The sequence below is a fragment of the Glycine soja genome, chromosome 8 (assembly GCF_004193775.1).
Source record: "Glycine soja cultivar W05 chromosome 8, ASM419377v2, whole genome shotgun sequence".
Taxonomy (NCBI): domain Eukaryota; kingdom Viridiplantae; phylum Streptophyta; class Magnoliopsida; order Fabales; family Fabaceae; genus Glycine; species Glycine soja.
Window position 1 is genome coordinate 26,022,436 of NC_041009.1, and position 144,179 is coordinate 26,166,614.

The following is a 144,179-nucleotide window of genomic DNA, read 5'->3' on the forward strand; positions in this document are numbered from 1 at the left end:
TTTTTGCAATCTTTCATCTTGTTCTTCTCTTTGTTGTAAAGGAGGCTTCCTGGTTATGGAAAGCTAAAATCCTCTGTTGGATCTTCCTTGGTACTTGATGTAAATATCTTTCTATCTATTTAATGATGTGTTGTGTGTTCTCTATGCTATCAGCTTTTCATTATAGTATGCCTTTACCTTGATCACGTAGATGCATGCTTTGTTAGGGTCATTCAACAGTGGAAACTGGTCTGATTCTGATGACCTTGATAGGACAGGGCTAAGTTGTTGTACTATCATGAGGAATTGGGGTGCGATAATTTAGTTGTAGTATGTTTGTCTTAATGTGGTCCTGGTTGAGTTTAGTCCTGTTGGATCGAGTGGCCTCAGAATAATTAAGAAGGGGGGGTTGAATTAATTATTCCTAAACCTTTACTAATTAAAAAAAATTACTCTTCTAAGGCTTTTACTAAATTGTTAAGAGAATGAGGAGTAGAAGAGAAACTTAACAAAAAGTAAAAGCGGAAATTAAATGCACAGCGGAAAGTAAAAGAGTAGGGAAGAAGGAAACAACCCGTGCCTACATCCAGTCCCCAAGCGACCTGCGGTCCTTGAGATTTCTTTCAACCTTGTAAAAATCCTTTTACAAGCAAAGATCCACAAGGGATGTACCCTCCACTAGAACTGATCCACAAGAGATGTACCCTCTCTTGTTCTCAGTCAAACCCAAGTAGATGTACCCTCTACTTGTACCACAAAGGATGTACCCTCCAATGTGTTAAGACAAAGATCTCAGGCTGTTAAACCTTTTATACTTTGTGAATGGGGATACAAAAGAATTCTCAGGCGGTTAGTCCTTTGAACACTTTTGTATTAGGGAATGGGAAGAATCAAAAGAATTCTCAGACTGTGTCGTTTTGAATTCTTTGACAAGGGAGAAGGGAGACACAAAAGAATTCAGGCAGTTAGTCCTTCGTTCTTTTGGAAAAGGGAGAAGAGAGACACAAAAAGAATTCAGGTGGTTAGTCCTTGGCGAATTCTTTTTGGCAAAGGGAGAAGGGAATGAAAAAGATGAATAACACAAGTTTTCAAGGTTTGGAAAACCAGAAAACTTCAGAAAGCTTTTGGTACAAAGAAGAAGAAGAAGTTCAAAGAGATTCAAGGCTTGTAAAGGATTGATTGGAAAAGTAAAGTATGAAGGAATGAATTTATCAAGTGTATTAAAAAGCAAATCAAAGCCTTGCTTTTATAGACTCTTCCTGTCTGGCCAAGAAGACCATTTAGAAGAGTTATAACTTTTAGAAAAACTTAAAACCAATTTGAAAAAGTCAAAACCTTTTTGAAGAGTTACATCTTTTGATTTATTCAGAAACAATCACTGGTAATCGATTACCAAATAAGTGTAATCGATTACACAAAGCTTTTGTGTGAAAGGATGTGACTCTTCACATTTGAATTTGAATTTCAATGTTCAAAGGCACTGGTAATCGATTACCAAAACATTGTAATCGATTATAGCTTTTTGAAAATAATTGGAACGTTGTAAATTCAATTTGAAAACTTTTTCAAAACAATTTTGCTACTGGTAATCGATTACAATAATCTGGTAATCGATTACCAGAGAGTAAAAAATCTTTGGTAAAAGGTTTTGTCAAAACTCATGTGCTATTCAAAGTTTTGAAAAACTTTTTAATACTTATCTTGATTGAGTCTTCTCTTCATTCTTGAATCTTGATCTTGATTCTTGAGATCTTGAACCTTGAATCTTGATTCTTGTCTCTAGACTTTCTTCTTGAGTCTTGAATTTTTCTTGATTCTTGTCTTGAACTCTTGAATTGTTGTTGATTCACTTGAGTTGTTCTTTGATTGATCTTTCAGCTTTTTGTCATCTTTTGTTATCATCATTGTTATCATCAAAACACCTTTGAATCACTTTGATTCACCATGAAGCTTTGCTTCTACAAGTCCAACAAGAGGAATCTGAGGATGATGCTTGATCAGGATTAGGCTAAACTATCATAAGGAATCAGGGTTTAGCATCTCAGGAGACACCATAGGAACACATGAGCATTGTTATATAGAAAATATCCTTTTAGCATCAGGCACCTATTAGGAAGACCAACGCGTTTTCTACTTGATTTTACACATCATTTCTCTTGCGTGATTTTCCTTTTTGCATTGATAGTTTACATACCTATTCATATTCATGCTTAGATTTTCACACCAGACACCTATTCACTGAAATAGCTTACCAAGTAACACAAGTTCCCCGAGAGTTCGATACTCTATTCTTACCGTTTTATACTACTTGTGTGATCCGGTGCACTTGCCGGAAGCAAACAGTGACCGCCATAGGGTGAACTGTGGCAGTGCCAAAGAATGCTTCATGCTTCCGCCTTTGTGACGCATCTCCTCAATAGATTATTAGCCCCTGCTCTGAACAAATGAGGATCATCCCACACATAGAAGCGGGCGTCATGCAAGAATTTCTTCCTCTGACTCCAATTAAATTCTTCCGGAATGATTCCTATGGCTTTGTAGTTAGCCATGTCCGCAAACCAAGGTCTGGTGGCAACCTGCAAAAGAAACTCATCAGGAAATTCTCCTTTTACCTCTAGTTCTTCCTTGGTGATTTCTTCATTCTTTAACCGAGATAAGTGATCGGCTACCATATTCTCGGATCCTTTCTTGTCCTTGATGATGATGTCAAATTCTTGTATCAGTAGGACCCATATGATCAACCTCGGCTTAGAGTCTATCTTGGCAAGCAGGTGCTTAATGGCAACATGATTTGTGAAAATGATGACCTTCGACCCTATCAAATAAGACCCGAATTTCTCCAAGGCAAAGACAATGGCTAGCATCTCCTTTTCTGTGGTGGCATAATTCAGCTGTGCTTCATTAAGGACCTTGCTAGCATAATAGATGGTGTAAAATACCTTGTCGTGCCTCTGTCCCAGAATTGCCCCCACTGCATAATCGCTGGCATCACACATTAATTCAAAGTTTTTACTCTAGTCTGGTGCAATCATCATTGGTGCACTAGTGAGCTTATTCTTCAGCGTTTGAAATGCTGCTGAACATTCTTCATCAAACTTAAAAACCACGTCCTTATTCAGCACATTGCTTATGGGCGACAATCTTCGAGAAGTCTTTGATGAACCTCCTGTAGAAACCTGCATGCCCTAGGAAACTTCTGTCACCTTTAACATTCAATGGTGGTGGCAACTTCTCAATGACGTCTATCTTTGCCCAGTCAACCTCAATCCCTCTAGCTGAGATCTAGTGGCCCAGGACTATGCCCTCCCGAACCATGAAATGACATTTTTCCCAATTTAGTACCAAGTTAGTCTCTACGTACCTTTGTAGTACCATCTCCAGGTTCTTCAAGCAACTGTCAAATGAGGGTCCAAAAACCAAGAAGTCGTCCATGAATACCTCAATGTTTTTCTCCACCATGTCTGAAAAAATGGCTAGCATGCACCTTTGAAATGCGGCTGGTGCATTACATAACCAAAATGGCATCCTTCTGTAAGCAAAGACACCAAAAAGGCATGTAAAGGTCGTCTTCTCCTGATCTCTGGGGTCCACCATGATCTGGTTGTAACCTGAGTATCCATCCAAGAAACAGTAATATGCTGTCCTGCAAGCCTTTCCAGCATCTGATCCATGAAAGGTAAGGGAAAATGGTCCTTCCTTGTGGCTTCATTCAGCTTGCAGTAGTCAATGCACATTCTCCAACCAGTGACAGTTCGTGTAGGTATCAAGTCATTCTTCTCATTTCGTACGACCGTCATTCCTCCTTTCTTAGGAACCACCTATACTGGGTTTACCCAAGCACTGTCAGAGATGGGGTATATGAGCCCAGCCTCTAGAAGCTTGAGCACCTATTTTCTTACCTCTTCCTTCATTGTTGGGTTCAGCCGCCTCTGAGGTTGTCGGACTGGCCTGTAATCGTCTTCCATCATTATCCTGTGCATGCAGTAAGCAGGGCTGATTCCCTTGAGATTCGATATGTTCCATCCAATTGCTTCCTTGTGTTTCTTCAGAATGTCTACCAACTTGTTTTCTTCTTCTCTTGCAAGTGCATGGCTGATTACTACAGTTTTAGTGTCATCTTCCTCCAGGAACACATACTTCAGATGATTGGGCAATATCTTCAACTCTACCTTCTTCTTCTCGGGTGGAACCTCCTTCTTTAGTGTCGCAAAACTGGCTTCCCCCTCAGGAGTACTTTCTTGTCGATCCAAGTCTTCCAAGCAACCCTTTAGATCTTCTTCCTCTTCACCAGTTAGGCAATCCAGTGTGTCATACCCTAATTTCGTCCGGGGACCTTTGCTTGGTGGCATGCAACTTTCATTTGACCATTTTAAGGTACTTGGCACCCATCGTTAGGCAATTCGTGAAGTTCCGTGACATGCCGGAACTCAAAAGGAAGCATCGTTGCACAATTCGTGAGGTTCCGTAACATTCTGTAAGTCAAAAAGGGGATGATTATGTAATCCGCAAGGTTCCGTAACATTACGGAAAGAAAATAAGTATCGTTACGAAATTCGCAAGTTTCCGTAACTTTACGGAAAAAGAATCACCAAAAAAAAGGTGGGGGTGTATTTAGTAAAAATGGGGGTGCAAATAGCAACCAAGCCCACTTGGGCCCTCCAGAAGATTCCTCCAGAAGGCGGTTGCTTTTGGAGGAAGCCACCTTGCTCGCTTGGGTGAGCTGGGTTGCAAGAATCTCCCCCATTTTCCTATAAATAGGGGGAGAAGTGAAGGGGAATTTCGTTCAGCCCTCCTGGTAATTCAAGAATCACTTGAAATTAGTGGAAAAAATTGGTTCCGTGAAAAATTCGAGCCGAGGCGCTTCCGTAAGGTTTCCATAACGTTTCCGTGGGGATTTTTGTGAAGATTTTCAGCCGTTCTTCGTTCGTTCTTCATCGTTCTTCAGTCTTCAACCGGTAAGTTCCCGAAACCGAACTTTTCAATTCATTCTATGTACCCTTAGTGGTCCTCATTTGTTTTTACGTGCTTTTTATTTTCATTTCATTTACTTTGCGTACCCCCTTTTGACGTGCTTTAGTCATTTGCTTAAGTCATTTTCTCGCCAAAATCAAAAATAAAATAAATTTCCATCGATCATTTGAATTGTAATATCTGTTAATTTCGTTTAAAATGAAATCCGACCGTTCGGTCATGCCGTAACCACGTTGGAAACCAAAAAGAGGTAAAATAATAATATAATAATCAAAAACATCTTTTGGTAAAATAAGTAAAAAATCAATCGGACGTTTCTCTTTGGGATTTTTCTTTCTTAATTGAATCGACTAAATAACCAAAGTGAAACTAAGGCTAAAATCAATTCATAAACCAAAACTTTTGTCATCGCCTAAAAAAGCCATTTTCAAAGGTCCAAAGCCTTGAAATGGTCTTTTCCGCTTTTATCGATTAAAGTGTAAATTTCAAAAGGCCTAAAATCAACATGTAGCTTTATTACCTCTTTCAAAAATAAAGAGAACATTAATGGTCCAATGCCTTAATGTCTTCTCTCTTTTCAAAAGAATCGAAAGTTTGTTTAATGGTCCAACACCTTAAATAACCTTTCATTCAACAAAAACATATCTTGCAAAAAGGATAAAAAAACAACTTAACCAAACACTTTGTTCACAAAGAACTACGTAGGTCTGATTTCCTTATCACAATTAAGGAATACATAGGAGCAAGGGAAATACCCTCGTCGACCGCAAAAAAGATAAAAAATATATAAGGGAATAAAGACGTAAAAGGGAACCTAAAAATTGAAGTCATGTTTGCACATTTAATTAAAGGCTGTCGTCTCTTGTGACGGACGCGTGGGGTGCTAATACCTTCCCCGTGCGTAAATACAACTCCCGAACCTTTCACTTTAAGTTCGTAGATCACGTCTTTTTCGGTTTTTCCGACGTTTTCCTCAAATAAACGTTGGTGGCGACTCCGCGCGTATTCCTTTCTTGGAAGATGCACCCGCGAGTCACGCGTCGCCCTCCCACCGAAAGGTAGGTTGCGATAGTTGGCGACTCCACTGGGGACTGTTTTTAGAGAGTTAGGCCATTTAATCTTGTGCAATGTTTTATCATGACGTTCTCCTTTGTTGGTTTCCCATTATTTTCCTTATGTTCTTGTGTATATAACTCTTTGATGCTTTTAGTGTGTTTTAAAATGTATGCATGAGGTAAATATTTATTCATTTGATGCACACAAACACCAACACTATTTGCACACACAGTGAGTTGAAAAAAAGGGCCCTATAACCGGGTTCGTGGGAACATAAGGAGTGGAGGTGAATTTGTGATCGTGCTAGGTCTCCGACTTGCTTGATTACAGTGAACCCTCATCTAGAGTTTTTCTCTTTGATAACATATTGTTGCTAGTAGTCCCTACTGCTGCAATATGTCCTTCAAAAGGAATGATACCTCTAGAGACCATCAAGAGAGATATGACCACCTTGGGAATTATAAAAAAAACCCTTTTAGCTCCCTCCCATATAGGTTCTTTTGAATAGGGGCACGAAGCGGACATGCTGCGTGCCGTTTTTCACACTGCCATGCATAAGTGTCATGTACCATTTTGCTTATATTTTGTGAATATTGTCATACTATGTACATTCCCGTGTTGCTCCTTTCGCATATGCGTCACGCACGGATTCTGTCTTGATCCCCTCTCTTTAACAAACCAACGGAGGGTCCGTGTCACCTTCTTAAATACATACGTTGAGCACTTTGCTACCCCAAGACGTTGTATCTAAGAGGGCGACAATTTCCCGGGCTCCCGTATTCGTAAATTGCACCTGTGTCATATGCATTTCTTCATGCATGCATCCATTCCACCCATGATAGATGTTGGAGTTTTGATTCGCACCGATTTTTGTTCACTTTAGTAAAACATGGGATCAAGTCAAATGCCTTTTCTTAAAAAGAGGTTCTATCAAGTCAAGGTCAAGAGCCTAGGGATCACCAGTCTAAAAGAGTTAGGGCAGTTGATGGGTCAGCTCCAGTGGCAAGCTTTTCGCAAAGCTTACGATAAAATCTGGGACCTAGCCACGGTAGAAGTCTCCACAGAGGCCATTGTCTCCCTCGCCCAGTATTATGATCAGCCGTTGAGGTGCTTCACCTTTGAGGACTTCCAGCTATCACCCATGGTGGAAGAATTTGAAGAGATCCTAGGATGCCCTCTAACGAGGAGGAAACCATACCTCTTCACAGGGTTCTATCCCTCATTAGCTAGAATTTCCAAGATAGTCCAAATCTTGGCACAGGAATTAGACCATAGGAAGCAAGTCGAAAATGGGGTGGTCGGAATACCGAGAAAATATTTGGAGGCAAAAGCAAGAATCTTGGCAGGTAAAGGCGAGTGGGTCCCGTTCATAGATATTCTCGCACTGTTGATTTTCAGGGGAGTCCTCTTTCCGAATGTGGATGGGTTGGTGGACCTGGCAGTGATCGACGCTTTTCTCGCCTATCATAACCACAAGGAAAGCCCGGTTGTCGCTATGCTAGCCGACCTATATGACACCTTCGACCGAAGATGTGAAAAGAGTAATACAAGAATTGTTTGCTATACTTCAGCTCTTTATGTATGGTTAGTTTCGCACCTTTTTCACCAAGAGGTGAGGCATGCTTGCCCGTTAGAAAGCCACCGTTCATGCACAGAGAAAGGAGGGCTGAATTGGGACCAACTCTTAGCAAGCAAAGAAAGAGCATCTGTCAACTGGTTCCCTCGATGGAAGGAAGGAAGAACCGGAGTTCTTATTTCATGTGGAGGATTTCCAAATGTTCCCTTGATGGGGACGAGGGGTTGCATCAGCTACAATCCTGTTCTTGCTATAAGACAACTTGGCTATCCTATGAGAGGGGCACCACTAGAGGAAGAGATCGTACCTGTCATTTCACGAGGTTTCAATAAGACCAACATGGACACACTTCAGAAGGTCCGCAAGGCATGAGAGGTGTTGCGAAAGAAGGACAAGGAACTCAGTGGCAGTAACAATGGGCCCATCGGTGGCTATCGTAAGTGGTTTAAAGCCCACGTGCAAGGTTTGGATTAGCTCCCGAGTCTGAGAACCGCTAAGAGGGAGGAAGATGAGGCACCGGAGGAAGACGAAGAGGTGCAGGCCCTTAGGACGGAACTCAAGCAAGCTCAAATAGTCAAAGAAAGGTTCAAATCAGCAGCTCTTAAAATCCGAAAGAAGAATGCCGAACTGAGAGATATAAATATAGCTACCACCAAGGCTTTGGAACAAGAGACCAAGAGGGCTCGTAGGGAAGAACATGGCCGGAACAAGTTCCGAGGGGCTCTGTGGGGCAGTAACAGCGAGCTTATACTCCGAAGAGAGGAAAAGGACCAATCACGAGTAGACAGTTTGATCTTGAAAGATGAATTGAAGGCTTGCTCGAGGTCTAAAAGAAGTTTGTCTCAGCGGTTATGTGAGACAGAGACCAACATGTTAGCTATCATCACCAAGTACCAAGAGGAACTAAGTCTAGCCACGACCCACGAGCATAGAGTGGCGGACGAGTATGCCCAAGTGTACGCAGAAAAGGAGGCTAGAGGAAGGGTGATCAACTCGTTACACCAAGAGGAAACCATGTGGATGGACCGATTTGCTCTTACCTTGAACGGGAGCCAAGAACTTCCCCGATTGCTAGCCAAGGCCAAAGCAATGGCGGACACCTACTCCGCCCCCGAGGAGATCCACGGACTTCTCGACTATTGTCAGCATATGATAGATTTAATGGCCCATATAATTAGGAACCGCTAGGGAATTTGTATTGTCACTCAAATCTTGACTAGTTATAACCTTTTTGAATAAAATGAGTTTATCCCATGTTTCTACTCCAAAAAGTCGGTGCGAATCAAATCACTCCTGCATTTTATCTCTAAACATGCATTCATAATTTTTGCCTACTCCTCACGTTTGGTTTTTCTAGGAAAAACACCATAACTAAACGCGCCACAAGTGATGCAATCCTACCCCACAAGGGCATTGGATAGAAGACCCCAAGTAGAATGGGCCAAAGATGCAAGAGAAGGCCCTAGGGTTCTTATGAGCCTTAGGGTAGATTTCGGGCCCATGGGCTAAGTACGAGCCCACTTATCTTTGTAAATATTATATTAAGGTTTCATTATTTCTGGGCCTTGTATTTAGGGCTCCATAATGTAGGTAGGGTACCCTAGAAATATAGGATTTTTCAGCCCTTGTATTTTAGGGCACCTAGACTAGTTTTTGTATTAGGGGTAGTTTTGTAATTTCACTTGCACTAAGTGGATATTTGATGTGTGTGGTTGGAAATAAATTTAATTGAATTGGTAGAAGCCCAATCCAATTAAATTTTAGAGGGGGAGGTGAGCATTTGCTTACTACACCCCATTGCCACATCATATAGTCACACTTTGTGCATGTCTTTCATGCTTTTCATGCCTCATGACACCTAAGCACACTTAGTGGAGAATCTTGGAATTGATCTTGGATTAGTGGGCTGAACCATAACTAAAATTCACTAATCATAATTGTCGCAACCTACCCTTCGGCGGGAGGGCGACATGTGACTTGCGGGATGCGTGTTCCATGAAAGGAATACGCGCGGAGTCGCAACCAACGTTTATTTGAGGAAAACGTCGGAAAAACCAGAAAAGACGCGATCTACGAACTTTTAAGTGAAAGGTTCGGGAGTTGTATTTACGCACGGGGAAGGTATTAGCACCCCACACGTCAGTCTCAAGGGACGACAGCCTTTAATCGAATGTGCAAACATGACTTTGATTTTTATGTTCCCTTTTTATGTCTCTATATCCTTTATACCCTTTTTATATTTTTCTCTTTTTGTGGTCGACAAGGGTGTTTCCCTTTGCTCCTACGTATTCCTCAATTTGCGATGAGGAAATCAGACCTACGTAGTTCTTTCGGAACAAAGTGTTTGGTTAAGTTGTTTTTGTCTTTTTTGCAAAATATGTTTTTATTGAACAAAAGGTCATTTAAGGTGTTGGACCATTAAATGGTCTTTTGATTTTGAAAGGAGAGAAACGTTAAGGCGTTGGACCATTAACGATCTCTTGTTTTTTGAAAGGAGAGAAACGTTAAGGCATTGGACCATTAACGATCTCTTGGGGTGGTCGACAAAAGCGGGGCTTTTGCTCCTACATATCCTCAATTGCGATGAGGAAATCAGACCTACGTAGTTCTTTCTTATCAAGTGATTTTTTTTTACTTTAAGAGGTGATCATTTTAAGGCGTTTGGACCTTGAAAAATGATCCATTTTACTTAGTAAGAAATTGAAATGACAAACTTCAAAAACCTATTTTTGTGGACGAGCTTGACTAGGCGAGTTGATTTTAGCCTTAGTTTCACTTTAGTTATTAATCAATTCAATTAAGAATGAGAAATCCCAAAGAGAAAATGTCCAATTGATTTTCCGCTTTATTTTACTAAAAGATATTTTTTTTATTATTATATTATTATTTTACCTCTTTTTGATTTCCAACGTGGTTACGGCACGACCGAATGGTCGGAATTCATTTTAACCGAAGTTAATGGATAATACAATTCAAACGTTCGGTGGAAATTTATTTTATTTTTAGGTTAAGCGAGAAATGACTTAAGTAAAATGGCTTAAGCACGTCAAAAGGGGGTATAAAAAGTAAACGAAACGAGAATAGAAATACACAAAACACAATGTGGATCACCACGGGTTCATAGAATGAATCGAAAAGCTTGGTTCGAGGTACTTACCCGTTGAAGATCGAAGAACGATGAAGAACGAATGAAGAACGTCGAAGAACGGTTGAAACCTTTGCGAAATTCTTCATGGAAAACGTTACGGAAACGTTTCGGAAGCGCCTCGGCTTAGATTTTCTTCACGGAAACAATTTTTCCAAGCAAATTCGAAAGAGAGAGAAGTGCCTAAGGGGCTGAACCCTTTTCTTCTTCACTTCCTCCCCTATTTATAGCAAAATAGGGGAGGTGCTTGCCGCTCAGCTCGCCCTGGCGAGCTCCGCTCGCCTAGGCGAGCAGGGTTGCTTCCTCCAGAAGCAACAGCCTTTTGGAGGAATATTCTGGAGGGCCCAAGTGGGCCTGGTTGCTATTTGCACCCCCATTTTTACTAAGTACACCCCCTTGCCCTTTTTTGGTGATTCTTTTTTCGTAAAGTTACAGAAACTTACGAATTTCGTAACGATACTTGTTTTCTTTCCGTAATGTTACGGAACCTTGTGGATTACATAATCATCCCCTTTTTGACTTACGGAACGTTACGGAACCTCACTTATTTGTGCAACAATGCTTCCATTTGATTTCCGGTGTGTCACGGAAACTTACGGATTGTGCATCAATATTTTCTTTTGTTTTTCGGCATGTCCTGGAATTTCACAAATTGCCTAATGATGGGTGCCAAGCACCTCACAAGGACCAAAGAAAAGTCGCATGTCATCAAGCAAAGGTCCCCGGACGAAATTAGGGTATGACAGTTGCCCCTCTTTACTTGTCTTTTATTGGAGATAAAAGGAAAGTAAAGATAAGACACTAATTTCGTTCCTCTCGATTTGACGAGAGTCGCGGGTGACCATAAAATCTCCACATGCAAATGACTTGTTGTTCCCGGAATTTCACAAATTGCCTAATGATGGGTGCCAAGCACCTCACAAGGACCAAAGAAAGGTCGCATGTCATCAAGCAAAGGTCCCCAGACGAAATTAGGGTATGACACTAATTTTGTTCCTCTCGGTTGACGAGAGTCGCGGGTGATCGTAAAATTTCCGCATGCAAATGACTTGTTGTTCCCGGAGGAACAAAAGGTGCAGAAGACTATGTCAGTCTCTGCATGCTATCAAGCGTCCTGTCTTACAGATAGCAAAAGAATGTTTATACGGATAACCACTCGGGTATTTCCGCCCGTTAGCATGACTCAAAAGTCAGTATGACAGATCTTGTAAGTGCGGAAGATGATGTAAATCTCCGCGTGTCAACGGGCTTGTCGGCCGCGATTGACGAAGGGTGCAGAATGACCACATTGGCCGCTGCTTGTCATTGGGCCCGCCACCTCTGGATGACAAAAGGGTGCGGATAACCGTAAGGTATCTCCGCACGTCATCGGGCCCGCCGCCTCTGGATGACACAAGGGTGCAGAATGACCAAATTTTGTCTCTGCGTGTCATCGGGCCCGCCGCCTCTGGATGACAAAGGGGTGCGGATAACTGTAAGGTATCTCTGCGTGTCATCAGGCCGGCCGCCTTTGGATGACACAAGGGTGCGGATAACCGTAAGGTATCTCCGCGTGTCATCGGGCCCGCCGCCTCTGGATGACAAAAGGGTGCGGATAACCGTAAGGTATCTCCGCGTGTCATCGGGCCCGCCGCCTCTGGATGACACAAGGGTGCAGAATGACCAAATTTTGTCTCTGCGTGTCATCGGGCCCGCCGCCTCTGGATGACAAAAGGGTGCGGATAACCGTAAGGTATCTCCGCGTGTCATCGGGCCCGCCGCCTCTGGATGACACAAGGGTGCAGAATGACCAAATTTTGTCTCCGCATGTCACATGACCTCAGGGTCAGTATGACAGATCTTGTGGGGCGGCCGACAAAAGCAATGCTCTTGCTCCTACGTATCCTCCAATGAGGAACTCAGACCTACGTAGTTCTAGATAACTTGTGAGACTTGAAAAAGTCTCGACCGGAAGATGTTGACATCTCCGGAAAGGGTGCAAATGACCACACTGGCCTCTGCTCATCAATCACACTTGGGGTCACTGAATGACGAGGCGCGGATAACCGTAAGGTGTCTCCGCAAGCTACCAGCTTTTGAGTCATGGTAACAAAAAGCGGTGTGGTCGAAAAAAGTGAGGCTCTTGCTCCTATGTATCCTCCAATGAGGAACTCAGACCTACGTAGTTCTGGATAACTTGTGAGACTTGAAAAAGTCTCGGTGTTTTCTCCACTAAAAATGCAAACATGCTTTAGCAAAGAGACAAATATTCCAACTGATTTTGAGCAGCATATGCTTTTTTGAGTGACAAACAATGCGTCTACCAGGGAAGGAGAGCCTGCTGATGAAATCCCCCATAACCATAAATGAGATTTTGGATATTAGCATTTCGTTTCTAAATGACCATTTAGAGGAAACACTGGGTTCGACAAAAATAGAAGAAATCCACTCAAAGTGTATCAATCTCGCACAAGTAAGTGTTTCATCCTAATTCCGAACCATAGATATGTCATGACTTGACTTTGCAAATTATTTCCTATCAAATCAAAAATTACATGCGTGATCATGGATCAATAGGACTTCCCTTGGGAATGGGTTCTCTTGATGGGTTTTTCGGCTTTTGTGTGTTTTTGGCTTTTGATTTTTTGATGGCTTTTTCCTTTTCTGTTTTTGTTTAGTGCGGGGCGAAAAAGTCGCTAGCGCACAGGATTTTGGTTGGTAATCAAAGGGAGAAGACCACTTTTAGGTCATGGTTTCCCTTCTTTTTCTTTTGTTCTTTTGGTGACAATTCTGTATTGTTCAGATATTGTCTGGTCCAAAGACCTCTCTGTACATTTCTTCTGGTTTCTTTGACCAGGAGCTTTCTTCTTTTTTACTTTCTCCCATTCTTTGGTTGGGAATTTTCTTTCTTTTCTTTTTTGCTTTCTCCCACTCTTTGATTGGGAATTTCCTTTCTTTTCTTTTTGCTTTCTCCCACTCTTTGATTGGGAATTTCCTTTCTTTTCTTTTTTGCTTTCTCCCACTCTTTGATTGGGAATTTTCCTTCTCTTTTTCTTTGATTGGAAATTTTCCTTCTCTTCTTTTTTTGCTTCCGGGGGTAAGGATTGACATTCTCACCCTGGGTCAAGGTTTATGGTGAGTCAGGATTTTGGCTCAAGACTTGTAGAATGGCTAGGCATGATACATGTCAGGGTTTGGTTTGGTTCAAGGACAAAAAGGGATGCCCCACATTATTTCCATGACACAAATGCAAAAATGATGATTTGGAAATTTTATGCAAAACTGGTCATGCATGCACCTATGCGGACACTCAAGTGTCAAATTTTTATGGTCATGTGATGCTAGGGCTCAGGATTCATTTCCTCTATTTTAGTCAACCCAATGTTTCCAAAATATGTTCTTTTATCAATTTGTGCATTCATCCGAGTCCATTTTGGGCGTCCGGGAAAATTTTCACAGCATTCACCCTTCAGGTGTAGACACATTTTTCAAAAACCAGTTATGATCAGTGAATTTTTTTCAAAGAAAAGCTGGAAGTTATCTCTTTTCAAAAGCATGTTGGTTTTTCAGCTAGACAACTTATTTTCTTTTTTCTCCTTCTTCCTTTTTTTTTATCATTTGTTTATTTCTTTTTCTTGTTTGTTTTTTTCCCTTTTTTTTTCATGAGGTATTTTGCTACCTAAACATGTGTATATTTTTGTGAGGTATTTTTGCTATATACATGCATATCCAAGGTATCTTGCTACCTAAACATACATATATATGTTTTGGGAGGTATCTTTTTGCTATATACATGCATATCTAAGGTATGTTGCTACCTAAACATACATATATACATTTTGTGAAGTGTGTTTTTGTTTACATACATGCATATCTAAGGTATCTTTCTACCTAAACATACATATATATATTTTGTGAAGTATTTTTGTGTTACATACATGCATATCTAAGGTATCTTTCTAACTAAACATACATATATATATTTTGTAAGGTATGACTACCTTTCGAGCTTGTGCTCGTTTTTATTTAAATTCTTAGGATCATGAGCAACTAGGTGTGTCCAATATGACTTGAGAAATAAAAGGTGATCAGGCAGAAATTTAAAAGTTACTAGGTTGCCTCCTAGTAGCGCTTCTTTAACGTCTTGAGCTGGACGCCTTATGACTTGTCGGTCATGGACCTAGTACTTTGCTTACCTTTGGCTTTGGACTTGGTCGCTTATTGGTCGGCCATGGGTCGTAAGCAACGCTCTAACTTTTTGTGGATGAGCAGAGGTGAACTCTAGAGGTGGCGGCGGTGCGTCTATTGCCCGCTACCGGCCATCCCAATGCTACTGTGGTGTCTCGCCCTGCACCCGTCTGGGGGCGCAGTACTTCTTGATGAAAGCTCGATTAGTAGGGGGCCTGATGCCCTTGCTGGAGGTGACAGGTACTCCGTAGAACTGACAGAGACCCGTAATTAGAGCTTGACAACTCCAAGACCCTGTTGGACTTCTTCGGGTCCACTACAGGCGCAATCCCTGCAAATAATAGATGAAATCAGAAATCAATTGAGCGATGTGCATACTTACCTATGATGACGTGACCTTGCCGGGGGGGTACGGGCACCCTGTAGGACTGATAGAGGCCCGTAACCAGAGCTGGAAATCCCAGGGCTCTGTTTGACTTTTCTGGGTCCACCGAGTGTCTTTGTGGGTGCGATCCCTGCAAACAATAGATGGTATCAGAAATCAGTTGAACCATATGCATACTTACCCATGTCGGGACGACACAGACCAACTGATACTTTTGCAGGGGGAGATTGGCATTGCGGTCAAGGGCAAAATGTTGTTAAATAGCAATGTCATCTATATCTGTGTAAGAGTGGTCATGTCGGTGCGCATGATCCGCACTCGTCTCTTTGCAGCGGCACAGGTGAAATCTTGCCCCAGTATGCATAGTAGCTGTGTGATAGCCTCCCTCTCTGGTTGTGCTCGCACAGTTGGTCGCCCTCCAATATCAGGGGGGGCCCAGGAACCGTTAAAAGGAAACTACTAGCCCCTTAACCGGGAGTGCAAGTCTCGGTTAAGCATTTAAGGGCAGAGGACCTTAAATTCTCTTAAGGTGTGGATGTGGAGCACACTGAAAATGAGGACACGTAGCCCTCTAAAGGTGAGGGCGTGCAGCCCTCTGACGGTGAGGGTAACTAGTACCCAAGGTGAGGGCGTGTAGCCCTCTCAAGGCGAGGACATGTAGTCCTCTGGAGGTGAGGGCGTCCAGCCCTCTAATGGTGAGGACGTGTAGTCCTCTCAAGGCGAGGACGTGTAGTCCTCTGACGGTGAGGGTAACTAGTACCCAAGGTGAGGGCGTGTAGCCCTCTCAAGGCGAGGACATGTAGTCCTCTGGAGGTGAGGGCGTGCAGCCCTCCGATGGTGAAGACGTGTAGTCCTCTCAAGGCGAGGACGTGTAGTCCTCTGACGGTGAGGGTAACTAGTACCCAAGGTGAGGGCGTGTAGACCTCTCAAGGCGAGGGCATGTAGTCCTCTGGAGGTGAGGGCGTGCAGCCCTCCGATGGTGAGGACGTGTAGTCCTCTCAAGGCGAGGACGTGTAGTCCTTTCAACGGTGAGGGTAACTAGTACCCAAGGTGAGGGCGTGTAGCCCTCTCAAGGCAAGGACATGTAGTCCTCTGGAGGTGAGGGCGTGCAGCCCTCCGATGGTGAGGACGTGTAGTCCTCTCAAGGCGAGGGCGTGCAGCCCTCTGTTGGCGAGGACGTGTAGTCCTCTAAAGGTGATAGGTACAAGTACCCATGGGTCCACCCTTATGAGAAAGCAAGAGATCGACTCATCGAGAGGGCCGGTCATCCCAAATCCACAAGATTTGGACATTAGATGTAGGAAATCTATGCAGTTAACATGATTTTTAGGGATGCAGATGCATGCAACCTTTGTCGTGAAATTTGGTAAATGCGGACTTCATATGAAACAATGCAATGTAATGGAAAGTTGTACAATGTTCATGACATTCTTTCCCTATTTTGTGATTTTGATTTTGATTTAATTTTTTGGAAAACACAGATTGACTGTCCTTTTGAAAGAGGTGACAATTCATGCAACCTCATCCTATCTTTTTGCAAATCTCTCCGGGAACTCCCTCAGAGTGTGTGTTCTATTTGATTTAGTCACTTTACCATTTTGGAGTGACGACAATGGAGTCGTTTGATGTTTGATCAATCCATTGAAATCCTAGGGTTTGTCCCCCTTTTTTTGTTAAAAACATCGATGGGTGAGAACTTTTGATCGGCCCTTATGTTCACTTGAGGCTCATGCACGGTGCCCCTCATTGCCCCAGTGTAAGGCTTTGAGGTACCAATCGTTGTCTTTCGTCATGACCTTGTAGGAGGGAACCTATTGGGTGAGAACTTCTAATCTGCCCCTAGGTTCGCTTGAGGTTTTTGCATGGTGCCTTTCGTTGCCCCAGTGTAGGGCTTAGAGGTACTAAGTGTTGTCTTGTTTTCACGACCTCGTAGTGAGGAAGAATGAAAGAAGTAGTTGATTCTTGCAAAAAGAATTTTCCAAGGACGAGAAATAGTTGAAGGATCTTTCAGTTGATGGATTAAGTCAAATGACTCCTATGTAGAAGCAAGATGTTTTGATGTCTTGATGATGCTAAAGGATCAAGTGCTTCTAAGTTTTATTCAAGACAAGAATCCAAGAAAATCAAGATATATGATCAAGTTTGATCTCTTAGAATCTTTAGGAAGAAGTTTCCAAATTGAAATAAACAAAAGGTTTGACCAAAGAATTCTATCATTTCAAATTGAGATTTGCTCTCTGGTAATCGATTACCAGCAGTTGAAAATGTTTTAATTCAAATTTTTAAAACCTGTAATCGATTACATAAGTCTTGTAATTGATTACCAGAGGGGATTTTCAAAAAATAATTTCCAAGAGACATATCTATTCAAATGTTTTATGAACGGTCATTCAAATGTTTTAAAGAGAGTTTTCATTGCCCAAACAGTTTTATCCTCTCGAAAGATCAAAAGTTTTTTTGAACTAAAATGTCTTATCCTCTCAAAAAGTTTCCTTGGTCAACCACTTGCATATTCAATAAGGAATTTTTGATTGATCTTCATTTTACAATCTACCTCTTTTACGTGAGACCTCTTCTTCTCTTCTTCTTATTTCTGAAAAGGGATTAAGAGACCGTGGGTCTCTTGTTGTAGAGGATTCCTGAACACAAGGGAAGGGTTATCCCTGTGTGCATTGTTAATCCGAAAAGAGAGAGTGATATTTCAATTGGGGAATAGTCTTTGCATCTTAATTCAACCCCCCTTTTTCTTAAGGTAACTGAGGCCATTTGTCCAACATCCTATTCTTGATAACTCACTTCTCTCTAAAAAGACAAAATGAGGTCACATGAACGTCTATATTTTTACTTGAAAACACAGTCAATCAAATGCCTTTTTTTTCTTTTTGAACTCCCTTTTTTATTTTTATTTTGAAACTTATTTGTTTTGAGCTTTATTTGTTGTTTTACGGCACCCCCACCAACGTGCAAGATGAGTAATCTCTGATTGAGCGGTCTTGGAAGTCAACACTTAGGAGCGCAGGTTGCTTGAGCAAATAGACCAATGGCTTACACTCACATTCCGGTGGAAGTTGAATAAGCAAAGATGTGTTCGTGAGAGGATGTCCATTTTATCCATATCATTTAGCATTGTAACTGTGGTTTATGGCATAAACTTGAAAATCCTGATGAGTCATAACAACAGCTTCCAGAATTGCCCCATGTATGGTGTTGCTTGTCAATGTTAAGATTCAACAAGCGATTCTCCTCAAATTTCAGCCAGCCCGTATCAATTGGACTTCACACTTTATGCTTCGGGGTCATACAATGCTCAATGGAATGCCCCGGGGCTCCTCCATGATAAGCACACGTTGCATTCGAGTCGTATCCTCAGAAAAATGGAGGTTGAGGAACCTTGGTTGGGGTTATGGCTACCATTGAATTATTGAGTGGATATGGGATCAAGTTTAGCATATGACAACGGAATTTGGGGTGAACCCTACAGGCTTTTTGCTGCAAAATTCCTTTTTGTTGGTGTTTTTTTGGTTTGTGCTAAAGGTGGTCTTCGTCATTGGAAGTGCGGTAGACAGACTTTGTGGTTGATTTAGGGATGGCCTTTGTGGATAACTGGGCGGTGGGTAAGGAGGAGGTTTGTTATTGGCTGAGTAATGACATTGTTGGGTTGGTGGGAAACTTGGCCGTATAGGAATGGCAGTCACAACATGGGTCTCTCCCTCTTTCTCACCCTTTTCATTTGCCCCAGTTTTCTCAGTCGTCCAAGCAGGATGATTAAATTTGCCTCTTTTCAGACCCACATCGATCCTTTCACTGGCGAAGACCAAATCTGCAAAGCTTTGAGGTGTGTAACCCACCATTTTTTTCATAGTAGAACACCGGTCACGTGTCTACTATCATTGTGATAATCTCTTTTTCTGTTATTGGGGGTGCTACTTGAGTTGCCAAGTCTCTCCATCTTTGGGCGTATTCTTTGAAAGATTCGTGCCCCCTTTTTGCACACTTTTTGTAGTTGCATCCTATCCGGAGCCATATCAGAATTGTACTGACACTGCCTGACGAGGGCAACCATTAGGTCCTTCCAAGAATGGACTCAGGAAGGTTCCTAAGTTAGTATACCAGGTGACAATTGTCCTAGTAAAACTTTCTTAGGAAAAATATATCAGCAGTTTCTCATCTTTGCGTATGCCCTTATCTTCCGACAATACATCTTTGGATGGTTCTTGGGGCAAGTAGCCCCCTTGTACTTGTCAAAGTCCAGCACCTTGAACTTGGGAGGGGTGATGATATTGGGTACTAGGAACAACTCTTCTAGGTTAGCAAAGGCATAATCTTTACCTCCTTCAATGGCCCTGAGCCTTTCCTCTTTCCCATTTTTGCCATAGCAGGAGGGGCTCTTCCCACCGCAAAATGCAATGGTTGTTGTTGTGGGCGAAACTGAGGGCTCTCCAAAGTGTTTTCAAAGGGTATACCATCAACTGCTTGCCCTTCAATGGCATATCCGAGCCAAGGCTCGAAGTCAGCTAGATTGTGGTGGGGAATTTCATGTGTCTCCCCCATGGTTTGAGAGATATGTGCCTGATCAGATTGAGGTTATTGGTTCTCAATGAGTATCGGAGTGGAGTTATTGAGATTTTCATTGAGAGTGTATGCCACATTGGGTGGTGTATAGTTGGGAGGCAAGCCATATGATGGGAAGGCGTGCTCGTTTTGAATTTGCACATCATGGGGTCGTCCGTACTTCCCAAATCTTTGCCTACCACATTTGAGGTTGGATGATTCATTTGCTTGAGGCCAGATGGGAGCATCGGTTTCACCTTAGCAACAATGCTGGTAGCGGCAATTGCAACCGCATTGGCTTCCATTATCTTCTTCACGCTTATCATGGCCTCCATCATTGTGGCCATTTTCTCTTTAATGGTCTCCATGTCGGCCTTCATCCTCTCTTGTATCTCCTCTACTTCACCCATTACTCTAGCTCTAGCACGAGTTCGGTAAGGGCGCTGTAAAGCGTGTCCTTTTCTTTTTGATAACAAGGATTAAGTTCATTTTATTTTATTTTATTTTATTTTTCAAGGAAAGAATGCAATGAGCAATGCAACCAATGAAAAGCATGGATGTATGCGAATGATGTACAGTTGAAGTATTGCGAATTTTTATGCAGGATATGGGGTTGAATCAATTTAGATTTTCAACATGGTCCATGACATCTTTGTCAAGGTGAAATTGGAAGTAACAAGGACATCAACAATCCTAAATATGTTTGGCAATAGACGAAGCAGTGATGTGACTCGATTCATCTTTTGCCCCAATTTTGCAAGACGGTTACTTCCATATTTCAACTTGACTTGATGAACCTCTTTGTAAAAGCATGAGCTTGGTTCAACCCTATAATCCAAGGAATGGCAATTCTGATCGCCAATACTTCAACAACATCTCATGGGGATGAATGACTCGGGCATACTTTAAGCTTATGCACAGAAAATGTAATTATGAAATTGAGATGCCCAAAGAAACACCATTTCCTAGTTAACCATGCATTAGGTACCATGTTCAGTGTTTTTTTTTTTTTTTTTTTTTTTTAGAAATGGGTTTATGATCCCAACATGGTTGGCTCATGGTGCCTAACACATGCAACTAAGAATGTAGTGTGAAGTTTCACGCTTCCCCTTTTTTGTTTTTGTAGAGGAAAACACAAGTATGAGCAAACATGAAAACAAATGGTATGCAATTTTGCAGATCAAAAAGTTTGTTGAACGCATATACATGATGATGCCATGACTCATGCAAAATGTGAGGCTGTAATATGATAACAGACAAATGCAGGAACGATATGTTCATTATGATGCCATGAAGAGATGTTTATGCGATGCATGATATGAATGCATTTACGGACACGAGAGCCCGAAAAATTTATCTCTTCTTACTTGCGCATTTGGGGGCGCAGTGCCCTATGTGTACAGTTAAGAAGGTGATATGGACCTTCCGGCTTCCCGTGACAAAGGACGAGACCAACATACAATGCATGCTAGAGATAAAATGCGGGAGTGACTTGATTCGCACTGATTTTTGGAGTAAAAACGTGGGATAAACTCATTTTATTCAAAAAGTTATAACTAGTCAAGATCTGAGCGACAATACAAACTTCCTAGCGATTTCTAATCATATGGTCCATTAAGTCTATCATATGCTGACAATAGCTGAGAAGTCCGTGGATCTCCTTGGGGGCGGAGTAGGTGTCCGCCATTGCTTTGGCCTTGGCTAGCAATCGGGGAAGTTCTTGACTCCTGTTCAAAGTAAGAGCAAATCGGTCCATCCACATTGTTGCCTCTTGGTGCAATGAATCAATTACCCTTTCCCTTGCTTCCCTTTCTGCTGATATCTTGGCGTACTCATCCTCTAGCCTTTGCTCGTGAGTCGCCGCTAGATTTAGCTTCTCTTTGCACTCATCGATGATGGCCCACATATTCCCTTTAGTCTCGCTTAACTGTTGGGACAAATTTCTTTTCAACCTAAGGCAAGCCTTTAGCTCGTCCTTCAAAATCATGCCTTTGACCCGTGATGATTCCTTTCACCCCTTCGGAGCTTGAGCTCACTATTGCTGCCCTATAAAGCCCCTCAAAACTTTGTTTTGGTCGTGTTCTTACTTTCGGGCCTTCTTGGTTTCTCGTTCCAAGGCTTCAGCGGTGGCCATATTGACGTCCCTTAGTTCATCATACTCTCTTCAGACTTTGATGGCTATGGACTTGAACTTCTCTTTGACTACCCGGGCTCTTTCAAGCTTTGCCTTTAGGGCTTGTACCTCATCACTTTCTTCCGAAGCTTTAACCTCATCGTCTCTCACAGTCCTTAGATTTGGGAGCCAATCCAATCTTTGTGTTCGGACTCTCAGCCACATACGATAGCCGCCGATGATCCCATTACTGCTTCCCCTAAGCTCTCTGTCCTTTCTTCACGCCGCATCCCATGCCTTGCAAACTCCTTGGAGTACCCTCGCGTTGTGGTCACTGAAACCCCGTGCGATGAAAGGCATGATGCTTTCGTCTGATGGCACTCCTCTCATGGGGTAGCCAAGCTGTCTTATGGCGAGGCCGGGATTATAATTAATACAACCCCTTGTTCCATCAAGGGAACATTTGGACATCCTTCGCATGAAGATAGAATCCTGATTCTTCCTTCCTTCTAGCGAGGGAACAAATTAACAGACGCCCCTCCATGCTAGCCAAGAGTTGGTCCCAATTCGCCTTTCCTTGTTCGACGCGCGAGCGATGACGTTGTAGCGGATAGACGGGCCTACCTTGTTGGAGAAAAAGGTGTGAAACCAGCCACACATAGAGAGCCAGTGCACAACAAACAATTCTTGCGCCACTCTTTTCACATCCCCGGTCGAATGTGTCATACATGGCCAAAATGGCGACGACCGGGCTTTCCTTGCCATGATGAAAGGCGAGGAAAGCGTCAATCGCTGCTAGGTCCACTAACCCTTCCATATTCGGAAAGTGGACAACTCCAAAGATCAAAAGCGCCAAGATGTCAATAAAAGAAAGCCCATTCGCCTTGATTTGCCAAGGCCTTTGCCCTTTCCTCCAAACACTTCCTTGGTACTCCGACTACCCCATTCCTGTTTTTCTTTACACGGTCCAACTCTTGTGCTGAGATTTTCACTACCTTGGCAACTCTTGTCGTGGAGGGATGAAACCCAGAGAAAAGATATGGCTTCCTTCCTTCCAGTGGGCATCCCAGGATTTCTTCAAACTCTTTCACAGTCGGCACTAGCTGGAAGTCCTCAAATGTGAAGCACCTTAGGGGCTGGTCATAATACTGGGAAAGGGATGCAATCGGTTCCATGGAGACTTCTACCCTAGCTAGGTCCCAAATCTTACCATAGGCTTTGCGGAAGGCTTGCCGTTGAAGTTGACCCATTAATTGCCCTAACTAGTGACCTCTAAGCTCTTGATTTTGACTTGATAGAACTTCTTTTTAAGCGAAGGCTTTTGACTTGATCCCATGTTTTACTAAAGTGAAATAAAATCTAGTGCGAATCAAAACTCCGACATCTATCATGGGTGGAATGGATGAATGCATGAAGAAATGCATATGACACGGATGCAATTTACGAATATGGGAGCCTGAGAAATTGTCCCCTTCTTGGATACAACGTTTGGGCAGCATGGCACCCAACGTATGTTTTTAAGAAGGTGACACGGACTCTCCGTTGGTTTGTTTAAGGAGGGGATTAAGACGGAACCCACACATGATGCATATGCGAGAGGTACAATACGGGGATGTACATAGTACGACAATATTTACAAAACAAATATAAGCAATAAGGGTACATGACACTTTATGCATGGAAGTGTGAAAAAATGGCACGCAGCTTGTTCGCTCCGTGCCCCTATTTAAGGCACCTAATCGGGAGGAACTAAAAGGATTTTAGTGATAATTCCCAAGGTGGTCATATCTCACTTGATGGTTTCTAGAGGTATCATCCCCTTCGAAGAACATACAGCAGCAGTAGGGACTACTAGCAACAATATGTTTTCAAAGAGGAAAACTCTAGATGAGGGTTCACTGTAATCAAGCAAGTCGGAGACCTAGCATGATCACAGATTCACCTCCACTCCTTATGTTCCTATGAACCCGGGTATAGGGCCCTTTTTCAACTCACAGTGTGTGCAAGTAGTGTTGGTGTTTGTGTGCATCAAATGAATAAATTTTTATCTCATGCATACATTTTTAAAACGCACTAAAAGCAACAAGGAGTTTATATACACAAGAATATAAGACAAATAAATGGAAACCAATCAAAGGATAAAGTCATTATAAAACATTGCACAAGATTAAATGGCCTAACTCTCTAAAAATAGTCCCCAGTGGAGTCACCAATTGTCGCAACCTACCCTTCGACGGGAGGGCGACGCATGACTCGCGGGATGCGTGTTCCATGAAAGGAATACGCGCGGAGTCGCCACCAACGTTTATTTGAGGAAAACGTCGGAAAAACCAGAAAAGACGCGATCTACGAACTTTTAAGTGAAAGGTTCGGGAGTTGTATTTACGCACGGGGAAGGTATTAGCACCCCACACGTCCGTCCCAAGGGACGGCAGCCTTTAATCGAATGTGCAAACATGACTTTGATTTTTATGTTCCCTTTTTATGTCTCTATATCCTTTATACCCTTTTTATATTTTTCTCTTTTTGTGGTCGACAAGGGTGTTTCCCTTTGCTCCTACGTATTCCTCAATTTGCGATGAGGAAATCAGACCTACGTAGTTCTTTCGGAACAAAGTGTTTGGTTAAGTTGTTTTTGTCTTTTTTGCAAAATATGTTTTTATTGAACAAAAGGTCATTTAAGGTGTTGTACCATTAAACGGTCTTTTGATTTTGAAAGGAGAGAAACGTTAAGGCGTTGGACCATTAACGATCTCTTGTTTTTTGAAAGGAGAGAAACGTTAAGGCATTGGACCATTAACGATCTCTTGGGGTGGTCGACAAAAGCGGGGCTTTTGCTCCTACGTATCCTCAATTGCGATGAGGAAATCAGACCTATTTAGTTCTTTCTTATCAAGTGATTTTTTTTTACTTTAAGAGGTGATCATTTTAAGGCGTTTGGACCTTGAAAAATGATCCATTTTACTTAGTAAGAAATTGAAATGACAAACTTCAAAAACCTATTTTTGTGGACGAGCTTGACTAGGCGAGTTGATTTTAGCCTTAGTTTCACTTTAGTTATTAATCAATTCAATTAAGAATGAGAAATCCCAAAGAGAAAATGTACGATTGATTTTCCGCTTTATTTTACTAAAAGATATTTTTTTTTATTATTATATTATTATTTTACCTCTTTGATTTCCAACGTGGTTACGGCACAACCGAACGGTCGGAATTCATTTTAACCGAAGTTAACGGATAATACAATTCAAACGTTCGGTGGAAATTTATTTTATTTTTAGGTTAAGCGAGAAATGACTTAAGTAAAATGGCTTAAGCACGTCAAAAGGGGGTATAAAAAGTAAATGAAACGAGAATAGAAATACACAAAACACAATGTGGACCACCACGGGTTCATAGAATGAATCGAAAAGCTTGGTTCGAGGTACTTACCCGTTGAAGATCGAAGAACGAATGAAGAACGTCGAAGAACGGTTGAAACCTTTGCGAAATTCTTCACGGAAACGTTTCGGAAGCGCCTCGACTTAGATTTTCTTCACGGAAACAATTTTTCCAAGCAAATTCGAAAGAGAGAGAAGTGCCTAAGGGGCTGAACCCTTTTCTTCTTCACTTCCTCCCCTATTTATAGCAAAATAGGGGAGGTGCTTGCCGCCCAGCTCGCCCAGGCGAGCAGGGTTGCTTCCTCCAGAAGCAACAGCCTTCTGGAGGAATATTCTGGAGGGCCCAAGTGGGCCTGGTTGCTATTTGCACCCCCATTTTTACTAAGTACACCCCCCTTGCCCTTTTTTGGTGATTCTTTTTTCGTAAAGTTACGGAAACTTACGAATTTCGTAATGTTACGGAAGCTTGTGGATTACATAATCATCCCCTTTTTGACTTACGGAACGTTACGAAACCTCACTTATTTGTGCAACGATGCTTCCATTTGATTTCCGGCGTGTCACGGAAACTTACGGATTGTACATCAATATTTTCTTTTGTTTTCCGGCATGTCCTGGAATTTCACAAATTGCCTAATGATGTGTGCCAAGCACCTCACAAGGACCAAAGAAAAGTCGCATGTCATCAAGCAAAGGTTCCTGGACGAAATTAGGGTATGACAATAATTAGTGAAATTTTGGCTCCAAAGTTTGGCATCACAAATTCAATTTCAAATTCAAGTGAAATTTGAATTTGCCTCCAATTTTGTGTGACACTTAGGCTATAAATAGAGGTCATGTGTGTGCATTTTTTTTTCAACTTTGATAATTTGAATATTAAAATTCAGATTTCAAAGCTCATTTAGAGCACAAAATTTCGTGCTCTTCTCTCCCTCTCCCTTCATTCATCTCCTTCTTCCTCCAAGCTCTTATCCATGGCCTCCTATGGTGGTGAGCTTCTTCTAGACTCATCTTCTCCTTGAAGTGGCGTCTCCTCTCTCTCTTCCTTTCTCCATTCCGCTGCCATTCATCTTCCAAGAAGCAAAGGAATCCATTGATGAAGAAGATCCTAGGCCTACAAGCTCCAATGGAGCTTGCATCATGTGGTATCAGAGCATCTTCATCTAGGTGTTGAGGAAAAAAGCCCAGAGTTTCAAGAACCTCGGGATTTGAGGACAAATCCTTTTCAAGGGGTAGGGAATGATGCAATCCTACCCCGCAAGGGCATTGGATAGAAGACCCCAAGTAGAATGGGCCAAAGATGCAAGAGAAGGCCCTAGGGTTCTTATGAGCCTTAGGGTAGATTTCGGGCCCATGGGCTAAGTACGAGCCCACTTATCTTTGTAAATATTATATTAAGGTTTCATTATTTTTGGGCCTTGTATTTAGGGCTCCATAATGTAGGTAGGGTACCCTAGAAATATAGGATTTTTCAGCCCTTGTATTTTAGGGCACCTAGACTAGTTTTTGTATTAGGGGTAGTTTTGTAATTTCACATGCACTAAGTGGATATTTGATGTGTGTGGTTGGAAATAAATTTAATTGAATTGGTAGAAGCCCAATCCAATTAAATTTTAGAGGGGGAGGTGAGCATTTGCTTACTACACCCCATTGCCACATCATATAGTCACACTTTGTGCATGTCCTTCATGCTTTTCATGCCTCATGACACCTAAGCACACTTAGTGGAGAATCTTGGAATTGATCTTGGATTAGTGGGCTGAACCATAAGTAAAATTCACTAATCATAATTAATGAAATTTTGGCTCAAAAGTTTGGCTCCACAAATTCAATTTCAAATTCAAGTGAAATTTGAATTTGCCTCCAATTTTGTGTGACACTTAGGCTATAAATAGAGGTCATGTTTGTGCATTTTTTTTCAATTTGATAATTTGAATATTAAACTTCAGATTTCAAAGCTCATTTAGAGCACAAAATTTCGTGCTCTTCTCTTCCTCTCCCTTCATTCATCTCCTTCTTCCTCCAAGCTCTTATCCATGGCCTCCTATGGTGGTGAGCTTCTTCTAGACTCATCTTCTCCTTGAAGTGGCGTCTCCTCTCTCTCTTCCTTTCTCCATTCCGCTGCCATTCATCTTCCAAGAAGAAAAGGAATCCATTGATGAAGCAGATCCTAGGCCTACAAGCTCCAATGGAGCTTGCATCATGTGGTATCAGAGCATCTTCATCTAGGTGTTGAGGAAAAAAGCCCAGAGTTTCAAGAACCTCGGGATTTGAGGTCAAATCCTTTTCAAGGGGTAGGGAATGATGCAATCCTACCCCGCAAGGGCATTGGATAGAAGACCCCAAGTAGAATGGGCCAAAGATGCAAGAGAAGGCCCTAGGGTTCTTATGAGCCTTAGGGTAGATTTCGGGCCCATTGGCTAAGTACGAGCCCACTTATCTTTGTAAATATTATATTAAGGTTTCATTATTTTTGGGCCTTGTATTTAGGGCTCCATAATGTAGGTAGGGTACCCTAGAAATATAGGATTTTTCAGCCCTTGTATTTTAGGGCACCTAGACTAGTTTTTGTATTAGGGGTAGTTTTGTAATTTCACATGCACTAAGTGGATATTTGATGTGTGTGGTTGGAAATAAATTTAATTGAATTGGTAGAAGCCCAATCCAATTAAATTTTAGAGGGGGAGGTGAGCATTTGCTTACTACACCCCATTGCCACATCATATAGTCACACTTTGTGCATGTCCTTCATGCTTTTCATGCCTATGACACCTAAGCACACTTAGTGGAGAATCTTGGAATTGATCTTGGATTAGTGGGCTGAACCATAACTAAAATTCACTAATCATAATTAATGAAATTTTGGCTCAAAAGTTTGGCTCCACAAATTCAATTTCAAATTCAAGTGAAATTTGAATTTCCCTCCAATTTTGTGTGACACTTAGGCTATAAATAGAGGTCATGTGTGTGCATTTTTTTTCAACTTTGATAATTTGAATATTAAACTTCAAATTTCAAAGCTCATTTAGAGCAAAAAATTTCGTGCTCTTCTCTCCCTCTCCCTTCATTCATCTCCTTCTTCCTCCAAGCTCTTATCCATGGCCTCCTATGGTGGTGAGCTTCTTCTAGACTCATCTTCTCCTTGAAGTGGCGTCTCCTCTCTCTCTTCCTTTCTCCATTCCGCTGCCATTCATCTTCCAAGAAGAAAAGGAATCCATTGATGAAGAAGATCCTTGGCCTACAAGCTCTAATGGAGCTTGCATCAACAAGGCATCCCTATCGCACCAGATCCAAATCTAGGACGATGGGTGACCAAGAGGAGACACAGGAACAGATGAAAGCCGACATGTCGGCTTTGAAAGAACAAATGGCTTCTATGATGGAGGCCGTACTAGGAATGAGGCAACTCATGGAAAAGAACGTGGCCACCGCTGCCACTGTCAGTTCGGCTGCCGAAGCAGATCCGACTCTCCTAGCCACCGTGCACCATCCTCCCCGAAATACGCTAGGACGAGGAAGGAACGCACTGGGGCACAACAACAACCCCCATTTGGGATAGAACTGAGCGGCTTACCCTTATGGATTGCCGCCTAATTACACGCCGCCAGTCATGCAAGATGATGCGGGTCATATCTCTTCTCCCATCCTTGAAAGGGAGCCTCCTCAACAGCCCAAAGAGGTTCACGAAGATCATCAAGAGTATGCCCAAGGGGATGTCGAGTTCTACCCCCTGATTCCCGTCGAGGGACCAACACCCAACACTTTGCCTCAGCCCAACCTCACTGCACAGCCGATGATCTTGTCCATAGAAGGACCACCCCCGGCGACCGAAGAAAGAAGGAAACTCGATCTCCTCGAGGAGAGATTGAGGGCTGTTGAAGGCTTTGGTGATTATCCGTTCGCGGACATGACGGATCTTTGCTTGGTACCAAATGTTGTTATCCCCCCAAAATTCAAAGTGCCGGACTTTGACAAGTATAAAGGGACGACCTGTCCCAAGAACCATCTCAAGATGTATTGTCGTAAGATGAGCGCGCACTCTAGGGATGAGAAGCTATTAATACACTTTTTCCAAGATAGCTTGGCCAGAGCCGCAGTTGTTTGGTACACTAATCTGGAAGCTTCCCGCATCCGTACTTGGAAGGACCTGATTACTGCTTTCCTAAGGCAATATCAGTATAATTCCGATATGGCTCCCAATCGCACTCAGCTACAGAATATGTTCAAGAAGGAAGGTGAGACCTTTAAAGAATACGCGCATCGGTGGAGAGACCTGGCGGCACAATTGGCACCTCCCATGCTCGAAAGGGAGATGATCACCATGATGGTAGACACCTTGCCAGTGTTTTACTATGAGAAGTTGGTAGGTTACATGCCATCCAGCTTCGCAGACGTAGTGTTCGCCGGGGAAAGAATTGAAGTAGGGTTGAAGAGAGGGAAGTTCGATTATGTTTCCTCTACAAGTGCCAATGCTAAAAGGGTCGGAACAACTGGGGCAAAGAGGAAGGAGGGAGATGCCCACGCTGTCACTTCAGCGCCCGCGTGGGTTAAACCCCCGCAGACATCTCATGGTACGCAATCAGTATGCTCAACATCATCCGAGCTTCTCAGCTCACGCCGGGAACTCCTCTAATTCAGCGCCCATGCAGCCTAAGGCACCCTTTCAGAGGGAGGCCCCCCAAGTTCCAACTCCAACCACGACTCGCTCGACCGGCAATTCCAACGCAGTAAGGAACTTTCCCCCGAGGCCAATTCCAGAATTCACCCCACTTCCAATGACGTATGAAGACCTCTTGCCATCCCTCATCGCCAACCAACTGGCCGTAATAACTCCCGGGAAGGTCTTCCAACCCCGTTTCCCAAAGTGGTATGATCCTAAAGGTGTCACTAGAGGAAGCCAGCGAGTTTCTCCGCATAATTCAGCAGAGCGAGTTCAAGGTTATTGAGCAGCTCAACAAAACCCCGGCCAGGGTCTTGCTGTTGGAGTTACTCATGAGCTCGGAACCTCATCGGGCTTTGCTTGTAAAGGTTTTGAACGAGGCCCACATGGCCCAAGATATCTCTGTGGAAGGCTTCAGAGGGCTTGTTAATAATATCACTGCCAACAACTATCTCGCCTTCGCCGAAGAAGAAATCCCTGCTGAGGGAAGAGGGCATAACAAGGCTTTGCACGTCTTAGTCAAGTGTATGGACCATGTTGTAGCCAAGGTGCTAATCGATAATGGTTCCAGCTTAAACGTGATGCCCAAAAGCACTTTGGAGAAATTACCGTTTAATGCTTCCCATATAAAGCCAAGTTCCATGGTATTTCGTGCCTTCGATGGCACCTGCCGAGAGGTTAGGGGAGAGATTGACCTTCCGGTACAGATAGGCCCTCACACCTGTCAGGTTACCTTTCAAATCATGGACATTAACCCCCCTTACAGCTGCCTGTTGAGACGCCCATGGATCCATTCAGTGGGAGTCGTTCCCTCTACACTCCATCAGAAATTGAAGTTCGTAGTGGAAGGGCATTTGGTCATCGTATCGGGCGAGGAGGACATCTTGGTGAGTTTTCCATCCTCTATGCCATATGTGGAGGCCACAGAGGAGTCGTTAGAAACCGCTTTCCACTCTTTCGAGGTGGTAAGCATTTCCTCCATGGACTCCTTTTCTGGGCAACCTTGCCTGTCAGATACGGCAGTAATGGTGGCCCGGGTAATGTTGGGGAATGGCTACGAGCCCGGAATGGGTTTAGGCAAGGACAACTGCGGCATAACTAGCCTGATAAGTGCCAAAGGAAATCGTGGGAAGTTTGGGTTAGGCTACAAACCCACACAGGCAGATATAAGGAAAAGCATTGCGGGAAGGAAAAACGGAGGTCAAGGTTCGCGATTAAGACAAGAAGACGAAGGAAGCCCACCCTGCCACATAAGTAGGAGCTTTCTAAGCACGGGTCTAGGGGACGAAGGCCAAGTCGTTGCAATATGCGAAGATGATGCTCCGAGTGGTTCGGATTTGGTAGACCATGCCTTCCTGATTTCCAACTAGGAAATTGGCGAGTGGAGGAGCGCCCAGGCATTTACGCGACAAGCATAATGTAAACCTTTTACGGCTTTAAGAAACTCTACAGTTGGGCCTAAGCTTTAGAGTTTCCTTTTGTTAAGGTTTTGTGTCTTTTGCTCTTGAATCTATAATATAAAGATCTTCTCTTTCATCTGTTCCTGCGTCTCTACCCATTCTCATTCATTTGCATGTTTATTTCTTTATGTCTAAAACGCCAGATTCGACGACGAGTCCCTTGAAGGTACTAATACCTGGGACCCGCCCATCGACTTCGAGCAAGAAACGAATAAAACAGAAGACGAACAGGACGAGGATGTGGGACTTTCCCTGGAGTTAGAAAGGATAGTCGCCCAGGAGGACCAAGAAATGGGGCCTCATCAAGAAGAGACGAAACTAGTAGACTTGGGAACTAGCAGTGGAAAAAGGTAAGTAAAGATAGGCACGGGTATGACCACGCCCATCCACGAAGAATTAACAACCCTGCTAAGAGATTACCAAGACATCTTTGCTTGGTCCTACCAAGATATGCTCGGTTTGAGTTCTGACATTGTACAGCACCGATTACCCCTAAATCCTGAGTGTCCCCCGGTAAAGCAGAAACTGAGAAGGATGAAGCCCGAGACATCCTTGAAGATAAAAGAAGAGGTAAAGAAACAATTTGACGCTGGGTTTTTGGCTGTCGCTCGGTACCCGAAATGGGTTGCCAACATTGTACCAGTCCCTAAGAAGGATGGGAAGGTGCGGATGTGTGTGGATTATCGGGACCTAAATCGGGCCAGTCCCAAAGACGATTTTCCTTTGCCGCACATCGATATTCTTGTAGATAATACGGCCAGTTTCGCTTTATTTTCCTTCATGGATGGGTTCTCCGGTTACAATCAGATAAAAATGGCGCCCGAGGATATGGAAAAGACTACCTTCGTCACCCTGTGGGGGACGTTCTGTTACAAGGTGATGTCCTTCGGACTCAAGAATGCCGGGGCAACTTATCAATGGGCCATGGTAGCTTTGTTCCACGATATGATGCACCGAGAGATCGAGGTCTACGTGGACGACATAATTGCCAAATCTAAATCCGAGGAGGAACACCTCGTCAACCTGTGGAAATTGTTTGAAAGGCTTAGGAAGTATCAATTGAGGTTGAACCCCGCTAAGTTCACTTTTGGGGTCAAATCGGGGAAATTGATAGGTTTCATTGTAAGCCAGAAGGGGATAGAGGTAGACCCCGAAAAGGTGAAGGCCATCCTCGAGATGCCAAAACCCCGTACTGAGAGGCAAGTCCGAGGTTTCCTGGGATGTTTGAATTATATTGCCAGATTCATATCACAGCTCACTGCTATTTGTGAGCCGTTGTTCAAACTCTTATGCAAAAACCAAACTGACCGTTGGAATGGGGATTGTCGAGAAGCATTTGGGAGGATCAAAAAGTGTCTCATGAATCCTCCTGTGCTTATGCCACCAGTACCCAGAAGACCTCTCATCTTGTATATGACGATTTTGAACGAGTCGATGGGATGTATGCTGGGGCAACATGACGAGTCTGGAAAGAAAGAGCGTGCCGTCTACTACTTGAGTAAGAAGTTCACAGCCTGTGAAATGAATTACTCCCTGCTCGAGAGAACGTGTTGTGCTTTAGTCTGGGCATCCCATCATCTAAGACAATACATGCTGAGCCATACCACCTGGCTGATATCCAAGATGGACCCAGTTAAGTACATTTTTGAAAAGCCAGCTCTTACGGGATGAATTGCCCGATGGCAAGTCCTGCTATCCGAGTTTGATATAGTTTACGTCACCCAAAAGGTGATAAAAGGAAGCGCCTTAGCAGATTATTTGGCTCAGCAGCCCCTCAACGACTATCAGCCCATGCATCTCGAATTCCCGGATGAGGACATCATGGCCTTGTTTGAGGAAAAACTAGACGAGGACCGGGACAAATGGACTGTGTGGTTTGATGGAGCGTCAAATGTTGTAGGCCATGACATTGGAGTAGTATTGGTCTCTCCAGACAATCAATGTATACCTTTCACAGCCAGGCTAGGGTTTGACTGCACTAACAATATGGCTGAATATGAAGCATGTGCCCTGGCCGTCCAGGCAGCGATTGACTCCAATGTCAAGCTACTCAAGGTGTATGGGGACTCAGCGTTGGTGATCCATCAGCTGAGAGGGGAATGGGAAACTAGAGACCCCAAGCTGATACCCTACAAAGCCTATATCAAGGAGCTGACTAATTCCTTTGATGAAATCTCCTTCCATCATATTCACTGGGAGGAAAATCAAATGGCGGATGCGCTTGCTACTTTGGCATCCATGTTCTAGCTAACGCCACACGTGGATCTACCATACATCGAGTTCTGGTGTCATGGTAAACCCGTGCATTGTTGCCAGGTGGAAGAGGAACGAGACGGTAAGCCTTGGTATTTCGATATCAAGTGATACGTCGAAAGCAAAGAGTACCCACCGGAGGCCTCAGACAATGATAAAAGGACGTTGAGAAGATTGGCGGCCGATTTCTTCGTGAGCGGGAGCATACTATATAAAAGAAACCATGACATGATTCTCCTGCGATGCGTGGATGCCAAAGAGGCAAACCACATGATTGAGGAAGTCCACGAGGGTTCGTTTGGAACGCACGCCAATGGGCATGCTATGGCCAGGAAAATCTTGAGGGCTGGTTATTACTGGCTCACCATGGAAAGTGACTGCTGCGTCTATGTAAGGAAATGCCATAAGTGTCAAGCGTTCGCGGACAATGTCAATGCTCCGCCACATCCTCTGAATGTCATGGCCACGCCGTGGCCCTTTTCCATGTGGGGAATAGATGTAATTGGAGCCATAGAGCCCAAAGCTACAAATGGACATCGTTTCATCCTAGTGGCGATCAATTACTTCACTAAATGGGTCGAAGCCGCGTCATACGCTAGCGTCACCAGGAGTGTGGTGGTCAGGTTCATTAAGAAGGAGATCATCTGCCAATACAGTTTGCTGAGGAAGATTATCACGGACAATGGCACTAACTTGAATAATAAGATGATGGGGGAAATGTGCGATGAGTTTAAAATCCAACATCAGAATTCCACGCCCTACCGACCAAAGATGAACGAAGCCGTGGAAGCAACCAATAAGAATATCAAGAAGATTATCCAAAAGATGACCGTGTCATATAAAGATTGGCATGAGATGCTCCCATTCGCGTTACACGGTTATCGGACTTCAGTGCGCACGTCAACCGGGGCAACGCCATTCTCATTGGTATATGGAATGGAGGCTGTGCTACCGTTTGAGGTAGAAGTCCCGTCATTAAGAATCTTGGCAGAATCTGGATTAGAAGAATCGGAGTGGGCTCAAACGCGCTATGACCAACTCAACCTTATTGAAGGTAAGCGCTTAACGACCATGAGTCATGGGCGCCTGTATCAGCAAAGAATGAAGAATGCATTTGACAAAAAGGTTCGCTTGCGCAAGTTCCATGAGGGAGATCTGGTGCTAAAAAAAGATGTCCCATGCTGTCAAGGACAATCGAGGGAAGTGAGCCCCGAACTACGAAGGGCCTTTCGTTGTGAAAAAGGCTTTTACCGAAGGAGCCCTGGTACTTACGAACATGGATGGCAAGAAACTACCTTTACCCGTGAACTCTGATGTTGTGAAGCGATACTATGCTTAGAATCTGGGGCAATTTAGGATGTCGCCGCATTTTCTTTTATTTTTGTGTGTTCTTCTTGGTTTCCCCTAGGGGTTCCTCGTCTACTGTATATCTCTCCTCACAATCTTTTAAAGAAATGAATGTGGGTCTGAGGCTTCAATCCTCACGCTGGTTTTGAACCATGTGTTAGTTTGTGATCACCTGTGCCCTTTCGCTCAGTTCATGGGATGCCCCAAGCGTTTAATTAAAATCGAACCTAAACCAACTTTCACTAAAAATTTGTTGCGTTTGAAAACATTCAAGCATACGCATACACATGCATATCTTGTGGTAACAGGGGCAGAATCGTCTTAGGCCACGATCAGAAGTCGAGACAAAGTTGACGGCAGAAATCAACCAAGGTAAGACGATGACCCGATCATGACACATTGTTTGTTTCCTACTTGCAGGTACTTAGAAACGGATGCAAATGGAGGATAGGGTCACGACCGACCGATCGGCATCCCTTCCCGGCACTGGACAAGCAGAGAACGTCGTTGCAAGGCAGCCCAGTATCCTTTGAATTCACAGTAATTATTACTATTGTTTGTAATCGATGCCTAATTCTAACTTAAGTAGGTTCGAGTAGGCAAACGCTAACCTGTAAAAGGGGGGGGCATGGTTATGTTTCCCCTAAAAAAAAATGGCAGGTTAGCTCGCCTGGGCGAGCAACCCATGCACTAAAATATAAAAAATGAGGGAGGGGAACGTTGTTGAACTCAAAAACTCCCCCCCCCCTTTCATTCAAAAGGCCCAAGCTCACGGGAACCACGAGAGCAGCAGCCCCTAAGCCTCCATTGTTGAGTTTTTGCTTCCCTTTTCACGCTTTAATTCACTCCCCGCAAGTAAGTGCACATTCCCTTGTTTATTTGGCTCTCCATTGATGTGTTTTGGTGTTTTAGTTGCTCATTTTTTGCAGAATTTGTGAAGCAATTCACATGTGAATTCATGCTTGATTATTGTGAATTTAGGGGTTGTAGGGGATGGCCCTAGGCCTACGTTGCATTTTGAAGCAATGGGGCATGCCACATTGCCCCCATTCTCTTGCTATTCATGCCTAAACATGTGCCCACCAAGTGTTTGGTGAAATGCCTCAATGGAATTTGCGCATGATTTTGGGAGGAAACAACCTATGGGATAATTTGGTTTGCATGTGTTTGCTATTTTTGAGCATGTATTCAGTTTCATAAGGGCTAGGATAATTGCCCCACATATACCCTAGGCCTAGGAACCAAAGCTTGTTTTTGAATGCAAAAGAACACAAGAGTGGGTGCATATTAGGTGAAGCTACCCTTTTAGGCCAACAATCAGCTATGGGCCACGCCATGATAATTTCCTTACACCTAGGTGTTTAGAAATTCTGTTCATCATGAACGTGTAGGTGTAGAATAGGTAACAAAATGCCTTTAGTGATTTACGCCTTTGGATATGGAAGCAAGATACTTGGATGTGTGTACATGTAATTTTTTGGATAGACAAAATGTCTCACAAAATGTATATATGTTGCATGTTATGTAAAAAAATACCTCACAAAAAATACTTGAATTTGCATGCGGTTTTAGGTAGCAAAAACACTTGAATAGGCATGAAATGTAATACCTTATTGAGTTGGTAACCAAGGTTCCTCACAAAATTTGTGTATGTATAGATCTCAGAAATACCTAAATATGCATGTATGCAATTTTGTTTTTGTAGCCAAAATACCTTGAGCATGCGTATATGTAAATTTAGCAAAGGAAATGCATGTGAGTTAGGTAGCGAATACGCCTTGGAAGTGCATATATGTGATCTAGGTAATAAAAATGCCCTGAATGTGCATAAGTGCAATTTTTAGTTAGCAGAATATCTTGCGCACATATATATGTTCATGAAGAAATATGTGTACAAGTTTGTTTTAAATTGGAAAAAATTTTACATGCCATTTTAGGCTTTAAAAAAGTTGCATTTCTTGGTAAAACAAACTTCCCAAAATGTTTGTCCTCGCAGCAAATGGCTCCAAGAAAGCTTCCTGCAAAGAGATCCAGGAAGGACAAAGCGGCTGAAGGGACCAGTGCCGCTCCTGAGTATGACAGCCATCGCTTCCGGAGTGCTGAGCACCAACAGCGTTTCGAGGCCATCAAAGGATGGTCATTCCATCGAGAGAGACGCGTCCAGCTCCGAGTTGATGAGTACACCGACTTTCAGGAAGAGATAGCTCACCGGCGGTGGACATCGCTGGTTACCCCCATGGCCAAGTTTGACCCAGATATAGTCCTAGAATTTTATGCCAATGCTTGGCCTACACAGGAGGGCGTGCGGGATATGCGATCTTGGGTGAGGGGCCAGCGGATTCCTTTCGATGCGGATGCCCTCAGCCAGTTCCTGGGATACCCTTTAGTGCTGGAGGAGGGCCAGGAATGCGAGTATGGCCAGAGAAGGAACCGGGCCAATGGGTTTGATGAGCAGGCCATCGCCCAGTTGCTGTGCATACCGGGACAGGATTTTGCCCGGACCGCTGCCGAGAGATGAGTGCGAATCATGCGCACCAACATGACTACCCTGACTCAGACATGGATGACGTTGCTGCTTAGTAACATCCTACCCAACGATCATAATTCTGACCTCCCTCTGCCGAAGTATCAGCTGGTGTACGCCATCCTGACACGGATGAGCGTTCATGTGGCTCAGTTGATCGCTGATTCCTTTCATACCCTAATTTCGTCCGGGGACCTTTGCTTGGTGGCATGCAACTTTCATTTAACCATTTTGAGGTACTTGGCACCCATCATCAGGCAATTTGTGAAGTTCCGTGACATGTCGTAACTCAAAAGGAAGCATCGTTGCACAATTCGTGAAGTTCCGTGACATGCCGGAACTCAAAAGGAAGCATCGTTGCACAATTCGTGAGGTTCTGTAACATTCCGTAAGTCAAAAAGGGGATGATTATGTAATCCGCAAGGTTCCGTAACATTATGGAAAGAAAACAGGTATCGTTACGAAATTTGTAAGTTTCAGTAACTTGACGAAGAAGAATCACCAACAAAAGGCAGGGGGGTGTATTTAGCAGAAATGGGGGTTCAAATAGAAACCAGGCCCACTTGGGCCCTCCAGAAGATTCCTCCAGAAGGCGGTTGCTTCTGGAGGAAGTCACCTTGCTCGCCTGGGTGAGCTGGGTGGCAAGCATCTCCCCCATTTTGCTATAAATAGGGGGAGAAATGAAGAAGAAATTCGTTCAGCCCTTCTGGTAATTAAAGAATCACTTGAAATTAGTGAAAAAAATTGGTTCTGTGAAGAAAATCCGAGCCGAGGCGCTTTCGTAAGGTTTCCGTAACGTTTTCGTGGGGATTTTCGCGAAGATCTTCAGCCGTTCTTTGACGTTCTTCGTTCGTTCGTCATTGTTCTTTGGTCTTCAATTGCTAAGTTTCCAAATTGAGCTTTTCAATTCATTCTATGTACCCGTGGTGGTCCCCATTTGTTTTTACGTGCTTTTTATTTTCATTTTATTTACTTTCCGTACCCCCTTTTGACGTGCTTTAGTCATTTGCTTAAGTCATTTTCTCATCTAATCAAAATATAAAATAAATTTCCACCGATCATTTGAATTGTAATATCCGTTAGTTTCTGTTAAAATGAAATCCGACCGTTCGGTCATGCCGTAACTACGTTGGAAACCAAAAAAAGGGTAAAATATTAATATAATAATCAAAAATATATTTTAGTAAAATAAATCAAAAAGAATCAATCGGACATTTTCCTTTGGGATTTCTCTTTCTTAATCGAATCGATTAATAACCAAAGTGAAACTAAGGCTAAAATCAATTCATAAACCAAACTTTTGACGTTGCCTAAAAAAGGCCATTTTCAAAGGTCCAAAGCCTTGAAATGGTCTTTTCCGCTTTTATCGATTAAGTGTAAATTTCAAAAGGGCTAAAATCAACATGTAGCTTTATTACCTCCTTCAAAAATAAAGAGAACATTAAATGGTCCAATGCCTTAATGTCTTCTCTCTTTTTCAAAAGAATCGAAAGTTTGTTTAATGGTCCGACGCCTTAGATAACCTTTCATTCAACAAAAACATATCTTGCAAAAAGGATAAAAACAACTTAACCAAACATTTTGTTCACAAAGAACTATGTAGGTCTGATTTCCTTATAGCAAATAAGGAATACGTAGGAGCAAGGGAAACACCCTCGTCGACCGCAAAAAGATAAAAAATATAAAAAGGAATAAAGACGTAAAAGGAAACTTAAAAATTGAAGTCATGTTTGCACATTTAATTAAAGGCTGTCGTCTCGTGTGACGGACGCGTGGGGTGCTAATACCTTCCCCGTGTGTAAATACAACTCCCGAACCTTTCACTTAAAGTTCGTAGATCACGTCTTTTCCGGTTTTTCCGACGTTTTCCTCAAATAAACGTTGGTGGCGACTCCACGTGTATTCCTTTCTTGGAACACGCACCCGCTGTTGCGCCTTTCGCATATGCATCACGCACATTGGAAAACCAACGAACGATCCGTGTCACCTTCTTTAATACGTACATCGGGCACTTTGCTACCCCAAGATGTTGTATCTAAGAAGGAGACAATTTCCCGGGCTCCCGTGTTCATAAATTGCATTCGTGTCATATGCATTTCCTCATGCGTTCATCCATTCCACCCATGATAGATGTTGGGGTTTTGATTCACACCGATTTTTGTTCACTTTAGTAAAACATGAGATCAAGTCAAAAGCCTTCACTTAAAAAGAGGATCTATCAAGTCAAGGTCAAGAGCCTAGGGATCACCAGTCTAAGAGAGTTAGGGCAGTTGCTGGGTCAGCTCCAGCGGTAAGCTTTTTGTAAAGCTTACGGTAAAATCTGGGACCTAGCCATGGTAGAAGTCTCCACAGAGGCCATTGCCTCCCTCGCCCAGTATTATGATCAGCCGTTGAGGTGCTTCATCTTTAGGGACTTCCAGCTATCACCCATGGTGGAAGAATTTGAGGAGATCCTAGGATGTCCTCTAGGGGGGAGGAAACCATACCTCTTCACAGGGTTCTATCCCTCATTAGCTAGAATTTCGAAGATAGTCCAAATCTCGGCGCAGGAATTAGACCACAGGAAGCAAGTCGAAAATGGGGTGGTCGGAATACCGAGAAAATATTTGGAGGTAAAAGCAAGAATCTTGGCAGATAAAGGCAAGTGGGTCCCATTCATAGATATTCTCGCACTGTTGATTTTCGGGGGAGTCCTCTTTCCGAATATGGATGGGTTGGTGGACCTGGCAGCGATCGACGCTTTTCTCGCCTATCATAACCACAAGGAATGCTCGGTTGTCGCTATGCTAGCTGATCTATACGACACCTTCGACCGAAGATGTGAAAAGATCAATACAAGGATTGTTTGTTGTACCCCAGCTCTTTATGTATGGTTAGTTTCGCACCTTTTTTGGCCAAGAAGTGAGGCATGCTTGCCTGTTAGAAAGCCACCGTTCATGCACAGAGAAAGGAAGGGCGAATTGGGATCAACTCTTAGCAAGCAAAGAAGGAGCATATGTCAACTGGTTCCCTCGATGGAAGGAAGGAAGAACTGGAGTTCTTATTTCATGCGGAGGATTTCCCCCTTGATGGGGACAAGGGGTTGCATCAGCTACAATCCCGTTCTTGCTATAAGACAACTTGGCTATCCTATGAGAGGAGCACCACTAGAGGAAGAGATCGTGCCTGTCATTTCACGAGGTTTCAATAAGACCAATGTGGAGACACTTCAGAAGGTCCTCAAGGCATGGGAGGTGGTACAAAAGAAGGACAAAGAGCTCAAAGGCAGTAACAATGGGCCCATTGGTGGCTACCGTGAGTGGTTGAAAGTCCACGTGCAAGGTTTGGCACCGGAGGAAGATGAGGCACCGGAGTCTGAGAACCGCTAAAAGGGAGGAAGATGAGGCACCGGAGGAAGACGAAGAGGTGTAGGCCCTTAGGACAGAACTTAAGCAAGCTCAAACAGTCAAAGAAAGGTTCAAATCTGCAGCTCTTAAAATCCGAAAGGAGAATGCCGAACTGAGAGATGTAAATATGGCTACCACCAAGGCTTTGGAACAAGAGATCAAAAGGGCCCGTAGGGAAGAATATGGTCGGGACAAGTTCCGAGGGGCTCTGTGGGGCAGTAACAACGAACTTAAACTCCGAAGAGAAGAAAGGGACCAATCTCGAGTAGACGCTTTGATCTTGAAAGATGAATTGAAGGCTTGCTCGAGGTCCAAGAGAAGTTTGTCTCAGCGGTTGTGCGAGACAGAGACCAACATGTTAGCTATCATCATCAAGTATCAAGAAGAACTTAGCCTAGCCACAGCCCACGAGCATAGGGTGGCGGATGAGTATGGCCAAGTGTACGCAGAGAACGAGGCTAGAGGAAGGGTGATCGACTCGTTACACCAAGAGGCAACCATGTGGATGGACCGATTTGCTCTTACTTTGAACGGGAGTCAAGAACTTCCCCAATTGCTAGCCAAGGCCAAAGCAATGGCGGACACCTAGTCCACCCCCGAGGAGATCCACAGACTTCTCAACTATTGTCAGCATATGATAGACTTAATGGCCCATATAATTAGAAACTGCTAGGAAGTTTGTATTGTCGCTCAGATCTTGACTAGTTATAAACTTTCTGAATAAAATGAGTTTATCCCACGTTTTTACTCCAAAGATCAGTGCGAATCAAATCACTCCCGCATTTTATCTCTAGCATGCATAAGCATCTCTTCATGGCATCATAAGGAACATATTGTTCCTACATTTGTCCGTTATCATATTCCAGCATCACATTTTGCATGAGTCATTGCATCATCATGCATATGTGTTCAACATACTTTTTGTTCTACAAACTGCATACCTTTTGTTTTCATGTTTGCTCATGCACAATCCTTGCATTTTCAATTGTGCATCATTCGCATACATCCATGCTTTTCATTTGTTGCATTGGTGATTGCATTCTTTCTTTGAAAGAAAAAAAAATATTAATAAAAAAAATAAAAAATAAAAAAATGATAAATATAAAATAAAAATGAACTTAATCATTGTTATAAAAAAGAAAAGAACACGCTTTATGGCGCCCTTACCAAACCCGTGTTAGAGCTAGAGTAATGGGTGAAGGATAGGAGGTGCAAGAGCAGATGAAGGCCGACATGGAGGCCATGAAAAGAGCAAATGGCCACAATGATGGATGCCATGATGGACATGAAGGAGATAATGGAGGTCAATGCGGCTGCATTGCTGAGGTGAACCCGATGCCCCCATCTGGCCTCAACCAAATGAATCATCCAACCTCTAATATGGTAGGCAAAGATTTGGGAAGTAGGGACGGCCCCCATGATGTGCAAATTCAAAACAAGCACGCCTTCCCACCATATGGCTTGCCTCCCAACTATACACCACCCAATGTGGCGTACACTCCCAGTGAGAATGTCAATAACTCCACTCCTATACCCATTCAGAGCCAACAACCCCAAATTGATCATGCACATGTCTCTTATACTGCGGGGGAGACACATGAAATTCCCCACCACAATCTAGCAGACTTCGAGCCTTGCCTCAGATATGCCACTGGAGGACAAGCAGTTGGTGGTATACCCCTGCAAAACACATTGGATGGCCCTCAGTATCACCCACAACCACACCCCTTGCATTCCACAGCGATTAAAAACCCTCATGCTATGGTGGAAATGGGAAAGGTGGATCATCTAAAGGAAAGGCTCAGGGCCATTGAAGGAGGTGAAGATTATGCCTTTGCTAACCTAGAAGAGTTGTTCCTAATACCCAAACATGGTCATTCCCAAGTTCAAGGTTCCAGACTTTGACAAGTACAAGGGGACTACTTGCCCCAAGAGCCATCTAAAGATGTATTGTTGGAAGATGGGGGCATACGCAAAAGATGAGGAACTGTTGATACATTTCTTCCAAGAAAGTCTTACTGGGGTAGCTGTTACCTGGTACACTAACTTGAAACCTTCCCGAGTCCATTCTTGGAAAGACCAAATGGTTTCCTTCGTTGGGCAGTATCAGTACGATTCTGATTTGGATCCGGATAGGATGCAACTACAGAACATGTGCAAAAAGGGGGCACGAATTTTTCAAAGAATACGCCCAAAGATGGAGAGACTTTGCAAATCAAGTAGCACCCCCAATAACAGAGAAAAAGATTATCACAATGATAGTAGACACGTGACCAGTGTTCTACTATGAAAAATGATGGGTTACACACCTTCAAGTTTACAGATTTGGTCTTCGCCAGCAAAAAGATCGAAGTGGGTCTGAAAAGAGGCAAATTTAATCATCCTGCTTGGACGAATGAGAAAACTGGGGCAAATGAAGAGGGTGAGGATGAGGGAGAAACCCATGCTATGACCGCCATTCCTGTACGGCCAAGTTTCCCACCAACCCAACAATGTCATTACTTAACCCTTCTCCTTACCTACCGCCCATTTATCCACAAAGGCCATCCCTAAATTGACAACAAAACCCACCTACCACACAACCAATGCTAAACACCACCTTTGGCACAAACCAAAACACCAACCAAGAAATGAATTTTGCAGCGAAAAGCCTGTAGGATTCACCCCAAATTCCGGTGTCATATGCTAACTTGCTCCCATATCTACTTGATAATGCAATGGTAGCCATAACCCCTGCTAGGTTCCCTCAAACCTCCATTTTTCTGAGGATACAGCTCGAACGCAACATGTGCATATCGTGGAGGAGCCCTGGGGCATTCCATTGAGCACTGTATGACCCTGAAGCATAAGGTGCAAAGTCTAATTGATGTGGGTTGGCTGAAATTTGAGGAGAATCGCTTGTTGAATTCTAACACTGGCAAGCGACACCACACATGGGGCAATTTTGAAGGCTGTTGTTAGGTGTCTCTAATGACTCATCAGGATTTCCAAGTTTATGCCATTATTGTAAACCATAGTTACAATGCTAAAATGAATGAATTTGACATCCTTGTGTCTCTCATCCTTTCACAAACACATCTTTGCTTATTCAACTTCCACCGGAATGTGAGTGTAAGCCATTGGTTTGTTTGCTCTAAGCGACCTGCGCTCTTGAGTGTTAACTTCCAAGACCGTTCAATCAGAGATTGCTCGTCCTGCACGTTGGTGGGGGTGTCGTAAAACAACGAGTAAAGTTCAAAACAAATAAGTTTAAAAAAAAAGGGGGAAAAAGAAAAAAAGCATTTTATTGACTGTGTTTTCAAGACGTTCATGTGACCTCATTCCGGAAAGTTTGTCTTTTTAGAGAGAAGTGAGTTATCAAGAATAGGATGCTGGACAAATGGCCTCAGTTACCTTAAGAAAAAGGGGGGTTGAATTAAGATACAAAGACTATTCCCCAATTAAACTTCCACTCTCTCTTTTCGGATTAACAATGCACCCTTAACATAAATTACTCAAAAGACAATTCAAAATAAACTTCTTTAAAGAAAAAGATAAATAGCAATAAATAAAAGAAGTTTAAGGGAAGAGAGGAATGAAAACTTGATTTATACTGGTTCGGGTACTTCCCGTGCCTACGTCCAGTCTTCAAGCAACCCACTTGAGATTTTCCATTCTCTTTATAAAACTCTTTTTACAAAGTCTGAACCACACAGGGACAACCCTTCCCTTGTGTTTAGGAATCCTCTACAACAAGAGACCCATGGTCTCTTAATACCTTTTCAGAAATAAGAAGAAGAGAAGAAGAAATCTCTCTTAAAAGGGCTAGATTGTAAAATGAAGACCAATCAAAATTCCTTATTGAATATGCAAGTGGTTGACCAAGGAATCTTTTTGAGAGGATAAGACAGTTCAGTTTAGAAAAACTCTTAATCTTTTGAGAGGATAAACTTTTTGGGCAATGAAAACTCTCTTTAAATTCGTGCTTCCAAGCCACCTTTGATGGCCATTCATGAACCATTTGAATAGATGTGACTCTTGGAAATTATTTTCCAAAAATCCCCTCTGGTAATCGATTACAAGACTTGTGTAAACGATTTCAGGTTTTGAAATTTGAATTAAAATGTTCAAAAAACTGCTGGTAATCAATTACCATCCATATTTAATCAATTACACATTATAAATTTTGAATTCAAATTTCTAGTGACTGTTATAAACATTTTCAGTTGCTGGTAATCGATTACCAGAGAGCAAATCTCAATTTGAAATGATAGAATTCTTTGGTCAAACCTTTTGTTTTTCAATTTGGAAACTTCTTCCTAAGATTCTAGAGATCAACTTGATCATATATCTTGATTTTCTTGGATTCTTGTCTCGAATAAAACTTAGAAGCACTTGGTCCTTTGGCATCATCAAAACATCAAAACATCTTGCTTCTACATAGGAGTCATTTGACTTAATCCATCAACTAAAAAAAATCCTTCAACTATTTCTCGTCCTTGGAAAATTCTTTTTGCAAAAATCAACTGCTTCTTTCATTTTCCCTTGCTACATGGTTGTGAAAACAAAACAAAGATGGATACCTTAGAGCCCTACACTGGGGCAATGAAAGGCACTATGCATAAACCTCAAACAAACCTAGGGGCAGATTAGAAGTTCTCACCCAGTAGGTTCCTTGCTACAAGGTCATGATGAAAGACAACGATTGTACCTCAAAGCCTTACACTGGGGCAATGAAAGGCACCATGCAAAAACCTCAAGCGAACCTAGGGGCAGATTAGAAGTTCTCACCCAATAGGTTCCCAGCTACAAGGTCATGACGAAAGATAACAATTTGTACCTCAAAGCCTTACACTGGGGCAATGAGGGGCATTGTGCATGAGCCTCAAGTGATCCTAGGGGCAAATCAAAAGTTCTCACCCATCGATGTTTTTTTTTAAAAAAAGGGGGGGACAAACCCTGGAATTTCAATGGATTGGTTAAACATCAAATGGCTCCATTGCCGTCACTCCAAAATGGTCAAGTGACTAAATAAAAAAGAACATACACTCTGAGGGAGTTCCGGAGAGATTTGCAAAAAGATAGGATGAGGTTGCATGAATTATCACCTCTTTCAAAAGGACAGTCAATCTGTGTTTTCCAAAAAATTAAATCAAAATCAAAATCACAAAATAGGGAAAGAATGTCATGAACGTTGTACAACTTTCCATTACATTGCATTGTTTCATATGAAGTCTACATTTACCGCATTTCAAGACAAAGGTTGCATGCATCTGCATCCCTAAAAATCATGTTAACTGCATAGATTTCCTACATCTAATATCCAGTCGTGTGGATTTGGGATATCCGACCCTCTCGATGAGTCGATCTCTTGCTTTCTCATAAGGGTGAACCCTTGGGTACTAGTACCCTCACCTCCAGAGGACTACATGTCCTCGCCTTCAGAGGACTACACGTCCTCGCCTTCAGAGGACTACACGTCCTCGCCTCCAGATGACTTCACGTCCTCACCTTCGGAGGACTACACGTCCTCGCCTTGAGAGGGCTACACGTCCTCGCCATCAGTGGGCTGCACGCCCAAACCTTCAGAGGGTTGCACACCCTCGCCTTCAGAGGGTTACATCCCCTCACCTTCAGAGGACTTCACGTCCTCGCCTTCATAGGGCTACATGCCCTCACCTTCAGAGGACTGCACGTCCTCACCTTCAGAGGACTACACGTCCTCACCTTCGGAGGACTACACGTCCTCACCTTAAGAGGGTTGCACACCCTCGCCTTCAGAGGGTTACATCCCCTCACCTTCAGAGGGCTTCACGTCCTCGCCTTCATAGGGCTACATGCCCTCACCATCAGAGGACTGCACGTCCTCACCTTCGGAGGACTACACGTCCTCACCTTTGGAGGACTACACGTCCTCGCCTTGAGAGGGCTACACGTCCTCGCCATCAGAGGGCTGCACGCCCTAACCTTCAGAGGGTTGCACACCCTTGCCTTCAGAGGGTTACATCCCCAAACTTCAGAGGACTACACGTCCTCACCTTCAGAGGGCCACACGTCCTCAAACTTCAGAGGACTACACGTCCTCACCTTCAGAGTGCTACACGTCCTCACCTTCAGAGTGCTTCACGTCCTCACCTTCAGGGGACTGCACGCCATCGCCTTTAGAGGGCTACGCGTCCTTACTTTCAGTGGGCTCCATATCCACGCCTTAAGAGGATTTAAGGTCCTCTGCCCTTAAATGCTTAACCGAGACTTGCGCTCCCGGCTAAGGGGCCAGTAGTTCCCTTTTATTAGTTCCTGGGCCACCCCTTGATATTGAAGGGAGACCAACTGTGCGAGCTCGACTAGAGAGGGAAGCTATCACGCAGCTACTATGCATACCGAGGCAAGATTTCACCCATGCCACTGCAAAGAAGCGAGTGCGGATCATGCGCACCAACATGACCTCTCTTACATAGATATAGATGACATTGCTACTTAGCAACATTCTGCTCAGCGACCGCAGTGCCGATCTCCCCCTGTGGAAGTATCAGTTGGTCTGTGCCGTCACGACATAAGTAAGTATGCATTTGGTTCAAATGATTTCTGATGTCATCTTTTATTTGCAGGGGTAGCGCCCACAAGACACCCAGTGGACCCGAAGGATCCCAACAGGGCCCTGGGGTTTCCAGCTCTGGTTACGGGCCTCTGTCAGTCCTACAAGGCGCCCATCCCCCAAGCAAGTTCATGCCATCGTGACATAGGTAAGTACGCAGCTCCCCCAACTGATTTCTGATGTCATCTATTGTTTGCAGGGATCGTGCCCGCAAGACACCCAATGAACCCGAAGAAGGCCAACAGGGTATTGGAGTTGCCAGCTCTAATTACGAGTCTCTGTCAGTTCTAGGGAGTGCCTGTCGCCCCCAGCAAGGTCATCAGGCCCCCTACCAATCGAGCTTTCATCAAGAAGTACTGCGCCCCCAGGCAGGCGCAGGGCGAAACACCACAGCAGCATTGGGATGGCCGGTAGCGGGCAATAGACACACCGCCACCACCTCGAGAGTTCACCTCAGCTCATCCACAAAAAGGTTAGAGCGTTGCTTACGACACATGGCCGACCAGCAGGCTACCAATTCCAAAGCCAAAGATAAGCAAAAGTACTAGGTCCGTGACCAACAAGTCATCAGGCGTCCAGCTCAAGACGTTAAATAAGCGCTACTAGGAGGCAACCTAGTACCTTTTAAATCTCTACTTGTTATTTGATCACCTTTGTTTCTCAAGTCATAGTAGGACACACCTAGATGCTCATGATCCTGGGGATTTAAATAAAACAAGCACAAGCTCGGAAAGTAGTCATACCTCACAAAAATATATATATGTATGTTTAGGTAGAAAGATACTTTAGATATGCATGTATGTAAACAAAAAATACTTCACCAAATATATATATGTATGTTTAGGTAGCAAGATACCTTGGATATGCATGTATATAGCAAAAATACCTCACAAAATATATATGTATGTTAGGTAGAAAGATACCTTGGATATGCATGTATGTAGCAAAAATACCTCACAATATATATATATATATATATATATATATATATGTATGTATGTTTAGGTAGCAAGATACCTTGGATATGCATGTATATAGCAAAAATACGACACAAAAATGTACACATGTTTAGGTAGCAAAATACCTCATGAAAAAAAAGGGAAAAACAAAAACAAACAAGAAAAAGAAATAAACAAATGATAAAAAAAGGAAGAAAGAAAAAATAGAAAATAAGTTATCTAGCTAAAAAACCAACATGCTTTTGAAAGAGATAAATTCCAACTTTTCTTTGAAAAAATTCACTGATCATAACTAGTATTTAAAAAATGTGTATACACCTGAAGGGTGAATGCTGTGAAAATTTTCCCAGACGTCCAAAATGGACTCGAATGAATGCACAAGTTGATAAAAGAACATGTTTTGGAAACGTTGGGTTGACTAAAAATAGAGGAAATGAATCCTGAGCCCTAGCATCACATGACCATAAAAATTTGACACTTGAGTGTCCACATAGGTACATGCATGACCAGTTTTGCATAAAATTACCAAATCATCATTTTTGCATTTGTGTCATGGAAATAATGTGGGGCATCCCTTTTATCCTTGAACCAAACCAAACCCTGACATGTATCATGTCTAGCCATTCTACAAGCCTTGAGCCAAAATCCTAACTTACCATAAACCTTGACCCAGGGTGAGAATGTCAATCCTTACCCTCGGAAGCAAAAAAGAAAAGAAGGAAATTCCCAATCAAAGAGTGGGAGAAAGCAAAAAAGAAAAGAAGGAAAATTCCCAATCAAAGAGTGGGAGAAAGCAAAAAAGAAAAGAAGGAAAATTCCCAATCAAAGAGTGGGAGAAAGCAAAAAAAGAAAAGAAGGAAAATTCCCAATCAAAGAGTAGGAGACAACAAAAAAAAGAAGGAAAGAAAGCTCCCGATCAAGGATCGAAAGAAAACAGAAGAAATGTGCAGAAAGTTTTTTGGACCAAACAATATTTGAACAATACAGAATTGTCACCAAATACACAAAAAGAAGGAAAGGAAACCACAACCTAAAGTGGTCTTCTCCCTTTGATTACCAACCAAAATCCTGTGCGTCGGTGACTTGTTTGCCTCGCGCTAAACAAAAACAGAAAAGGAAAGGGCCAAAAACACACAAAAGCCAAAAATCCCACCAAAAGAACCCATTCCCAAGGGAAGTCCTATTGATCAATGATCACGCATGTAATCTTTGATTTGATAGGAAATGATTCGCAAAGTCAAGTCATGACATATCTATGGTTCGGAATTAGGATGAAACACTTACCTGTGCGAGATTCATACACTTTGAGTGATTTTCTTCTATTTTTGTTGAACCCAGTGTTTCCTCTAAATGGTCATTAAGAAACGAAATGCTAAACATCCAAAATATCATTTGTGGTTATGAGAAAATTTCATCAGCATACTCTCCTTCCCCGGTAGACACATTGTTTTTCGTCCGAAAAGCATATGTTGCTCTAATTAGTTGGAAGTTTTGTCTCTTTACTAAAGCATGTTCGCATTTTAGTGAAGAAAACACCGAGACTAATTTTAGTCTCACGAGTTATCCAGAACTACGTAGGTCTGAGTTCCTCATTTGAGGATACGTAGGAGCAAGAGCCTCGCTTTTGTCGACCACACCACCTTTTGTGTTACCATGACCCAAGAATCTGGTAGCCCGTGGAGACACCTTACGGTTATCTGCACCTTGTCATTCAGAGACCCCAAGTATGATTGACAAGTAGAGGCCAAAGTGGTCATCTGCGCCCTTTCTGGAGATGTCAGCATCTTCCGATAGAGACTTTTTCAGTCTCACAAGTTATCAAGAACTACGTAGGTCTGAGTTCCTCATTTGAGGATACGTAGGAGCAAGAGCCTCGCTTTTTTCGATCACACCACCTTTTTTGTTACCATGACCCAAGAATCTGGTAGCCCGCGGAGACACATTACGGTTATCTGCACCTTGTCATTCAGAGACCCCAAGTATGATTGACAAGCTAAGCCCAAAGTGGTCATCTGCGCCCTTTTCGGAGATGTCAGCATCTTCCGGTAGAGACTTTTTCAGTCTCACAAGTTATCAAGAACTACGTAGGTCTGAGTTCCTCATTTGAGGATACGTAGGAGCAAGAGCCTCGCTTTTCTCGGCCACCCTCACAAGTTCTGTCATACTGACATTTGAGTCACGCTGACGGGCAGAAAAACCCAAGTGGTTATCCGTATAAACTTTCTTTTTCTATCTGTAAGACAGAACGTCTGATAGCATGTAGAGACTAACATCGTCTTCTGCACCCTTCGTCAATCGGGGCCAACAAGCTCGTTGACACGCGGAGATTTACGTCATCTTCCACGCTCACAAGATCTGTCATACTGACATTTGAGTCACGCTGACGGGTGGAAATACCCGAGTGGTTATCAGTATAAACATTCTTTTGCTATCTGTAAGACAGAATGCCTGATAGCATGCAGAGACTAACGTCGTCTTCTGCACCCTTCGTCAATCGTGGCCGACAAGCCCGTTGACACGCAGAGATTTACGTCATCTTCCGCGCTCACAAGATCTGTCATACTAACATTTGAGTCACGCTGACGGGCGGAAATACCCGAGTGGTTATCCGTATAAACATTCTTTTGCTATCTGTAAGACAGAATGCCTGATAGCATGCAGAGACTAACGTCGTCTTCTGCACCCTTCGTCAATCGCGGCCGACAAGCCTGTTGACACGCGGAGATTTACGTCATCTTCCATGCTCACAAGATCTGTCATACTAACATTTGAGTCACGCTGACGGGCGGAAATACCCGAGTGGTTATCCGTATAAACATTCTTTTGCTATCTGTAAGACAGAACGCCTAATAGCATGCAGAGACTAATGTCGTCTTCTGCACCCTTCGTCAATCGCGGTCGACAAGCCCATTGAAATGCGGAGATTTACGTCATCTTCCGCGCTCACAAGACCTTTCATACTGACATTTGAGTCACGCTGACAGGCAGAAATACCCGAGTGGTTATCCGTATAAACATTCATTTGCTATTTGTAAGACAAAAAGCCTGATAGCATGCAGAGACTAACGTTGTCTTCTGTACCCTTCGTCAATCGGCCCAACAAGCCCGTTGACATGCGGAGATTTACGTCATCTTCCGTGCTCACAAGATCTGTCATACTGACACTGGAGTCATGTGACGGGCGGAAATACCTGGGTGGTTATCCGTATAAACATTCATTTGCTATTTGTAAGACAGAACGCCTGATAGCTTGCAGAGACTAACGTCGTCTTCTGCACCCTTCGTCAATCACGGCCGACAAGCCCGTTGACACGCGGAGATTTACGTCATCTTCCGCACTCACAAGATCTGTCATACTGACATTTGAGTCACGCTAACGGGCGGAAATACCCGAGTGGTTACCCTTATAAACATTCTTTTGGTATCTGTAAGACAGAACGCTTGATAGCATGCAGAGACTAACGTTGTCTTCTGCAACCTTCGTCAATCGCGGCCGACAAGCCCATTGACACGCCGAGATTTAGGTCATCTTCCGCGCTTACAAGATCTGTCATACTGACATTTGAGTCACGCTGACGGGCGGAAATACCCGAGTGGTTATCCGTATAAACATTCTTTTGCTATCTGTAAGACAGAAAGCCTGATAGCATGCAAAGACTAATGTCGTCTTCTACACCCTTCGTCAATCGGCCCAACAAGCCCGTTGACACGCGGAGATTTACGTCATCTTCCGCGCTCACAAGATCTGTCATATTGACACTGGAGTCATGTGACGGGCGGAAATACCCGAGTGGTTATCATTATAAACATTCTTTTGCTATCTGTAAGACAGAAAGCCTAATAGCATGCAGAGACTAACGTCGTCTTCTGCACCCTTCGTTAATTGTGGCCTAACAAGCCCGTTGACACACGTAGATTTACGTCATCTTCTGTGCTCACAAGATCTGTGATATTGACATTTGAGTCACGCTGACGGGCGGAAATACCCGAGTGGTTATCCGTATAAACATTCCTTTGCTATCTGTAAGACAAAAAGCCTGATAGCATGTAGAGACTAACGTCGTCTTCTGCACCCTTCATCAATCGCGGCCCAACAAGCCCGTTGACACACGGAGATTTACATCATCTTCCGCGCTCACAAGATTTGTCATACTGACGTTTGAGTCACGCTGACAGGCGGAGATACCCGAGTGGTTATCTGTGCAAACTTTCTTTTGCTATTTCTAAGACTCAAAGCATGAGAGCAAGCTGAGTGGGTAAACGCACAGATACATATTCTGCGCCCTTTATTATTCAGGAACAACAAGCTGAGTGGATAAATGCGTAGAAATAGATTTTGCACCCTTTATCATTCAGATTTCGCAAGTTGGGTGATAAATGCGTAGAGACAAATTCTGCGCCCCTTGTCATTCCGCACACCTTTTCGCTACCCAGAGGCGATCGTGTCCAACAAAACGCGGAGACAAATTATGGTCATTCTGCGTCTTGTATCAACCGAGAGAAACAAATTCGATAGTATCAGGATGATGTGTCGGTACTGATCATTTTTAGATTTTTGCAGGTTCCGCTGACAGGAAGGTTCACTGGCCGAAAGGTGTTTCGCTCAAATGAAATTAGTGTCTTATCTTTACTTCCCTTTTATCTCCAATAAAAGACAAGTAAAGAGGGGCAACTGTCATACCCTAATTTCGTCCGAGGACCTTTGCTTGGTGGCATGCAACTTTCATTTAACCATTTTGAGGTACTTGGCACCCATCATCAGGCAATTTGTGAAGTTCCGTGACATGCCAGAACTCAAAAGGAAGCATCGTTGCACAATTCGTGAAGTTCCGTGACATGCCGGAACTCAAAAGAAAGCATCGTTGCACAATTCGTGAGGTTCCGTAACATTCTGTAAGTCAAAAAGGGGATGATTATATAATCCGCAATGTTCCGTAACATTACAGAAAGAAAATAGGTATCTTTATCAAATTCGTAAGTTTACGAAAAAGAATCAACAAAAAAAGGCAGGGGGTGTATTTAGCAGAAATAGGGGTGCAAATAGCAACCAGGCCCACTTGGGCCCTCCAGAAGATTCCTCCAGAAGGCGGTTGCTTCTGGAGGAAGTCACCTTGCTCGCCTGGGCGAGCTGGGTGGCAAGCATCTCCCCCATTTTGCTATAAATAGGGGGAGAAATGAAGAAGAAATTCGTTCAGCCCTCTTGGTAATTCAAGAATCACTTGAAATTAGTGAAAAAATTTGGTTCCGTGAAGAAAATCTGAGCCGAGGCGCTTCCGTAAGGTTTCCATAACGTTTCCGTGGGGATTTTCGCGAAGATCTTCAGCCGTTCTTCGACTTTCTTCGTTCGTTCATCATCGTTCTTCGGTCTTCAACGGGTAAGTTTCCAAATCGAGCTTTTCAATTCATTCTATGTACCCGTGGTGGTCCCCATTTGTTTTTACGTGCTTTTTATTTTTATTTTATTTACTTTCCGTATCCCCTTTTGACGTGCTTTAGTCATTTGCTTAAGTCATTTTCTCATCTAATCAAAAAATAAAATAAATTTTCACCAATCATTTGAATTGTACTATCCGTTAGTTTCTGTTAAAATGAAATCCGACCGTTCGGTCATGCCGTAACTACGTTGGAAACCAAAAAAAGGGTAAAATAATAATATAATAATTACAAATATCTTTTAGTAAAATAAATCAAAAAGAATCAATCGGACATTTTCTTTTGGGATTTCTCTTTCTTAATCGAATCGATTAATAACCAAAGTGAAACTAAGGCTAAAATCAATTCATAAACCAAACTTTTGACGTTGCCTAAAAAAGGCCATTTTCAAAGGTCCAAAGCCTTGAAATGGTCTTTTCCGCTTTTATCGATTTAGTGTAAATTTCAAAAGGGCTAAAATCAACATGTAGTTTTATTACCTCTTTCAAAAATAAAGAGAACATTAAATGGTCCAATGCCTTAATGTCTTCTCTCTTTTTCAAAAGAATCGAAAGTTTGTTTAATGGTCGGACGCCTTAAATAACCTTTCATTCAACAAAAACATATCTTGCAAAAAGGATAAAAACAACTTAACCAAACATTTTGTTCACCCTCGTCGACCGCAAAAAGATAAAAAATATAAAAAGGAATAAAGACGTAAAAGGAAACTTAAAAATTGAAGTCATGTTTGCACATTTAATTAAAGGCTGTCGTCTCGTGTGACGGACGCGTGGAGTGCTAATACCTTCCCCGTGCGTAAATACAACTCCCGAACCTTTCACTTAAAGTTCGTAGATCACGTCTTTTCTGGTTTTTCCGACGTATTCCTCAAATAAATGTTGGTGGCGACTCCGCGTGTATTCCTTTCTTGGAACACGCACCCGCGAGTCACGCGTCGCCCTCCTGCCGAAGGGTAGGTTGCGACAATGCCATTTATTTGTTTGTAGGTATGGCGCCTACCAGGCACCCTCTGGACCCGGATAAGTCCAACAGGGCCCTGGGATTTCCAGCTTTGATCACAGGACTCTGCCAGTCGTTCGAAGTCCCCGTCGCACCTAGTAAGGTGATTCGGCCACCCATCACCCGAGCTTTTATTGAGAAGTATTGCACACAGAGACATGCTCAGGGTGATGCACCACAGGCTGTAGGCGCGCCACCACCATCTCATCAGGCTGACCCAGCTGGGTCATTTGACACAGAGCGGTATTTGCGGCACTCAATGCACCAGCACGCGGCCAACCACAGGGGACTGGGGCAGGTCCATGAATGTCTCTACCAGCTAAGCCTCAGCATGCAGAGCCAAGGCTTCACTCCTTTTCCGTGCCCTACTCCAGACCAGTTCAGGGCAGAGGTCGCATGGCCCGGGGATTGGCCCGAGGCCCAAGCAGGGGAGGCACCCGCAAAGGCTCTCGACGATGGAGAGGAGGCCGGCATGGATGAGGAGATGTCAGATTTGCTCGACTTCTTGGGAGGGAGTGGGGCCACATGATTGGGAGATTCCCCAGATTCGTGTTCTTTTCAGTTTTATGTTCATTATTTGTCATTTTCATGTTATGTTATTTTATGAGACTAATGTTTGTCTTTGTTGTTTCGATTGTCTTTTGTTTTGCGCATACATTTTGTTTGGATTGTTGCGTTAGTGCTTATGTCGTTATTGTCGATAATTTTATTTGAAGTTCCGGAACCGTGTAGAGTTTCATTTAGGAACCTCTTCCTAAGAATAAAGCAAGGAAAAGAAATAAACAAATAATAAAAAGGAAAAAATATAAGGAAAAATAAGTTGTCTAGCTGAAAAAAAACCAGCATGCTTTTGAAAAGAGATGACTTCCAACTTTTCTTTGAAAAAATTACTGATCATAACTAGTTTTTGAAAAAAATGTGTATACACCTGAAGGATGAATGCTGTGAAAGTTTTTCGAACACCCAAAATGGACTCAGATAAATGCACAAATTGATAAAAGAACATATTTTGGAAACATTGGGTTGACTTAAAATAGAGGAAATGAATCCAGAGCCCTAGCATCACATGACCATAAAAATTTGACACTTGAGTGTCCACATAGGTGCATGCATGACTAGTTTTGCATAAAACTTCCAAATCATCATTTTTGCATTTGTGTCATGGAAATAATGAGGGGCATCCCTTTTATCCTTGAACCAAACCAAACCCTGACATGTGTCATGTCTAGCCATTTTACAAGCCTTGAGCCAAAAATCCTAACTTGCCATAAACTTTGACCCGGGGTGAGAATGTCAGTCCTTACCCTCGGAAGAAAAGAGTGGGAGAAAGAAAAAAAAAGCAAAAAAAAAGGGGAAAAGAAGGAAAATTCCCAAATCAAAGAGTGGGAGAAAAAAAAGGAAGGAAAGAAAATTCCCGATCAAGGATCGGAATAAAAAGAGAAGAAATATGCAGAAAAGTCTTTGGATCAGACAAAATCCGAACAATACAGAATTGTCACCAAGTAAAAGATATTGTTGATACACTTTGAGATTGATACACTTTGAGTGATTTTCTTCTATTTTTGTTGAACCCAGTGTTTCCTCTAAATGCTCATTTAGAAGCGAAATGCTAACATCCAAAATCTCATTTATGGTTATGAGAAGATTTCATCAGTATATTTCCCTTCCCCGCAGACACATTGTTTTTCATCCGAAAAGCATATGTTGCTCTGATTAATTGGAAGTTTTCTCTTTTTACTAAAGCATGTTCGCATTTTAGTGAAGAAAACACCGAGACTATTTTTAGTCTCATCAGTTATTCAGAACTACATAGGTCTGAATTCCTCATTTGAGGATACGTAGGAGCAAGAGCCTCGCTTTTGTCGGCCGCCCCACAATTTCTATCATACTGACACTGGAGTAACGTGACATGCGGAGATACTCAAGTGGTTGTCCGCACTTTCGAAACTTTCTTTTGCTATCTGTAAGACAAAAATCCTGATAGCATGCAGAGACTAACGTCGTCTTTTGCACCCTTCGCCAATCGCGACCCAACAAGCCCGTTGACACGCAGAGATTATGTCATCTTCCGCGCTCACAAGATCTGTCATACTGACATTTGAGTCACGCTGACGGGTGGAAATACCCGAGTGGTTATCCGTATAAACATTCTTTTGCTATCTGTAAGACAAAAAGCCTGATAACATGCAGAGACTAACGTCGTCTTCTGCACCCTTCGTCAATCACGGCCCAACAAGCCCGTTGACACGCGGAGATTTACGTCATCTTCCGCGCTCACAAGATTTGTCATACTGACGTTTGAGTCATGCTGACAGGCGCAGATACCTGCGTGGTTATCCATATAAACTTTCTTTTGCTATCTCTAAGACTCAAAGCATGATAGCAAGCTGAGTGGATAAACGCATAGATATGAATTCTGCGCCCTTTATCATTCAGAAACAAACAAGATGAGTGGGTAAACGCGCAGATACATATTCTGCGTCCTTCCTTTATCATTCAGAAACAAACAAGCTGAGTGGGTAAACGCGCAGATACATATTCTGCGCCCTTTATCATTCAGGAACAACAACCTGAGTGGGTAAACGCGTAGATATAGATTCTGCGCCCTATATCATTCAGTTTTCGAAAGTTGGGTGATAAACGCGCAGAGACAAATTCTGCGCCCTTTGTCATTCCGCACACCTTTTCGCCACCCAGGCTCGATCGTGTCCAACAAAACACAGAGACAAATTATGGTCATTCTGCGTCTTGTATCAACCGAGAGGAGTAAGTTCGACAGTATCGGGATGATGTGTCGGTACTGATCATTTTCAAATTTTTGCAAGTTTCGCTGGCAGGAAGGGTCTCTGGCCGAAAGGTGTTTCACTCGAACGAAATTAGTGTCTTATCTTTACTTCCCTTTTATCTCCAATAAAAGACAAGTAAAGAGGGGCAACTGTCATACCCTAATTTCGTCCGGCGACCTTTTCTTGGTGGCATGCAACTTTCATTTGACCATTTTGAGGTACTTGGCACCCATCGTTAGGCAATTCGTGAAGTTCCGTGACATGCTGGAACTCAAAAGGAAGCATCGTTGCACAATTCGTGAGGTTCCGTAACATTTCGTAAGTCAAAAAGGGGATGATTATGTAATCCGCAAGGTTCTGTAACATTACGGAAAGAAAACCAGTATCGTTATGAAATTCGTAAGTTTCTGTAACTTTACGGAAAAAGAATCACCAAAAAAAGGCATGGGTGTATTTAGTAAAAATGGGGGTGCAAATAGCAACCAGGCCCACTTGGGCCCTCCAGAAGGCGGTTGCTTCTGGAGGAAGCCACCTTGCTTGCTTGGGCGAGCTGAGCTCGCCTGGGCGTGCTGGGTGGCAAGCATCTCCCCCATTTTCCTATAAATAAGTGGAGAAGTGAAGGGGAATTTCGTTCAGCCCTCCTGGTAATTTAAGAATCACTTGAAATTAGTGGAAAAAATTGGTTCCGTGAAAAAAATCCGAGCCGAGGCGCTTCCGTAAGGTTTCCGTAATGTTTCCGTGGGGATTTTCGCGAAGATTTTCAGCCGTTCTTCGACGTTCTTCGGTTGTTCTTCATCGTTCTTCGGTCTTCAACCGGTAAGTTCCCGAAACCGAACTTTTCAATTCATTCTATGTACCCTTAGTGGTCCTCATTTGTTATTACGTGCTTTTTATTTTCATTTGATTTACTTTTCGTACCCCCTTTTGACGTGCTTTAGTCATTTGCTCAAGTCATTTTCTCGCCTAAATAAAAAATAAAATAAATTTCCACCAATCATTTGAATTGTAATATCCGTTAATTTTTGTTTAAAATGAAATCCGACCGTTCGGTCATGCCGTAACCACGTTGGAAACCAAAAAGAGGTAAAATAATAATATAATAATCAAAAACATCTTTTGGTAAAATAAGTAAAAAATCAATCGGACGTTTCTCTCTGGGATTTTTCTTTCTTAATTGAATCGACTAAATAACCAAAGTAAAACTAAGGCTAAAATCAATTCATAAACCAAAACTTTTGTCATCGCCTAAAAAAGCCATTTTCAAAGGTCCAAAGCCTTGAAATGGTCTTTTCCGCTTTTATCGATTAAAGTGTAAATTTCAAAAGGTCTAAAATCAACATGTAGCTTTATTACCTCTTTCAAAAATAAAGAGAACATTAATGGTCCAATGCCTTAATGTCTTCTCTCTTTTCAAAAGAATCAAAAGTTTGTTTAATGGTCCAACGCCTTAAATAACCTTTCATTCAACAAAAACATATCTTGCAAAAAGGATAAAAAAACAACTTAACCAAACACTTTGTTCACAAAGAACTACGTAGGTCTGATTTTGTCATACCCTAATTTCGTCCGGGGACCTTTGCTTGATGACATGCGGCCTTTCTTTGGTCCTTGTGAGGTGCTTGGCACCCATCATTAGGCAATTTGTGAAATTCCAGGACATGCCGGAAAACCAAAAAATATTGATGCACAATCCGTAAGTTTCCGTGACACACCGGAAATCAAATGGAAGCATCGTTGCATAATTAAGTGAGATTCCGTAACATTCCGTAAGTCAAAAAGGGGATGATTATGTAATCCGCAAGGTTCCGTAATATTACGGAAAGAAAACAAGTATCGTTACGAGATTCGTAAGTTTCCGTAACTTTACGAAAAAAGAATCACCAAAAAAGGTAAGGGGGTGAACTTATCAAGATAGGGGTGTAAATAGCAATTCAAATCTAGGCCCAAGTTGGGTTGCTTAAGGAGGAAGCAACTGGGCGGCAAGCTCCTCCACGTTTTTGAAAAATGGTTTTCGGGGCTTCCGCGGCTTCCGTAATACTTCCGTAAAATTTCCGAAAACCTTGGCTAAGCATTTTCCACTTAACATTGGTGAAAGGGAAGAGAAAAAAAGATGAAAATCAAATTCGAAAACAGTTCCGTAAGGCTTCCGTAACTTTTCCGTAAAATACGAAAAGGGGGGTGAACTTAGTAATTCGGGTGCGCTTAGAAATCTTCTTCATTAAGTCTTTGGGCGGCAAGCACCTCCCTTTTTTTCTATAAATAGGGGAGGGGGGAGCTGTTTCAAAATGTTAAAGACCCCTTTGGCTATGCATTTCGGCTATTTTGGGCAAAAAACACGTTTTCGTGAAGAAAAATTGAGTCGAAGTGCTTCCGTAACGCTTCCGTAAGCGGTTCTGTGGAAATTCTTCATCGTTCTTCACCGTTCTTCATCCGTTCTTCGTTCGTTCTTCATTCTTCAACGGGTAAGTTTTCGAATCCGAGACTTTCAATTCATTTCTTGTTTTTTTAAGCTTTCATCTTTATTTCGTTCATTTTCGATTTCTTTTCTTCCGTCTTTAACGCGCTTTTACCGTTTATTTAAGCCGTTTTCTCACCTTATAAATGATAAAATGAATTTCAACCGATCATTTGTGTTGTAATCTCATTTAATCACTTTTAAAACGAAATCTAACCGATCGTTCACGCTATAACCTCGGTTAAACTAAAAAAAGTAAAATAATCAAAATATCTTGAAAAATAATAATAAAATAATCAAAATATCTTCGAATAAAATAATCAAAAAAATCAATCGGACGTTTTTCTTTGGAAGTTTCCTTGAATGAATTGATTAATAACTAAAGTTAAATTAAGACTAAAATCAACTCACAAATCAAGTTTTGTCCGAAAAATGACTAAAAACCGTTTTAAGGTCCAACGCCTTAAGCGGTCCTCTTTGCTTTTATCGGTTAACATGGACCGTTCAAAAGCATAAAATCAACATGTAACTTTACCGCTTTTGCAAGAACTACGTAGGTCTGATTTCCTCATCGCAATTGAGGATACCTAGGAGCAAAAGCCCCGTTTTTGTCGACCACCCCAAGAGATCGTTAATGGTCCAAATGCCTTAACGTTTCTCTCCTTTCAAAAACAAGAGATCGTTAATGGTCCAACGCCTTAACGTTTCTCTCCTTTCAAAATCAAAAGACCGTTTAATGGTCCAACACCTTAAATGACCTTTTGTTCAATAAAAACATATTTTGCAAAAAAGACAAAAACAACTTAACCAAACACTTTGTTCCGAAAGAACTACGTAGGTCTGATTTTCTCATCCCAATTGAGGAATACGTAGGAGCAAAGGGAAACACCCTTGTCGACCACAAAAAAGAGAAAAAAATATAAAAAGGGTATAAAGGATATAAGGACATAAAAGGGAACGTAAAAATCAAAGTCAAGTTTGCACATTCGATTAAAGGCTGCCGTCCCTTGTGACGGATGTGTGGGGTGCTAATACCTTCCCCGCGCGTAAATACAACTCCCGAGCCTTTCACTTAAAAGTTTGTAGATCGCGTCTTTTCCGGTTTTTCCGACGTTTTCCTCAAATAAACGTTGGTGGCGACTCCGCGCGTATTCCTTTCGTGGAACACGCATCCCGCGAGTCACGCGTCGCCCTCCCACTGAAGGGTAGGTTGCGACAGATTTCCTTATCACAATTAAGGAATATGTAGGAGCAAGGGAAATACCCTCGTCGACCGCAAAAAGATAAAAAATATATAAGGGAATAATGACGTAAAAGGGAACCTAAAAATCGAAGTCATGTTTGCACATTTAATTAAAGGCTGCCGTCTCTTGTGACGGACGCGTGGGGTGCTAATACCTTCCCCGTGAGTAAATACAACTCCCGAACCTTTCACTTTAAGTTTGTAGATCACGTCTTTTTTTGGTTTTTCCGACGTTTTCCTCAAATAAACGTTGGTGGCGACTCCGCGCGTATTCCTTTCTTGGAAGACGCACCCGCGAGTCACGCGTCGCCCTCCCACCGAAGGGTAGGTTGCGACACAGTACATTCACCATGGCTTCCCGCCATATGGCTTGCCTCTCAACTATACGCCACCCAATGTGGCGTACACTCCCAATAAGAATGTCAATAACTCCACTCCTATACCCATTGAGAGCCAGCAACCCCAAACTGATCATGCACATGTCTCTTAAACCGTGGAAGAGACACATGAAATTCCCCACCACAATCTAGCCGACTTCGAGCCTTGGCTCGGATATGCCACTGAAGGGCAAGCAGTTGGTGGTATACCCCTTGAAAACACTTCGGAAGGCCCTCAGTATCACCCCCAGCTACACCTCTTGCATTCCACAACAAGTAAAAACCCTCGTGCTATGGTAGAAATGGAAAAGTTAGATCATTTAGAGGAAAGGCTCAGGGCCATTGAAGGAGGTGAAGATTATGCCTTTGCTAACCTAAAAGAGTTGTTCCTAGAACCCAATATCATCACCCCTCCCAAGTTCAAGGTGCTGGACTTTGACAAGTACAAGGGGACTACTTGCCCCAAGAACCATCTAAAGATGTATTATCGGAAGATGGGGGCATGCACAAAAGATAAGGAATTACTGATACATTCCTTCCAAGAAAGTCTTACTGGGTAGCTGTTACCTGGTACGCTAACTTGGAACCTTCCCGAGTCCATTCTTGGAAGGACCTAGTGGTTGCCTTCGTTAGGCAGTGTCAGTATAATGTCTTCAGATAGGATGCAACTATAGAACATGTGCAAAAAGGGGGCACAAATCTTTCAAAGAATACGCTGAAAGGTGGAGAACCTGGCAGCTCAAAGTGGCACCTCAATGACAAAAAAAACGATGACAATGATAGTAGACACATTACCAGTATTCTACTATGGAAAATGGTGGGCTACGCACCTTCAAAGCTTTGAGGATTTGGTCTTTGCCAGTGAAACGATCAATGTGGGTATGAAAAAAAGGCAAATTTAGTCATCCTGCTTGGACGAATGAGAAAACTGGGGCAAATGAAGAGGGTGAGAAAGAGGGAGAAACCCATGCTGTGACTGCCATTCCTATACGGCCAAGTTTCCCACCAACCCAACAATGTCATTACTCAGCCAATAACAAACCTCCTCCTTACCCACCTCCCAGTTATTCACAAAGGCCATCCCTAAATGAACCACAAAGCCTGTCTACCGCACTTCCAATGACGAAGACCACCTTTAGCACAAACCAAAAAACACCAACAAAAAGGAATTTTGTAGCAAAAAGCCTGTAGGGTTCACCCCAAATTCCGTTGTCATATGCTAAACTTGATCCCATATCCACTCAATAATTCAATGGTAGCCATAACCCCAACCAAGGTTCCTCAACCTCCATTTTTTTGAGGATACGACTCGAACGCAACGTGTGCTTATCATGGAGGAGCCCCGGGGCATTCCATTGAGCATTGTATGACCCCGAAGCATAAAGTGTGAAGTCTAATTGATACGGGCTGGCTGAAATTTGAGGAGAATCGCTTATTGAATCCTAACATTGACAAGCAACACCATACATGGGGCAATTCTGGAAGCTGTTGTTATGACTCATCAGGATTTTCAAGTTTATGCCATAAACCACAGTTACAATGCTAAATGATATGGATAAAATGGACATCCTCTCACGAACACATCTTTGCTTATTCAACTTCCACCGGAATGTGAGTGTAAGCCATGGGTCTGTTTGCTCAAGCAACCTGCGCTCCTGAGTGTTGACTTCCAAGACCGTTCAATCAGAGATTACTCATCTTGCACGTTGGTGGGGGTGTCGTAAAACGACGAGTAAAGTAAAAAAAAAAAAGAGGGGGCATTTGATTGACTGTGTTTTCAAGTAAAAATATAGACGTTCATGTGACCTCATTTTATCATTCCAGAAAGTTTGTCTTCTTAGAGAAGCGAGTTGTCAAGAATAGGATGTTGGACAAATGGCCTCAGTTATCTTAAGAAAGGGGGGGTTGAATTAAGATGCAAAGACTATTCCCCAATTGAACTATCACTCTTTCTTTTTGGATTAACAATGCACCCTTAACATGAATTACTCAAAAGACAAATCAAAATAAACTTCTTTAAAGCAAAAGATAAATAGCAATAAAAGAAGTTTAAAGGAAGAGAGGAATGCAAACTTGATTTATACTGGTTCGGCCACTTCCCGCGCCTACGTCCAGTCCTCAAGAAACCCACTTGAGATTTTCCACTCTCTTTGTAAAACTCCTTTTACAAAGTCTGAACCACACAGGGACAACCCTTCCCTTGTGTTCAAGAATCCTCTACAATAAGAGACTCTCAGTCTCTTAATCCCTTTTCAGAAGTAAGAAGAAGAGAAGAAGAAATCTCTCTTAAAAGGGATAGATTGTACAATGAAGACCAATCAAAATTCCTTATTGAATATGCAAGTGGTTGACCAAGGAATCTTTTTGAGAGGATAAGACAATTCAGTTCAGAAAAACTCTTAATCTTTTGAGAGGATAAACTTTGTGGGCAATGAAAACTCTCTTTAAATTCATGTTTCCAAGTCACCTTTGATGGCCATTCATAAACCATTTGAATAGATGTGACTCTTGGAAATTATTTTCTGAAAATCTCCTCTGGTAATCGATTACAAGACTTGTGTAATAGATCACAGGCTTTAAAATTTGAATAAATTGCTGGTAATCAATTACCATCCATGTGTAATCGATTACACATTATAAATTTTGAATTCAAATTTCTAGTGACTGTTATAAACATTTTCAGCTGCTGGTAATCGATTACCGGAGAGCAAATCTCAATTTGAAATGATAGAATTCTTTGGTCTAACCTTTTGTTTTTTCAATTTGGAAACTTCTTCCAAAAGATTGTAGAAATCAACTTGATCATATATCTTGACTTTCTTGGATTCTTGTCTTGAATAAAACTTAGAAGCACTTGATCCTTTAGCATCATCAAGACATCAAAACATCTTGCTTCTACATAGGAGTCATTTGACTTAATCCATCAGCTGAAAAATCCTTCAACTATTTCTCGTCCTTGGAAAATTCTTTTTGCAAGAATCAATTGCGTCTTTCATTCTTCCTCACTACGAGGTTGTGAAAACAAGACAACAATTGGTACCTCTAAGCCTTACACAAGGGCAATGAAAGGCCCCATGCATAAACCTCAAACGAACCTAGGGGCAGATTAGAAGTTCTCACTCAATAGGTTCCCAGCTACAAGGTCATGACGAAAGACAACGATTGGTACCTCAAAGCCTTACACTGGGGCAATGAGGGGCACCGTGCATGAGCCTCAAGTGAACATAGGGGCCGATCAAAAGTTCTCACCCATCGATGTTTTTAACAAAAAAAAGGGGACAAACCCTAGGATTTCAATGGATTGATTAAACATCGAACGACTCCATTGCCGTCACTCCAAAATGGTCAAGTGACTAAATCAAAAAGAACATACACTCTGAGGGAGTTCCCGGAGAGATTTGCAAAAAGATAGGATGAGGTTGCATGAATTATCACCTTTTTCAAAAGGGCAGTCAATCTGTGTTTTCCAAAAAAAAAAAAAATCAAATCAAAATCAAAATCACAAAATAGGGAAAGAATGCCATGAACATTGTACAACTTTCCATTACATTGCATTGTTTCATATAAAGTCCGCATTTACCCAAATTTCACAACAAAGGTTGCATGCATTTGCATCCCTCAAAATCATGTTAACTACATAGATTCCCTACATCTAAATGTCCAAATCTTTTGAATTTGGGATGACCGGCTCTCTCGATGAGTCGATCTCTTGCTTTCTCATAAGGATGGACCCTCGGGTACTAGTACCCTGGTCTTCAGAGGACTACACGTCCTCGCCAACAGAGGGCTGCACGCCCTCACCTTAAGAGGACTGTGTGTCCTCACTTTCAGAGGATTGCATGTCCTCACCTTCAGAGGGCTACACGCCCTCGCCATCAGAGGACTGCGTGTCCTCACCTTCAGAGGGCTACACGCCCTCGCCATCAGAGGACTGCATGTCCTCACCTTCAGAGGGTTACACGCCCTCGCCATCAGAGGACTGCATGTCCTCACCTTCATAGGGCTACACGCCCTCACCTTTAGAGGACTACACGTTCTCGCCAATAGAGGGCTGCACGCCCTCACTTTGAGAGGACTACACGTCCTCGCCAACGTAGGGCTACACGCCCTCACCTTTAGAGGACTACACGTCCTCGCCTTCAGAGGACTCCATGTCCTCACCATCAGAGGGCTGCACGCCCTCACCTCCAGAGGACTACACATCCTCGCCTTGAGAGGACTACATGTCCTCACCATCAGAGGGCTGCACGCCCTCACCTCCAGAGGACTACACGTCCTCGCCTTGAGAGGGCTACTCGCCCTCGCCTTGGGTACTAGTTACCCTCACCTTGAGAGGACTAAACGTCCTCGCCTTGAGAGGACTACATGTCCTCACCATCAGAGGGCTGCACGCCCTCACCTCTAGAGGACTACACGTCCTCGCCTTGAGAGGACTACATGTCCTCACCATCAGAGGGCTGCACGCCCTCACCTCCAGAGGACTACACGTCCTCGCCTTGAGAGGGCTACTCGCCCTCGCCTTGGGTACTAGTTACCCTCATCTTCAGAGGACTACATGTCCTCACCTTCGTAGGGCTACACGCCCTCACCTTTAGAGGACCACACGTCCTCACCTTCAGAGGGCTACACACCCTCGCCATCAGAGGACTGCATGTCCTCACCTTCGTAGGGCTACACGCCCTCACCTTTAGAGGACTACACGTCCTCGCCAACAGAGGGCTACACGCCGTCACCTTTAGAGGACTACACGTCCTCGCCAACAGAGGGATGCACGCCCTCACCTTGAGAGGACTACACGCCCTCACCTCTAGAGGACTATACATCCTCGCCTTGAGAGGGTTGCACGCCCTCACCTTTAGAGGGCTACGTGTCCTCATTTTCAGTGTGCTCCACATCCGCACCTTAAGAGAATTTAAGGTCCTCTATCCTTAAATGCTTAACCAAGACTTGCACTCCCGGTTAAGGGACCAGTAGTTTCCTTTTAACGGTTCCTGGCCACCCCCTGATATTGGAGGAGGGCCAACTGTGCGAGCACAACCAGAGAGGGAGGCTATCACACAGCTACTATGCATATCGGGGCAAGATTTCACCTGTGCCGCTACAAAGAGACGAGTGCGGATCATGCGCACCAACATGACCACTCTTACACAGATATAGATGACATTGCTACTTAGCAACATTCTGCCCAACGACCGCAATGCCAATCTCCCCCTGCAAAAGTATCAGTTGGTCTGTGTCGTCCCGACATGGGTAAGTATGCATATGGTTCAACTGATTTCTGATACCATCTATTGTTTGTAGGGATCGCACCCACAAAGACACCCAGTGGACCTGAAGAAGTCCAACAGGGCCCTGGGGTTTCCAGCTCTGGTTACGGGCCTCTGTCGGCCCTACAGGGCGCCCGTTCCCCCCAGCAAGTTCATGTCGTCGTGGCATAGGTAAGTATGCACCTCCCCCAACTGATTTCTGATGTCATCTATTGTTTGCAGGGATTGTGCCTGCAAGACACCTAGTGGACCCGAAGAAGGCCAACAGGGTCTTGGAGTTGCCAGCTCTAAATACGGGTCTCTGTCAGTTCTAGGGAGTGCTTGTCGCCCCCAGCAAGGTCATCAGGTCCCCCCTACCAATCGAGATTTCATCAAGAAGTTCTGCGTCTCCAGGCAGGCGCAGGGCGAAACACCACAACAGCCTGGGGATGGCCGGCAGCGGGCAACAGACGCACCGCCATCACCTCTAGAGTTCACCTCTGCTCATCCACAAAAAGGTTTGAGTATTGCCTACACCACATGGCCGACCAATAGGCGACCAAGTCCAAAGCCAAAGGTAAGCAAAGTACTAGGTCAGTGACCGACAAGTCATAAGGCGTCCAGCTCAAGACGTTAAAGAAGCGCTACTAGGAGGCAACCTAGTACCTTTTGAATCTATGCTTGTTATTTGATCACTTTTTATAGTAGGACGCACCTAGTTGCTCATGATCCTGGGAATTTAAATAAAACAAGCGCAAGCTCGGAAGGTAGTCATACCTCACAAAATATATATATGTATGTTTAGGTAGTGAAAATACCTTAGATATGCATGTATGTAAACAAAAAAAACACTTCACAAAATATATATATGTATGTTTAGGTAGAAAGATACCTTAGATATGCATGTATGTAAACAAAAAAACACTTCACAAAATATATATATGTATGCTTAGGTAGAAAGATACCTTAGATATGCATGTATGTAAACAAAAACACACTTCACAAGATATATATATGTATGTTTAGGTAGCAAGATACCTTGGATATGCATGTATATAGCAAAAATACCTTACAAAACATATATAGGTATGTTTAGGTAGCAAGATACCTTGGATATGCGTGTATATAGCAAAAATACCTCACAAAAATATACACATGTTTAGGTAGCAAAATACCTCATGAAAAAAAAAACAAAAAAAACAAACAAGAAAAAGAAATAAAAAAATGATAAAAAAGGAAAAGAAAAATAAGTTGTTTAGCTGAAAAACCGATATGCTTTTGAAAATAGATGATTTCCAACTTTTCTTTGAAAAAAATTCATTGATCATAACTAGTTTTTGAAAAAAAATGTGTCTACACCTGAAGGGTGAATACTGTGAAATTTCCCCGGACGCCCGAAATGGACTCGGATGAATGCACAAATTGATAAAAGAACATATTTTGGAAACATTGGGTTGATTTAAAATAGAGAAAATGAATCCTGAGCCCTAGCATTACATGACCATAAAAGTTTGACACTTGAGTGTCCACATAGGTGCATGCATGACCAGTTTTGCATAAAATTTCCAAATCATCATTTTTGCATTTGTGTCATGGAAATAATGTGGGGCATCCCTTTTTGTCCTTGAACCAAACCAAACCCTGACATGTACCATGCCTAGCCATTCTACAAGTCTTGAGCCAAAATCCTGACTCACCATAAACCTTGACCGAGGGTGAGAATGTCAATCCTTACCCTCGGAAGCAAAAAAGAAGAGAAGGGAAATTTCCAATCAAAGAAAAAGAGAAGGAAAGTTTCCAATCAAAGGAAAAAAGGAAGCAAGGAAATTCCCAATCAAAGAGAGGGAGAAAGAAAAAAAGAAAAGAAAGAAAATTCCCAACCAAAGAATGGGAGAAAGTAAAGAAAGAAAAAAAGAAAGCTCCTGGTCAAAGAAACCAGAAGAAATGTGCAGAGAGGTCTTTAGACCGGACAATATCTGAACAATACAAAATTGTCACCAAATGAACAAAAAGAAGGAAAGGAAACCATGACCTAAAATGGTCTTCTCCCTTTAATTGCCAACCAGAATCAGTGCGCTAGCGACTTTTTCGCCCTGCACTAAACAAAAACAGAAAAGGAAAAAGCCAACAAAAAATCAAAAGCCAAAAAAAACACACAAAAGCCGAAAAACCCACCAAAAGAACCCATTCCCAAGGGAAGCCCTATTGATCCATGATCACGCATGTAATTTTTGATTTGATAGGAAATAATTTGCAAAGTCAAGTCATGACATATCTATGGTTCGGAATTAGGATGAAACACTTACCTGTGCGAGATTGATACACTTTGAGTGGATTTCTTCTATTTTTGTCGAACCCAGTGTTTCCTCTAAATGGTCATTTAGAAACAAAATGCTAACATCCAAAATCTCAGATAAGGTTATGGGGGGATTTCATCAGCAGACTCTCCTTCCCCGGTAAACGCATTGTTTTTCACTCAAAAAAGCGTATGCTGCTCTAATCAGTTGGAATATTTATCTCTTTACTAAAGCATGTTTGCATTTTAGTGAAGAAAACACCGAGACTTTTTCAACTCTCACAAGTTATCCAGAACTACGTAGGTCTGAGTTCCTCATTGGAGGATACGTAGGAGCAAAAGCCTTGCTTTTGTCGACCACACCGCTTTTTGTTACCATGACCCAAGATCTGGTAACCCGCGGAGACACCTTACGGTTATCCGCACCCTTGTGTCATCCAGAGGCGGCGGGCCCGATGACACGCGGAGATACCTTACGGTTATTCATACCCTTTTGTCATCCAGAGGCGGCGGGCCCGATGACACGCGGAGACACCTTATGGTTATCCGCACCCTTGTGTCATCCAGAGGCGGCGGGCCCGATGACATGCGGAGATACCTTACGGTTATCCGCACCCTTTTGTCATCCAGAGGCGGCGGGCCCGATGACACGCGGAGATACCTTACGGTTATCCGCACCCTTTTGTCATCCAGAGGCGGCGGGCCCGATGGCCCCGATGACAAGCAGCGGCCAATGTGGTCATTCTGCACCCTTCGTCAATCGCGGGCCGACAAGCCCCGTTGACACGCGGAGATTTACATCATCTTCCGCACTTACAAGATCTGTCATACTGACTTTTGAGTCATGCTGACGGGCGGAAATACCCGAGTGGTTATCCGTATAAACATTCTTTTGCTATCTGTAAGACAGGACGCTTGATAGCATGTAGAGACTGACATAGTCTTCTGCACCTTTTGTTCCTCTGGGAACAACAAGTCATTTGCATGCGGAAATTTTATGGTCACCCGCGACTCTCGTCAACCGAGAGGAACGAAATTAGTGTCATACCCTAATTTTGTCCGGGGATCTTTGCTTGATGACATGCGACCTTTCTTTGGTCCTTGTGAGGTGCTTGGCACCCATCATTAGGCAATTTGTGAAATTCCGGGAACAACAAGTCATTTGCATGTGGAGATTTTATGGTCACCCGCGACTCTCGTCAAATCGAGAGGAACGAAATTAGTGTCTTGTCTTTACTTTCCTTTTATCTCCAATAAAAGACAAGTAAAGAGGGGCAACTGTCATACCCTAATTTCGTCTGGGGACCTTTGCTTGATGACATGCAGCCTTTCTTTGGTCCTTGTGAGGTGCTTGGCACCCATCATTAGGCAATTTGTGAAATTCCAGGACATGCCGGAAAACCAAAAAATATTGATGCACAATCCGTAAGTTTCCGTGACACACCGGAAATAAAATGGAAGCATCGTTGCATAATTAAGTGAGATTCCGTAACATTCCGTAAGTCAAAAAGGGGATGATTATGTAATCCGCAAGGTTCCGTAACATTACGGAAAGAAAACAAGTATCGTTACGAGATTCGTAAGTTTCCGTAACTTTACGAAAAAAGAATCACCAAAAAAGGTAAGGGGGTGAACTTATCAAGATAGGGGTGTAAATAGCAATTCAAATCTAGGCCCTTCCAGAACATTTTGGAAGTTGGGTTGCTTAAGGAGGAAGCAACTGGGCGGCAAGCTCCTCCACGTTTTTGAAAAATGGTTTTCGGGGCTTCCGCGGCTTCCGTAATACTTCCGTAAAATTTCCGAAAACCTTGGCTAAGCATATTCCACTTAACATTGGTGAAAGGGAAGAGAAAAAAGATGAAAATCAAATTCGAAAACAGTTCCGTAAGGCTTCCGTAACTTTTCCGTAAAATACGAAAAGGGGGGTGAACTTAGTAATTCGGGTGCGCTTAGAAATCTTCTTCATTAAGTCTTTGGGCGGCAAGCACCTCCCTTTTTTTCTATAAATAGGGGAGGGGGGAGCTGTTTCAAAATGTTAAAGACCCCTTTGGCTATGCATTTCGGCTATTTTGGGCAAAAAACACGTTTTCGTGAAGAAAAATCGAGTCGAAGTGCTTCCGTAAGCGGTTCTGTGGAAATTCTTCATCGTTCTTCACCGTTCTTCATCCGTTCTTCGTTCGTTCTTCATTCTTCAACGGGTAAGTTTTCGAATCTGAGACTTTCAATTCATTTCTTGTTTTTTTAAGCTTTCATCTTTATTTCGTTCATTTTCGATTTCTTTTCTTCTGTCTTTAACGCGCTTTTACCGTTTATTTAAGCCGTTTTCTCACCTAATAAATGATAAAATGAATTTCAACCGATCATTTGTGTTGTATTCTCATTTAATCACTTTTAAAACGAAATCTAACCGATCGTTCACGCTATAACCTCGGTTAAACTAAAAAAAGTAAAATAATCAAAATATCTTGAAAAATAATAATAAAATAATCAAAATATCTTCGAATAAAATAATCAAAAAAATCAATCGAACGTTTTTATTTGGAAGTTTCCTTGAATGATCTGATTAATAACTAAAGTTAAACTAAGACTAAAATCAACTCACAAATCAAGTTTTGTCCGAAAAATCACTAAAAACCGTTTTAAGGTCCAACGCCTTAAGCGGTCCTCTTTGCTTTTATCGGTTAACATGGACCGCTCAAAAGCATAAAATCAACATGTAACTTTACCGCTTTTGCAAGAACTACGTAGGTCTGATTTCCTCATCGCAATTGAGGATACGTAGGAGCAAAAGCCCCGCTTTTGTCGACCACCCCAAGAGATCGTTAATGGTCCAAATGCCTTAACGTTTCTCTCCTTTCAAAAACAAGAGATCGTTAATGGTCCAACGCCTTAACGTTTCTCTCCTTTCAAAATCAAAAGACCGTTTAATGGTCCAACACCTTAAATGACCTTTTGTTCAATAAAAACATATTTTGCAAAAAAGACAAAAACAACTTAACCAAACACTTTGTTCCGAAAGAACTACGTAGGTCTGATTTTCTCATCCCAATTGAGGAATACGTAGGAGCAAAGGGAAACACCCTTGTCGACCACAAAAAAGAGAAAAAAATATAAAAAGGGTATAAAGGATATAAGGACATAAAAGGGAACGTAAAAATCAAAGTCAAGTTTGCACATTCGATTAAAGGCTGCCGTCCCTTGTGACGGATGTGTGGGGTGCTAATACCTTCCCCGCGCGTAAATACAACTCCCGAGCCTTTCACTTAAAAGTTTGTAGATCGCGTCTTTTCCGGTTTTTCCGACGTTTTCCTCAAATAAACGTTGGTGGCGACTCCGCGCGTATTCCTTTCTTGGAAGACGCACCCGCGAGTCACGCGTCGCCCTCCCACCGAAGGGTAGGTTGCGACACAGTACATTCACCATGGCTTTTTCCAGTGAAGTCTGTGGTGTCTCAAGAATACTGACATCTTCTTTATCAATTTCCTCCACTCTAAAGCACTTCCAACCCTCCTGTGGGTACTTCATTGCCTTGAAAAGGTCGAAGGTTATCTTCTGATTGTCAATACTCAACTCTAAGTTTCCATTCCCCATGTCCACCACACATTTGGCAGTCAACATGAAAGGTCTGCCTAGGATAAGGGGAATCTCTGTGTCTTCTTCGATATCCATGATAACAAAGTCTACCGGAAAAGTGAAGTGGCAGACCTTGACCAGGACATCTTCCACTACCTTGTATGGTCTTGTGATTGAGCAGTCTGCTAGTTGAAGCGTCTTCTTGGTGGGATCTATCTTCAGGTTTCCAATTCTTCTGCACATCGATAAGGGCACCAGATTGATACTTGCCCCTAGATCAATGAGACCATACAAGGGATGGTGACACTTTCGGGGTCCTTGAATTTCTTGGGTAGCTTCCTCTGGATTATTGCACTGCAGTTGCCCCCTACCACAATATTTTCATTGTCAATATACTTCCCCTTCTTGGTGAGGATGTCTTTCATAAATTTGGAGTAGAAGGGCATTTGCTGTAAGGCTTCCCCGAATAGCATTGTGATTTCTAGCCCTTTGAATATTTCCAAGAAATGCTTGAAGTAGCACTCCTTGTTCTTCCTAGTGGGTGCCATAGGATATGGGAGATCTTGTGGGAGGGCTAGTGGTTCTTCCTTCTTGGCCTCTCATGCTATCTGGCTCTTGGTCCTAGGAGGTGAGACCTCCTTCTCTTCTTCCTCTGCCTCTTTATCTTCTTCTTTCTTCTCTGTCCTCCTTTCCTCTGAATTATCCTCTTGTTTTGCCTTACCCTCTTCCTGTGCATTTTTCTGGCCTCGGGTCAGTACTGCCTTGCATTCTTCTTTTGGGTTCTTTTCTGTGTTAGCCCCGAAAGTTCTCGTGGGCCGTTTAGCTTTTTCTTGAGCTAATTGGCCCATTTGAACCTCTAGATTCTGAATGGCTGCGTCTGTGCTCTTCTGATGTGACCTTGTCTCCTAGATGAATTGTAGTAGCATTTCCTCTATGTTGGCGGGTTTCTCTTGCTGATACAGACCCTGGCTGGGATGCTGGTATAGTGGTTGGTTCCTGTGCTCCTTGTGTTGATTTCCTTGATTCCTCCAGCGTGAGCCTTGTGTGAAGTTTCTTCCTTGATTGAATACCGGAGGCCCGTGATTAAATCCTGTTGCCCTCTGATTGAATCTGGACGGATTTCCTTGGTTGTAGGCTTGGAATCCATGGCGATTTGGTATGCCCATGTAGTTCACTTCCCAAGAGGGATCTTGTTGGACTGCACACTGTCCAGGCTCGTGTGTCCCTCAACATGTGAGGCATCCATCTACCTGGATAACAGAAGAGTGGGAAGAACTTACCGCTTGTAATTGATGAGGCAACTTGCTGAGGGTTTCTGTGAGGGGTTCTATTTATCTGGACAGCAGCTTGTTTTGTGTTAGAGTTGTGTCCAGTGTGGTGAGCTCCAAGAGGCTTCTTTTTGTCGGGACATAAGTGCGATCACAAAGGATGGCTTGATCACTAGCCGCCATATTCTTGATGAGTTCCATCGCTTCTTTGGGTGTCTTCAGCTTGATCTTACCTCCTGCAGATGCATCTAGTAGCTGTTTCAATTGAGGTCGCAGGCCATCTATGAAGATGTTTAGTTGTACCGGCTCACTGTATCCGTGTGCGGGTGTTTTTCTTGGCAACCTATGGAAACGGTCTAGCGCTTCACTGAGGGATTCATCTAGAAATTGATGGAAGGAAGAAATCTCCATCTTCCCTTCAGCTGTCTTTGATTCTGGGAAGTACTTCTTTAAAAAATTTTCTACAACCTCTTCCTATGTTCTTAAGTTGTTGCCATTGAAGGAATGCAACCATCTTTTTGCCTCTCCTGCTAGTGAAAAGGAGAAAAGGTTAAGGCATACCGCATCTTCTGAAACTCTGGCTATCTTGACGGTGTTGCATATCTCTATGTATGAGACTAGATGAGCGTATGGATCTTCATTTGGGAGACCATGAAAGAGGTTCCCCTGAATCAGCTGAATAAGAGAGTGAGGGTAGGAGATGTTGGCCGCTTGGACTTCCAGCCTTGCAATACTTGTGAAGAATTAAGGGGTGACAGTACTAGAGAAGTCCTCTAGTGTGACTCTTCGTGCCGGCTCCCCATCCATCTGAGTGTGATCTGGAGAAGGAGAAGGTGAGGTGTAACTGCTTCCTTCTGTGTCCTGCTCCCTTCTTCTTCTTGCAGCATTGTTATGCCGACAAGTAGCTTCAATTTCTAAATTAATGGGAACAACGTCTCCAGATGCAGTTCTACCTCGCATAAAAACAAAAGGCATTACCCGTGCAATTTATGGGAGAAGAAAAAAAGAAAAGAAGAAGAAGCAAAGAATACTAGAAGAATGAGCCAAGAAAGGAAAAAATGAGCTTACAAACTGATATAGTATGGCAATGAAGTGCGAGAAAAAAAATCCCCAGCAACGACGCCAAAAACTTGTTGACTCTTTGGCAAGTTTACCAATTCGCTCTAAGTAGTAATTCTCGAAAGTCCGAGTATCCTTTCCACAAGGATTTTATTGCACTTTTATTGAATACTCTTCAATTTGTAAGTAAGAAATAAATAGTACAAAGCAAGAATAAAAGCAAGAGTAATTTTTAAAATCAAGTAATTAAGAAATTAATTAAGATGAGGATGTTAAGACCGGACAAACCTAATTGGCCTATGATGCATGAATTTATGATGTTTCATTACCAATGTAATTGAACCTGTTCTACCCATATTTGTCAGTTTACTTGCCCCTGATGCCTCACGATGACAAGCCTATTTCAATTACCTATCTCCCAAATGCCTTTGTGAAGACTCAATAATTAAAATGCATTAAGATTGAATTCTAGATGCTTGCTAAATGCATGGGCATTGGGCCATCATTCTATGCCTAGCAATGTTGACCCTATGATTCTTTTCTTTATTTGTTCTATTAGGTGTTACCTTTTCCCAAGCTTATAACCCCTAAAACTGATGCATGCATTCCTTCTTTAACCCTTATTAGGAATTACCCTCTCCTGAGCGAATAAAACCCAAAATAAATTTAAGATGTAAATGCAAGATAAAAAGAAAAGAAATTAGAACATAAAACTGTGGAAGCAAAGCTACCATGATGATTCACCAAGATGTTTTGATGATGCCAAAGCTCAAAGAGTTTTTTCAAGATTAAAGAATCAAGCATTCAAGATTCCACTCAAAGATTCAAGAATCAAATGAAGAAATCATGAAGCATCAAGCCAAGTCAAAGTAGGTAGTAAAAAGTATTTTTCAAAAACATCAAATAACACACTTTTTGTTTGAAAAATGATTTTCTGAAATCTTCTAAGTTACCAGAGTTTTTACTCTCTGGTAATCGATTATCATTTGGTAGTAATCAATTACTAGTGACCAGGATGGTTTTCAAATTGGTTTCAATGCTTTGCAACGTTCCATGATGATTTTCAAATAGTGTAATCAATTACACTATATTATTAATTGATTACAAGTGAATCTGAATGTTGGAATTCAAATCCAATTGTGAAGAGTCACAACTTTTCATAAAATACATTGTGTAATCGATTACACCATTATGGTAATCGATTACTGTTTGCTTCCAGCAAGTGCACCAGATCGCACAAGTAGTATAAAACGGTAAGAACCAAGTATCGAACTCTCAGGGAACTTGTGTTACTTGGTAAAGCTGCTTCAGTGAATAGGTGTCTTGTATAAAAAGAGATGTGTTTAATATGAACAGGTGCGTAAACTAACTATTAAAAGGAAAATCACGTGAGTAATGATGTGTAAAGACAAATAGATGACACGTTGGTCTTCCTAATAGATGCCTGATGTTAAAAGGATATTCTCTACTTAACAATGCTTATGCGTTCTATGGTGTCTCCAGAAATGCTAAACCCCGATTCATCATGATAGTCTAGCCTAATCTTGATCAAGCATCCTCCGTAGATTCCTCTTGTTAGACTAAACTCGGCCAGGACCGCATTAAGATAAACATACAACAACTAGGTTATCGTACCCCGATCCCTCATGATAGTACAACAAACTAGCCCTGTCCTATCAAGTTCTAAGAATTAGACCAATTTCCACTATGGAATGACCCTAACAAAGCATGAATCTACATGATCAAGGTAAAAACATACTAGAATGAAATACTGATAGCATAGAGAACACACAAAACATCATTAGATAGATAAAAAGATATTTATATCAAGTACCTACAAGGAAGATCCAACAGAGGATTTAGCTTTCCATAACTGGGAAGCTTCCTTTACAACAAAGAGAAGAGGAAGATGAAAGATTGCAGAAATACAAGTAGTGGGGATGTCTCCTCCACCTCTAGGACCTCACAATCACGCACAAACTCATCTCAAGCTCTTAGGACGACTTCCTCTTCAAGCTCTGGTCTCTGCAGATCTTCACACAACAAAATCTCTCAAACTCTCTGGAACTTGGACCTTTCTCTCTCTAGAACTCTCTAGACATGCAGAAGCTTCAAGAACAGACCCAACTCCCTTCCAAAATCTGATTGAGAATTCAAAGAACTAACTGTTTGAGAATTCTTTTGATTTCCCAAACAAAGAATTCAAAGAACTAACCGTTTGAGAATTCTTTGCCCAAACACTGAATTCAAAGAGCTAACCATCTGAGAATTCTGTGTAAGAAGCGAGTAGCTTCTTGGTTGTAATAGTGAACACACATCCTTTGTGGTTCACTTCAAGTAGAGGGTACACCTACTTGGTTGTTCAAAGAGAACAAGGGAGGGTACATCCTTTGTGGCTCTTTGCTTGTAAAGGAATTTTACAAGGAAAGGAAATCTCAGGAGGTTGTTTGAGGACTGGATGTAGGCACAGGTCGTTGTCGAACCAGTATAAAACTTGTGTTTGCTTTCTTCTTCCCTACGCTCTTTACTTTTTATTTCCTCTTTACTTTTGTCTAAGTTATTGTTTCTGTTCTTTACTTTCTCATAACTTAGTAGTAAAGCCTAATTGAATCTAGTAACATTAAGAATGATAAATTTTTAATTAGTCAAGATACGTTCATAATTAATTCAAACCCCCCCCCCCTCTTAATTATTCCAAGGCCACTTGTTCCAGTAAAAACCTGGAAGGAATCCTCTTTGCATTGATAACTCTTGAAGTACACCATACATCGTTGGCTTTTTAGGCCCGCCAGGCCCTTACTAGGGGATTAGCCACTCATGGCCATTGAGGGCTTTACAACTGAGGGGTGAAAGAAAGAATGGATAGTAAATAAATAATATAGAGAGAAAGGGAGAGCTCAAGCTTAGAATATTGAGAGAAATGCTCTGAGGTGAGGTGTGTTGTTCCCCCTGGATTGGCTCTCTATTTATAGTTGCTGAAATGGGCTTCAGGCTTGCATAGGTGCGCTTAGCGCGACACACTGTGCTTAGTGCATTCAGATTGTGCACTTAGCGCGTGTTGCATGCTTAACGTGTGCTTCTGTTGGATCGTGCGCTTGGCGCGTGCTCCGCGCTTAGCGTGAGTAACGGATTCTGCATCTTTGAGCTTAACACCTTGTTTAGCGCTTGTGCTTCCTGACCCGCTTAGCGCATGACGCACGCTAAGCGCGCGTACTTGGCTGGGCCTGCTTCCAATTTTCTTCTTTTCTTCTGTTTTTTTCTTGCTTTTTGCTTGTTATACCTTCAACCTTCAATTCTGCAGCCAAAATTTAAACTTTATCAATTCTTTAACTTTTAATTACAAATAACTGCTAAATAATTATTTTTAAGCAAATATTTGCCTGATTTTCTATTATTAATTCACAATTATTTAGCAGTTATCAGGAAACTATTTTAAGTGAAAAAGGTTTGAAAATTTCTAAAATCACAATTCAATCCTCTTGTGATATTTACCTTTACACAAGCTATCGTGATGTGACAACTGTCAAAATCATTTTCAGGCTCTATTTAAAGGAACCATTATGGGGAGCATTCAGAACAACAATCACATTAGTGATTTTGATGTTTGTTGAAACTAGGTTGATGCCTTACTGAATTTTCTTGATGAAGTTCAGATTGGTATTTCATTTTGATGTAGTGTGACTTCATCTCTTCTTAACACTTCTTCACAACTTCACGCATTCTGAAGTTAGACCGAGATACTTTTTGTAAAAGTTAGTTGCTGGTGTGTTAGTGTTATTGTCCATCGTTTAGACCGAGTTTCTTTCTCTAGTCCTTCAATTTGATGCTTCTCATCAGTGCTTTTCATGGGAAAATTTTTCTTTCAACATTTGTGCATCTTCTGATGCTGTTAGTTCTTCCTTTTTGAAATGCCCATAGTGATTGTGGGAAAATGAAGAACTACTCTGACACTAGTCTTGTTATTTTGTCTTAGTGACACATTCTGCGTAGTTTTGAACTATTATGATATTCTAAGACTCAGAGTATTTGTCTTCATCATTTTGATTATAACTCCACATATCTTCATTCTGAACCATAATGCTCTACATGTAGCCTTTGATGAATCTTTTAAGTAAGGCCTTGTTGTTTAGTATTTTGCTGAGAGCTAAGTACTTAGAGGGAAGCTAGCTTCATCATTTTGATGGGCTTCAAGAATTATTCTGAGTTCTCAACTTTGACAACATCTCTAAACCTTTTTTAGCATCATTTTGAGTTCCTTAGAATGAAAGAACATCTTTACTTCTCAAAATAATAAACACTAAAACACTTAAGTAGATTGTTAGCCATCACTTAATTCCATCATCCTTTCAATTTTCATTGCTAATTGTTGGATCGAGTGGCCTTGGAATAATTAAGAAGGGGGGGTTGAATTAATTATGAACGTGTCTTGACTAATTAAAAAATTTATCCTTCTTAATGTTACTAGATTCAATTAGGCTTTACAACTAAGTTATGAGAAAGTAAAGAATAGAAACAATAACTTAGACAAAAAGTAAAGCGGAAATGAAAAGTACACAGCGGAAATTAAAGAGTGTAGGGAAGAAGAAGACAAACACAAGATTTATATTGGTTCGGCCACAACCCGTGCCTACGTCAAGTCCCCAAGCAGCCACCAGTTCTTGAGATTTCCAATAACCTTGTAAAATCCTTTACAAGCAAAGATCCACAAGGGATGTACCCTCCTTTGTTCTCTTTGAACAACTAAGTGGATGTACGCTCCACTTGAACTGATCCACAAGAGATGTACCCTCTCTTGTTCTCAGTATAACAACCCAAGTAGATGTACGCTCTACTTGTATCACAAAGGATGTACGCTCCAATGTGTTAAGACAAAGAATTCTTAGGCGGTTAGTCCCTTGAATTCTCTGTAAGGGGAAACAAAAGATATCTCAGGCGGTTAGTCCTTTGAAATCTTTTGTTTAAGGGAAAGGGAAGAATCAAAAGAATTTTTAGGCGGTTCGTCCTTCGAATCTTTTTTCAAGAGGGGGAAGGGAGAATCAAAAGAATTCTCAGGCGGTTAGTCCTTTAAATCTTTTGGCAAGAGGAAGAAGGGATGAAAAGATAGCACACTTTTGTTTTCTGTAGAATTTCCACTTGCAGAAAAACAAAGTTTTGAAATAAAGTTTAGAAAGCTTTTTGGTAAAGAAAAAGCAATGGGCAATGGTTAGAGAAAGATTGTTAAAAAGAATTGTTTGGAAGAATATCATATATGTATTTTGAATGTGTGCCAAAGTCATGCTTTTATAGACTCTTTGATTGAGGTCATACCCGAATAAAATAAACATTAAAATGTAGTAACTAGGAAGTGATCCTAGGTCGTTTCCCAACGAGCAATGATAAACCAAATGTTCATAACAGATAGTAGGAAATAGTAACAAATTGGGGGGGGGGGGTGTTTTCTTTTGTAAATTAAACAACGAGTAAAATTTAATTAGAAAATATCAGAATTAAAATATGTTGCTTCCCCTTGATTCACAAGCAACTCTCTTATCCTAGGTTGCGACAATTTATCCTTTATCAGTTTAACCACTTAATCCAACACTAAATTAAATTACTAAGCGAAATTTAACATAAGGCATTCATTATGTGATTAAGCAACCCATACACCAATTACTCATAAACGATCGTTAAGCATGAACGTAAATTAATCACAGAGACAATTAATCAAGCACTAAGCATGCATGAATTAATAGGAACAAATTCAGAGTAATTAGTGAAGAGGAAAAACTGAACAGAATTTAACAGTAATAATAGAACCTCAAAGAGAACTGTGCTTGATCCTAAAGAGAAAGCAACGCTGCGGACTTAGCCTTCCATTAATCAATAGAGAACGAAATTATAGATTGAAGAACGAAATTTTATTGATAAAACTAAAAGTCAGAACTGGAATTGCCAAAAACAAAAAAAGGAGAAAAGAGAAGAGAGAGCTAAACTAGAACCTTGGTGCTGTTATATAGTTTTCCAGCCCCCAAGCTTACAAATCTGTTTGAAATCCAAGCCCATAAATAAAATCAAATCAAATCTAGATAAGATAAGATCTAGATGAAATAATATCTAGATGAGATCAAATCTAAATAATATCTAGATAAGATAAGATAAGATAAGATCTAATTTTGTAGAATAAAATAGTCTGCCCTCTTCAAGTCCAAGCCCAATTTTGGATTCAAGCCCAAGCCCAATTTTGGATTCAAGCCCGATGCTTCATTAATTCCTGAAATTAGATTAAAAACATCAAATTAGCTGAATGCGCCCAAATAATAAAATGACCTAATTAATTTGACAATCAAGACTAATCAATACTTAAAATGGTGCAAAAAAGGGTTAAGAAATAGGAGAAAATAATGGCACATCACTCTTCATGCCTGGTCAAAGAAATCATTGGAAAAGTTGTGACTTTAGAGAAAACCATCTTAAGAGTTATAATTCTTAACTTTTTTTTCAAAATTGTTCACTTGTAATCGATTACCACAAAGGTGTAATCGATTACACAATGCATTTTATGAAAAGTTGTGACTCTTCATAATTGGATTTGAATTCCAACATTCAGATTCACTTGTAATCGATTACTAATATAGTGTAATCGATTACACTGTTTGAAAATCATTTTGGAACGTTGCAAACCATTTGAAAACATTTTGAAAACCAGACTGGTTACTGGTAATCGATTACTTATAACTGGTAATCGATTACCAGAGAGTAATCACTCTGGCAACTTAGAAAATTTGAGAAAATTCTTTTGTAAAACAAAACTGTGCTATTTGGTTTTTGAAAAAATCTTTTAATACTTATCCTATATGAAGTCTTGACTTGTTGCTTCTTGATTTCTTCTCTTGAATCTTGAATCTTGGATTGGATTCTTGATGCTTGATCTTGAAGTCTTGAATCAATTATTTGGGCTTTTGGCATGATCAAAATTTCTTGGTTCATCATCATGAAACTTACTTCTACAATCTCCCCCTTTTTGATGATGACAAACCTGAAATCAAGAAACGCATACAAGCTCTATCTTCTAATCGATCACTCACATAATTCTCCCCCTTTGTTTTTGAGTTTAAGCTTTACTTGAAATTAAGTTATTTAATTATATGAGTTGTTGATTTAATCCCAACTTCACTCCCCCTTTGGCATCAACAAAAAGCCAAAGTGCGTATAGAGACATAAAATCATGCATTCACTCATAATCATTCAAGCAAGGACGACAATAATGCATACATAAACTAAGCAAGGATGATAATAATTCATTCATAAACTATAATATAATGTTAGATACTTTAGAGAGTCATCCAAGATAACCAAATTAAAACAACTAAATTAGAAAGTAACATACTAATAAGTGTTTCAAAACATAGCAAAATACACGGCTAGAAATCAAAATACTAATATTAATAGTAATGTCTAAACTGATGGTGGTGGTGGAGGTAAATCAAAGCAGTCGCGAATAATGGTGACATCTTCTTCAACCTTTGCAATCCTTGAGTTCATCACCTCGAATCGTGTGTCCACTTGACGTTCCAAGGAGTCAAACCTCTCACCAACATAGGTTTGAAGTCCATCAAACCTGTCCAAAATACTCTAAAGGAGAGAAGGGTCTCCTTCAACCGGAAAGTGTCCTTCATCATCATTTGGTTGAGCACCCATTTTTACCCAAGAGCCATCACACTCTTTGTGGTAACCAAAGGAGGCAACCACACCAACACCGATCAAGAAGGATCTCTTGATTGGAACATAAGGTTCAGAATCAAGAGGGATGTTAAAATGTTGAAGGAACAAAGTAACTAAGTGTGGATAGGGCAAAAGAGCATTTAATCACAATGCCTTATGCATGCGATACTGGACTAGATGTGCCCAATCAATTTGTCGGCCAGTATGAAAGGCCCACATGACTATTAGATCTTCTTCAGAAACCTGTGCAAGGTTTGAAGATCTAGGGAGTAGGATATGAACAATTAGATAATGAAGGATGCGGCTTTCAAGAGCCAATGAACTGGCAAGCAGCCTTCCGGTCATATCCGCTTGGTTGGTGCAAACCAACCGGCGGGCATCATGCACAGAAAAATAAAATTTCCAATCATCATCCAGTGTACCTTCAAATGGTACACCTTCGCTAGAAAATTGGGTCAAATCATAGAATAGGGATTGGTCAATGACCATCTTTATCCCATAGGCCTCAGAAATCAAGTATTATGCAACAGATACACTAGACTCAAGCTTACATGCTATGTGGTACTATTTTTAGTGGAAAACCTCGTTGGGCGCCTAGGAGTACATGAAAAGACATGTCTCACAATGAGTAAGTTAGTTCACTCTCACTAAGTGAAATCATAGGGAGACCAATCAGGGTCACTCTATTTTGCGAGATTACTCCAACCATGTGGGATCTGTACAGGCATAAAGGAGCACTCAAATTGAGTGTTGTTATACTTTTGGCAAGTGTACCAATTGTCGTTGCAGGTTATACATTTATAAAAAGAGTTTGTCTCCATAGGGACTTAAGTTAATTAATCCATTCGGATAACAGTTATCAGCTCAATAGTTATGTACAAATTTAATTGAATGTCATTGGTTTTGGTTTAACTAACTAAAGATAACTTAAAGTAAAAGAATAGTGAAAATAACGGATTTACAGAAATAACGGAATTTAGTGTGTCGGAAATAAGTAAAATTACAGAAATAATAATAACGAATTTAATTAATTCAAGAAAACATAGGATTGGATGTCATCGTTCATACCCTTAGTATCCTAATAAGATTAACATATATGAATAATTTTCAAACAGTATTGATGCACACATTAAGTTACCCCAAGTCGATCCCTCGCACTTGATGCCTAAGAATATTTACCAAATATCAATCCCCCACATATGAAGTAAATGATGCAATCCTACCCCCCAAGGGTATTGGATAGAAGACTCCAAGAGGATTGGGCTAGAGTTGCTAAAGAAGGCCCTAGGGTTCTCATGAACCTCAGGGTAGATTTCTAAGCCCATGGGCCAAGGTTGGGTCCACTTTTCTTTATAAATATTATAATAGGTTTTTGCTTCTTTTGGGCCTTGTATTTTGGCCATTCTAGTAGTATAGGGTTTTAGCCTTGTATTTCAGGGCATTTTGACTAGTCTTTGTAGTAGGGACTTTTTTTGTATTTTCATGTATTTTGGCATGGGGTGAGTTTAGCTATTATAGGGGGTGTGTGTAGCTAAGGCTCTAGCTTCTCATCTCAAGGAGGTAAGCTTAGCTATTAGAGGGGTGTGTGTAGCTAAGGTCTAGCTTCTCTAGGAATCTTCTCAAGGAGATGGGCTTAGTTATTAGAGGGGTGTGTGTAACTAAGCTCTAGCTTCTCAAGGAAGCTTCTCAAAGAAGCTTCTCAAGGAAGTTTCTCAAGGAAGCTACCTAGGCTATAAATAGAAGCATGTGTAACACTTGTTGTAACTTTGATGAATGAGAGTCTTGTGAGACACACTTCAAAGTTCAACTTCTCTGCCTCTTTTCCTTCTTCAATTTCATGCTCCCCCCTTCTCTCTTTCTCTCTCTCTTTCTTTTCCTCCATTGAAGTTTCCTCTCCAAGCTTCTTATCCAAGGCACTCTCTTGGTGGTGAAGCTCTTTCTTCCATGGCTTATTCCCTAGTGGATGGCGCCTCCTCTCACCTCTTCTCCTTTATCTTCCGCTGCATCTCCATGGTGGAAAATCACCATTGAAGGACCTCATTGAAGCTCAATGATCCATCCTCCATTGAAGCTTCACAAGCAAGCTTGCATCAAGTGGTAATCAGAGCACAAGAGCTTCAAGTAGGTGCTCCTTAAACCTCCTTTAATTTTCAGCTTTACCTTTTCCTCCATTGTTGTTTCTTCATTTTTCACTATGTATCTCCTCACATTTCTTGTGCTAAATATTGTTAACATGATTATTTAGAATTTGCACCGATTAAATTTGCTATAGAAGCTAGATTTGATTTTATATGGTTCAAATTTCTTGTTCTTGTTCTTGAACCATGAATTGTGTTGAGTTTAGGTTCCTTTGAGTTTTGTCTTTCTATTTTTAGTGGCTGAAACCTAAACCATAAAATTCTTACAAAAACATTAGAGCAGAAGAAAACCTCAAAAATCTAGAGTGACTTGTTCACCTATTGTAGTTTTGTCATAGAAGTCATGTCTAGTCATGAAACTTGTCACATAAGATTTCTTATGTTGTGCTGAATTTTATTTTTCTTGTTTCTTTGTGTAACTCTTTTGTTCATGAGTATATGAAATTCTTTTATCCTATTAGTTGATTTGAGTCAAATCTTGCATGTTAATTAGTCCTTAACATGTTTGTCATACCCTAATTTCGTCCGGGGACCTTTGCTTGATGACATGCGACCATTCTTTGGTCCTTGTGAGGTGCTTGGCACCCATCATTAGGCAATTTATGAAATTCCAGGACATGCCGAAAAACCAAAAAGATGTTGATGCACAATCCGTAAGTTTCCGTGACACATCGGAAATCAAATGGAAGCATCGTTGCATAATTAAGTGAGGTTCCGTAACATTCCGTAAGTCAAAAAGGGGATGATTATGTAATCCGCAAGGTTCCGTAACATTACGGAAAGAAAACAAGTATCGTTACGAAATTCGTAAGTTTCCGTAACTTTACGAAAAAAGAATTACCAAAAAACAGCAGAGGGGGGTGTACTTAGTAAAAATGGGGGTGCAAATAGCACCCAGGCCCATTTGGGCCCTCCAGAAGATTCCTCCAGAAGGCGGTTGCTTCTGGAGGAAGCAACCCTGCTCGCCTGGGCGAGCTGAGCTCGCCTGGGCGAGCTGGGCGGCAACCACCTCCCCTATTTTGCTATAAATAGGGGAGGAAATGAAGAAGGAAGGGGTCCAGCCCCTTAGGCACTTCTCTCTCTTTCGAATTTGCTTGGAAAAATTGTTTCCGTGAAGAAAATCTAAGCCGAGGCGCTTCCGAAACGTTTCCGTAACGTTTTCCGTGAGGAATCTCGCAAAGGTTTGAACCGTTCTTCGACGTTCTTCATTCGTTCTTCATCGTTCTTCGATCTTCAACGGGTAAGTACCTCGAACCAAGCTTTTCGATTCATTCTATGTACCCGTAGCGGTCCACATTGTGTTTCGTGCATTTTTATTCTCGTTTTGTTTACTTTTTATACCCCCCTGTTGACGTGCTTAAGCCATTTTACTTAAGTCGTTTCTCGCTTAACTTAAAAATAAAATAAATTTCCACCGAACGTTTGAATTATATTATCCGTTAACTTCGGTTAAAATAAATTCCGACCGTTTGGTCATGCCGTAACCACGTTGGAAATCAAAAAGAGGTTAAAAATAATATAAATAATCAAAAAAACATCTTTTAGTAAAATAAAGCGGAGAATCAATCGGACGTTTTCTCTTTGGGATTTCTCATTCTTAATCGAATTGATTAATAACTAAAGTGAAACTAAGGCTAAAATCAACTCGCCTAGTCAAGCTCGTCCACAAAAATAGGCTTTTGAAGTTCGTCATTTCAATTTCTCACTAAGTAAAATGGATCATTTTTAAGGTCCAACGCCTTAAAATGATCACCTCTTAAAGTAAAAAAGAATCACTTGATAAGAAAGAACTACGTAGGTCTGAGTTCCTCATTGAGGATACGTAGGAGCAAAAGCCCCGCTTTTGTCGACCACCCCAAGAGATCGTTAATGGTCCAATGCCTTAACGTTTCTCTCCTTTCAAAAACAAGAGATCGTTAATGGTCCAACGCCTTAACGTTTCTCACCTTTCAAAATCAAAAGACCGTTTAATGGTCCAACACCTTAAATGACCTTTTGTTCAAATAAAAACATATTTTGCAAAAAAGACAAAAACAAACTTAACCAAACACTTTGTTCCAAAAGAACTACGTAGGTCTGATTTTCTCATCCCAAATTGAGGAATACGTAGGAGCAAAGGGAAACACCCTTGTCGACCACAAAAAAGAGAAAAATATAAAAAGGGTATAAAGGATATAAGGACATAAAAGGGAACGTAAAAATCAAAGTCATGTTTGCACATTCAATTAAAGGCTGCCGTCCCTTGGGACGGACGTGTGGGGTGCTAATACCTTCCCCGTGCGTAAATACAACTCCCGAACCTTTCACTAAAAAGTTCGTAGATCGCGTCTTTTCCGGTTTTTCCGACGTTTTCCTCAAATAAACGTTGGTGGCGACTCCGCGCGTATTCCTTTCGTGGAACACGCATCCCGCGAGTCACGCGTCGCCCTCCCGCCGAAGGGTAGGTTGCGACAATGTTCATGCAAAATTCTTAGAGTCTTTGATTGTGAACCTTTTCTTGAACTTTTTGGTTTCCTTATGATTGTGTCTATTGTGAATTTGAGTTTTGGTGATTGAATTTCAGGCTGAAATTTTGATCCTAAGTGAATATTGAAATCCTAAAAATGTGGTAAACAAGCCTATTGAGTTCAACATACATAGGAAGGTTGAAAGTAAGCCCAAGGCAATCAATATACCATGCTTAAAAAATTTGAAGTCTGAAATCGCTGGTGCTGGCAGCTTGAACTTATGAACTTGTAAAAATTACTGGGAATTGGTTACTTAGAATTTTAAGCTGAAATATTTTCTAGACATCTGGAAAAAAAGAACCAAGTGATTTGGGTAAAATGAAAAAATATGAAAAATCACACAAGTTGGCAAAAACATCAATATCCAGGAAAAAAAAAACTGAAAGGGAAGTGTGCTTGTTGTTTTGGCTCAAAGTTTGTTCTATAATTGGTGCCTATTTTATACCAATCTTAGTTTTGAAATTTCAATTGAAAATTAGTGTGAAAAAAATGCTAAAACTAGAGGTTTGTTGAGTCTTTTTTTAAAAAAATAGTTTTTTTTACTATACTCTAAAGCCATTCTAGCTTTCTCTTTGAGTCCTAGCTTGCTTCTATGTCCTTTTCATTGCTTTAATTGTTGAATAATCCTTGAAAATTTGTCTTCTTAAAACTCTATTGGTTTAGCTTTCATTTCATTTTGTTGGTCTTTGGTTATTGCTTGTCTCTTTGTTTCCTTCTTTGTGAGTTGCCATATAGGGAATTGGAAAGAAGGATTGATGCCATCCATTGAAGAATTTTAGTCAAGAAGCAAGGGGCCAACCACTTTAAGAGCTATTGGACTAAGAAGCAATCCAAATTGAGTGAAACACCAAAGAGAGAATAGCCACCAAAATTGAGGACCTTTTTGTAATTGACAATTTATTTGTAATTGGACACTTGTATGTTTACCTTATTACTTTCATATTTTGTAATAAAAAGGCCTTTCATTGGAAATAAGTTGGGAGCCTCCAATAGGTCACCCTACTTCCATTTGTGTGTAAAAATTTTAGGCAATGATAGTGAGTGCTTTGTTGGGAACCTTAAAAGAGGTCATCCAAACACTCTTAGGATCCGCCTAGTTTACATCTCTTGCACTTTAATTTTTTGCTTATTTACATAGCTTATTTTCTTTACTAGTCTCGCCTAGTTTATCTTTTATTGCATAATACTTTCTTCTTACTTATCGCGCTTATCTTGAGTTCTTTTAAACCGTAGCTTTTACCTTTTGCAAACCCCCAACAAGAAAGAACCACAACTTAGGAACCAACATGAGTCATCATTAATCTAGTGTTAATGTGAGGGTACTAGTCATAAGGACCCTCTATCTAGAATCTTAGATGAGTTAAGTTCCCTCAAGTTATGGAAAGAAAAACTAGAAAGATAAGAAAAAGGAAAAGAGAGGGTAGAAATAAATCAAGATGAGAGAGAACAAATAAGGGAAGAAGAAAGAAGGAAAATACTAAAAGAGTTAAGAAAAGAAAAGCATACCTCCTATAGTAGTCATGACTCTTGCAAGAGCCTAAGTGAAGAACTTCGTGACTATTATGAAGGAAGGCATAGGTCACATCTTAGACCTCACTCCCATAGGAGAGAAATGGAAAGAAAGCCTCAAGAGGCTAACATAAACCTCCCATACTTTTATGGGAAGGACAATGTAGAGGCTTACTTAGATTGGGAAATAAGGGTAGAGCAACAACTTAAAAGGAAGTCTACTTCAAAATCTCATGGCTCTCACTCATATCCAAAGAAAGACCAAGGTCAAGGCATCTTAGGGGCAACACTTTCTAAGCCCAAAGATGATAAGGGGAAGACAATAGAAAAGCAAGCCCCTAAGGCTAGTATGCAAGAGAAGACTAGCTCTATAAAGTGCTTTAAATGTCTTGGAAGAGGACACATTAATTCTCAATGCCCCACCAAGAAAACCATGATTATGAGGGGCCAAGACATTTATAGTAGCCAAGATGAGGCTACTACTTCACCTTCCTCTAGTGAAAGTGAAGAAGCAAAAGGGAAAGAATCTAGTGAAGAAATCTACCCTCCAAAAGAAGGACAACCTTTAATGGTTAAGGAGGAGTGTAAGGAGATAAGTGTCTCCTTCAAGAGGTTAGCTAAGAAGGAAAGTCATTTTGCAATAAAGAAAAAAATTAAAGAAACTTCCCCTCTTAGACAACCTCCACATCTTCTCCTTTGTAAAAAGACACTTGTTAGCATTGCCACACCTCTTGGGCTTGAGGTTTTTACTCAAGTAAATAAGTTGTTGGATAAGGGTTTGGTTTATAAGAGCTTAAATCCTTGTGCTTTGTTGGTGCCCAAAATAGGTATTATTAGGCACCAAATCCCTATAATAAGTGATATGATGAATGTGTTGAGTGTGACAACCCTTTTTTGTAAAATCACTCATGCACTGAACATCTTCATGATTCAAGTACATAGGGACTCATTAGGTAGGTTTGTTTTTATTTTTGGTTTTAATACTAACCTAGGTGCTCATATGGGACACCTTAGGTTTGTTGTACTTTTTTGTAGGAATAATCAACATGAAAATACAGAAAAAGGTATGTTTTATTGCATTACTTTCTTTAATTTCTTAAATAGTGATCAAGGGATTTCCACGGACCCTAACCCTGTGTTTGGATGGAGAAATTTAGCAAGGGAATTCATTTTTTGAAGGAATTTAAAATGATTCATGATAAAATAGCTTGTTTGGATAGAGTATTTGAAAGGAGATTGAATTTCTGGTATTTTTATGAATCATTTTGATTGACTAAAATAGTGGGATTTCAAATTCTCTCAAAAAATATAGAATTTGAAATTCTTTTTTTGGAGATGCTCACTCTAACTCACGTTCTTGCTTGTGACTCTTTTTTCGCTCAACACTCATAACTACAAGTGACCAAAGTTTTTACGGTCGATATCGAAATAAGTTGTTTTTCACTGACGTTGGCCAAAGTTTTTCCGGTCAGAATTTGTATGCATGATGTCAACCAAAACTATTTTTTGCCAATATCGGCTAAGATTTTTTTTAGATGATGTTGTTTAGGGTTATTTTCTCACTAACATCACTCATGGGAAATTTTTGCTAATGTCGGCCAAGGATTTTTTTGGCTACTGTTATCCAAGTTTTTTCAGTTGATGTTGACCAATGATTTTTTTTGCCAACGTTGGCTAGATTTGTTCTACGGACATCGATCATGACTAACTTTCGAGTAAACACCTGTTAGGGTTTTTCAACTGACGCCAGCTAAGTTTTTCCAGCTAACATCAGCCTAAGCTATTTTTAGCCAATATCGGTTAAGGTTATTTTTTAGCCGATGTTAGCTAGGGTGTTTTGGCTGATATCAACTAGATTTTCTTAGCCGACATTGGTTATGATTTTTTTGCTAACATCGACAAGGGTTTTCTGGCTGACATCTGCCAGAGCTATTTCTTAACCACATCAGCTAGGTTTTTTGGTTGATGTTGGCTAGGATTTTTTCTGCTAACACCAGCTATGTATTTTTTACCAACATCGGACATGACTATTTTTAGTCGACATCGACTAGTTTCTTACAATCGACATCCACTAGAGTTTTTTTCGGTCGACATCGGTCAGAGCTATTTTTTAGCCAACATCAGCCAAGGCTATTTTATATCTGATGTTGGGAAGGCTTTTTGTCCAACATTGGTCATGGCTATTTTTTTATCCAACTTCGACTAGGGATTTTTTTGACAATGTTGACCAATGTTGTTTTTCGGCCGACATCGGATAGGTTCTATCAGTCGGCATCGACCAAGCTATATTTTAGCCGATATTGGATAGATTTTTTTGTCAACGCCTGCTAGAAGTTTTTAGGTCGACGTTGGCTAAAAAAAGCCTTGGTCAATGTCGTTCGAAAAGACCCTAGCCGATGTCGGCCAAAAAAACCCTAGTCGACATTAGTAAAAAAAATCTAGCCAACATCGGTTGCAAAATAGACTCAACCAACGTTAGCCAAAAAATAGCCCTGGCTGACGTCAGCTGACAAATATTCTCGGCATACTTTGACAAAAAAAATCCTATTTGATGTCGACCGAAAAATAGCCTTGGATGATGCCGGTTTAAAAACATCACTGGTTGTGGTCAAGTAAAATAACCCTAGTTAAAATTATCAATATTTTATATTTATAAATTATTAAAAATTGAAAATATTTTTTGATTAATATTTCTAAATTAGATTGTGTTTATTTTCTATAAAGTTTAATATTAAAATTTCATCTATTTAAAATATAAAATTGAAATTTTAGGAAATTAAATTGCCCTATCCTAACAAAGAATTTAAAATGAAAGAAATTTGAATTGATTTATCCAAAAAAAGCATTTGAAAAATGAAAGAAATTAAAATCAAAGAAATTCAAATTTTAGGCATTTTAAATTCCTTGAAATTTTGAAATTCCTCATTGTCGCAACCTACCCTTCGGCGGGAGGGCGACGCGTGACTCGCGGGATGCGTGTTCCACGAAAGGAATACGCGCGGAGTCGCCACCAACGTTTATTTGAGGAAAACGTCGGAAAAACCGGAAAAGACGCGATCTACGAACTTTTAAGTGAAAGGTTCGGGAGTTGTATTTACGCGCGGGGAAGGTATTAGCACCCCACACGTCCGTCACAAGGGACGGCAGCCTTTAATCGAATGTGCAAACATGACTTTGATTTTTACGTTCCCTTTTATGTCCTTATATCCTTTATACCCTTTTTATATTTTTTTCTCTTTTTGTGGTCGACAAGGGTGTTTCCCTTTGCTCCTACGTATTCCTCAATTGGGATGAGAAAATCAGACCTACGTAGTACTTTCTTATGGGTGATTCTTTTTACTTAAGTGGTGATCATTTTAAGGCGTTGGACCTTAAAAATGATCCATTTTACTTAGTGAGAAATTGAAATGACAAACTTCAAAAGCCTATTTTTATGGACGAGCTTGACTAGGCGAGTTGATTTTAGCCTTAGTTTCACTTTAGTTATTAATCAATTCGATTAAGAATGAGAAATCCCAAAGAGAAAACGCCCGATTGATTTTCCGCTTTATTTTACTAAAAGATATTTTTTTTAGTTATTATATTATTTTTTACCTCTTTTTGATTTCCAATGTGATTACGGCACGACCGAACGGTCGGAATTTATTTTAACCGAAATTAACGGATAATACAATTCAAACATTCGGTGGAAATTTATTTTATTTTTAAGTTAAGCGAGGAATGACTTAAGTAAAATGGCTTAAGCACGTCAAGAGGGGGTATAAAAAGTAAACAAAACGAGAATAAAAATGCACGAAACACAATGTGGACCACTACGGGTACATAGAATGAATCGAAAAGCTTGGTTCGAGGTACTTACCCATTGAAGATCGAAGAACGATGAAGAACGAATGAAGAACGTCGAAGAACGGTCGAAGAACGGTCGAAACCTTCGCGAAATTCTTCACGAAAAACGTTACGGAAACGATTCGGAAGCGCCTCGGCTTAGATTTTCTTCACGGAAACAATTTTTCCAAGAAAATTCGAAAGAGAGAGAAGTGCCTAAGGGGCTGAACCCTTTTCTTCTTCACTTCCTCCCCTATTTATAGCAAAATAGGGGAGGTGGTTGCCGCCCAGCTCGCCCAGGCGAGCCAGGTTGCTTCCTCCAGAAGCAACAGCCTTCTGGAGTAATATTCTGGAGGGCCCAAGTGGGCCTGGGTGCTATTTGCACCCCCATTTTTACTAAGTACAACCCCCTCTGCTTTTTTTTGGTGATTCTTTTTTCGTAAAGTTACGGAAACTTACGAATTTCGTAACGATACTTGTTTTCTTTCCGTAATGTTACGGAACCTTGCGGATTACATAATCATCCCTTTTTTGACTTACGGAATGTTGCGGAACCTCACTTAATTATGCAACGATGCTTCCATTTGATTTCCGGTGTGTCACGGAAACTTACGGATTGTGCATCAATATTTTTTGGTTTTTCGGCATGTCCTGGAATTTCACAAATTGCCTAATGATGGGTACCAAGCACCTCACAAGGACAAAAGAAAGGACGCATGTCATCAAGCAAAGGTCCCCGGATGAAATTAGGGTATGACAGTTGCCCCTCTTTACTTGTCTTTTATTGGAGATAAAAGGAAAGTAAAGATAAGACACTAATTTCGTTCCTCTCGATTTGACGAGAGTCGCGGGTGACCATAAAATCTCCACATGCAAATGACTTGTTGTTCCCGGATTTTCACAAATTGCCTAATGATGGGTGCCAAGCACCTCACAAGGACCAAAGAAAGGTCGCATGTCATCAAGCAAAGGTCCCCGGACGAAAATTGGTGTATGACACTAATTTCGCTCCTCTCGGTTGACGAGAGTCGCGGGTGACCATGACTTGTCGTTCCCGGAATTTCACAAATCGCCTAATGATGGGTGCCAAGCACCTCACAAGGACCAAAGAAAGGTCGCATGTCATCAAGCAAAGGTCCCCGGACGAAAATTAGGGTATGACACTAATTTCGCTCCTCTCGGTTAACGAGAGTCGCGGGTGACCATGACTTGTCGTTCCCGGAATTTCACAAATCGCCTAATGATGGGTGCCAAGCACCTCACAAGGACCAAAGAAAGGTCGCATGTCATCAAGCAAAGGTCCCCGGACGAAAATTAGGGTATGACACTAATTTCGCTCCTCTCGGTTGACGAGAGTCGCGGGCGACCATGAAATTTCCGCATGTAAATGACTTGTTGTTCCCGGAGGAACAAAAGGTGCAGAAGACTATGTCAGCCTCTACATGCTATCAAGCGTTCTGTCCTACAGATAGAAAAAGAATGTTTATACGGATAACCACTCGGGTATTTCCGCGTATCATCGGGCCCGCCGCCTCTGGATGACACAAGGGTGCGGATAACCGTAAGGTATCTCCGCGTATCATCGGGCCCGCCGCCTCTGGATGACACAAGGGTGCGGATAACCGTAAGGTATCTCCGCGTATCATCGAGCCCGCCGCCTCTGGATGACAAAAGGGTGCGGATAACCGTATGGTATCTCCGCGTATCATCGGGCCCGCCGCCTCTGGATGACAAAAGGGTGCGGATAACCGTAAGGTATCTCCGCGTATCATCGGGCCCGCCGCCTCTGGATGATACAAGGGTGCAGAATGACCAAATTTTGTCTCTGCTTGTCATCGGGCCCGCCGCCTCTGGATGACAAAAGGGTGCGGATAACCGTAAGGTATCTCCGCGTATCATCGGGCCCACCGCCTCTGGATGATACAAGGGTGCAGAATGAACAAATTTTGTCTCTGCTTGTCATCGGGCCCGCCGCCTCTGGATGACAAAAGGGTGCGGATAACCGTAAGGTATCTTCGCGTATCATCGGGCCCGCCGCCTTTGGATGATACAAGGGTGCAGAATGACCAAATTTTGTCTCTGCTTGTCATCGGGCCCGCCGCCTCTGGATGACAAAAGGGTGCGGATAACCGTAAGGTATCTCCGCGTATCATCGGGCCCGCCGCCTCTGGATGATACAAGGGTGCAGAATGACCAAATTTTGTCTCTGCTTGTCATCGGGCCCGCCGCCTCTGGATGACAAAAGGGTGCGGATAACCGTAAGGTATCTCCGCGTATCATCGGGCCCGCCGCCTCTGGATGACAAAAGGGTGCGGATAACCGTATGGTATCTCCGCGTATCATCGGGCCCGCCGCCTCTGGATCATACAAGGGTGCAGAATGACCAAATTTTGTCTCTGCTTGTCATCGAGCCCGCCGCCTCTGGATGACAAAAGGGTGCGGATAACCGTAAGGTATCTCCGCGGGCCACCAGCTCTTGGATCATGGTAACAAAAGTGGTGCGGTCGACAAAAGCGAGGCTCTTGCTCCTACGTATCCTCCAATGAGGAACTCAGACCTACGTAGTTCTGGATAACTTGTGAGACTTGAAAAAGTCTCGGTGTTTTCTCCACTAAAATGCAAACATGCTTTAGCAAAGAGACAAATATTCCAACTGATTTAGAGCAGCATATGCTTTTTTAAGTGAAAAACAATGCGTCTACCGGGGAAGGAGAGTCTGCTGATGAAATCCCCCATAACCATTAATGAGATTTTGGATGTTAGCATTTCGTTTCTAAATGACCATTTAGAGGAAACACTGGGTTCGACAAAAATAGAAGAAATCCACTCAAAGTGTATCAATCTCGCACAGGTAAGTGTTTCATCCTAATTCCGAACCATAGATATGTCATGAATTGACTTTGCAAATTATTTCCTACCAAATCAAAAATTACATGCGTGATCATGGATCAATAAGACTTCCCTTGGGAATGGGTTCTTTTGATGGTTTTTTTTGGCTTTTGTGTGTTTTTGGCTTTTGATTTTTGGTTGGCTTTTTTCCTTTTCTGTTTTTGTTTAGTGCGGGACGAAAAGTCGCTAGCGCACAGGATTTTGGTTGGTAATCAAAGGGAGAAGACCACTTTTAGGTCATGGTTTCCTTCTTTTTTACTTTCTCCCATTCTTTGGTTGGGAATTTTCTTTCTTTTCTTTTTTCTTTCTCCCACTCTTTGATTGGGAATTTCCTTTCGTTTCTTTTTTTCTCTTTCTCCCACTCTTTGATTGGGAATTTCCTTTCCTTCCTTTTTTGCTTTCTCTTTGATTGGAAATTTCCTTTCCTTCTTTCCTTTTTTTGCTTCCGAGGGTAAGGTTTATGGTGAGCCAGGATTTTGGCTCAAAGCTTGTAGAATGGCTAGACATGATACATGTCAGGGTTTGGTTTGGTTCAAGGATAAAAGGGACGCCCCACACTATTTCCATGACACAAATGCAAAAATGATGATTTGGAAACTTTTATGCAAAACTGGTCATGCATGCACCTATGTGGACACTCAAGTGTCAAACTTTTATGGTCATGTGATGCTAGGGCTCAGGATTCATTTCCTCCATTTTAAATCAACCCAATGTTTCCAAAATATGTTCTTTTATCAATTTGTGCATTCCTCCAAGTCCATTTCGGGCATCCGGGGAAATTTCACAGCATTCACCCTTCAGGTGTAGACACGTTTTTTTCAAAAACTAGCTATGATCAGCGAATTTTTCTTTTAAAGAAAAGTTGGAAATCATCTCTTTTCAAAAGCATGTCGATTTTTTAGCTAGACAACTTATTTTCTCTTTTTCCACCTTTTTTCTTACTTGCTTTCTTTTTCCTTATTTGCTATCTTTTTCTTTACTTGCTCTCTTTTTTTTCTTTTGTTCTCCTTTCCATTTCATTTTTTTTCTTTTCTATTTTTATTTTTATCATGATTTTTGTTTATTTTACATATATATTTTTGGGACGATGTTCCTAAACGAAGAACTCTACACGGTTCCAGAATTTCAAACATCATCGATAGTAATGATATATAAACACTAATGCAGCAAAAAAAATGTATGCGCTGTACAAATGACAATCGAAACAACAAAAACAAACATTAGTCTCTCAAGTCAAAACAACAACATAGAATAAAAATGATAAAAGAAATATGAAAGAAAACATGAATCTGGGGATCTCCCAGTCACGTATCTCCACTCCCTCCCAAGAAGTCAAGCAAATCGGCCATCTCCTCGTCCTCGCGGGCCTCTTCTCCATCGCCGGGAGCTTCTGGGGGTGCCTCTCCTGCTTGGGCCTCGGGCCAATCTCCGGGCCATGCAACCTCTGCCCTGAACTGGTCTGGAGTAGGGCATGAAAAAGAAGCGAAGCCCTGGCTCTACATGCTAAGGCTCATCTGGTACAGACAATCATGGGTCTGTACATGTGCTCGGTGGTTGGCCGCTTGCTGGCGAACCAAATGCCGTAAATACTGCTCCATGTCAAATGCCCCAGCCTGGCCAGCCTGATGAGGCGGTGGTGGCGTGCCTGCGGCCTGTGGAGCATCACCCTGAGCCTGTCTCTGGGTACAGTACTTCTCAATAAAAGCTCGGGTGATGGGCGGCCGAATCACCTTGGTAGGTGCAACGGGGACTCCGAACGACTGGCAGAGTCCTGTGATCAGTGCGGGGAATCCCAGGGCCCTGTTGGACTTATCTGGGTCCAAAGGGTGCCTAGTGGGCGCCATACCTGCAAAAATATAGATGGCATCAGCGATCAACTGAGCCACATGGATGCTCATCCGTGTCAGGATGGCGTACACCAGCTGACACTTCGGCATAGGAAGGTCGGAATTATGATCGGTGGGCAGGATGTTGCTGAGGAGCAACGTCATCCATATCTGGGTCAGGGTGGTCATGTTGTGGTCATGTTGGTGCGCATGATTCACACTCGCCTCCCTGCAGCAGTCCGAGCAAAATCCTGCCCTGGTATACATAGCAGCTGGGCGATGGTCTCCTCATCGAACCCATCAGACCGGTTCCTCCTCTGGCCATACTCACATTCCTGGCCCTCTTCCAACACCAACGGATATCCTAGGAGTTGGCCGATAGCGTCGGCATCAAACGGGATCCACTGACCCCTTACCCAGGATCTCATGTCACGCACGCCCTCCTCTGTTGGCCAAGCATTGGCATAAAACTCAAGGACTATTTCTGGATCAAACTTGGCCATGGGAGTAACCAGTGGTGCCCACCGCCGGCGCCCTATTTCCTCCTGGAAATCAGTATACTCGTCGTCCCTGAGCTGGACGCGTCGCTCCCGGAGAAACGACCATCCCTTGATGGCCTCGAAGCGCTGCTGGTGTACAGCGCTCCTAAAGCGGTGACTGTCATACTCCGGAGCGGAACTAGTTCCTTCGGCTGCCTTGTCCTTCCTGGACCTCTTTGAGGCAAGCTTCCTCGGGGCCATTTCCTGCGAAGGCAAACATTTGGAAAGTTAGTTTTACCAGTGGGACACTACTCTTAAAACAAAAATGGCATACAACTTCCCCCCATCAATGTAAATTTAGAGCAAGCTTATGCGCATATTTCCTTACGAACGTTCACTTGCACAAGACATTCTATTAACTAAGAAAAAATGCACCCATATACAATCAAGGCAGCTTCGTTATCTAGATTATTTACATGTACTTCCAAGGTGTATTTGTTACTTACATCACACACATCTCCTTGGCTAAATTTACATACATGCATACTCAAAGCATTTTGGGGTACCAAAAATTGCACATGTGCACATCTTGGTATTTCTAATACCTATACATACACAAACTTCATGATGAATCTTGACTATCTACACAATAAGGTGCTACATTTCATGCTCTTTTCAAGTTTTTGCTACCTAAAGTCGCATGCAAATTCAAGTATATTTTCCTTTGCTGACTAAAATTGTATTCAAATTAAAAGGTATATTTTTTTTGTAATGTATTTCCTTTACATAACATGCAACATATTTATATATATATTTTTTTGTGAGACATTTTGACTACCAAAAATTATATGTACATACATCCAAGTATTTTGCTATCATACCCAAAGTGTAAATTGCCAAAGGTATTTTGCTACCTATTCTAAACCTACACATTCATGACGAGCAAAATTCCTAAACATCTAGGCGTAGGGAAATTATTGTAGCGTGGCCCATAGCTGATTGCTGGCCAAAAAGGGTAACTTTACCCAATATGCACCTCCACTTGTGTTCTTTTTGCATAAAATTTTAGTTCCTAGGCCTAGGATATATGTGGGGCAATTACTCTAGCCTTTTTCGGGAATGAATACATATTCCAAAAATAGAAAATATGTACAAACCAAAATGCCCCATGGGTTGTTTCCTTACAAAAGTCACGCGCTAATGCCATTGAGGCATTTCACCGAACACTTGGTGGGCGCGCGTTTAGGCGTCAATAGCAAGAGAACGGGGACAATGTGGCATGTCCCATTGTTCCAAAATGCATTATAGGCCTAGGGCCATCCCATACAAACCCCTAATTCAACCTAATCAAGCAAGAAAACAAACCAAAATTGCCCCATATATTTGAGCACATTCCCACAATTTAGAGCACCAAAAGGAGATCAAAATACACCAATGAAAAGCTAGAAAGCTTAGGGATGGAACACTTACTTGTTGGTGATGAACAAAAGCGCAAAACGGAATCAAAAAATGCGAAAAAGGATGACCCTAGGGCTGCAAACTCGTCAATCCCGTGGGTATAGCTTTTGAAAGGGGGGAAAAGAAGTTTTTGAATGCAAAAACATCCCCCCTTTCGTCATTCTTATAATTTGGTGCAGGGGTGGCTCGCCCAGGCGAGCCCAGCTCGCCCAGGCGAGCTAACCTGCACATTTTTTTTTTTTGAGGGGAACATTAACCATGTCCCCTCCCTTCTCATGGATTAGCATCTTGCCTAACTTGAACTTACTTAGGTTAGAATAAGGTGTTGATTACTTATTTTTACTTTTTAAAACAAACAAATAGTAAACGAAAGCTGCAAAATACAAAGGATACGGGGCTGCCTTGCAGCGACATTCTCTGCTTGTTTTGCGCAGAGAAGGGGCAACGATCGGTCGGTCGTGACCCCATCCCCACTTGCATCCGTCCTTAAGTACCTACAAGTAATAAACAACCAGGTATGGCCAATCTTGACCGCGTCATTACCTTACCTTGATTGGTTTCTGCTGTTCATGTTTTGTCTCTACCCCAGAAGGTAGCCCAAGATGATCCTGCCCCTGTTTTACCACAACAATATGCATGCGTATGCGTATGCGTATGCATGAATGTTTTCAAATGCAGCAAATTTAGGGAAAGTTGGTTCAGGTTCAATTCTAATTAAGCGGTTGGGGCATCCCATGAACTGAGCGGAAGGGCTCAGGTGATCACAGATTAACGCAAGGTTTGAAACTAACGTGAGGACTAAAGCCTCGAATCCACGTTCATTTCTTTGAAAGATTGTAACGAGAGATACAACAGACAGGAAATCCCTGGGGGAAATCCAGAAAACGCATAAAGATAAAAAACATGCAGCGACATCCTTAATTGCCCCAGCTTCTAAGCATAATATTGTTTGACGACATCAGAGTTCACGGGTGAAGGTAGCTCTTCGCCATCCATGTTGGTAAGCACCAGGGCTCCTCCGGAAAAAGCCCTCTTCACAACAAAAGGCCCTTCGTAGTTCGGGGCCCATTTCCCTCGATGGTCCTTGACAGCATGGGACATTTTCTTTAGCACAAGGTCTCCCTCATGGAACTTGCGTAAGCGTACTTTCTTGTCGAATGCACTCTTCATTCTTTGCTGGTATAAGCACCCATGACTCATGGCCGTTAAGCGCTTACCCTCAATGAGGTTGAGCTGGTCATAGCGCGTTTGAGCCCACTCTGATTCCTTTAATCCGGATTCTGCCAAGATCCTTAATGACGGGACTTCTACCTCAAACGGTAACACAGCCTCCATCCCATATACCAATGAGAACGGCGTTGCCCCAGTTGACGTTCGCACTGAAGTCCGGTAACCGTGTAACGCGAATGGGAGCATTTCGTGCCAATCCTTGTATGACACGGTCATCTTTTGGATAATCTTTTTGATATTCTTATTGGCCGCTTCCACGGCTCCATTCATCTTTGGCCGGTAGGGTGTGGAATTGTGATGCTGGATTTTAAACTCCTCGCACATTTCCCCCATCATCTTGTTATTCAGGTTGGTGCCATTGTCCGTGATAATCTTCCTTGGCAAACCATATCGGCAGATGATCTCTTTCTTAATGAACCTGATCACCACATTCCTCGTGACATTGGTATATGAAGCCGCCTCGACCCACTTGGTGAAATAATCTATCGCTACGAGGATGAAGCGATGACCATTCGAGGCCTTGGGCTCAATGGCCCCGATGACATCTATTCCCCACATGGAGAAAGGCCAAGGGGCAGACATGACATTCAGAGGATGTGGTGGGGCATTAACATTATCTGAGAATGCTTGACATTTGTGGCATTTCCTCACATGGACACAACAATCACTTTCCATGGTAAGCCAGTAATAACCTGCTCTTAGGATCTTCCTGGCCATAGCATGCCCGTTGGCGTGCGTTCCAAACGAGCCCTCATGGACTTCCTCGATCATGTGATTTGCCTCCTTGGCATCCACACACCGCAGGAGTGTCATGTCGTGATTTCTTTTATACAGTATGCTTCTGCTCATGAAGAAACCGGCTGCCAACCTTCTCAATGTCCGTTTATCGTTGTCGGCAACCTCTGGCGGGTATTCTTTGCTTACGACATATCGCTTGATGTCGAAATACCAAGGCTTTCCGTCCCGTTCCTCTTTGTCATACCCTAATTTCGTCCGGGGACCTTTGCTTGATGACATGCGACCTTTCTTTGGTCCTTGTGAGGTGCTTGGCACCCATCATTAGGCAATTTGTGAAATTCCAAGACATGCCGGAAAACCAAAAAAATATTGATGCACAATCCGTAAGTTTCCGTGACACACCGGAAATCAAATGGAAGCATCGTTGCATAATTAAGTGAGGTTCCGTAACATTCCGTAAGTCAAAAAGGGGATGATTATGTAATCCGCAAGGTTCCGTAACATTACGGAAAGAAAACAAGTATCGTTACGAAATTCGTAAGTTTTCGTAACTTTACGAAAAAAGAATCACCAAAAAAAGCAGAGGGGTGTACTTAGTAAAATGGGGGGTGCAAACAGTAATTTTCAAATCTGGGCCCTTCTAGAGGTTTCTGGGCAATTTCTTGCTTAAGGTTGAAGTAACCTAGCTCGCCTGGGCGAGCTAGATGGCCACCACACCCCCCGTTTTGTTGAAAAATGGGATTCCGGGGCTTCCGGGACACCCGTAATGCTTCCGTAAAATTCCCATAACTCTAAATAAGCATAATTAACTTAATACGGGTGAGACGGAAGAGAAAAAAAGAAGAAAATCAAGTCCTATATGCTTCCGTAAGGCTTCCGTAACTTTTCCGTAAATTATGAAAGAAGGGAGGGTGAACTTATCAAAATTGGGGGGGTGCAAATAGCAATTTCGAAATTTTGAATTGGGCCTTCCAGAACGTTTTTTGAAGCTGGGTTGCTTCTGGAGGAAGCAACCCAGCTCGCCTGGGCGAGCTAAGGTCGCCTGGGCGAGCTGGGCGGCAACCTCCTCCCCCTTTTTCCTATAAATAGGCTGAAGGGGGCTGTTCTAAGGATCCCGGAGCCCCCTGGCTATGTATTTCAGCTGTTTTGGGTGAAAAAAATTGTTTCCGTGAAAAAAATCCAAGCCGAGGTGCTTCCGTAACGCTTCCGAGATGTTTCCGTAAGCAAATCCGTGAAGGTTTTCGTCCGTTCTTCATCGTTCTTCATCCGTTCTTCATTCTTCAACGGGTAAGTTTTCGAATCCGAGACTTTCAATTCATTTCTTGTTTTTTTAAGCTTTCATCTTTATTTTCGATTTCTTTTCTTCCGTCTTTAACGCGCTTTTACCGTTTATTTAAGCCGTTTTCTCATCTAATAAATGATAAAATGAATTTCAACCGATCATTTGTGTTGTAATCTCATTTAATCACTTTTAAAATGAAATCTAACCGATCGTTCACGCTATAACCTCGGTTAAACCAAAAAAAGTAAAATAATAATAAAATAATCAAAATATCTTTGAATAAAATAAATTAAAAAAATCAATCGGACGTTTTTCTTTGGAAGTTTCCTTGAATGAATTGATTAATAACCAAAGTGAAACTAAGACTAAAATAGACTCACAAATCAAGTTTTGTCCGAAAATCACTAAAAACCGTTTTAAGGTCCAACGCCTTAAACGGTCCTCTTTGCTTTTATCGATTAACATGGACCGTTCAAAAGCATAAAATCAACATGTAAGTTTACCGCTTTTGCAAGAACTACGTAGGTCTGATTTCCTCATCGCAATTGAGGATACGTAGGAGCAAAAGCCCTGCTTTTGTCGACCACCCCAAGAGATCGTTAATGGTCCAAATGCCTTAACGTTTCTCTCCTTTCAAAAACAAGAGGTCGTTAATGGTCCAACGCCTTAACGTTTCTCCCCTTTCAAAATCAAAAGACCGTTTAATGGTTCAACAACTTAAATGACCTTTTGTTCAATAAAAACATATTTTGCAAAAAAGACAAAAACAACTTAACCAAACACTTTGTTCCGAAAGAACTACGTAGGTCTGATTTCCTCATCGCAATTGAGGAATACGTAGGAGCAAAGGGAAACACCCTTGTCGACCACAAAAAGGAAAAAAATATAAAAAGGGTATAAAGGATATAAGAACATAAAAAGGGAACATAAAAAATCAAAGTCATGTTTGCACATTCGATTAAAGGCTGCCGTCCCTTGGGACGGACGTGTGGGGTGCTAATACCTTCCCCGTGTGTAAATACAACTCCCGAACCTTTCAACTTAAAAGTTCGTAGATCGCGTCTTTTCCGGTTTTTCCGACGTTTTCCTCGAATAAACGTTGGTGGCGACTTCGTGGAACACATCCCGCGAGTCTCGCGTCGCCCTCCCGCCGAAGGGTAGGTTGCGACAGTTGGCGACTCCACTGGGGACTGTTTTTTAGAGAGTTAGGCCATTTAATCTTGTGCAATGTTTTATCATGACTTTCTCCTTTGTTGGTTTCCCTTTATTTGTCTTATGTTCTTGTGTATATAAACTTTTTGTTGCTTTTAGTGTGTTTTAGAATGTATGCATGAGGTAAATATTTATTCATTTGATGCACACAAACACTAACACTATTTGCACACACTGTGAGTGAAAAAGGGCCCTATACCCGGGTTCATGGGAACATAAGGAGTGGAGGTGAATCTGTGATCATGCTAGGTCTCCGACTTGCTTGATTACAGTGAACCCTCATCTAGAGCTTTTCTCTTTGAAAACTTATTGTTGCTAGTAGTCCCTACTGCTGCAATATGTTCTTCGAAGGGGATGATACCTCTAGAAACCATCAAGAGAGATATGACTACCTTGGGGATTATTGCTAAAAGCCTAGTTAGTTCTCTCCCTTATAGGTCCCTTAAATAGGGGCACGGAGCAAACACGCTGCGTGCCATTTTTCACACTGCCATGCATAAGTATCATATACCCGTTTGCTTATGTTCAGTGAATATTATCATACTATGTACATCCCCGTATTGTACCTTTCGCATGTGCATCATGTGCGGGTTCCGTCTTAATCCCCTCTCTTGGGCAAACCAACGGAGGGTCCGTGTCACCTTCTTAAATACATACGTTGGGCACTTTGCTACCCCAAGACGTTGTATCTAAGAAGGAGACAATTTCCCGAGCTCCCGTATTCATAAATTGCATCCGTGTCATATGCATTCCTTCATGCATTCATCCATTCCACCCATGATAGATGTCGAAGTTTTGATTCGCACTAGATTTTATTTCACTTTAGTAAAACATGGGATCAAGTCAAAAGCCTTCGCTTAAAAAGAGGTTTTATCAAGTCAAAATCAAGAGCTTAGAGGTCACCAGTTTACGAAAGTTGGGGCAATTAATGGGTCAACTTCAACGGCAAGCCTTCCGCAAAGCCTATGGTAAGCATTTGGGACCTAGCTAGGGTAGAAGTCTCCATGGAACCAATTGCCTCCCTCGCCCAGTATTATGATCAGCCGTTGAGGTGCTTCATCTTTGGGGACTTCCAGCTATCACCAATGGTGGAAGAATTTGAAGAGATCCTAGGATGTCCTCTAGGGGGAAGGAAACCATACCTCTTCTCAGGGTTCTACCCCTCATTGGCCAGAATTTCTAAAAAAGTCCAAATCTCGGCGTAGGAATTAGACCGCCAAAGGCAAGTCGAAAATGGGGTGGTCGGAATACCGAGAAAATATTTGGAGGTAAAAGCAAGAATCTTGGCAGATAAAGGCGAGTGGACCCCATTCATAGATATTCTCACACTGTTGATTTTCGAGGGAGTCCTCTTTCCAAATGTGGATGGGTTGGTGGACCTGGCAGCGATCGACGTTTTTCTCGCCTATCATAACCACAAGGAAAGTCCGGTTGTTGCTATGCTAGCCGACCTATATGACACCTTCGACCGAAGATGTGAAGAAAGCAATGCAAGGATTGTTTGTTGTACTCCAGCTCTCTATGTGGGGCTGGTTTCACACCTTTTTCTCCAAGAAGGTAGGCCCGTCTATCCGTTACAAGGTTACCGCTCGTGCGTCGAAAAAGGAAAGGCGAATTGGGACCAACTCTTGGCTAGCATGGGGGGGTGTCTGTTAATTGGTTCCCTCGCTAGAAGGAAGGAAGAATCAGGATTCTATCTTCATGCGAAGGATGTCCAAATGTTCCCTTGATGGGAACAAGGGGTTGTATTAATTATAATCCCGTTCTCACCATAAGACAGCTTGGCTACCCCATGAGAGGAGCGCCATTAGACGAAAGCATCACGCCTTTCATCGCACGGGGTTTTAGTGACCACAACGCGAGGGTACTCCAAGGAGTTCGCAAGGCATGGGATGCGGCGTGAAGAAAGGACAGAGAGCTTAGGGGAAGCAGTAATGGGATCATCGGCGGCTATCATAAGTGGCTGAGAGTCCGAACACAAGGATTGGATTGGCTCCCAAATCTAAAGACTGTGAGGGACGATGAGGTTAAAGCTTCGGAAGAAAGTGATGAGGTACAAGCCCTAAAGGCAGAGCTTGAAAGAGCCCGAGTAGTCGAAGAGAAGTTCAAGTCCATAGCCATCAAAGTCTGAAAAGAGTATGATGAACTAAGGGACGTCAATATGGCCACCGCTGATGCCTTGGAACGAGAAACCAAGAAGGCCCAAAAGGAAGAACACGTGCCAGCAAAGTTTTGAGGGGCTTTATAGGGCAGCAATAGTAAGCTCAAGCTCCGAAGAGGTGAAAGGAATCATCACGGGTCAAAGGCATGATCTTGAAGGACGAGCTAAAGGCTTACCTTAGGTCGAAAAGAAATTTGTCCCAACAGTTAAGTGAGACTGAAGGGAATATGTGGGCCGTCATCGATGAGTGCAAAGAGAAGCTAAATCTAGCGGCGACTCACGAGCAAAGGCTAGAGGATGAGTACGCCAAGATATCAGCAGAAAGGGAAGCAAGGGAAAGGGTAATTGATTCATTGCACCAAGAGGCAACAATAAGGATGGACCGATTTGCTCTTACTTTGAACAGGAGTCAAGAACTTCCCCGATTGCTAGCCAAGGCCAAAGCAATGGCGGACACCTACTCCGCCCCCAAGAAGATCCACGGACTTCTCAGCTATTGTCAACATATGATAGACTTAATGGACCATATGATTAGAAACCGCTAGGAAGTTTGTATTGTCGCTCAGATCTTGACTAGTTATAACTTTTTGAATAAAATGAGTTTATCCCACGTTTTTACTCCAAAAATCAGTGTGAATCAAGTCACTCCCGCATTTTATCTCTAGCATGCATTGTATGTTGGTCTCGTCCTTTGTCACGGGAAGCCGGAAGGTCCATATCACCTTCTTAATTGTACACATGGGGCACTGCGCCCCCAAATGCGCAAGTAAGAAGAGATAATTTTCCGGGCTCTCGTGTCCGTAAAATGCATTCATATCATGCATCGCATAAGCATCTCTTCATAACATCATAATGGACATATCCTGCATTTTTCCGTTATCATATTCCAGCCTCACATTTTGCATGAGTCATGGCATCATCATGCATATGCGTTCAACAAACTTTTTGATCTGCAAAATTGCATACCATTTGTTTTCATGTTTGCTCATCCTTGCGTTTTCCTCTACAAAACAAAAACAAAAAAGGGGGAAGCGTGAAACTTCACACTACATTCTTAGTTTCATGTGTTAGGCACCACGAGCCAACCATGTTGGGATCATAAACCCGTTTCACTTAAAAACAAAATAATTGAACATGGTACCTAATGCATGGTTAACTAGGAAATGGTGTTTCTTCGGGCATCTCAATTTCATAATTACATTTTCCATGCATAAGCTTAAAGTATGCCCGAGTCATTCATCCCTATGAGATGTTGTTGAAGTATTGGCGATCAGAATTGCCATTCCTTGGATTATAGGGTTGAACCAAGCTCATGCTTTTACAAAAAGGTTCATCAAGTCAAGTTGAAATATGGAAGTAACCGTCTTGCAAAATTGGGGCAAAAGATGAATCGAGTCACATCACTGCTTCGTCTACTGCCAAACATATTTAGGATTATTGATGCCCTTGTTACTTCCAGTTTCACCTTGACAAAGATGTCATGGACCATGTTGAAAATCTAAATTGATTCAACCCCATATCTTGCGTAAAAATTCGCAATACTTCAACTGTACATCATTCGCATGCATCCATGCTTTTCATTGGTTGCATTGCTCGTTGCATTCTTTCCTTGAAAAATAAAATAAAATGAACTTAATCATTGTTATAAAAAAGAAAGGGACACGCTTTACGACCCCCTTACCGAACTTGTGCTAGAGCTAGAGTAATGGGTGAAGTAGAGGAGATACAAGAGAAGATGAAGGCCGACATGGAGGCCATTAAAGAGAAAATGGCCACAATGATGGAGGCCATGATGAGCGTGAAGAAGATAATGGAAGCCAATGCGGTTGCAATTGCCGCTACCAGCGTTGTTGCTAAGGTGAACCCGACGTCCCCATCCGGCCTCAAGCAAATGAATCATCCAACCTCAAATATGGTAGGCAAAGATTTAGGAAGTACGGGCGGCCCCCATGATGTGCAAATTCAAAACGAGCACGCCTTCCCGTCATATGGCTTGCCTCTCAACTATACGCCACCCAATGGGGCGTACACTCCCAATAAGAATGTCAATAACTCCACTCCTATACCCATTGAAAGCCAGCAACCCCAAACTGATCATGCACATGTCTCTTAAACCGTGGAAGAGACCCATGAAATTCCCCATCACAATCTAGCCGACTTCGAGCCTTGGCTCGGATATACCACTGAAGGGCAAGCATTTGGTGGTATACCCCTACAAAACCCTTTGGAGGGCCCTCAGTATCACCCATAACTGCACCTCTTGCATTCCACAGCGGTTAAAAACCCTCATGACTATGGCAGGAATGGGAAAGTTGGATCATCTAGAGGAAAGGCTCAGGGCCATTGAAGGAGGTGAAGATTATGCCTTTGCTAACCTAGAAGAGTTGTTCCTAATACCCAAACATGGTCATTCCCAAGTTCAAGGTGCCGGACTTTGGCAAGTACAAGGGGACTACTTGCTCCAAGAACCGTCTAAAGATGTACTGTCGGAAGATGGGGGCATACGCAAAAGATGAGAAACTGCTGATACATTTTTCCTGAGAAAGTCTTACTAGGACAACTGTCGCCTGGTATACTAACTTAGGAACCTTCTTGAGTCCATTCTTGGAAGGACCTAATGGTTGCCTTCATTAAGCAGTGTCAGTACAATTCTGATATGGCTCCGGATAGGATGCAACTACAAAAAGTGTGCAAAAAGGGGGCACGAATCTTTCAAAGAATACGCCCAAAGATGGAGAGACTTGGCAACTCAAGTAGCACCCCCAAAAACAGAGAAAGAGATTATCACAATGATAGTAGACACGTGACCGGTGTTCTACTATGAAAAAAATGGTGGGTTACACACCTTCAAGTTTTACAGATTTGGTCTTCGCCAGCAAAAAGATCGAAGTGGATCCGAAAAGAGGCAAATTTGATCATCCTACTAGGACGACTGAGAAAACTGGGGCAAATAAAGAGGGTGAGGATGAGGGAGAAACCCATGCTATAGCTGCCATTCCTGTACGGCCAAGTTTCCCACCAACCCAACAATATTTTTACTCAGCCAATAACAAACTTTCTCCTTACCCACCACCCAGTTATCCACAAAGGCCATCCCTAAATCTACCACAAAGTCTGTCTACCGCACTTCCAATGACGAACACCACCTTTAGCACAAACCAAAAACACCAACCAAGAAGTGAATTTTGCAGCGAGAAAGCCTGTAGAATTCACCCCAATTCCAGTGTCCTATGCTGACTTGCTCCCATATCTACTTGATAATTCAATGGTAGCCATAACCCTAGCCAAGGTTCATCAACCTCCATTTCTCCGAGAATACGACTCAAACGCAACGTGTGCTCGTCACGGAGAAGCCCCGGGGCGTTCCATTGAGCATGGTAGGGCTCTGAAGCGTAAGGTGCAAGGTCTAATTAATGCGGGCTGGCTGAAATTTGAGGAGAATTGCGTGTAAATCCTGACATTGACAAGAGATGCCACACATGGGGCAATTTTGAAAGCTGTTGTTAGGTGTCCCTAATGACTCATCAGGGTTTCCAAGTTTATGCCATTATTGTAAACCACAGCTACAATGTTAAATGAAATGGATAAAGTTGATATCTTTGTCCCTCATCCTCTCACAAACGCATGTTTGCTCATTCAACTTTCACCGGAATGTGGGTGTAAGCCATTGGTCTGTTTGCTCAAGCAACCTGCGCTCCTGAGTGTTGACTTCCAAGACCGTTCAATCAGAGATTACTCATCTTGCACGTTGGTGGGGGTGCCGTAAAACAACGAGCAAAGTTCAAAACAAATAAGTTTCAAAATAAAAAATAAGTTTCAAAATAAAAAATAAAAAGGCATTTGATTGACTGTGTTTTCAAGTAAAAATATAGACGTTCATGTGACCTCATTTTGTCTTTTTAGAGAGAAGTGAGTTATCAAGAATAGGATGTTGGACAAATTGCCTCAGTTACCTTAAGAAAAAGGGGGGTTGAATTAAGATGCAAAGACTATTCCCCAATTGAACTATCAATCTCTCTTTTCGGATTAACAATGCACACAGGGATAACCCTTCCCTTGTGTTCAGGAATCCTCTACAACAAGAGACCCGCGGTCTCTTAATCCTTTTTCAGAAATAAGAAGAAGAGAAGAAGAGGTCTCTCGTAAAAAAGGTAGATTGTAAAATGAAGATCAATCAAAAATTCCTTATTGAATAAGCAAGTGGTTGACCAAGGAATCTTTTTGAGAGGATAAGACATTTCAGTTCAGAAAAACTCTTGATCTTTCGAGAGGATAAAACTGTTTGGGCAATGAAAACTCTCTTTAAAACATTTGAATGGCCATTTATAAAACATTTGAATAGATATGTCTCTTGGAAATTATTTTCTGAAAATCCCCTCTTGTAATCAATTACAAGACTTATGTAATCAATTACAGGTTTTAAAAATTTGAATTAAAACATTTTCAAACTGCTGGTAATCGATTACCAGAGAGCAAATCTCAATTTGAAAGGATAGAATTCCTTGGTCAAACCTTTTGCTTCTTCAATTTGGAAACTTCTTCCTAAGATTCTAGAGATCAACTTGATCATATATCTTGATTTTCTTGGATTCTTGTCTTGAATAAAACTTAGAAGCACTTGATCCTTTAGCATCATCAAGACATCAAAACATCTTGCTTCTACATAGGAGTCATTTGACTTAATCCATCAACTGAAAGATCCTTCAACTATTTCTCGTCCTTAGAAAATTCTTTTTGCAAGAATCAACTGCTTCTTTCATTCTTCCTCACTACGAGGTCGTGAAAACAAGACAACACTTGGTACCTCTAAGCCCTACACTGGGGCAACGAAAGGCACCATGCAAAAACCTCAAGCGAACCTAGGGGCAGATTAGAAGTTCTCACCCAATAGGTTCCCTCCTACAAGGTCATGACGAAAGACAACGATTGGTACCTCAAAGCCTTACACTGGGGCAATGAGGGGCACCGTTCATGAGCCTCAAGTGAACATAGGGGCCGATCAAAAGTTCTCACCCATCGAGGTTTTTAACAAAAAAAAGGGGGACAAGCCCTGGAATTTCAATAGATTGATTAATTATCAAACGACTCCATTCCCGTCACTCCAAAACGGTCAAGTGACTAAATCAAAAAGAACATACACTCTGAGGGAGTTCCCGGAGAGATTTGCAAAAAGATAGGATGAGGTTGCATGAATTATCACCTTTTTCAAAAGGGCAGTCAATCTGTGTTTTCCAAAAAATAAATAAATAAATAAATAAATCAAATCAAAATCAAAATCACAAAATAGGGAAAGAATGCCATGAACGTTGTACAACTTTCCATTACATTGCATTGTTTCATATAAAGTCCGCATTTACCCAAATTTCACAACAAAGGTTGCATGCATTTGCATCCCTCAAAATCATGTTAACTACATAGATTCCCTACATCTAAATGTCCAAATCTTGTGGATTTGGGATGACCGGCCCTCTCGATGAGTCGATCTCTTGCTTTCTCATAAGGGTGGACCCTTGGGTACTTGTACCTATCACTTTTAGAGGACTACACGTCCTCGCCAACAGAGGGCTGCACGCCCTCACCTTCAGAGGACTACATGTCCTCGCCTTGAGAGGGCTACATGCCCTCACCTTGGGTACTAGTTACCCTCACCGTTGAGAGGACTACACGTCCTCGCCTTGAGAGGACTACATGTCCTCACCATCAGAGGGCTGCACGCCCTCACCTCCAGAGGACTACATGTCCTCGCCTTGAGAGGGCTACACGCCCTCACCTTGGGTACTAGTTACCCTCACCGTTGAGAAGACTACACGTCCTCGCCTTGAGAGGACTACACGTCCTCACCATCAGAGGGCTGCATGCCCTCACCTCCAGAGGACTACATGTCCTCGCCTTGAGAGGGCTACACGCCCTCACCTTGGGTACTAGTTACCCTCACCGTTGAGAGGACTACACGTCCTCGCCTTGAGAGGACTACACGTCCTCGCCTTGAGAGGACTACACGTCCTCGCCTTGAGAGGACTACACGTCCTCGCCTTGAGAGGACTACACGTCCTCACCATCAGAGGGCTGCATGCCCTCACCTCCAGAGGACTACATGTCCTCGCCTTGAGAGGGCTACACGCCCTCACCTTGGGTACTAGTTACCCTCACCGTTAGAGGACTACACGTCCTCGCCTTGAGAGGATTACACGTCCTCACCACCAGAGGGCTGCACGCCCTCACCTCCAGAGGACTATAAGTCCTCGCCTTGAGAGGGCTACACACCCTCACCTTGGGTACTAGTTACCTTCACCTTCAGAGGACTACATGTCCTCGCCTTCAAAGGGTCATGTACCTTCAACTTCAGAGGACTACACGTCCTCGCCGTCAAAGGGTCATGTGCCTTCACCTTTGTAGGGCTACATGCCCTCACCTTCAGAGGACTACACGTCCTCACCTTTAGAGGACTACACGTCCTCGCCATCAGAGGACTACACGTTCCCCATTTTCAAAGGGGGGCATGCCCTCACCTTCAGAGGATTGCACGTCCTTGCCATCATAGGACTACACTCCCTCGCCTTTGAAAGGCGACACGTCCTGAACTTCAGAGGGCTACACGCCCTCGCCTTTAGAGGACTACGCGTCCTCACTTTCAGTGGGCTCCATATCCACACCTTAAGATAATTTAAGGTCCTCTGTCCTTAAATGCTTAACCGAGACTTGCACTCCCGGTTAAGGGACCAGTAGTTTCCTTTTAACGGTTCCTGGGCCACCCCCTGATATTGGAGGAGGGCCAACTGTGCGAGCACAACCAGAGAGGGAGGCTATCACACAGCTACTATGCATACTGGGGCAAGATTTCACCCGTGCCGCTGCAAAGAGAAGAGTGCGGACCATGCGCACCAACATGACCACTCTTACACAGATATAGATGACATTGCTACTTAGCAACATTCTGCCCAGCGACCGCAATGCCAATCTCCCCCTGCGGAAGTATCAGTTGGTCTGTGCTGTCCCGACATGGGTAAGTATGCATATGGTTCAACTGATTTCTGATACCATTTATTTGTTTGCAGGGATCGCACCCACAAAGACACCCAGTGAACCTGAAGAAGTCCAACAGGGCCCTGGGGTTTCCAGCTCTGGTTACGGGCCTCTATCAGTCCTACAGGGTGCCCGTACCCCCCCGGCAAGGTCACGTCATCATAGGTAAGTATGCACATCGCTCAATTGATTTCTGATTTCATCTATTGTTTGCAGGGATTGCGCCTGCAAGACACCCAGTGGACCCGAAGAAGTCCAACAGGGTCTTGGAGTTGTCAAGCTCTAATTACGGGTCTCTGTCAGTTCTACGGAGTACCTGTCACCTCCAGCAAGGGCATCAGGCCCCCTACTAATCGAGCTTTCATCAAGAAGTACTGCGCCCCCAGGCAGACGCAGGGTGAGACACCACAGTAGCATTAGGATGGCCGGTAGCGGGCAATAGACGCACCGCCACCACCTTTAGAGTTCACCTCTGCTCATCCATAAAAAAGTTAGAGCGTTGCCTACGACACATGGCCGACCCATAGGCGACCAAGTCCAAAGCCAAAGGTAAGCAAAGTACTAGGTCAGTGACCGACAAGTCATAAGGCGTCCAGCTAAAGACGTTAAAGAAGCGCTACTAGGAGGCAACCTAGTACCTTTTGAATCTATGCTTGTTATTTGATCACTTTTTATAGTAGGACGCACCTAGTTGCTCATGATCCTGGGGATTTAAATAAAACAAGCGCAAGCTCGGAAGGTAGTCATACCTCACAAAATATATATATGTATGTTTAGGTAGTGAAAATACCTTAGATATGCATGTATGTAAACAAAAAAATACTTCACAAAATATATATATGTATGTTTAGGTAGCAAGATACCTTGGATATGCATGTATGGAGCAAAAAGATACCTCACAATATATATATATGTATGTTTAGGTAGCAAGATACCTTGGATATGCATGTATATAGCAAAAATACCTCACAAAAATATACACATGTTTAGGTAGCAAAATACCTCATGAAAAAAAAGGGAAAAAAAAAAAAAACAAACAAGAAAAAGAAATAAACAAATGATAATGATAAAAAAAAAAGAAGGAGAAAAAAGAAAAATAAGTTGTCTAGCTAAAAACCGACATGCTTTTGAAAAGAGACGATTTCCAACTTTTCTTTGAAAAAAAAATTCATAACCGATTTTTGAAGAAAAAACGTGTCTACCCCTGAAGGGTGAATGCTGTGAAAATTTCCCCGGACGCCCAAAATGGACTCGGATGAATGCACAAATTGATAAAAGAACATATTTTGGAAACATTGGGTTGATTTAAAATAGAGGAAATGAATCCTGAGCCCTAGCATCACATGACCATAAAAATTTGACACTTGAGTGTCCGCATAGGTGCATGCATAACCAGTTTTGCATAAAATTTCCAAATCATCATTTTTGCATTTGTGTCATGGAAATAGTGTGGGGCATCCCTTTTATCCTTGAACCAAACCAAACCCCGACATGTATCATGTCTAGCCATTCTACAAACCTTGAGCCAAAATCCTGACTCACCATAAACCTTACCCTCGGAAGCAAAAAAAAAAAGAAGGAAAGGGAATTTCCAATCAAAGAGAAAGCAAAAAAGGAAGGAAAGGAAATTCCCAATCAAAGAGAAAGCAAAAAAGGAAGGAAAGGAAATTCCCAATCAAAGAGTGGGAGAAAGAGAAAAAAGAAAAGAAAGGAAATTCCCAATCAAAGAGTGGGAGAAAGAAAAAAGAAAAGAAAGAAAATTCCCAACCAAAGAATGGGAGAAAGTAAAAAAGAAGGAAGCTCCTGGTCAAAGAAACCAGAAGAAATGTGCAGAGAGGTCTTTGGACCAGACAATATCTGAACAGTACAGAATTGTCACCAAATGAACAAGAAGAAGGAAAGGAAACCACGACCTAAAATGGTCTTCTCCCTTTGATTACCAACCAAAATCCCGTGCGCTAGCGACTTTTTCGCCCCGCACTAAACAAAAACAGAAAAAGAAAAAGCCAACAAAAAAAAAAATCAATCAAAAGCCAAAAACACATAAAAGCCGAAAAAACTCCCCAAAAGAACCCATTCCCAAGGGAAGTCCTATTTGATCCATGATCACGCATGTAATTTTTGATTTGATAGGAAATAATTTGCAAAGTCAAGTCATGACATATCTATGGTTCGGAATTAGGATGAAACACTTACCTGTGCGAGATTGATACACTTTGAGTGGATTTCTTCTATTTTTGTCGAACCCAGTGTTTCCTCTAAATGGTCATTTAGAAATGAAATGCTAACATCCAAAATCTCATTTATGGTTATGGGAGATTTCATCAGCAGACTCTCCTTCCCCGGTAGACGCATTGTTTTTCACTCAAAAAAGCATATGCTGCTCTAAATCAGTTGGAATATTTGTCTCTTTGCTAAAGCATGTTTGCATTTTAGTGGAGAAAACACCGAGACTTTTTCAAGTCTCACAAGTTATCCAGAACTACGTAGGTCTGAGTTCCTCATTGGAGGATACGTAGGAGCAAGAGCCTCGCTTTTGTCGACCATACCGCCTTTTGTTGCCATAACTCAAGAGCTGGTAGCCCGCGGAGACACCTTACGGTTATCCGCACCTCGTCATTCAGTGACCCCAAGTGTGATTGACGAGCAGAGGCCAATATGGTCATCTGCGCCCTTTCTGGAGATGTCAGCATTTTCCGATGGAGACTTTTCAAGTCTCACAAGTTATCCAGAACTACGTAGGTCTAAGTTCCTCATTGGAGGATACGTAGGAGCAAGAGCCTTGCTTTTGTCGGCCGCCCCATAATCTTTATCATACTGACCCTGAGGTCATGTGACGTGCACCCTTGTATCATTCAGAGGCGGCGGGCCCGATGATACGCGGAGATACCTTACGGTTATCCGCACCCTTTTGTCATCCAGAGGCGGCGGGCCCGATGACAAGCAGAGACCAAGTTTGGTCATTCTGCACCCTTGTATCATCCAGAGGCGGCGGGCCCGATGATACGCGGAGATACCTTACGGTTATCCGCACCCTTTTGTCATCCAGAGGCGGCGGGCCCGATGACAAGCAGAGACCAAGTTTGGTCATTCTGCACCCTTGTATCATCCAGAGGCGGCGGGCCCGATGATACGCGGAGATACCTTACGGTTATCCGCACCCTTTTGTCATCCAGAGGCGGCGGGCCCGATGACAAGCAGAGACCAAGTTTGGTCATTCTGCACCCTTGTATCATCCAGAGGCGGCGCGCCCGATGATACGCGGAGATACCTTACGGTTATCCGCACCCTTTTGTCATCCAGAGGCGGCGGGCCCGATGACAAGTAGAGACCAAGTTTGGTCATTCTTCACCCTTGTATCATCCAGAGGCGGCGGGCCCGATGATACGCGGAGATACCTTACGATTATCCGCACCCTTTTGTCATCCAGAGGCGGCGGGCCCGATGACAAGCAGAGACCAAGTTTGGTCATTCTGCACCCTTGTATCATCCAGAGGCGGCGGGCCCGATGATACGCGGAGATACCTTACGGTTATCCGCACCCTTTTGTCATCCAGAGGTGGCGGGCCCGATGACAAGCAGAGACCAAGTTTGGTCATTCTGCACCCTTGTATCATCCAGAGGCGGCAGGCCCGATGATACGCGGAGATACCTTACGGTTATCCGCACCCTTTTGTCATCCAGAGGCGGCGGGCCCGATGACAAGCAGAGACCAAGTTTGGTCATTCTGCACCCTTGTATCATCCAGAGGCGGCGGGCCCGATGATACGCGGAGATACCTTACGGTTATCCGCACCCTTTTGTCATCCAGAGGCGGCGGGCCCGATGACAAGCAGAGACCAAATTTGGTCATTCTGCACCCTTGTATCATCCAGAGGCGGCGAGCCCGATGATACGCGGAGATACCTTACGGTTATCCACACCCTTGTGTCATCCAGAGGCGGCGGGCCCGATGATACGCGGAAATACCCAAGTGGTTATCCGTATAAACATTCTTTTGCTATCTGTAAGACAGAACGCTTGATAGCATGCAGAGGCTGACATAGTCTTCTGCACCTTTTATTCCTCCGGGAACAACAAGTCATTTACATGCGGAAATTTCATGGTCGCCCGCGACTCTCGTCAACCGAGAGGAGCGAAATTAGTGTCATACACTAATTTTCGTCCGGGGACCTTTGCTTGATGACATGCGACCTTTCTTTGGTCCTTGTGAGGTGCTTGGCACCCATCATTAGGCGATTTGAGAAATTCCGGGAACGACAAGTCATGGTCACCCGCGACTCTCGTCAACCGAGAGGAGCGAAATTAGTGTCATACACTAATTTTCGTCCGGGGACCTTTGCTTGATGACATGCGACCTTTCTTTGGTCCTTGTGAGGTGCTTGGCACCCATCATTAGGCGATTTGAGAAATTCCGGGGAACGACAAGTCATGGTCATCCGCGACTCTCGTCAACCGAGAGGAGCGAAATTAGTGTCATACCCTAATTTTCGTCCGGGGACCTTTGCTTGATGACATGCGACTTTCTTTGGTCTTGTGAGGTGCTTGACCATCATTAGCATTTGTGAATTTAACGAAAGTCTGTCACCGCGACTCTCGTCCCGAGAGCGAATTAGTTCATACCTAATTTTCGTCCGGGACCTTTGCTTGATGACATGCGACCTTTCTTTGGTCCTTGTGAGGTGCTTGGCACCCATCATTAGGCAATTTGTGAAATTCCAAGACATGCCGGAAAACCAAAAAAATATTGATGCACAATCCGTAAGTTTCCGTGACACACCGGAAATCAAATGGAAGCATCGTTGCATAATTAAGTGAGGTTCCGTAACATTCCGTAAGTCAAAAAGGGGATGATTATGTAATCCGCAAGGTTCCGTAACATTACGGAAAGAAAACAAGTATCGTTACGAAATTCGTAAGTTTCCGTAACTTTACGAAAAAAGAATCACCAAAAAAAGCAGAGGGGGTGTACTTAGTAAAATGGGGGGTGCAAACAGTAATTTTCAAATCTGGGCCCTTCTAGAGGTTTCTGGGCAATTTCTTGCTTAAGGTTGAAGTAACCTAGCTCGCCTGGGCGAGCTGAGCTCGCCTGGGCGAGCTAGATGGCCACCACACCCCCCGTTTTGTTGAAAAATGGGATTCCGGGGCTTCTGGGACACCCGTAATGCTTCCGTAAAATTCCCATAACTCTAAATAAGCATAATTAACTTAATACGGGTGAGACGGAAGAGAAAAAAAGAAGAAAATCAAGTCCTATATGCTTCCGTAAGGCTTCCGTAACTTTTCCGTAAATTATGAAAGAAGGGAGGGTGAACTTATCAAAATTGGGGGGGTGCAAATAGCAATTTCGAAATTTTGAATTGGGCCTTCCAGAACGTTTTTTGAAGCTGGGTTGCTTCTGGAGGAAGCAACCCAGCTCGCCTGGGCGAGCTAAGGTCGCCTGGGCGAGCTGGGCGGCAACCTCCTCCCCCTTTTTCCTATAAATAGGCTGAAGGGGGCTGTTCTAAGGATCCCGGAGCCCCCTGGCTATGTATTTCAGCTGTTTTGGGTGAAAAAAATTGTTTCCGTGAAGAAAATCCAAGCCGAGGTGCTTCCGTAACGCTTCCGAGATGTTTCCGTAAGCAAATCCGTGAAGGTTTTCGTCCGTTCTTCATCGTTCTTCATCCGTTCTTCATTCTTCAACGGGTAAGTTTTCGAATCCGAGACTTTCAATTCATTTCTTGTTTTTTTAAGCTTTCATCTTTATTTTCGATTTCTTTTCTTCCGTCTTTAACGCGCTTTTACCGTTTATTTAAGCCGTTTTCTCATCTAATAAATGATAAAATGAATTTCAACCGATCATTTGTGTTGTAATCTCATTTAATCACTTTTAAAATGAAATCTAACCGATCGTTCACGCTATAACCTCGGTTAAACCAAAAAAAGTAAAATAATAATAAAATAATCAAAATATCTTTGAATAAAATAAATTAAAAAAATCAATCGGACGTTTTTCTTTGGAAGTTTCCTTGAATGAATTGATTAATAACCAAAGTGAAACTAAGACTAAAATAGACTCACAAATCAAGTTTTGTCCGAAAATCACTAAAAACCGTTTTAAGGTCCAACGCCTTAAACGGTCCTCTTTGCTTTTATCGATTAACATGGACCGTTCAAAAACATAAAATCAACATGTAACTTTACCGCTTTTGCAAGAACTACGTAGGTCTGATTTCCTCATCGCAATTGAGGATACGTAGGAGCAAAAGCCCCGCTTTTGTCGACCACCCCAAGAGATCGTTAATGGTCCAAATGCCTTAACGTTTCTCTCCTTTCAAAAACAAGAGGTCGTTAATGGTCCAACGCCTTAACGTTTCTCCCCTTTCAAAATCAAAAGACCGTTTAATGGTTCAACACCTTAAATGACCTTTTGTTCAATAAAAACATATTTTGCAAAAAAGACAAAAACAACTTAACCAAACACTTTGTTCCGAAAGAACTACGTAGGTCTGATTTCCTCATCGCAATTGAGGAATACGTAGGAGCAAAGGGAAACACCCTTGTCGACCACAAAAAGGAAAAAAATATAAAAAGGGTATAAAGGATATAAGAACATAAAAAGGGAACATAAAAAATCAAAGTCATGTTTGCACATTCGATTAAAGGCTGCCGTCCCTTGGGACGGACGTGTGGGGTGCTAATACCTTCCCCGTGCGTAAATACAACTCCCAAACCTTTCAACTTAAAAGTTCGTAGATCGCGTCTTTTCCGGTTTTTCCGACGTTTTCCTCGAATAAACGTTGGTGGCGACTTCGTGGAACACATCCCGCGAGTCTCGCGTCGCCCTCCCGCCGAAGGGTAGGTCGCGGGGAACATGATGGAAGGAGATCTCATCGAAGGTTTTAGCCAATTCCTTGATATAGGCTTTGTAGGGTATCAGCTTGGGATCTCTAGTCTCCCATTCCCCTCTCAGCTGATGGATTACCAACGCTGAGTCGCCGTACACCTTGAGTAGTTTGACATTGGAGTCAATTGCTGCCTGGACGGCTAGGGCACATGCTTCATATTCGGCCATGTTGTTGGTGCAGTCGAATCCTAGCCTGGCTGTGAAAGGTACACATTGATTGTCCGGAGAGACCAACACTGCCCCAACGCCATGACCTAGAATGTTTGACGCTCCGTCAAACCATACAGTCCATTTGTCCCGATCTTCGTCCAATTTTTCCTCGAACAAGGCCATGATGTCCTCATCCGGGAATTCAGGATGCATGGGTTGGTAGTCGTTAAGAGGCTGTTGAGCCAAATAATCTGCTAAAGCGCTTCCTTTTATCGCCTTTTGGGTGACGTAGACTATATCAAACTCAGATAGCAGGACTTGCCACCGGGCGATTCGTCCCGTGAGAGCTGGCTTTTCAAAGATGTACTTAACCGGGTCCATTTTGGATATCAACCAGGTAGTATGGCTCAACATGTACTGCCTTAGGCGATGGGATGCCCATACTAACGCACAACACGTTCTTTCGAGCAAGGAATAATTCATCTCACAGGTCGTGAACTTCTTACTTAGGTAGTAAACAGCACGCTCTTTCTTCCCGGATTCGTCATGTTGCCCCAGCATACACCCCATTGATTCGTCCAAGATTGTCATGTACAAAATGAGAGGCCTTCCAGGTACTGGTGGCATAAGCACGGGAGGATTCATTAAGCACTTTTTGATCCTTCCAAAAGCCTCTTGGCAATCCTCATTCCAGCGATCAGTTTGGTTTTTGCGCAAGAGCTTGAACAACGGCTCACAAATGGCGGTGAGCTGCGATATGAATCTGGCAATATAATTCAAACGCCCCAGGAAACCTCGCACTTGCCTCTCTGTACGGGGTTCTGGCATCTCAAGGATAGCCTTCACTTTTTCGGGGTCTACCTCTATCCCTTTCTGGCTTACAATGAAACCAAGCAATTTCCCTGATTTGACCCCAAAGGTACACTTAGCGGGGTTCAACCTTAATTGATATTTCTTAAGCCTTTCGAACAACTTCCGCAGGTTGACAAGATGTTCTTCCTCGGATTTAGATTTAGCAAATATGTCGTCCACGTAGACCTCGATCTCTTGATGCATCATATCATGGAACAAAGGTACCATGGCCCGTTGATAAGTTGCCCCGGCATTCTTGAGTCCAAAGGACATCACCTTGTAACAGAACGTCCCCCACAGGGTGACGAAAGTAGTCTTTTCCATATCCTCGGGCGCCATCTTTATCTGATTGTAACCAGAGAAACCGTCCATGAAGGAAAATAAAGCGAAATTGGCCGTGTTATCTACGAGGATATCGATGTGTGGTAAAGGAAAATTGTCCTTGGGACTGGCCCGATTCAGGTCCCGATAATCCACACACATTCGTACTTTCCCATCTTTTTAGGAACTGGTACGATGTTGGCAACCCATTCTGGATACCGAGCGACGGCCATAAATCCAGCGTCAAATTGCTTCTTCACTTCTTCTTTTAACTTCAAGGATGTTTCGGGCTTCATCCTTCTCAGTTTCTGTTTTACCGGGGAACACTCGGGATTTAGAGGTAATCGGTGCTGTACAATGTCAGAACTCAAACCGAGCATATCTTGGTATGACCAAGCAAAGATGTCTTGGTAATCTTTTAGCAGGATTATTAATTCTTCACGGATAGGTGCGGTAATACCTGTACCTATCTTTACTTCCCTTTTTCCACTGCCAATTCCTAAGTCTATTAGCTCTATTTCTTCTTGATGAGGCCCCGTTTCTTGGTCCTCATGGGCGACCATTCTTTCTAGTTCTGGGGGAAGTCCCACATCCTCATTTCCTTCATCTTCCGTTTGATTCATTTCTTGCTCGAAGTCGATAGGCGGGTCCCAGGTATTAGTACCTTCGGGGGACTCGTCATCGGATCTGCCGTTTCAGAAAAAGAAGTAAACATGCAAATGAATGAGAATGGGTAGAGACCAGGAACAGATGAAGAAAGATCCTTGTATTATAAATTCAAAAACAAAAGACACAAAGCCTTAACAAAAGGAAAAACTCTAAAGCCTAGGCCCAACTATAGAGCTTTTAAAACCGTAAAGGTTTACATTATGCTCGTTGCGTAAATGCCGGGGCGTTCCTCCACTCGCCAATTTCCCAGCTGGAAATCAGGAGGGCATGGTCGTACCAAATCCAAAGTACTCGGAACATCATCTTCGCATATCGTGAACACTTGACCTTTGTCTCCCAGACCTGCGCTTATAAAGCTTCTACTTATGTGGCAGGGCGGGCTTCCTTCACTTTCTTGTCTCCAACGCGAGCTTTGACCACTGTTCTTTCTTCCCGCGATGCTACTTTTCATGTCCGCCTGAGTGGGCTTATAGCCTAAACCATACTTCCCACGGTTTCCTTGAGTATTTATCAGGCTAGTTATGCCGCCGTTGTCTCTGCCTAAACCCATCCCGGGTTCATAACCGTTCCCCAACATAACTCAGGCCATCATTACTGATGCAAGCTCCATTGGAGCTTGTAGGCCTAGGATCTTCTTCATCAATGGATTCCTTTGCTTCTTGGAAGATAAATGGCAGCGGAATGGAGAAGGAAGAGAGAGAGGAGACGCCACTTCAAGGAGAAGATAAGTCTAGAAGAAGCTCACCACCATAGGAGGCCATGGATAAGAGCTTGGAGGAAGAAGGAGATGAATGAAGGGAGGGGGAGAGAAGAGCACGAAATTTTGTGCTCAAAAAGAGCTCTGAAATCTGAAGTTAATATTCAAATGATCAAAGTTCAAAAAAAATGCACACACATGACCTCTATTTATAGCCTAAGTGTCACACAAAATTGGAGGGAAATTCAAATTTCACTTGAATTTGAAATTGAATTTGTGGAGCCAAACTTTGGAGCCAAAATTTCACTAATTATGATTAGTGAATTTTAGTTATGGTTCAGCCCACTAATCCAAGATCAATTCCAAGATTCTCCACTAAGTGTGCTTAGGTGTCATGAGGCATGAAAAGCATGAAGGACATGCACAAAGTGTGACTATATGATGTGGCAACGGGGTGTAGTAAGCAAATGCTCACCTCCCCCTCTAAAATTTAATTGGATTGGGCTTCTACCAATTCAATTAAATTTATTTCCAACCACACACATCAAATATCCACTTAGTGCATGTGAAATTACAAAACTACCCCTAATACAAAAACTAGTCTAGGTGCCCTAAAATACAAGGGCTGAAAAATCCTATATTTCTAGGGTACCCTACCTACATTATGGAGCCCTAAATACAAGGCCCAAAAATAATGAAACCTTAATCTAATATTTACAAAGATAAGTGGGCTCGTACTTAGCCCATGGGCCCGAAATCTACCCTAAGGCTCATAAGAACCCTAGGGCCTTCTCTTGCATATCTGGCCCAATCTACTTGCAGTTTTCTATCCAATGCCCTTGCGGGGTAGGATTGCATCATTCCCTCCCCCTTGAAAAGGATTTGACCTCAAATCCCGAGGTTCTTGAAACTCTGGGCTTTTTCCCTCAACACCTGTAAAAATAACAAAAACATATGTATTAGTGGTGTTTAGTATGCTGAAGTAAGGTAAGGTCTGAAAACTCATTTCATGGGCATCTTCCCATGAAGGAACATGGTTCCTCACCAACTCAATGAGTGGTGCTACAAGTATAGAAAAATACGGGGCAAACCTTTTGTAAAAGTTTGTTAAGTCTTGGAAACCCCAAATTTTTCTTACACTTGGTGGAGCGGGCCACTCAGGAATGACCTTTATTCTCTTAGGGTTCATGGGAACCCCTTGATCACAATTTAAAAAATTAAGAAAAGTAAAGCTATAGAACATACCTTTTTCTGTATTTTCATGTTGATTATTCCTACCAAAAAATATGACAAACCTAAGGTGTCCCATATGAGTGCCTAAGTTTGTATTGAAACTAAAAATAAGAACAAACCTACCTAACGAGTCCCTATGTACACAAATCATGAAGATGTTGGGTGCACGAGTGATTTTACAAAAGAGTGTTGCACCACCCAAAGCATTCATCACACCACCTATTTTTGGGATTTGGCGCCTAATAATACCTATTTTGGGCACCAACAAAGCACAAAGATTTAATCTCTTGCGAACCAAACCCTCATCCAACAACTCCTTTACTTGAGGAATAAACTCAAGCCTAAGAGATGTGGCAATGCTAACAAGTGTCTTTTTACAAAGGAGAAAATGTGGAGGTTGTCTAAGAAGGGAAATTTCTTTAATATTTGTCTTTATTTCAAAATGTCTTTCCTTCTTAGCTAACCTCTTGGAGGAGACACTTACCTCCTTACACTCCTCCTTAACCATTAAAGGTTGTCCTTCTTCTTGGGGGTAGATCTCTTCACTAGATTCTTCCCCTTTTGCTTCTTCACTTTTACTAGAGGAAGGTGAAGTAGTAGCCTCATCTTGGCTACTATAAATGTCTTGGCCCCTCATAATCATGGTTTTCTTGGTGGGGCATTGAGAAGTAATGTGTCCTCTTCCAAGACATTTAAAGCACTTCATGGAGCTAGTCTTCTCTTGCATACTAGCCTTAAGGGGTTGCTTTTCTATTGTCTTACCCTTATCATCTTTGGGCTTAGAAGGTCTCACCCCTAAGATTCCTTGACCTTGGTCTTTCTTTGGATAAGAGTGAGAGCCATAAGATTTTGAAGTAGACTTCCTTTTAAGTTGTTGCTCTACCCTTATTTCCCAATCTAAATTAGCCTCTACATTGTCCTTCCCATGGAAGTATGGGAGTTTAATGTTAACCTCTTGAGGCTTTCTTTCATTTTCTCTCCTATGGGAGTGAGGTCTAAGATGTGACCTATGCCTTCCTTCATAATAGTCACGAAGTTCTTCACTTAGGCTCTTGCAAGAGTTATGACTACTATAGGAGACATGTTTTTCTCTTTTCATTTCTTTCATTATTTTTCTTCTTTCTTCCTCTCTTATTTTCTCTCTTTCATCTTGACTTATTTCTTCCACTCTTTTTTTACCTTTTTCTTTTCTCTCTTGTTTTTCTTTCCACAACTTAAGGGATCTCAACTCATCTAATATCTTATACAAGGGGTCCTTAGGAGTAGAACCCTCACCATTAACACTAGATGAAGAATGAAGACTCATGTTGGTTCCTAAGTTATGGTTCTTTCTTGTTGGGGGTTTGAAAACAAAAGCTAAAAGAAACTATGGTTGAAACTAGCCAAAATAAACACTAAAAGAGGTGTGAAAGATAAGGTAAAAACTAATTGGTAAAAGGCAAGCTATCTAGGCGGTTTGACAATGGAGGGTAAAGGAAATAAACTATGAAAATAAGCAAGAAATTAAAGTGCAAGAAATGCAAACTAGGCGGATCCTAAGAGTGTTTGGATGACCTCATTTAAGGTTTCCAACAAAACACTCACTATCCTAAGGGGAAATTGCCTAAAATTATTACACACAAATGGAAGTAGGGTGACCTATTGGAGGCTCCCAACTTACTTCCAATGAAAGGCCTTTTTGTTACAAAATTTGAAAGCAAAACAAATTGCCAATTACAAAATTACAAAAAAAAAAGTCCTCAATTGTGGTGGCTATTATATCTTTAGTATTTCACTCAATTTGGAGTGCTTCTTAGTCCAATAGCTCTTAAGGTGGTTGGCCCCTTGCTTCTGGACTCAAATTCTTCAAGATATGGCACCAATCCTCCTTTCCAATTCCCTATATGGCAACTCACAAGCAAGGAAACAAAGAGACAAGCAATAACCAAAGACCAAAAAAAATGAAATGAAAGCTAAACCAATAGAGTTTTAACAAGACAAATTTCCAAGGATTATTCAACAATTAAAGCAATGAAAAGCACAAAAAAGCAAGCTAGGACTCAAAGAGAAACCTAGAATGGCTCTAGAGTAGAGTAGAAAAAACTAAAAAAAAAAAGACTCAAGAAACCTCTAGTTTTGGCACTTGTTTTCACAATAATTTTCAATTGAAATTTCAGAACTAGGATTGGTATAAAATAGGCACCAATTATAGAACAAATTTTGAGCCAAAACAACAAGCACACTTTCCTTTCACTTTTCTTTTTTTTTCCTGGACACTGATTTTTCTGCCAACTTGTAATATTTTTCTTATTTTTTCCTTTAATCCAAATCGCTTGGTTCTTTTTTTATAATTTTTTTCCAGATGTCTAGAAAACGCAGTAAAAGTTTCAGCTCAAAAAACGTAGTGACCAATTCCCAGTAATTTATACAAGTTCGTATGTTCAAGCTGCCAGCACCAGCGATTTCAACCTAAAAATCAAGAGTAGTGTTTATGTTGCTTAAGGCTTGGATAGTTACAATTTGTGTTTGCTTATGCTCAATTATCTTGAATAACACAATTCAAGAGAGCTTAAGACTTATTTGATTCACAAATCCAGCCACAACTCAGCACCACAACTCAACTTCATCATAGGCATCATGTAGGAAACTTAGAAAGCAAAAAAAAAAGTTCAAGAACAAGACTACTTCTAGGAATTGATTTAGAACATGTTATGAACTAAATAATATGCATGAATTAGACTCAAAAATCAAAAGATACGCTAAGAATGACAAGAATACATGAACAAATGTATCTAGAATTCAATCAACAAAATAAAATTCAACACAAACTTAGAACATAATGTGACAATTACTATGACTAAACATGACTCTAAGACAACATGGATTAAGTGATTTACACTTAGATTTTTGTGTTTTTTTTTTCTAATCAATATTTTGGAAGAAAATTTAGATCTAAGGTTCAGCATAAGAATATTATGAATGAAAAATGATAGAACCTAAAATCAACACAAAAACAAGATTCAAGAGTAGATCTACAAAATTTGAACCATATAAATGCAAGAACAAGTGTAGATCTAAGATTTAATCGGTTTTTTTTTTTTTAATCTACTCTAAACAACACCAAACCACAAGACAATGGAGGATATACATGAAGAATAAGATGAAGAACAAGGAATTAAAGAGAATTCACCGAACAAAAAGATAGAGGAAGCAAAAGAACATCACCTAGATGAAGATGCTCTTGATACCACATGATGCAAGCTCCATTGGAGCTTGTAGGCCTAGGATCTTCTTCATCAATGGATTCCTTTGCTTCTTGGAAGATAAATGGCAGCGGAATGGAGAAGGAAGAGAGAGAGGAGACGCCACTTCAAGGAGAAGATAAGTCTAGAAGAAGCTCACCACCATAGGAGGCCATGGATAAGAGCTTGGAGGAAGAAGGAGATGAATGAAGGGAGGGGAGAGAAGAGCACGAAATTTTGTGCTCAAAAGAGCTCTGAAATCTGAAGTTAATATTCAAATGATCAAAGTTTCAAAAAAAATGCACACACATGACCTCTATTTATAGCCTAAGTGTCACACAAAATTGGAGGGAAATTCAAATTTCACTTGAATTTGAAATTGAATTTGTGGAGCCAAACTTTGGAGCCAAAATTTCACTAATTATGATTAGTGAATTTTAGTTATGGTTCAGCCCACTAATCCAAGATCAATTCCAAGATTCTCCACTAAGTGTGCTTAGGTGTCATGAGGCATGAAAAGCATGAAGGACATGCACAAAGTGTGACTATATGATGTGGCAATGGGGTGTAGTAAGCAAATGCTCACCTCCCCCTCTAAAATTTAATTGGATTGGGCTTCTACCAATTCAATTAAATTTATTTCCAACCACACACATCAAATATCCACTTAGTGCATGTGAAATTACAAAACTACCCCTAATACAAAAACTAGTCTAGGTGCCCTAAAATACAAGGGCTGAAAAATCCTATATTTCTAGGGTACCCTACCTACATTATGGAGCCCTAAATACAAGGCCCAAAAATAATGAAACCTTAATCTAATATTTACAAAGATAAGTGGGCTCGTACTTAGCCCATGGGCCCGAAATCTACCCTAAGGCTCATAAGAACCCTAGGGCCTTCTCTTGCATATCTGGCCCAATCTACTTGCAGTTTTCTATCCAATGCCCTTGCGGGGTAGGATTGCATCAATTACCGCTGCATCGGACAGACAAGGCTGCCCAAAGAGGGAGTCCACGGAGGAAATGCTGACCACCTCAAAAGACTGGAAAGCAGTTTCTAACGATTCTTCTGCGGCTTCCACATAAGGCATGGAGGATGGGCAGCTTACCAAGATGTCTTCCTCGCCTGACACGATGACCAAGTGCCCTCCACTACGAATTTCAGCTTTTGGTGAAGCGTAGAAGGCACAACTCCACTGAGTGGATCCACGGGCGCCCCAACAGGCAGCTGTATGGGGGGTTAATATCCATTATTTGGAAGGTGACTTGACAGGTGTGAGGGCCTATTTGTACTGGGAGATCGATCTCTCCCCTAACCTCTCGGCGAGTGCCGTCGAAGGCACGAACCACCATTGAACTCGGTTTTAAGTGGGAAGCATTGAATTGTAACTTCTCCAACGTGCTCTTAGGCATCACGTTTAAACTGGAACCATTATCGATGAGCACCTTGGCTACGATATGGTCCATACACTTGACTGATACGTGTAAAGCCTTATTATGCCCTCTCCCCTCGGTGGGGATTTCTTCTTCGGCGAAGGCAAGATAGTTGTTGGCAGTGATATTGTTGACCAGCCCTCCGAAACCTTCTACCGAGATATCTTGGGCCACATGAGCCTCGTTCAGAACTTTTACTAGCAGAGCCCGATGAGGCTCGGAGCTCATAAGTAACTCCAACAGCGAGACCCTGGCCGGGGTTTTGTTGAGCTGTTCGATAACCTTGAATTCGCTCTGCTGAATTATCCGAAGGAACTCGCTGGCTTCCTCTAGCGACACCTCCTTTTTACCATCCTTTTTCTCCGGGGGGCCCTTTGCCGGAATATCTTTATTCGAAGCGTGGGGTGCTTCGCCATCTTGTTCCTCCACCACTTTTCCTTTTCCCTTGACATCCGCGGGTTGGACTGGTAGGTCTGGAGGTGCGAACACACGACCACTACGGGTCACACCACTCAGTCCTGTGATATTTGTTACTTAAGCTGACAGCGAGCTGACGTCAATGGCTTCTTCTTCCTTCTCCCTCGGAGGTGCATATCTCCACGGGACCGCGTGGCTATTTTGGTACGGGAAAGGAACAGGCTTGGCTACTAAGGGGTGCCCAGGCTTTTGCGAAGCTGCGCTTTTAGTGAAGTATATCACCAAGGGTTTGGGCTTCGCAACACCGCTCCCCTCCGTAGATTGCATGCATATATGCTGCTCTTCTTTTCCTTCAATGCCGACTTCCAGTCGACCTTGATCTATCATCTGCTGTAACAATTCCTCTACTCCCAAACACGTCTCCATGTCATGCGTCTCGCCGGAGTGTAGCAGACAGGAATCCTCCTTACACCCACTATGGGGAATCACACCTCCTTTTTGTAGGGCCTCAAAGATAAACCTCCTAGGGGTTGCCACATCCCTTAAAGGTTTAGACCTGTGCGGCCTATCGGACTCAACTGCATTAACCGCTCCCCCTCCATGATTGGTGAGCGAGTTGGTTCTCACATTGGGCCGATCCTCTTGGAAAGTCAGCCATCCGGCATCCATTAAATGTTGGACCTTGTATTTAAGGGCCAAGCATTTTTCGACGGAATGCCCCGGGACACCCCCATGGTACTTGCAAGTTGCGTTAGGGTCATACCACTTCGGGAAAGGGGGTTCGAGGACCCTTCCGGGAGTTACCACGGCCAAATGATTGGCGATGAGGGATGGCAGAAGATCTTCGTACGTCATTGGGAGTGGGGTGAATTCCGGAAATGGCCTCGGAGGGAAGTTCCTTGTCGTGTTGGAATTACCGGCCGGTCGGGTCGTGTTCGGAGTTGGAACTTGGGGAGCTTCCCTCTGGGTGGGTGCCTTAGGCTGCACGGGTGTTGAACTAGAGGCGTTCCCAGTATGAGCCGAGAAACTTGGGTGATGTTGCGCGTACTGATGGGTACCATGAGGTGTTTGCTGGGGTTTGACCCACGCGGGTGTTGAAGAGACGGCATGTGCATCTCCCTCCTTCTTTTTTGCCCCCATTGCCCCGATTCTTTTGGCATTCGCATTTGTGGAGGAAACGTAATCGAACTTTCCTCTTTTCAATCCTACCTCGATTCTTTCCCCGGCAAACACTAGATCCGCAAAGCTGGACGGCATGTAACCTACTAGCTTCTCATAGTAGAACACTGGCAGAGTGTCTACCATCATGGTGATCATCTCTCTCTCAACCATGGGAGGAGCTACTTGTGCCGCCAAATCCCTCCATCGCTGCGCATATTCTTTAAAGGTTTCACCCTCTTTCTTGAACATATTCTGCAGTTGAGTACGGTCAGGAGCCATATCAGAATTGTACTGATACTGCCTTAGGAAGGCGGTAATCAGATCCTTCCAAGTACGGATACGGGAAGCTTCCAAATTAGTGTACCACACTACCGCAGCTCCGGCCAAGCTATCCTGAAAGAAGTGTATTAATAGCTTTTCATCTTTAGAGTGGGCGCCCATCTTACGGTAGTACATCTTGAGATGGTTTTTGGGACAAGTCGTCCCTTTATACTTGTCGAAGTCCGGCACTTTGAACTTCGGGGGAATAACAACATCGGGTACTAAGCAAAGATCCGTCATGTCTGCGAACGGATAGTCCCCAAATCCTTCCACGGCCCTCAATCTTTCCTCAAGGAGATCGAGCTTCCTCCTTTCTTCAGTTGCTGGGGGCGGCCCTTCCGTGGACAAAACTATTGGTGGTGCTGCGATGTTGGGTTGAGGCAACGTGCCTGGTGCCGGCCCTTCGGGGATCGGGGGATAGAACTCGACATCCCTTCGAGCATAATCTTGAGGGTCTTTGTGGACTTCGTCGGGCTGCTGAGGAGGCTCTCTTTCATGGACGGGAGAAGCAATGTGGCCCGCATCTTCTTGCAAAACGGGTGGTGAATAGTTGGGCGGCAATCCATAAGGGTAAGCCACTCGGTTGTATCCCAGGTGAGGGCTGCCATCGTGCCCCAGTGTGTCCCTTCCCCGTCCTACTATGTTTGAGGGAGGATGGTGCGTAGTTGCCAAGAGAGTCGGGTCTGCTTCGGCAGCCGAACTGACAGCGGCGGCGGTGGCCGCGTTCTTCTCTATGAGCTGCTTCATACTTAACATGGCCTCCATCATGGAGGCCATCTGTTCTTTCAGAGCCGACATGTCGGCTTTCATCTGTTCCTGCGTCTCCTCTTGATCACCCATCGTTCTAGATTTGGATCTGGTGCGATAGGGATACCTTGCGGCGCGTTTAGTTATGGTGTTTTTCCCTAAAAAACCAAACGTGAGGAGTGGGTAAAGAAAGAAAATGCATGCTAGAGATGAAATGTAGGAGTGATTTGATTTGCACAAGCTTTTTGGAGTAGAAACATGGGACCAACTCATTTTATTTCAAAAAGGAAGTCATATCTAGTCAAGGTCTGAGAGACCATACAAGTTTCCTAACGATTTCTAATTATGTGGGCCATTAAGTCTATCATATGCTGACAATAGCCGAGAAGCCCATGAATCTCTTCGGGGGTGGAGTAGGTGTCTGCCATCGCCTTGGCCTTGGCTAATAAGCGGGGAAGTTCTTGACTCCCGTTCAAGGTAAGAGCAAACCGGTCCATCCACATGGTTGCCTCTTGGTGTAAAGAGTCGATCACCCTTCCTCTAGCCTCTTTTTCCGCGTACACTTGAGCATACTCGTCCGCGATTCTATGCTCATGGGCCATGGCTAGACCCAACTCTTCTTGGTACTTAGCGATGATAGCTAGCATGTTGGTCTCCGTCTCGCATAAACGCTGAGACAAGCTTCTTTTGGACCTCGAACAAGCAATTAACTCCTCTTTCAGAACCATGCTATGTGCTCGCGACTGGTCTCTTTCTTCCCTTCGCAACTTGAGTTCACTATTGCTACCCCATAGAGCTCCGCGAAATTTGTTCCGGCCATACTCTTCCTTGCGAGCCCTCTTGGTCTCTTGTTCAAGGGCTCTTGCGGTAATTGCATTCTTTTCCCGTAACCTGGCACACTCCTTCCGAACGTGTGTAGCGGCCAACTTGAACTTCTCCTTGGCAAGTTTTGCCTTTCCTAACTCGCTTTTGAGAGCTTGGACTTCTTCGTCCTCTTCCGGTGCTTCAAAACTCTCTTCGCTGACGACTTTTAACTTGGCGAGCCAATCTAAACCTCGTATATGAACTTTCAGCCATTTGTGGTACCCACCAATGATGCCATTACGAATGCCTCTAAGCTCTTGATCTTTCCTTAACGTGGTTTCCCATGCCTTATGGATTCTTTGTATAGTCTTGGAATTTTGTGCGCCGAAATCCCTCACAAGGAAAGGAGACATGCTTTCTTCCGTCGGTGCTCCCCTCATGGGGTACCCTAGTTGTCTTATAGCGAGCGCGGGATTGTAGTTAATACAACCCCTCGTTCCTACCAGCGGAATGTTTGGGTATCTTCCACATGAGAAAAGGACTCCTTCTTTTCCTTCCTTCCATCGGGGGAACCAACTGATTGTTCTACCTCCTATCCCGGCCAAGAGCTGGTCCCAATCTATTCTCCTCTTTTCAGTACACGAGCGATGGCTCAGGAGCGGACATGGATGTCTTGTGTCTTGTTGGAACAAGTGCGAAACCAACCAAACACAGAGGGCGGGTAAGCAACAGATGATCCGTGCGCTACTCTTTTCGCACCTTCGGTCAAATGTGTCAAATAGATCTGCCAAGACAGCTACCACCGAACTTTCCTTGCTATAGTGGTAGGCAAGAAAAGCGTCGATTGCTGCTAGGTCCACCAAACCATCCACGTTTGGAAAGAGGACGACCCCAAAAATTAGCAAAGCTAACACATCCATAAACGGGACCCAGTCTCCTTGATTGGCCATACCCCTCGCCTTGTCTTCTAGGTACCTCTGTGGTAGGCCCGCTATGCCGTTCCGAGTCTGTTTTATGCGGTCCAAACCTCTTGCTGAATCCTTGACCACAGTTGCAATTCTGCTCAAAGAGGGGAGACACCCAGAGGAAAGATATGGTTTTCTTCCCCCGAGAGGACATCCTAGAATTTCCTCAAATTCTTCAATGGTTGGTACTAATTGGAAGTCTCCGAATGTGAAGCACCTCAAAGGCTGGTCGTAGTATTGGGTAAGTGATGCAATGGCTTCTATGGACACTTCTGCTATGGTCAACTCTAAGATCTTTCCGTAAGTCTTGCGGAAGGTTTGCATTTGGAGGGTTTCCATCAATCGCCCTAATTCCTTGATGCTGGTGGTATCTAGGCTTTTGACCTTGACTTGGTAGAACCTCTTGCCGGTTTGATTTGTTCCCATGCTTACTAAAGTGAGACAAAAGCTGGTGCAAATCAAAACTCCGATATCTCATGGGTGGGATGGATGAATGCATGATGGAATGCATATGACACAGATGCAATCTAGGAATGCGGGGGTCCGGGGAATTTGTCCCCTTCTTAGATACGACGTCTAGGGGTAGCAAAATTCCCCAACGCACGTTTTTAAGAAGGCGACACGGACCCTCCGTTGGTTTGTTTACAGTAGGGATCAAAACAGAACCCATATGCAATGCATATGCAAAAGACACAATGCGGGAATGTACACAGTATGACAATATTTACCGAACATAAGCAAAAGGGTATATGATACTCATGCATGGCAGTGTGAAAAATGGCACGTAGCGTGTTTGCTCCGTGCCCCTATTTAAGGGACCTATAAGGGAGAGAACTAACTAGGCTTTTAGCAATAACCCCCAAGGTAGTTATATCTCTCTTGATGGTTTCTAGAGGTATCATCCCCTTCGAAGAACATATTGCAGCAGTAGGGACTACTAGCAACAATAAGTTTTCAAAGAGAAAAGCTCTAGATGAGGGTTCACTGTAATCAAGCAAGTCGGAGACCTAGCATGATCACAGATTCACCTCCACTCCTTATGCTCCCATGAACCCGGGTATAGGGCCCTTTTTCACTCACAGTGTGTGCAAATAGTGTTGGTGTTTGTGTGCATCAAATGAATAAATATTTATCTCATGCATACATTTTAAAACGCACTAAAAGCAACAAAGAGTTTATATACACAAGAACATAATGAAAGGACACCAACAAAGGGGTAAGTCACGGTAAAACATTGCACAAAATTAAATGGCCTAACTCTCTAAAAACAGTCCCCAGTGGAGTCGCCAACTGTCGCAACCTACCCTTCGGCGGGAGGGCGACGCGTGACTCGCGGGATGCGTGTTCCACGAAAGGAATACGCGCGGAGTCGCCACCAACGTTTATTTGAGGAAAACGTCGGAAAAACCGGAAAAGACGCGATCTACGAACTTTTAAGTGAAAGGTTCGGGAGTTGTATTTACGCGCGGGGAAGGTATTAGCACCCCACACGTCCGTCACAAGGGACGACAGCCTTTAATCGAATGTGCAAACATGACTTTGATTTTTACGTTCCCTTTTATGTCCTTATATCCTTTATACCCTTTTTATATTTTTTTCTCTTTTTGTGGTCGACAAGGGTGTTTCCCTTTGCTCCTACGTATTCCTCAATTGGGATGAGAAAATCAGACCTACGTAGTTCTTTCTTATGCGTGATTCTTTTTACTTAAGTGGTGATCATTTTAAGGCGTTGGACCTTAAAAATGATCCATTTTACTTAGTGAGAAATTGAAATGACAAACTTCAAAAGCCTATTTTTATGGACGAGCTTGACTAGGCGAGTTGATTTTAGCCTTAGTTTCACTTTAGTTATTAATCAATTCGATTAAGAATGAGAAATCCCAAAGAGAAAACGCCCGATTGATTTTCCGCTTTATTTTACTAAAAGATATTTTTTTTAGTTATTATATTATTTTTTACCTCTTTTTGATTTCCAATGTGATTACGGCACGACCGAACGGTCGGAATTTATTTTAACCGAAATTAACGGATAATACAATTCAAACATTCGGTGGAAATTTATTTTATTTTTAAGTTAAGCGAGGAATGGCTTAAGTAAAATGGCTTAAGCACGTCAAGAGGGGGTATAAAAAGTAAACAAAACGAGAATAAAAATGCACGAAACACAATGTGGACCACTATGGGTACATAGAATGAATCGAAAAGCTTGGTTCGAGGTACTTACCTGTTGAAGATCGAAGAACGATGAAGAACGAATGAAGAACGTCGAAGAACGGTCGAAGAACGGTCGAAACCTTCGCGAAATTCTTCACGGAAAACGTTACGGAAACGATTCGGAAGTGCCTCGGCTTAGATTTTCTTCACGGAAACAATTTTTCCAAGCAAATTCGAAAGAGAGAGAAGTGCCTAAGGGGCTGAACCCTTTTCTTCTTCACTTCCTCCCCTATTTATAGCAAAATAGGGGAGGTGGTTGCCGCCCAGCTCGCCCAGGCGAGCTCAGCTCGCCCAGGCGAGGCAGGTTGCTTCCTCCAGCAGCAACAGCCTTCTTGAGGAATATTCTGGAGGGCCCAAGTGGGCCTGGGTGCTATTTGCACCCCCATTTTTACTAAGTACACCCCCCTCTGCTTTTTTTTTGTGATTCTTTTTTCGTAAAGTTACGGAAACTTACGAATTTCGTAACGATACTTGTTTTCTTTCCGTAATGTTACGGAACCTTGCGGATTACATAATCATCCCCTTTTTGACTTACGGAATGTTACGGAACCTCACTTAATTATGCAACGATGCTTCCATTTGATTTTCGGTGTGTCACGGAAACTTACGGATTGTGCATCAATATTTTTTGGTTTTTCGGCATGTCCTGGAATTTCACAAATTGCCTAATGATGGGTACCAAGCACCTCACAAGGACCAAAGAAAGGTCGCATGTCATCAAGCAAAGGTCCCCGGACGAAATTAGGGTATGACACTCATCCAAACACAAGATAAGAGAATAAAGGTCAATCCTGATTAGCCCACTCCACCAAGTATAAGGGAAATCTGGGGCTACCATTACTTAATAAACTTTTACAAAAGGTTTGTCCCATATTTTTCTATACTTGTAACACCACTAATTAAGTTGATGAGGAACCATGTTCCCTCATGGGAAAGTGCCCAGGAAAGGGGTTTTCAGACCTTACCCTACTCTAACATACCCAACACCACTAATATATATGTTTTTATTCTTTTTACAGGTGTCGAGGGCAGGAGCCCAGAGTATCAAGAACCTTGAGATTTGAGGTCAAATCCTTTCCAAGGGGGAGGATATAATGCAATCCTACCCCCCAAGGGTATTGGATAGAAGACTTCAAGAGGATTGGGCTAGAGTTGCTAAAGAAGGCCCTAGGGTTCTCATGAACCTCAGTGTAGATTTCTGAATCCATGGGCCAAAGCTGGGTCCACTCTTATTTCTAAATATTAGAATAGGTTTTTCCTTCTTTTGGGCCTTGTATTTTGGCAATTCTAGTAGTATAGGGTTTTAGCCTTGTATTTTAGGGCATTTCGACTAGTCTTTGTTGTAGAGACTTTTTTGTATTTTCATGTATTTTGGCATGGGGTGAGTTTAGCTATTATAAGGGGTGTGTGTAGCTAAGGCTCAAGCTTTTCATCTCAAGGAGGTGAACTTAACTATTAGAGGGGTTTGTGTAGTTAAGGTCTAGCTTCTCTAAGAATCTTCTCAAGGAAGTTTCTCAAGGAAGCTTCTCTAGGAAGTTTTTTAAGGAGGTGAGCTTAGTTATTAGAGGGGTGTGTGTAGCTAAGCTCTAGCTTCTAAAAGAAGCTTCTCAAGGAAGTTTCTCGAGGAAGCTACCTCGGATATAAATAGAAACATGTGTAACACTTGTTGTAACTTTGATGAATGAGAGTCTTATGAGACACACTTCAAAGTTCAACTTCTCTTCCTCTTTTCCTCCTTCAATTTCGTGCTCCCCTGTATCTCTTTCTCTCTCTTTCTTTCTTTTCCTCCATTGAAGTTTCCTTCCTAAGCTTCTTATCCAAGGCACTCTCATGGTGGTGAAGCTCATTTTTCCATGGCTTATTCCCAAGTGGATGACGCCTCCTCTCACCTCTTCTCCTTTATCTTCCGCTACATCTCCATGGTGGAAAATCACCATTGAAGGACCTCATTGAAGCTCAAAGATCCAACCTTCATAGAAGCTTCACAAGCAAGCTTCCATCAGTAAATACCCCAGCATTACAAATATATTCTCGTGCTTTTGGCAATCAAAACGTTACGCTCTATTCCTAGCAACGTAATGTAAAGAGTAAAATCGTACACTTCAAATTCTAAGATTATTTCCAGTCTCACTTAAAATCCAATTTCATGACACTAGTGATCAAATAAAATCAAGCGTTACGAGTAGAATGAAATACCAACCATGAGTAGAAAAGACTTATACATATATAATATCAATAGGGATATATAAGGGTACAAAGATTACATCCAGTCCTTAAGAAAAACTAACCGATCATTGCACAGAGCACAAGACTAACAAGAGAAATGACGAAGGATGTGATCCACAGTCACAACTCTACAGCTCCTCGGCTCCACTTTTCCTTTCCTCATTCTTATTCCTTAGCCTATGTGCTTTTTCTCTCTATTTTGCTTTTAGCGGAAAGCAAAGGAGAAGAGGAGAGGGGAGGCACCACCAAGAATGTGCCTTGGATAAAAAGCTTGAAGAGGATGCTTTAATGGAGGAAAAGAAAGAGAGAAGGGGGGAGCACGAAATTGAAGGAATAAAAGAGGGAGAGAAGTGGAACTTTGAAGTGTGTTTCATAAGACTTTCATTCATCAAAGTTACAACAAGTGTTACACATGCTTCTATTTATAGACTAGGTAGCTTCCTTGAGAAGCTTTTTTGAGAAAACTTCCAAGAGAAGCTTCTTTGAGAAAACTTCCTTGAGAAGCTAGAGCTTAGCTACACACACCCCTCTAATAACTAAGCTCATCTCCTTGAGAAGCTTCCTTGAGAAGATTCCTAAAGAAGCTAGAGCTTAGCTACACACACCTCTCTAATAGCTAAGCTCACATCCTTGAGATGAGAAGCTAGAGCTTAGCTACACCCCCTATAATAGCTAAGCTCACCCCCATGCCAAAATACAGTAAAATACAAAAAAGTCCCTACTACAAAGACTATTCAAAATGCCCTGAAATACAAGGCTAAAATCCTATATTACTATAATGGCCAAAATACAAGCCCAAAAGAAGAAAAAACCTATTCTAATATTTACAAAGAAGAGTGGACCCAACCTTGGCCCATGGGATCAAAAAAATCTACCCTTAGGCTCATGAGAACCTTAGGGCCTTCTTTAGCAGCTCTAGCCCAATCCTTTTGGAGTTTTCTATCCAATACCCTTGGGGGGTAGGATTGCATCACTTCCTATCAAATCAAAGATTACGTGCGTGATCATGGATCAATAGGACTTTTTCGGGAACGGTGTTTTGGTGAGGAATTTGGCTCTAAGTGTTTGGGCCTTTTCCTTTTCTATTTTTGTTTAGTGCGGGGCGAGAAAGTCGCTAGCGCAGAGGATTTTGGTTGGCAATCAAAGGGAAGGGACCACTTCAAGTCATGGTTTTCTTTCTTTTCTTGTTTACTTGTGACAATTTTGTATTGTTCAGATATTGTCTGGTCCAAAGACCTTTCTATGTATTTTGTTTTCTTTCGATCTTTGATCGGGAATTTTTCTTTCTTTTTTTTTTGCTTTCTTCTAATCTTGATTGGGAAATTTCTTCTTTTGCTTTCTTCCGATCTTTGATCGGGAACTTTCTTTTCTTTGTTTTCTTCTGAGGGCAAGGATGGACATTCTCACCCTGGGTCAAGGTTTATGGTAGGTTGGGATTCTGGCTCAAGGCTTGTAGAACGGCTGGATATGATATATGTCAGGGTGTGGGTTTGGCCAGCGGTTCAGGGATAAAGGGATTGTCCCACATTATTTCCATGATACACATGCAACAATGATGATTTGGAAATTTTATGCAAAACTAGTCATGCACGCACCTATGTGGACACTCAAGCATCAAGTTTTTATGGTCATGTGACACTAGGGTTCAAGATTCATTTTTCCTATTTAAGTCAACCCAGTGTTTCCAAAATATGCTCTTTCATCAATTCATGTATTCATCCAAGTCCCTTTTGGGCGTTCAGGAAAATTTTCGCAGCATTCACCCTTCAGGTGCATACACATTTTTTTCAAAAACTGGTGTTATGATCAGTGAATCTTTTTCAAAGAAAAGCTGGAAGTTATTTCTTTTCAAAAGCGAGCTGGCTTTTCAGCCAAAATATATATTTTTTGTTCTTGTTTGTTTTTGTTTTTTTTTTCTTTTTTTTCAAAAGATTAAAAATAGCTTGTAACTTGGGCACGAATGATGCCCGAGATCACATCTTTTTTAAAAAGGCATGCGAACGAAAGTGCGCAAGACCTACACTTTTTTTTTGTGTTTCAGACAAATCATCGTAAATTAAGTATGACCATATGCCTAAAGCGATAGATTACTCGCAATGTGACAGATAACTGCATGTTCAGTTTAACCACAATGGACAAAATAATTGGAAGCAGATAATGTTAGATCACAAGGGAAATAACAAAATAATAGAAGAACTGAAAGCATTAATGAAGGATAAATCACAAGTTTGGTGATCCCGGTTGTATCGCTCCGCCTCGTCCAAGGAAGTGCGGAAATTCATCATCCCTTAGCTGCCCTCATCTTTGTCTGAGGAATGACCATCCTTTGATGGTTTCGAAACGCTATTGATTTTCCACACTCTAGAATCGGTGTTTGTCAAAGCTTGTGTCAGCTTGTGGGGCCACACTGGAATCCTCTTCAATGGTGCCCTTCCTGGACCACTTCGCGGGGAGCTTCTTCGTAGCCAATTCTAGGTTGCCTCCTAGTAGCACTTCTTTAACGTCTTAAGCCAAACGCGTGATGACTTGTCAGTCACGGGCCTAGTACTTTTGCTTACCTTTGGCTTTGGACTTGGTCGCCTGCTGGTCGGCCATGAGTCGTAGGCAACACTCCATCCTTTGTAGATGAGCTGAGGGGCTCTGGAGGTGGCGGTGGTGTGTCTGTTGCCCGCTACCGGCCATCCCCTGTCTGCTGTGGTGTCTCGCCCTGGGCCTGCCTAAGGGCGCAATGTTTCCTGATGAAAGCTCGATTAGTAGGAGGCCTGATGACCTTGTTATGGGCAATGGGCACTCCGTAGAACTGACAAAGGCTCGTAATCAGAGCTGGAAACCCCAAGACCCTATTGGACTTCTCCGGGTTCACTGAGTGTCTTATAGGTGCGATCCCTGCAAATAGTAAATGACATCAGAAATAGGTTCAGCCATGTCCATACTTACCTATGTCACAATGGCATGACCTTGCTGGGGGGACGGGCACCCGGTAGGACTGACAGAGGCCCATAACCAGAGCTGGAAACCCAGGGCCCTGTTGGACTTTTCCGGGTCCACTAGGTGTCTTATGGGCTGGTCGAGGCCGTACCCAAATGAAATAAACATTAAAATGCAGTAACTAGGAAGTGATCCTAGGTCGTTTCCAAACGAGCAATGAATAACCAAATGTTCCTAATATGCTTCGTTATAACAGTAACAGTTGGGGGTGTGTGTTTGTTTTTGTGATTTTCAGAACAAGCAGATTGCAATACGAAATTAATAGTATTAAAAACGTGTTGTTTCCTCTTATTCAGAAGCTATTCTCTTATCCTAGGTTGTGAGGATTTCACCCCTAGTAGTTAACCACTTAATCCAACCCTAATTTAATTTACTAAGCAAAAATCAATTTAGGGTTATCAATACGTGATTAAGCAACACATACACCAATTAACCCCTTATTCATTATGCACGAACGTAATTTAAGCACAGAGGCAATTAATCGAACACGAAGCGTGCACAGATTAACAGAACACATGTGGGTTAATTGGTGAAGGGAAAACCGATAAGAGAGCAACATTAAAAACAAAACCTCAAAGAGAATTACGCTTCATCCTCAGAGGGAAATAACACTAGAAATTCAGCCTTCCATTAGTTCAACAAAAGCAGAAAACATAAATGAAACTAGAAGCAGAAACGTAAATGAAGCTAAAGGCAGAAGAAGGAATAACAACGAAATTGAAATTAGAAGCAGAAAAATCAAAAATAGAATTCATGTGAACAGTAGTATCAAGCTCCAAACGTAAAACCCTAAAACTCCTGAATAATAGAATAACAAAATAGCCGACACGAATCCCAAGGCTGCTATTTATAAGGGTCACTCAAAGTCAGTGGGCCTGATTACATTATTTTGGCCTAAAACGAAATAAAAATACTAAATAAAAACTGAACGCAATAAAATGAAATTAGACGAAATCTAATAAAATTGTCTTCTCTCTTCAAGTCCATTCTGGCTCAGCCCAATTTCTTATAATTATCCTGAAATTGAATTAAAAACACCAAATTAGTCAAGTCGGCCCAATTGATAAAACTGAATAATAAATTTGACAATTAGAGTTAATCAGTAATTAAATTGGTGACAAAAAGGCTTAAGAAATAGGATAAAATAATGACACATCAAAATCCCCCACACTTAGCTTTTTGCACTCCTGGGCAAAATTAAACACAAAGCAAAGAACAAATCCAGAGACATTAAAGAGAGATAAACAAACACCAAAACAATTACAAATTTCTCAATGAGTCTCAGGGAATGAAAGGAATGGATAATATCCAATGTGTAATGAGTTAAAGAATCAAGATAGTCATGAAAATCATCCAAGCATCTCAACACATGGCCAGGTAGTCAATCAGCTCAAATATAAGTGATATAGCCTCACAAGACATGCACTCTATCCCTCAAGTGTCTAGGCTACTGTTTACTCTCAAGGCACCCATGAAAACAAACACCACATAGACTTGACAAAATTCTAAAATTGACAAACAACTTGACAAACACATGCACATGAGGATCAAAAGGTCTTTAAAGGTTGTAATGGGGCCAAGGACAAGGTAGGGAAAAATATGGAATAAGTAGCTAAATCCCAAAGGAATAGAGGAGCAATGGGGAATAAGTGAAAATTAAGCACAAGTAGTAAACCCAGACCCTCTAATATCAACAAAATCAACCAAGGCTTCAACCCAAATCAAGTCCTCAAAACAAGACCTTATTTATTCAACTTCACATTTTTTTACTAGTACGAATTTGCAGCAGTTGAAAGTATTTTGAATTTTTGAAGATTAATGCAAGAACTAGGCAATATATATAAACATTAAGCAAGGCCAAAAATCATATCTTCCAATGAAACACCCCCCACACTTATTCCCAAAACAATTCCAAAGCTCCAAAATTCGTTAAGGGTAAAGTGATATCATGGTTTTTCACTTAAGGCTTGTAGTGAGCTTCAAAACAAGGAAAGGGAAACATAGGCTCAAAACGGCTATCAAAGGAATTAATTCAAGGTAGGCTCATTTGGCTAGAGGCTTATAAGAATGAAATTCCTAAATCATCTCCCAACATGCATGTGAACCAAGAAGTATCAAAAAGAATCAAGCCAAGGCTATTGTGCAAGTAATCAATGGGGCAAAACACACCGAATAAAATAAACAATGATGGCTCAAAATCTCACCAATGGTAAATTTATCACTTTCAATTCGACCTTTCATAACTAACTTGACATGTAGAGAAGGCAAGGATTTCAATTCACAAAATGCCAAGAAACTCTTATTTTGAAAACAATTACCCATTTCCTATACATAACCCAAAATTCAAAGAGAAACATGCAATGTTGTACATAAAACATAAAACCAACATAACAAATTTAACCTAGAAAAACCTAAACAAAGAACAATCTCTCCCCCCCTCCCAAACTTAAACAACACATTGTCCTCAATGTAGCACAATTAAAAAATTGAAAGCAATTAAACCATCATATAGAATAAGACAAGTGTAATAAAAGCAAAGAAGGAGATAGGAAAAGAAGAACTCCCTAAGTCATGGTGGAGGAAAAGTAGGGTGGAGTAAGGAAGTCTCTTCCACCACTGCGTCCACTAAAGAAGGGTTTGTGAGGAATGGCTTAAGTTGGTGTCCATTGACCTTGAAGCTCTTGTTTGTGGAGTCGCTTTTGATCTTAACTGTACCATAAGGAAAAACATTACTAACAACAAAAGGAACAATCCACTTAGACCTCAACTTACCACTCATGAGTCCAAGCCTAGAATTATACAATAACATTTTTTGCCCAACCATGAAGTCCTTCTTAATTATCATGCTATCATGAAACTTCTTGGTCTTTTCTTTGTAGAACTTGGCATTCTCATACGCTTCTAGGCGGATTTCATCTAACTCACTCAGTTGTAACTTTCTTTCCTCACCAGCTTGATCCATAGAGAAGCTACAGGTCTTCATTGCCCAGTATGCTTTGTGCTCAATCTCCATTGGAAGATGACATGCCTTTCCAAAGACAACCCGATAAGAAGACATTCCTATGGGTGCTTTGTAGGCAGTCCTATGTGCCCAAAGAGCATCATCAAGCCTGGTACTCCAATCTTTCCTGCTTGGCTGCACAATCTTCTCTAAAATTCTCTTGATCTCCCTGTTGGAAATTTCTGCCTGTCCATTGGTTTGGGGGTGGTATGGTGTGGATACCCTGTGTACGACCCCGTACTTTTTAAGCAAGGCATGCATTGATTTGTTGCAAAAATGGGTTCCTTGATCACTAACGATTGCTTTAGGTACTCCAAACCTGCAAAATAGATTAAATCTGACAAAATCTACAACAACCTTACCATCATTAGTTCTAGTGGGCTTGGCTTCCACCCATTTTGAAACATAATCAACTACAAGGAGAATATACACATAACCAAAAGAGACAGGAAAAAGGCCCATGAAATCTATGCCCCAGACATCAAACACCTCACAGAATAGCATGGGTTGCTGAGGCATTTGTTGTCGCCATGTAAGTGCTCTCTGACACTGCTCACAAGTGCTTCAAGTCTTTCACACATCTTTAAAGATGGTGGGCCAATAAAAGCCACAGTCAAGCACTTTGTGAGTTGTCCTTTGCACACCCAGATGACCTCCCAGTGCGGAAGAAT